This window comes from Arctopsyche grandis, chromosome 10, assembly GCF_051622035.1.
Source record: "Arctopsyche grandis isolate Sample6627 chromosome 10, ASM5162203v2, whole genome shotgun sequence".
Classification (NCBI taxonomy): Eukaryota; Metazoa; Arthropoda; class Insecta; order Trichoptera; family Hydropsychidae; genus Arctopsyche; species Arctopsyche grandis.
This window is the reverse complement of record NC_135364.1, coordinates 25444256-25566151: the sequence shown is the minus strand read 5'-3', so window position 1 is coordinate 25566151 and position 121896 is coordinate 25444256. Positions and strand designations below refer to the sequence as shown.

General features: G+C 34.3%; 7 protein-coding genes across 11 annotated transcripts; 3 read left to right on the top strand and 4 right to left on the bottom strand.

Moving 5' to 3' along the window:
* Positions 1-10302: 10302 nt before the first annotated feature.
* On the bottom strand, positions 10303-11177 carry LOC143918132 (uncharacterized). 2 transcript variants are annotated; one of them, XM_077439848.1, is made up of 3 exons: positions 11013-11177; positions 10644-10927; positions 10303-10572 (listed from the first exon to the last, which is right to left on the bottom strand). In XM_077439848.1, the coding sequence occupies exons 1-3, from the start codon at positions 11131-11133 to the stop codon at positions 10480-10482; spliced, it is 498 nt and encodes a 165-aa protein (XP_077295974.1). In that variant the 5' UTR covers positions 11134-11177; the 3' UTR covers positions 10303-10479. The 2 variants fall into 2 exon arrangements, with proteins under 2 accessions (XP_077295974.1, XP_077295975.1); XM_077439849.1 differs by having other exon boundaries at positions 10665-10927.
* A 2869-nt stretch (positions 11178-14046) lies between these two features.
* On the bottom strand, positions 14047-23255 carry LOC143917959 (coiled-coil domain-containing protein 170-like). 4 transcript variants are annotated; one of them, XM_077439596.1, is made up of 12 exons: positions 23158-23246; positions 22828-23065; positions 19868-19991; positions 19255-19347; positions 18453-19191; positions 18210-18382; positions 17934-18134; positions 17719-17862; positions 16956-17228; positions 16619-16869; positions 16360-16557; positions 14047-14478 (listed from the first exon to the last, which is right to left on the bottom strand). In XM_077439596.1, the coding sequence occupies exons 3-12, from the start codon at positions 19940-19942 to the stop codon at positions 14382-14384; spliced, it is 2244 nt and encodes a 747-aa protein (XP_077295722.1). In that variant the 5' UTR covers positions 19943-19991; positions 22828-23065; positions 23158-23246; the 3' UTR covers positions 14047-14381. The 4 variants fall into 4 exon arrangements, with proteins under 4 accessions (XP_077295722.1, XP_077295721.1, XP_077295720.1 ...); XM_077439595.1 differs by having other exon boundaries at positions 22828-23014; XM_077439594.1 differs by lacking the exon at positions 22828-23065 and having other exon boundaries at positions 23158-23255.
* LOC143917960 (cytochrome c oxidase subunit 7A1, mitochondrial-like) lies at positions 21501-23389 on the top strand. The gene is made up of 3 exons (XM_077439598.1): positions 21501-21661; positions 22841-22987; positions 23142-23389. The coding sequence occupies exons 1-3, from the start codon at positions 21587-21589 to the stop codon at positions 23274-23276; spliced, it is 357 nt and encodes a 118-aa protein (XP_077295724.1). The 5' UTR covers positions 21501-21586; the 3' UTR covers positions 23277-23389.
* Positions 23390-24741: 1352 nt separating this feature from the next.
* On the top strand, positions 24742-25660 carry RpL40 (ribosomal protein L40). The gene is made up of 3 exons (XM_077439451.1): positions 24742-24853; positions 25061-25294; positions 25368-25660. The coding sequence occupies exons 2-3, from the start codon at positions 25069-25071 to the stop codon at positions 25526-25528; spliced, it is 387 nt and encodes a 128-aa protein (XP_077295577.1). The 5' UTR covers positions 24742-24853; positions 25061-25068; the 3' UTR covers positions 25529-25660.
* A 2314-nt stretch (positions 25661-27974) lies between these two features.
* Positions 27975-34297, bottom strand: FIG4 (polyphosphoinositide phosphatase FIG4). The gene is made up of 13 exons (XM_077439367.1): positions 34055-34297; positions 33766-33976; positions 33475-33682; positions 33163-33399; positions 32771-33088; positions 32358-32702; positions 30645-30843; positions 30440-30573; positions 30142-30372; positions 28829-29030; positions 28600-28760; positions 28334-28525; positions 27975-28259 (listed from the first exon to the last, which is right to left on the bottom strand). Exons 1-13 carry the CDS (start codon positions 34127-34129, stop codon positions 28019-28021), a joined length of 2754 nt encoding a protein of 917 aa, XP_077295493.1. The 5' UTR covers positions 34130-34297; the 3' UTR covers positions 27975-28018.
* Positions 34298-36147: 1850 nt separating this feature from the next.
* mora (cysteine and histidine rich domain containing protein) lies at positions 36148-42221 on the top strand. Its single transcript, XM_077439098.1, has 6 exons — positions 36148-36385; positions 38897-39033; positions 39122-39342; positions 41251-41464; positions 41539-41733; positions 41813-42221. The coding sequence occupies exons 1-6, from the start codon at positions 36319-36321 to the stop codon at positions 42062-42064; spliced, it is 1086 nt and encodes a 361-aa protein (XP_077295224.1). The 5' UTR covers positions 36148-36318; the 3' UTR covers positions 42065-42221.
* A 2572-nt stretch (positions 42222-44793) lies between these two features.
* dsf (nuclear receptor dissatisfaction) lies at positions 44794-94309 on the bottom strand. Its single transcript, XM_077439325.1, has 8 exons — positions 94300-94309; positions 84810-84890; positions 84562-84723; positions 49450-49796; positions 49235-49345; positions 45278-45517; positions 45126-45207; positions 44794-45053 (listed from the first exon to the last, which is right to left on the bottom strand). The coding sequence occupies exons 1-8, from the start codon at positions 94307-94309 to the stop codon at positions 44794-44796; spliced, it is 1293 nt and encodes a 430-aa protein (XP_077295451.1).
* Between the last annotated feature and the right edge of the window lie 27587 nt (positions 94310-121896).

The following is a 121896-nucleotide window of genomic DNA, read 5'->3' as shown; positions in this document are numbered from 1 at the left end:
ATACAACAAGCAGCGTGGTCTAGTGGTGTGTTGTATTCTTTCGTGCAAGGTGTCACGGGTTCGATTCCCACTAGAGTCTCGTTGTTGGCCAGGCCTTGGTTTGTCGAGGTTGATCGTTTCATATCAGAATTTGCCAATTTGTTCCTGTAAAATTGGCTTTTCCACTCCAATTTTCTAGTTTCGCCAGATTTCACTTCATAGATGTCTCTGTGGATGTTTATTGAATATAAAAAATTCGTTACATAAAAAATGTTATTGATCGTATTGTATACGATGTCTGTAAATGTCTGACCATAGATGTCAGGTATTGTTTCGATGTACATGTGTATGTATTTAATATATGTTATATATAATTTCTCCGTCTTAATCTGTTTAGCACACTCGCCGCTTTGGAGCAATCTGTTTAGGCGAGTGTGCATGATTAATTACAATAAAAAATTATATATTCATACGTAAGTCTTATATTCAAATTCAACAAAAAATGAAGGATTTATTTTCGCCTTCTTCAAATTTGCATACTATGGATATGTAAGGTCTCTTACTAGTCCTATATAAGCATTCCAATTTTGAATCATTTTATTATTAAAATGTATATGGATTTTATTACTTAACAGAAAGTAATAAAATTTTATGAGTATTAAACATCGGATTAAATGGCTCAGATCCGTTTGTTCCATAAAATTGTAATAATTATTCAACTTTCTTAATGGTTTAAGTACATATTGCTATACATGTACATACATATAAATATGTATGCTAGAAATTTTTAATAAAATAAAAATTTAAAATCGAAATTTTCCTTTGATGAATTTAAAATAACATATGAATTATTTGTGCATATTTGATTAATTTAAATGAAATTTTGCTATTGTTAAAATTATATCTTCTGTCCAATAAGTTATTTCGATACAAAAACTTACAAGAATACAGTGAGTTACAATATTTATATATTTTGTTCAATGATGGATCACAAATTGAGTAAATTTACTATAAATTTTGAGTCATTTGCCGCTAATCGATAAACCGGTATTACAAACTCAATTATTCAGTATTTATTTTTTAATAATAATGATATACATACATATTTTCATAATACAGTCAAACTCGTATTACTTGTTACATCAATAATGAGTCAAATATGTATATCTCAATTTTTAAAATCAATCAATGTTATCAGTACTAATATGCTTGTATAAGCAACAACGCTCTTAATACTAAACATAATATTTATTTTAAATAAACACAACTGAAGAAAAATTCGACTTTTCGATTTTTAACAGTGTTTCTAACTATTCTTATTTTAAAAACACTATTATTTCACAGTCCTATGCATTCCTTTCCAATGATTCAAAATTTGCTGATGGTTCTATATTTTTATTAGACATTTCTGTTTCATTTATTTTAAGTTTAAGTTTGGACCATTGTGGTATTACAGGAGTCCCTAATGCGCCACAATGGTCGAAAAAATACAAAGAGATGAGAAAAATAAAAATATATACATACATACATATATACACGGACAAAAAAATACATTTATGCATAATCCTAAAAAACAATAACATTATAATAATAGCAGAAGTAAAAATATCAAATAATAAAATATAAAGTAGGGAATGTCTTGCACCTATAGCCAGAACCAATATTTAAGAACCAGCCGCAAATACAAAACATCCCTGCGAGGCCCAATTGGAAGAGAGAAGATGAAAATTCCACTCATGAGCGCAGGCTACCAGACAAATAGGCTAAAATAATCTCCGATAACCTACTACGCTCACTGAGGTCGAAAATATCACATTCAGGCTCAGCAGCAACGATTAAATTGAGAAGTCAGATAGCTCTTGGAATATAAGCCATTCGATAAAGAACTGTGCGAGCAAATACACAACCATCAAATGATGATGTCTACCACGCACATAATATTAGGGATAAGTCCCAACTGTTCCAGAAACGACGGGTATGAAGTATTACTACTTTGATTTTGATTTTTAAATGCTTTTTATTATTACTAAATTATGTTCACAATACATCTTATATATTTTTTAATAGCTACTGATCTACTGATCATTTTCTATTTTACAATTTAAATTTAATTTTGTTAGTAATCATAGTAGGTATATATTATTCTAATGTTAATGTACAGCATAATAGAAAAAAGAGCTCAAAAACCTATTTACAATTCTTATAAATGCTCATGATACATCCAATACATAATAGTGACGACTTGGAGCTAATCTGAAAAATCACTATGGAAAATTTGTAAATAAATAAATAATTAATGAATCTCTAAAGTCGACGATCTAAATTATATAAAATTGACAGTACCTTTAGAAAAAATTCAGTATCAAAGTTATTTCAGCCAGAAATATACAGATTCAGAAATGTAGATATTAATAATACATGGTTCGGTAGATATTAATAATACTACTTAGAGACTGGAGAAACAACGAACTGAGAAGTTTTACTGAAGTTCAAGGCAATTATTTATGGAAATTATTTATTGGAAATTATTTATTTTTTACATATGTATATACCAGGAAGGCCTTACAGGTAAATCCCAATGCGCCTTCATGGCCAATTACAAATTACAATTACAAATGCAGCAATTTTTATTACAAGTCGTTGAATTACGAGGCACTGAAAAATTTGCAAATTAACGAGACATCTATGAATTGTACATAAATTTTATTGTACATCAATTATACTTCAAATAGTGATGACATAGTAGGTAGGAAGGATTTTTAGCCAATTTTTTTTCCGGGAACCGTTTCAACAATGAAATCAGAGAAAATTGGCAAACTCTGATAGGAAACGACAACCTGAAGTCACAAATCCAGGTCTGACCAACAGCATACTCTGAAAAATTCATTTTCATTCGAGGCCCGGGCTCAGGAATCGAACCCGGCGCCTCTCGACGCTAAGCAGAAGCTTAACGACCGAGCTATGCTGCTGGCTATTATACCCAAGCATGCCCAAAAGGAATCATATATCTATGTATGTATGTATAATTTATTTGAAAATAGCATGGTTTGTTCTGAAGCCACCCTGAAGCCAAACGTAAGCAAGGTAAAACAAAAAGTGGACAACCCTAGTCTTCGATTACCCTCAGGCCAAAATTGTCACACATGAATCACATGCTCTTTAGAGCGCTCGATCATTTCTATACAAATGTTGTCATAGTCAAGGCCAATGTCAAAAATAAGAAATTAGCTTGCCAAGCAGATGGATGGATACTTTTGTGAACATCGGAAATGTATATGCATTGATAAGGCTCGGACATAATTATTGTGAAAAATGGAGTTATCGGACAAGGTGACAGTGCAAAATGCATAATCGTGCACCGTACTGCACCGTTTCAAGTGCGGTCTCAAGCAGCGAATAAACACTATGCGAAATTGCATCGAATGCATAAATAAGGACCATGTGGAGTGAATGATATATGATTGGGTGCACGAACAAAGATTAATGATTGTGCACACGTGAAACTAGCATAATTCCTGCATAAATTGAACGAAATACATACGAGTACTAAGTTGCTTTATACATCCATACATACAACACGTGTAAATTTTCATAGATGAATTGACGTTTTAATTTAAATTTTTTTTCAATTTATCTAATGATCTGTTATTCAAGTGGAATTGCCCATTAAATAAAAATATAAAATTATGAGACATTCCATTAGTGGGTCATTTGAACTGCCCATGTGGTCAGGTAATGTATAAATTTATCAAAAGTATTACGTATCATTGTTGCGTTGCAATTAGGGAAATCGATTCATTAGTTTTGCGGTTCAACAACCCAAATTAAGATAACGGTTTTCGATGAACTCGTGTAATATTTAAATATAAAATAAATTGTAAATACATTTATGTAGTTTATTGGTGAAGTCAAAATGTATATGTGAAAAAATATCAGTAATATGTGAAGTTTCACAGGAGTGGTGAGAGTGTCATCACGGCGATCTGACAGGTAATTTGTATTGATTTAACGATTTATCACATCACATTTGCTTATTGTATTGACAGAAACCCCCCCATATGTTGGGTAAAACATCAAAGTAAACAAGTGAAACTTATAAAATCTCATAAAAAATGGCCTAAATTTAAGCCAGCAGCGTAGTTTAGTAGTTGTGTTAATGCTTACCACCGAGAGGTTGCCGGGCTCGATCCCATAGATTGACCTCGATTGAGAATAATTTATTCCGAGTATTATCTGTAGTGCTGCTGGTTAAACTTTAATATTTGTGGCTCCAGATCGATCGTTTCCTATCAGAGTTTGCCAATTTATATGATTGTTGAAACGGTTCCTCATCAATATTGCCAAAAACCATCCTACCCATTATGTACTTTAATACCATAGATTTCACTCGAAGGCAACCCTGAAATCATGGGAAAAATATCATTCTCAATTATAAATAAATATAATACACATTTTTAAATTTACCTATTTTGTTGTTATGGTAAATACTAAAATTTAGTATTTACCATAACAACAAAATAGGTAAATTTAAAAATGTGTATTATATTTATTTATAATTGAGAATGATATTTTTCCCATGATTTCAGGGTTGCCTTCAAGTGAAATCTATGGTATTAAAGTACATAATGGGTACAGAAATTTATGTATTTTATAATATGTATTCGTTTTTATATTGACGATTAAAGTTATGGTCTCATTATTGCCAGTAATAAATTATTTTTATTAAAAATACGCAGAAAGTGAATTTTTTACTCAACAGGAAGTACACGTGGACTAATAAGTGTACACGTCTACAATATATTGAGTAATATTAAAAACATCGTGCAAGAATTGTAAATAGGTTTTTGAGCTCTGTTTCCTATTATGCTGTACATTAACATTAGAATAATATAATACTATGATTACTAACAAAATTAAATTAAAATTGTAAAATAGAAAATTGGATCAGTAGATCAATAGCTATTAAAATAGATATATCATGTATTGTCAACATAATTTAGTAAAAATAAAAAGCATTTAAAAATCAAAAAAAAAATACAGCATTTATCATCCATAACCCATGCGATGATATTTCATCGGGCATAACATTAGTATAACAAATAAAGTTACTATAATAATCTAAACTTGTGAAAGCATGTGTGTTTGACTTTTGAACTCGACTAGACTATTGTTAGTAAAATGTTTATTTAATTGAATACATTTGAATTTTATAAAAGCCATTAGAGAGCACGTGTACTTTAGATAAAAAAAACAGCATAAATTTAAGTCTAAAAATATCTATATTCAAATTCGTCTACGATATAACATGTAACATTAGTTAGAAAATGCCCAACGCAAAACCGAGATAATCCTCCATACTTGTCCAACATTCCTGCAATTCGCGATAACCAAACATGTATCCATACAATTTAACTCCACACCAATAAAAATCCAAATGCATATCATTTAAAAACAAATAACCATGTAAAAAGTACACGGCTACAAACGCGCCCACGCGATTGCGAAGATTCACATCAGAACAATAATAACGTGCAAAAAATAATACACATATTCGATAGGAACGCAATCGAACGACAAGGTCGACACACTACATATGTACATACCTACCTTCGTATAAAACAATATTCAAAAACATCACACATTACGTGAAAATATTCGACGCGAGCTTTCGCAATGAAAAATATGTAGCTAAACCCATTCTTGCGAAGGTGAAACCGTCGTACAGTTTTCTCGAGGTCTTAGAGAGCCAATGATACGAAATAGCTGAATAATATAATGATCACATTGTGATCGGAAACACTTCGCAATATCACTCGGATAATTTTATAGCACATATATTAATACTATACATATCCAAGTAACTCACCTGTGCGATACGCTTTCATGCGTGAAAATTTACCGACACACCTGTCGCCTACAGACCGAATATACACAGACAGAGAGAGAGAGAGAGATCTTGAGCATTGAACTTACGATACGACTCATTTATAAATGAGTTATGCATCTGCACCTTGTACACCAGCATCTGATAAATTTCATCGAATTGTTTTCGTGTAGCGTTCATACGTGTAACGTGTAATCGAAAATGTGAATCGACTGTGTCGTGAATCGTGAGCTATCGAAGATAATGCGTTTCATGTACGTACATCGTCTTTGGTTTTTTTTAAATGGGATCATTTTAGAATCGACGTGCTTTTAATGATAGGAATTAATATTGCTATAATCAATCTCGCATTTAGGAATATAAATCGGTTATTAATGTAAATGGTGTTGTGTTGTAGTTCGAATTTTACAAGCGAGGTGCGTAATTCGCACTAATGTAACAGGCTGTCTGTATTTTATGTTACACATTAAATTGAGTGTCGAGATGGATGTGGGTTCCTTATCTGTTTTGACATAATTTCGTTCGGTTCAATAGTGTGTGTATGTATGTTTCAATTCCAATCTAAAAGTAAGATGTTTGATGTACACACACACTGTCTGTTTGTATTTTTTTTTTATTATGTGAAGCTAATCAAATCAAATGTTGCTGTGTATAACGTATTTTATAGCAGATCAAAATGTGTAGCTATCTAAAAACATGTAGTAAGTAATTATAAAAAAAGTATTGTATTATATGTGCTAATATATTCGTAGACAGTTTAAGGAATTGAATACTCAATTAAATTTTCCATGTAATGTTATCTATAATAAAACTACACCTTGGAACCAATTAAGAAGATTCTGGAAATTTCTCCTCAGATTATATATGTACATCTACATATGTAATATGTTGGAATATTTTAAGGAATATTAGAAAGCTTTTAAATGATGAGATAGTGTAAAAAAGTAAGTTTTAACCATGTATATAACCTGTGAAGTTAACTAAGAGTGGCCAGCAAGCCTTTCTGATAGTCAGCTGTCATCGCTTCAACCTGAGTTTTTTATGAAATTTCGATGATTTCATTCCTCTTACGTCATCTCGGAGACATTTGCTTACTTTAATGACAGCTAACCTCAGTATGTCGGTAAAAAATCAAAGCAATCGAAAAAGTGGAAGTGGTATCAAATTAGCTCACAGATTCTTTTGTCCAAACACACATTTAGTGAAAATAATTTGCTTGCCTTTTATCTATGCAAATTCTCAGTAGGTATTCAATTTTTGATACATATACGTATTTATCGTATTTATATAGCCAGCAGCATAGCTCGGACGTTAAGCTTCTGCTTACCGTCAAGAAGGTGCCGGGTTCTATCCCTGAATGAAAATGAATTTTTCAGAGTATGCTGTTGGTCAGACCTGGATTTGTGACTCCAGGTTGATCGTTTCCTATCAGAGTTTGCCAATTTTCTCTGATTTCATTGTTGAAACGGTTCCCGGAAAAAAAAAATTGGCTAAAAAATCCTTCCTACCTACTATGTCACCACTATTTGAAATTTGATGGATGTACAATAAAAATTTATGTACAATTCATAGATGTCTCGTTAATTTGCGAGTTTTTTCAGTGTCTCGCAATTCAACGACTTATAATAAAAAAATGCTGCATTTGTATTTGTAATTGGCCAGGAAGGCGCATTGGGATTTACCTGTAAGGCCTTCCTGGTATATATGTAAAATAAAATAAAAATAAAATAAAATAAAATTTACCGTAGATGGATTTTGGAAGAGGTTTGAGCTTTGTGATGGGATGATTTTGCAAAAAAATTGCGATGTTTATATTTAAGCTAGGCATCGCAAATAACAATAGACCGTTCCATCAGTGTTCAAAGCAAGACAGCAAAAAAGCATGGTTTAACCAAGAAATTGACAATAGTGTACCGATGCCAAGCCTAAGTCTAGTGATGATTTTCAACAGACAACACACTGGTAAGTACAGTGACGGGTGAATTTACGCCCGATTAGAAAAGTATTTAAAAATATATATTGGATGAGTTGCCATATTAATCCAATAGGACTTGTACTAGCCTCTATACTAGATAATTATGGACCAGTTACAAGCGGGAGACGATGAGGAGGATAAATGTACAATATAACAATTGCTACCGTGCTCTCTTCAGGCTACCTAGGGGCTGCAGCACGTCGCAAATGTTTGTGGAAGGGTATGTGCCTCACTTTGAGGCCATTCTCAGGATAAGAGCAGCCTCTCTGCGTCTTCGTATATTTTTACCGTCTAATTATCTTCTTGCTGCTGCATCTTGTCATTTGCATTCTTCACTGTATGTTCGATGGATGGAAATACTCCACCGACCGCCTTAAATATACATTAAATTGATTAATTTGATAATTATTATTATTATTATTTATTATAATTAGTATTTATTATTATTATAATTTATATATATATTTATGTTTTTTTTGCTATTTTTCAATAATATTGTTTTTTATTATCTATATATTATTTATATGGGCGTTGGGGATTGCACTATTCTCCCTATCGTCTGGAATAATAGTTATTGTTATTATAAAATCGAATGAATTTCCAAATAAAGCATTCGTTTTTTTAACTAAATGCATCACATATTTGAGAAGCTTCATATTAGCACATACATGTTGGCCAGAACTTACTTTTATATAGCAGGAATTTCAGCATCCCTGCATTAAACTTGGTGCAGATAAGACTTTCTTCTCAAAATATTGCAGACGATAATAAAAGTCAATCTGGTGTTTATGCGCGCACGTACGTATTTCCAAAAATGCATGACTTTCGTCTTCATTCAGTTAAACCCGGTCACTTAACTGAGTAGATCCACCACTGAGTCAGTTTATTATATTACATGAATATTCAAGTCACATTTCCAGACGTTATATGTATATAATTTCAGCCGAAATCATTATAATATTCATTCAAATCTAATAGAAATATTTGAATATATTATATGTACATATATGCAAAACAAATTTTCTTAATCGCTTTCAATTTTTGAATATAATCTTTCTTTAATATAATATACTAGTTGTTTTACCCGGCTTCACTCAGTATTTACAATATAAACTGCTTAAACATGGCGAATCTAATAGTAAATATTAATTTGTTTTTTTATTAAATTTATATAATGAGTTTTTTTATTTAAATTTATTATCGAAAAAAATATAATATTCAACCAATTGAAATGTCATAGAAACTTTGTTTTGTTTTCGAAGTTCCCAAGCAAAGATACAAACATACAAAGTCTCTTTCGAAATTATATATTAGATTATAATACAACTTTGTATATTATAATGCTGTGAAATGTATAACGCTTTCTACATTTAGGCTTAATTATTTTAAATAATTTACTTATGTATGTATGTATATGTACATATGTATATCTTTTGCATTATATTACTAACATCGATTTTCAATTTTTTCCGTCATATGCATTATATTATAGAAAACCGTAAGCTCTTTAGCATTTTATTTATAAGTACAGGTACTGACGGCTGGTGTATAAAATATAACAGTGGAAATCCAATATGTATTGTTTGTGAAACATTATTTTTCGATTGAGCTTGTATCGAATGCAATAAGTTCAGTGCATCCTGGAAGGATAATATCTTAATGTCTTGACCACAGGCTACGTTTCGAAGGATTCTTCTACCTCTGTAATTCTGTATACGTTTACTTATCGCATTGCAAATTTTAAGTCGGAGGAATGCGTGCATGCGCACATAAAATATTTAATCCAATAAAATAAATTGATTAAAAAATAGTACATGTAAATATCATAGATCGTGCATACACATTGAGAATATAAATACCATCCAAGGAACTAAAATTGTACGCTACATGTATAAAACAGCATGCGATGGTAGTACTAAATTGTAAAAGCGACAGAAAAGTTAACATGATCTCTGCGAACATCAAATTTCATTTTAACTACATATCGTAAGCTTAAGGTCGTCCAAACTGACAAAACGCAAAATGGATGAACTCACTAGATCCGAGTATCGTATGATAACAACTTTTCATCGTAAAATAATCCTTTCGGAATGTTTATGCGGTGATACAAGTTTTGACGAATATTTTCTATAAAGTGTAATACTTACAGAGCCCATAAATTCAATTGTAATAGAATGACATTGAACTAATTTGAGCATTTGAAACTTGACTCTATAGTCTATACCACTATCTTATGGTGTTGAGTTTTCAAACCAGTTTTCCTATATTTACAAGTGAGTCAAACGTGCGTTGAACTTCCACATTTTACACATTTCACATTCAAAAGTCATAACTTTTAATTCGAATCCGAAATATTAAGATTCTGCAATAAATTACACATTGTTCTCTCTCTAAATCATATATTAAAAGTCAATTTCAAAAGCATTAAAATTTATTAAAAAAATATTGAAATAAAGTTCACATTTAAATAAAAATTCATACAAAAAAATCGATTGTTTAAAAACAAGTAGGAGAAACAATATGCTGAATCATCGCAACAAATTAATCACAATCGAAACAATCTATAGTAAATAAATATTACAAAATAAAACTCGTTTAAAATAATGACACACCGATTGCTCAAGTGAGATTTACATCAGTGTTACCCTTCAGGTGTATCCAAATTCGTCTTCTTTTCAGGCTTTCCGTCAAAATCATCCATGGAATTCCTATTAAAAACAACCGCATCTTCATCCTAAAAGACACACAATACAATACTCCAATCAAGAAACATCTAAATCCATTAAAAAAGTCATTAAAACATACCTTAACCGGACCAAATCTCACATCGATAGGCGGGTTTTGATTGCTATTATGATGGGAGTGATCATGATCCAATTCATCATAATGGGAAAATCCTTGATGATATCCGTGTGCGTTATGACCGTGCTTATTTATGACTATGTGTTTTTCTTGGGTGAATCCCCCTGGACCAATATCTATGTCCTTTTGAATAGTTTTATGACCCGTATTGATCGAATGATGCAGCGATATATGCTTGTTTGAAAAATGACGCTCCCGATCTCCATCCACATCCAGTGTGTTAACATCTGAACAAGTCGGACATAGTTGAATCTCCATACGATTATGTAAATATGTAATGAGATGATACAATTAATATACGCAAGTACTTACAGTAAATGTTGAGAAGTAATAAGCTGACGTACCATGACACGTTCGTCAGTATATTCATGACGAAATTCGTAGTTGAACTTATTGCTAAGCACACGAAAATTAATATCTTCCGATTATGCATCCGTGTGCATTGAAATGTGTTGCAGTAGTGTTTCGAATCGTTTGATTGTTATGTATTGTTACAAATTTCAATTATTGTTGTGTACTTGTTTGTTCTTGTGAATGTCATGTGCGAGTAAATAAACGGTTGATAGTGTCTGATGTGTAAATAGAACTATGCATTATCATATTATTGAAAAAAATTGGTTTGGGGGATTGGAAAAATACGCATGTTGAATTTATCAAAGAATTTTCCCGGAAATGGCTTATAGATATTGTGGATTTTTTTTATTATTCGATGATATTATTTTTTATTTTTTTTATAAATCAATGAGATTATATTTAAATGCAAAGCTTGGAATTATATAAACACTAGTGGTGCTTTCCAGCTTCGCTCGGTAAATTTAAATTAAATTAAAACCATGAAAACAATCTTAATTTGTTTTTTTATTAAATTTATTTGAATCGAAAAAAAATATGTTATTTAACGACCGACCAATCACAAGCGTCTTTGCCAATCAAACCAATCCAGCCAATCAGAAACGACTTTGACGTCAGCCCATCAGAAACAGAGAAATGTTATAAAAATAGAAGTGGCTTTAAGGTCTGACCGCACTGTGCGTCAAACGAACGATCCGACACTTCACAACAGTGTGCGACAATATTAGGTAAACCGCACTTGAACGACAGCGATGCGACACTACGTAGTAAATTATGTAAATCATTCGTTCGGTACCTCGGAGCAAGATGGACGAAACGGGCGCTATTATAGTATCTTTGATATGCGAGGAAGAAGAACAATCGAGAAAAATCAAAATATTATGGATACATGCTATTTCAAAGTCACGATATGAAGAAGGAGAATAATTGTCGCAAGGCAACCCCCACTCAACGACACTTGCGTCACGTCGCGAACGACACCTTTGATGTCAACTTTGATGCAAGGTCAACTTTGATGCAAGGTGTCGTTCTACGTCAGTGCGTTATGTCTCATACAATTTCATACAAACAATATTTGGTCGCGTAATGTTGTGAAGTGTCGGATCGTTCGGTTGTCGCATAGTGCGGTCAGACCTTTAGGCGTTATATTGTTTTCAAGTGAGGATTGTCCAGAGACAGTCCTAAATAATTTTAGCATCAGTCGTATTTGATGCTTGGTGCTCGACGTATGTCCGGTAAAAACTTCTCTGTTTGTTTATATTACTTGCAAGATGGGCAAGTGCATCGTTAAAAATTGCACAATGCATTCAAAAATACAATAAACAACATGGGATACATTTTCATAAGTAAATTGATCATTTAAATAACATACTAAATACTACCTACCTACCTACATATAAACAATATAAAACACCAATATAAAATAAAAATCAATTAATTAATTAAATAAATAAATTTGCAATACATGCCTATAGAGATCGGGTGATTAGTGATGGTAAACCAGCGGTCCATGAGCACCAAATTACCTAATCGGTGAGTGCTTATTAGTAAAAACTTTCTGACTTTGAGCCGTACTACTTATTCACTATTGTTGATGTTTAAAGTAGACTATTTTAAAAATATGAAACCATTTTTATTGGTTTCAAATCCGTAACCATAGCGTTAACGATTATTCTATTTTTTCCATACACGCCGTTGTATAATTTGAGTGTAAATATACACTCACATTATACAACATATGTATACAGATATTTATTACAAACCGCAAGCATGTGTATGCCTGCAACAATCAGCAAATTCGGACTAACCAAATTTGCTAGAGAGAAAGGGGCTGCCGATGTTATTAGATTCGTCGTGACAATTAAGCTAGATAAATTGAAAAATTCCGACTGAAGTCGGCCGATCTGGATTTAATACATAGTTGATATAGGTCTTACCAGCAATAAGAATTTGAATTTGAGCTCTCAACTGTCAATCAACTGAACTGCTCCGTTACATATTTGTAAAAACACACAATTTAAATATGATTTATTATTCTTACTTTAAAAATATATGTTTTCAAAGATGAATTACTATACACTAGCTTTATTACCCGGCTTGGCTCGGTATTTGTAATATTTATCACGAACAAACAAAAATATATAATAAGTCTCTTATAAAAAATTATATGTACACTCCAGGGGTTTGCGCTCCCTACGGGGTTAAGCCCTAGGGCTTCGCCCTCGGCGCCTACGCCCCCGGGAACGTCGAATCCTTAGAATTAGAAAAAAGCGAATTATTTGTTCGAAGACGTCAGAACAATAGACTGTTGACGAAAAATACGTAGGTACATACATACATACATACATACGAACAAACTTTAGTGTTTTATGAGATATAACAATATTTTGTATTTACCCACTTGGAACATTTACGTATACTCTCCATATTAGTAGAATATTTAAGAAAAATTGTGGCAATAAAATTAATTGCACAAATAAAAAATTCAAATGTCAAACATTATGCAATACTAAACTGCTGCTTTTATTCTATGAAAATCAATTATTTACTTTTTTTTTCGTCAAAATACAATAGAAAAACTCTCTACGCTTGTAAGTTGCCAAAAAAAGCTCGCTCGCACTCAATCATTCCAAATAAATACATTGATAAACCAAAATTTAATACTAGATTGTTTCAACCTACACCCGTATCCCACAGTTTAAAGTGAGAATATATGCATGTAACTAACGACAAAAAAATAAAAATAATAATCCATTGTTAAAAAGAGTCGCCTTGACATTTCCGCGCCGGCTTAATAAGGCATCTTGAAAAACTAGATCGTCAGGATTCAGGATGATAGATCTAGATTGACGATAGGACTTCCAAAGGAAACACACAACTACCGTAGACCACCTATGTATCAATGAATCCAATCAATACTTACGTAGGTATGCAAAATGTCGACTTAAATCAACCGTTAGTCATTTGCGATTCTATTTCGAGAGAAACGAGCGTGCAACGTGTACCAATACATTTTATTATCCTTTACAATAAATTACACTTGCCTCACTAAATGTGTGATATATTATTATATTTGTACTTTGAACCTACTCGTTTTATTAATCTTCGAAGAACGCTGTAACATCTCAACACTTAATTAACTACACGATAATTTATCTGCACTCACAACCGATTATACACACATATGTATATATCGACTAAATAAGCTGTTATGTGCAGTGATATTTCTTCGACTGTTTCGAGAGTACGACACAATTCATTTGCACTAATTGCACATCGGTTTAGTTAAAAACTTTAGAGGAAATCTCTGCGATGGTGCAGGGCCAAGGGTCACAACGGTCCCAGAGTCCTTTTACCCAAAAGGTCATCGTCCAAATCTTCACTGTCTGGAGGATCGATGTAGCCAGTGTCATCGTAGCGTAAACATCTATAAAAAAATATATAAATATCAAGGAAATTGTACCAGTGTGTGACAGCCCCTTAATAAAAGACGGCATTTATTCTAAGGAGTTCTAATATTTGTAAAATTTGCGAAAAACTTCTTTCAAAGTGTCAAAGTTCCAAACAGCGTGGAGTTTTCATTATGAAATTGATTAAATTTTATGTAAATTTAAAAAATCTGTTCTTTTGTTTTATTCTTTTTATCTATTTTTACAAGCTTTTTATTAGCTTCATTTATTTGCATAGTAATTATTTGGTCGAAATCTATTAAAATCACAAAATTGATAATTCAATGGAGATGTCTGTTTTTTTTAATATTAATATTAATTACGTTAAATAAATTTTGATAAAATGATATAAACACGTTCTCTAAAAGTCGAATATAATATTTGAAATATGCTTTAAGTCTACATATGTACATATTTCTAAATGAAAAATTGGAAAATAAACTCTTCTCAAAAATATTTTTCACTGAATGGTCATTCATTGGTATTATACATTTTTTGAACAACATTCACATTTCAAATAAATATGCTTTTTGGGCTCTTTTTTCTATTATGCTGTACATTAACAGAATAATATAATACTATGATTACTAACAAAATTAAATTAAAATAGTAAAATTGAAAATGGTCAGTAGATCAGTAGCTATGAAAATAAATATAATATATATTTTGTGAACATAATTTAGTAATAATAAATATGGAACGCTGTATGCTCAGCATAAAGAGAACAGATAGGAAACCGAATACGTGGGTGAGAAATATGACAAGGGTAGTCCATATAGTGGAGCGAGTGAAATGGCAATGAGCGGGTCATGTAGCTAGAAGAATGGATGAAAGGTGGACAAAGTAAGTGCTCGAATGGTACCCGAGAGAATGTAAAGGGGTGAAAGGAAGGCAACAAGGAATATGGGTGAATGAAATTAGAAAAATGTGCGGGATGAGACGGATAAAAGTTGAGCAAACGTGGAGAAGCCTTCATCCAGCAGTGGATGGTAAATGGTTGTAAATTATGATGGTCAAAATTTAAATCTTATATTTGAAAAGTACCTAACAATACGACTAAAAATGTTATTTATCAAAAATAACACCAATGGCAATGAGTGGGTCATGTAGCTAGAAGAATGGAGGAAAGGTGGACAAAGTAAGTGCTCGAATGGACCCGAGAGAATGTAAAAAGGTGAAAAGAAGACCACAAGGAAAATAGGTGGATGAAATCAGATAAATGTGTGGGGTGAGATGAATGAGAGTTGAGCAAACTTGTTGGAGAAGTCTTCATCCAACAGTGGATGGTGAATGGTTGTAAATGATAATGGTCAAAATTTAAATCTTATATTTAAAAAGTACCTAACAATTACGACTAAAAATGCTATTTATCAAAAAGGACACCATGAGGAAAAAAAATGCAATTCTGAAAAGAAAAATAAATGAAAAAATTATGGTCAAAATTAAATCTAACTAAAAATGCTATATTTTTCCAAAAAAGATTTGAGTTGTTAAATCAATTTATTTCAATGGTAGTTATCTGTTTATTTCAATGGTAGTTAGACATCTTTTGAGTCTAATTTGAAAGTAATTTAATGTGTAAACCAATAACGAGAAAAATGTGTAATATTAAAAAAGTCACTGAGTCATATACAGAGTGTGACGATAAAATTTTTCCATTTCCACTTCATGCCCATCTTTAATAAAATTTAACGAGTAATAAAATCTTATTTAAGTGCACGAAATTTAATTTTATCAAAATCGTAAATAAGCAACGAACACGTTTAAAGTTGTCACGTTTAATTTATGTGGCATAAATTTCGCATGTAATGCGTTCATATATGAAGTTTAATGATACAATAATGAGGTGTTACTGTGACCTTTCAGGAGTCCGAGTCAGCCTGCTCGGAGGCCCAGGACCTGTAGGAGATCTAGCAGCTAAACGAAGAGCAGGATCATCATAACGACGAGAGACGAGTGTGAAGTCATGATGAGCGTCCACCAACTTCTGGAGACGAGACACTATCTCATAATCGGGCACTTGGGAGAATATACCCAGCAGTTTGGCGATAGAAGATCTGAAAATTGGTATATATTAACATTAATAGTCTATTGGTGTGTTTTAGTTTTGTTATTTACCTGAAGCTTTGCAGTTGAGCTTCTCGTCTGTTGGCTTCGGCTACCATTTCCTTGGTTCTCGCCAGTTCTTCCCTCATCATCGTTATCTGATGATCGGACAGACTTCTCTCTTGATCCATAGTCTCGCCGGCTGATCTGACGTGATCTTTCAAGACGCTGACTTTTCTATTGTATTTGGTCCTCAGCATTTCAGACTCGACCAGTCGCTTTTGAAGGTCTTCTATTTTGCGTCCCCGTTCCAAAGCCGTTATCTGCAATCAATTCCAACTGTTGTGTTGCACCGATAAAAAAGCAAAATGGTAGTAATTAAAAACAATATGAAAGTTTAATTTATTACCTTGTAATCGGCCGCTTCGGCCAGTTGCGAATTCAGATCTCTGATCTGAGCTCTGGCATCGGTCAACTGTATATTTAACTTGTCGGCTTGCTTACCCAACTTCTTCCCCCTCAACAGTGCCTCGTCTCTTTCCGTTTGAAGTATTGTCTTCATTTTGGAACTCTCCTCCTGTAGAGTCAACTTTCTGCGCAGCAGATCCAAATGAAGATCACGTCTTTGAAGTTGCTCTCTCAGAATCCTTACTCGTCTTTGCAACTGATACACAACTGCCGTCTGAAACGATAATTCCATAAATTTAGCACTTGAGCTAAAAAGTGTCGTATACAAATGCGGTATTTCTTCAAAAATTGAGTCATAAACTCAAGCCGGTGTATGTGAAGTACCTATTTCTTCTACTGTGAATATTATAGTCTGTGCTACATATCATAAATGCCTATAGAAGATTAAGAATTGTATAATAGTAGAGACCAAGAACAATCATGCACACAATGGCGTGGATACATAACTTTTCATAATCTCTCTTAATCTGCAGCTAAATTGTGCCTTATATAAAAAATATGTGCTTCCTTTTTTTTTGTTTTGTTTTTGTTTAGGAATCTTACTTCTCTCATAATCGGCAAATCGTGTAAAGATCTTTCCCTTCTTAAACGAGGTAGGGATCCATAATAACCGCTGCATAAGAACTGCGTTCGAAATAAATGTTATCACAAACGGTATGCCTCAAAATTTACATCAATACGATCTACATACAAATCAAACTCACTTTGTCGACAATCTTATCGCTTTCGAGGCGAGCCAACTGTTCAGCTCTCACCAGCATCGATTCCGTCTGAAGATCCACGCCGACCTCTTGAGATATCTCATCCATGTTTAGAGCCTTGCTGAGACGCTCCAGAAAGGTGATCAACTATGCAAATAAGCAGATCGTTCACATAAAAGTCCTTTTAAGTTCGAAACTGTCGTAATAAAAGTTTTTACCGATGTTTTGTCCCGTCTCAGAGCATCTCTGGCCAATTCGGCCGCTGTCAAATCTTTATCGAGATTGTGGATCTTCGTCTCCAGCAAACTACGTTCGTCTTCTAAAATGCGCAATCTGCTTGAAGCTTGGTCGTTGGCTATCATATGCCTGTTTAATTGTTGCGACTCTGAATTCAGCTTCTCGCGTAAGCTATGCACTTGCTTCAAACAAAACAAATATAATCAAACAGATAAAAAGTTAAATGATTGATTATAGTAAGCAGCCATATATATTACCACACTCAAATCCTTATTATCGCTAAGGATTTCTCTGACTCTGTCCTTGATAGAGTTTTCATTACATTCTATATACCTTGTAGGTAAACTGAGTAATATTGCCAAGGATTCCATTGCGCTTCTATATTCGTGTTGTAACCGTTGATTCTTATCCTCACGCATTTTAATGTCCTCTGAAATTACATTCACAATTTTAAATGATTATATATTAACTAAAAACTATTCAAACCGTAAAAAACTAACCTTTCAACTGTAGTATAGTAGTTTCTAATTGTGCTATATTTCCAGTAGCTGAATTCAAACTTTTGTGCGACGATGAATACTTATCTCTGGAATCATGCAATTCCCTATCCAACACCCTATTCTGCATCTCCAACCCTTCCTTCTCCTGGCGTAGTCTATCCAATTCTACTACTTGAGTTGTGCATTGTCTCTGGAGCAGATCCCTATCGGTACAAGTCCTCTCCAAATTGTCTCGGCAATTCTTAAACTCCTGCTCCACGCATGCCAAACTTTCGCCAACGTTTATACATTTGCTCTTCAGCCTGGAGGTCTCTTGGACCAGCTCAGCAGCCCTCATCACGATACTTTCAGGAGTGTGAGCGTGAGCACTTTCGCAAAATTCAACACCTAAAGATACAGACAACCTCCTGACTAAATCTTGTAATTGACTCCTTACGCTGTCTTTCATTTGCTCTTCGTTTGAACATTCCAATTCTAAAGTTCTCAGCTTCTTGTCCAAGTCCTTCGCTCTGTCTTCGTGGTATTTGTTGTCGCGCTGAAGTGTCTGCAAAGCTATCTCATTCCTACCTTGGGATGAGTATAAGCTTCTCTCTTTATCTTCCAAGTCTTGGACTTTCTTCTTCAGAGATGCTATGATGGCGTTCTGACGAGCAGCTTGCTCCCTCAAATGCTCAATTTCCACTTGCAGCTCCATGACTCTCTGATCCCTGCATAAAACTTGGCTTTTCATTTCACCAATCTAAAATGAATGGGAATATTAATATTTTTTCTTTATTTTTTGTATTATTTGGATTGATCTTACTTCAGTTGCCAGTCGATCTCGTTTGTACTGCAGTGCAGCCAGCTCACTCCTGAGCGCCATCGTTGTATCTAATGCTCCTCCGTCACCTTCCATCTACAAAATTTACGGAAATTAGTTGAGAGAACATTTTGTCTCTCGATTTTTTGACTGTTTCTCTTGGACACGTCTTGATACTGCCAATATTGTTACCTGTCTACCGCTAAAATAGGTCAGAATTGACTATATTTGGTCACGCATGGCACGGAGCAGATCGCATGACAAGCGTTTTACATACTAACCGCGGTTTCAATCTAAATACCCTAAAGATAGCTTCATAGAGAAGTTTTCCAATGGAAACAAGTTATATATAAGTTGGTATCTATATGATGTGGGTTAACTTTACAGTTTCCCGCGCTACCTAGCAATCGATGAACAGTGCTTGGTACGGACATTATACCCAGAAGGCATAAACAATTCCATGGCAACATTCTTCTACTATATTCATATTGTATTTCGCATGCAAAAATATAAAATTCAATTAGCAAGCTGACCCAATTCAGAATTGTCACAACTGGTGCACGTCTATGAAATATAACAGTGTGTAATAAAAATTCATTTTAAATTCCATATTTACTTCTGAAGGTGTGTGCGAACAGAGGACTTCGAAAATTTTCCAATCTTCCTCGTTGTTCGGCCTATCTGATGCCATCGTCGTGCAGTATTGGAAAAAGTCTTGGAATGCGCGAAATTGCCTTCATCTGTCGGTTTGATTTGTGGATTAAACTGCGTATTTTCCACACGTGTTGTAAATTAACACCGCGAACGCATACTATGCACTAACAAATGTGGCGAGGAAAAACTTTTATCGATTTAATTTTCCATGCACATTTCCCTAGAAACAAAATCCTGCAGTATACTGCAAAGGAGAGAGGCATTCAAAATATATTCGACACATTGAAAATTTTCTATAATATTTATATACATACATACATACAATGTAAACACTTCAATTGATATTAAATATAGATATGCTTCATGTTTTAAAAAAGAATAAATAAAATTTAATGGCCTTCATTTTATTTAATTTCTTAATAATTTTGATTTTTTTTTTTAATTTTATATTCCAATAAGAAAAAAATAAAAATAATATTTTTTTAGGATTTTAGAATAAGCCTTAAATACAATACTTAAAAAATATGCCACAAAAATAAGCGCAATTATTCATTATATCCAAAATATCAAACTTCGACAAAAAATTTCGTCCTTTTAGATAATATAATGAAGTCTACAATAACTTATATATACAATTTATAATAATAATTATAACTTTATTAATGACAATAATTTTATTAGTTTTGTAATATAATTTTATATATATAATGTAATTATATAATATAATTTTATTTATAATAATAATTTTAACTTATATATATACAATTTATTATAATAACAATAAATTTGCTGCAAAATAGTACTATATTTATGATTTTTTACAATTTATTTATATTGTTTTTTTTTGTATTTACATAAAAAGATCTGTATTATATTTTTATCATTCTTTAAAAATAATTACAGAAAATACGCAAAATCAATACTTAAACTGTCTAAAAAATTAAATATAAATATAATTTTAAATGTTAATCTTGGGAAAATCCCAATTAATCCCTTATTAAGTATTAAACTTCGTCTACCTAATCGTTCGTAAACTAAATTAACTAAAACAAATAACCCAGAAGAACATAAACCATGCCCAATTATTAAAATTAAACTACCAGAAAATCCTATTATACATATTTATTGATATTAATCCACCAATCACAAAAGATATATGAACCACAGAAGAACAAGCAATTAAAGACTTTATATCAATTTGGCGAAAACAAATTAAATCTATAAAAACCACACCTAAATAAATATAATTTTATTATATCAGTTCTAACTATACAAAAGACAGGCCAATTTATTATATACAAAATACATACAGTTTCAATGCAAATTAATTAATTAATTCAAATTAAATATAAAAATCATGTATTTCGAATACGTGAAATATTAAAATTATTGCGCTAAATTTAATACATTTTTTTCATACGAACTAAACACTCGTATGTTATAAATAAACAGGCTTTTCCAATTTTCTTACGAACCTTTTTAGGGCCATCTATTGGTGTAGGACAAAACATTTGTCCCTTTTTTGAGCTTTGGTTAGGAACATGTATCATCGAGACACGAGATTTGCAACCATGCTAAAAATAGAGGGGGATTCCACAGCACAGGCGCATTGTGGAACGTTGAATGGTCGAACGACAAACGAGGGTCATACTTAGTCTGTTTCGTAACGCGAATAGTCAAGATGTATCACAGATTCTGCACCGTAACTGGAAGGCTGGCTTCGGCCGCAAATGTGCAAGCCCCGCTTAATCCCATCGTAAGATATCTTCTCTTAAATCTACCTAAATAGAAAAAAAAGTCTTCCTTTTTCTGACTGAAAATCAGTTTCAGCATATATGCACCTACATTCGATCGTTCTTAGTAATTTGGAAATTTTATTAATTAATCTATTACATTTTCTTTTGTGTATGAAAGAAAAATTATAGGAACACTGGTTCCATAATAGAATCAAAATTTATTATACAATTATATTTCATAGAATCACACTTTCAAAATGAGTCATAATAGGCAGTTATATCATCATTTAGTTGTAATCAATAAGTATAGAATATATTCATAGCACTTCACATGTAAAATACTATTCTTTATCTTCTAAATTTGATTTTTAAATACTTTTTATTATTACTGAATTATGTTCACAATACATCTTATATCTATTTTAACAGCCACTGATGTACTTATCATTTTTATTTATTAGTAATTATATGTAGTGTTATATTATGTTAATGTTAATGTACAGCATAATAGGAAAAAGAGTTCAAAAACTTTTTTACAATTATTATAAATGCTCATTGTACATCTTATACATAATCACTAAAGACTTTTTAAAATCAATTATTTAAATCAGATTGTGTTTAGGTAATCTGTGTTATAAATTTGATTCGATAAAATGTCCATGTATTGAAATGGAATCATTTTTTTTGGTTTACCAAAACTATATCATGTTTAAATAGAAGTGTATGCATTCTAGAATATTGTTCAATCATAGAAAATTTGTCTTCTAAAAAATCAACGCATTTAATTTTCCCATTAACTATATATATATCCTCAATAGAAGTCTACCTTAAATTTTTATGAGATATTGATTTTTAAACCTGACCTAACATAACCTTACATTCCTACTGCACGTTTTGAAAAAACTTCGATGAGTCTTATGACTAAGGATACGCACTCGAGCGCTATTTCCCAGGAAAGGGGGGTTGCCTATTGTCAATTTCTATTGTCGTACAAAGCTAGAGAGCAAAAATAAGGGTTGACAATAGGCAACCCCTCTTTCCTGGGAAATAGAACCCGAGCGCCAATCCTTACTTATGACTTTTCCTTGTTCAATTGAATTTTTAAAACTCGTTTTACCTTAATAATTATCATTATCGACTTGATGATTACCATCCCATATGTTAGATATAATAGTTTATTGATTACATTTTTATTTCAGCGACCAGTCTTATTGCAAACTGCTACTCCTCCATCGGTGATTTATGACACCAGTGTTAAAATTACTCCAATAACTGTGAGATGCCAAAGCAGCTCAGTAAAGAATCCCCTTCCAGAACATATCCGTAGGAAAATGGAAATATTCCAGGTATAAACATTTTATGCTTTAATCAATCTGAAATTGTATTGCAATGATATTTAACCCGAAAATTCCATTCATTATTCTCTGAGGTTAAATATTTGCAGATAAATGTTGGTTTTTTTATATTTATTCAATCATTTAATGTTTGTTCTCGTTACAGGCTGATAATGACCTACCAGTTCATTTGAAGGGTGGACCAAAAGATGTAATTCTTGCTAATTTTACGATTGGTCTTGCACTTGTAGGATTCGTTTCTACTGTCTACACTGGTCTCACCATGGCCTTCCGTACATAAATCATATTTGAAATTAGACTGAGTTAATAAACGAAAGTCATTGTTATTGTAGATTTTAACTAAATTAATTTTTTGTTATTTATTCCTGGACTGAATAAAGTTATTTCGAAATGTAGATGCAGTTTTTTTACTTCATGCTAAGCATATTTAGTGAATATTTATATTTAAAAAATACGTATACAATGTGTCGATAAAATAAGCTCGATTCGATTGAATGGTAATTGGATTATTAGTCACATTGCGGTGGTCACAAAGACAATTTTTGCCATTAAAATCGCGAATACGCAATATTTGGCACTCAAGTTCTCGTTAGTATGATGGACTTTTCGGCTGCCAGATGTTCCGTTATAGGGATTTTAGTGACTTTGTGACCAATAATCACCGAACCGATTTAATATTGATTGTAAAGTATGGTGATATTTTTTTTGTCAAATTTAAAACCATGAAATTTTTTCTAAAAGTATACTTAAATTATCAAACGCGTTAGCGGATATTCATGGATGCACATTTATGAAAATAAAAAATAAAAAAATTTCAATCTACCATATGTATGTACATATATCCATTTGTACTTTTTATGTAATTTCGGGGAAAAATTAATCCATTTTTTTTGCAAATTGCGATCGCCCAAAAGGCAATTTTTGCCATGAAAATCGCGAATACGGAATATTTGGCACTCAACTTCTCGTTAGTATGGTGGACTTTTCGGTTGTGAGATGTTCCGTTATAGAGATTTTAGTGACTTTTGGGGGAACGCTTTGTGAGGATTAATCACCGAACCGTTGTGGAGACATGTTTGGATGGATTTGCTACAAATCGCTGCATGCATGCATGCAGCGAAATTCTCGACTGTTGTTTGCGCAGATGACATTTCGATGTGCATCGATGATTGGCAATTATTAAAATTGAGTTGGATCTTTCTGGCAAGTTTAAAAAGGCAAAAGTCGAGACCAAAGTATGAAAAAATTTAAATTTTTTTTTAATATTTGCGCCGAAATCATGTCGAAAGATGTCAGCTGTCAACTGTCACTATCGATAATTAGTCCAAAACAGCAAAGCGGCAGACTCATGGCACGTAATTCGCGTGTATATTTCCACGATGGCCAAAAAACGGATACGCTACGGTGACGGATGTTGATGTAAGGTATGAACAGGAAATGTCGGGTACTGCTGTAAGCCTGCCGTGGCGTAAACGTGACGGTTAGTATGAATATACCCATACAAAATGTACCAAAGAATACTTTTCTTTGGTACATTTTGACAAGACCTAAAACCGACACTGCTTGCCTCCCATATTGTCAAAAAAAAAATTGTATAACTTTATGCAAATATTACATTACAAAATAAAATAAAAAAGAATATTATGAAACTATATGTATGTATATTGGACCGAATGGTAGATAAACAAACATCAAATCAATCAAAGCGCACTAAAATAAAGCTGGCTGGAAAGCGAATCGACACATTAGTGTCGCTTGTTTGGCATCGTCAATGTGGCATTCAGCGGCTGGTACCACTGCAATTTGGCACCCCTTCTTTTTCCGGTGTGAGGAGCGAGCCGCCACGTGCTGCCGCTGGTGAGCTATATTTTCTCCTCACATTCCCCAAACCTCGTCGAGCCCACATTCCCCACACCCCCACGTCCTTCCATTCCGCACTCGCAATCCTCAGACGCGTCACCCACGCCTTTTCCGCCACATCCACACAACACTCACTCCACATAACCTCACTTCGACCATCATGTCACCGACTCGTTCTAACCCCACACTGCCCGTCGATTTCAGAAGCCAAGATGCAGATCTTCGTGAAGACCCTCACGGGTAAGACCATCACCCTCGAGGTCGAGCCTTCAGATACTATCGAAAATGTCAAGGCGAAAATCCAAGACAAAGAGGGAATCCCTCCAGATCAGCAGCGTCTGATCTTCGCCGGCAAACAGCTCGAAGACGGACGCACTCTTTCCGACTACAATATCCAGAAAGAGTCCACCCTTCACTTGGTGTTGAGGTTGAGAGGAGGTGAGTTTCAACCCATCCCGCTCTATATATATATATGTGTCGCTCGTATTAAATTTCCGTTTTTTTTTTTCAGGTATTATCGAGCCGTCTCTCCGTATCTTGGCCCAGAAGTACAACTGCGACAAGATGATCTGCCGCAAGTGCTACGCTCGTCTCCACCCCAGAGCGACCAATTGCCGCAAGAAGAAGTGCGGTCACACAAACAATCTTCGCCCAAAGAAGAAGTTGAAGTAGACGTTATCGATATTACACCATTTATTTTCAACGCATTACTTTATTAAAAAATATTCCAAGCTTTCGCTTTCTACAAAATGTAAATTAAAGTATATAATCTGAATAAAGTAATTACTTTACAAGTTTTAATTGATTTTGTTTTATTCCGTTGAAAGATATTATAATACACATTATATTCATGAGGAATACATGTACAGTTGTAATACACCGTTCATTAGCTGGCAAAGGAAGAACATATTTTGATTAATATCATTTGTGATTCTTCTTTCTTCTTGTTAATGCCTTGTCCGCATCCGGACGTTGGCGACCACCTCGTCGATTATTTGAATATATTCGCATCGGTCTTCAGCAGCTCGGAACAGCTCTTCGGCGCTCATATCGGTCCACATGCGCATGTTTCGAAGCCAAGATAACTTTTTCCTGCCAATCCATTTTTTTCCTTCTATTTTCCCCATGGTTATCAAACGGAGAAATTCGTATTTTGGACCCCGTATCATGTGTCCGAGGTACTCCATCTTTCTCCGCTTGATGACAGAAACAAGTTCCCTGCCTTTCCCCATCATGCTGAGGACAGCTTCGTTTGATATCTTTTTGGTCCACGGAATCTTCAGCATACGCCTATAGACCCACATCTCAAAAGCTTCAATGCGGCTGATCATCTTGGTTTTCAGAGTCCACATCTCACATCCGTGTAGTAATACTGTCCAGACGTAGCTCTTCGCGAATCTCAACCGCGTATGAAGATTGAGATGCTTGTTTGTAAGCGCCGCCTTCATTTTTACAAATGCTGTTCTAGCCATCTCGATGCGGATTCTTAAATCTTCATCTGGGTCCATCTCTTCATTCAGCCAGGTACCCAGGTATTTGAATCTTTTTACTCTTTCTATCACCTCTCCATCCAAGGTTAGATTCCCGGTGTCTGTTTGCATTCTATCTACTATCATAAATTTTGTCTTCTTTAGATTTATGCGCAGACCTCTTCGATTGCTTTCTTGATGTACACGGTCTAGAGATGTTTGCAGGTCTGCTAAATTTTCAGCGACTAGTGCCTTTATTTAGTTTTCAGCGACTTTGTGATTAGTGGAGTTCAAATGGACCTTTTCAACTCTTATATTGGAAACATTTATTAGTTCATAATTTGTTTCTAATTGGGTATATTTATGCCAGTGATAATGTATGGATCTGAAACTTGCAAATTGAACGTCAAAATGTTCCACAAAGTCCAATACATATTAGAGAAGTATGAATTGGTGTGTACTCGGCATAACGAGTAGAGACGGGAAACGGAATAAATAGGTGAGAAGTATGAAAAAGATAGTAGAGATTGAAACGGCAATGGGCAGGTCAGGCTGCTGAAAGACGTTCTGGAATGGTACCCGAGATAATGTAGAAAGGAGATGGTTTGATGAAATTTGAAAAATGTATGGGATTAGATCATAGAAGTAGAATGCATAGAATCGCTCTCAGCCTCCAAAAATGTTGCTACAAAAACTGAACGGCAAGAGTTTGTTCATTGCTTGCTAAACTTCGTCTCTCTCTTCGATGGCTCGCTTTTAGACGGTACTTTTGTTAACAATGACCATTCTATGGATAAAATGGATGAGAGTTACTCAAAACATACGAATGGAAGCGTGTTGAAAAGACCTTCAAGCAGTGGATGGTGAATGGCTGAAAGTGAAAGACCCGAGGATTTTGTTGAAATGGGATGAATCTACCATTTTTAACTGGGAAGATTAAATAACCAGGTTGGAGTACCATATATGGAAACAAGACTTCAACTCTGTAGCTGAATAGTCAGCCATCATTAATATATTACTTGTATGAATATAAAAATATTTGTCTTCAGATTAGGGTTACCAAATATTCGAATATTGAATACCGAATAGTAGTTTTAAGTTTTAGAAAGGTAAAGAAATGATTAAATTTTAAAAGAACTCTAATCTGGAACACCGGATAGAATCAAATGTGCTGTAGATTGGAAATGTAAAAAAATGGCAAAGTATCAAAACGATCGGAAGACTAGGAATAGATACTGAATCTACGTATATAGAAGTGAAACATAGAATAGGCTAGTTCGTATAAAAAATATTCGAATACAAAGGTTTGAGATACCTTCTTCAGATTTACTTGACCTAGTAAGGACGAAAACACACTGAATAGTACAGAACGTCACGTCCTTGACAGTGGGTGTTCCCCATACTGAATTCGGATGTAGTTTGCTTATGTTTCTCTTACATTTCTTCAAATATGGGATTCACCGTTATCGATCACTGTAAAGCAAGGATAAAATATCACCGAAAACACTCCAGGGGGTGATTTTTGGGACTGTGTACCATGTATTTTTCGCATGTTCAAAAGTATCCAAAAAATAAACACGTACCACATACCACTCAGTGTGTTTTCACCCAAATACTCGGTCTTCTGGATATTTTAATGATGCAGATAAATAAAGATTAATATATTTTATATTTTTAAATTAGAATATATATATTACATAGGAAATTTAACATAATTTTTGTATTGTTTCATCGATTTCGGTGAAGGTAGCGACGGTCCGTCGTATCTATCAATATACTGTTTGTAAATCTCTTTGGCCGCTTTGCTTACAGTCGGTGGAATCACACACACTGAACTATCAATGGAAAATCCACTGTTCGCTGCTATTTCTATGGTGCCGAGTTGACTTCCAATTTTACTAGCTTTTCTTTCCATATTAACATATTTCTTATATCTAAAAATAAAATATATACAATTAATTTTCATACTATTGATGCATCTGTACAATTTTTTAATACTAATGCTTACAAATGCAAATCTGTCTTTGACGGCTTCTTTAACGGTACCCTGCATTCTCTGACAACGATGGGAAATTTATCCCAATCATCAAAATTCTCAACATTCGATGTTGCCTCGATCTTGTTTGGCGGCAAACTTAACTGTCTATTACCTGGTGATGGACTCGTCACATCATCATCCGAAGAAGATTCACCATTTGAACTAAAAAAATATATGAAACGATAACATTTTGATACAGTACGCATTGAATCACACTTCAGTTCGTTATAACATACTCGCTGGAATTGTTTGACCCGGTGCTGGCTCTTCCAGAAAGACCTGGGTTTTTCGAAGTGGGTCTTCCGCCTTTTACTTGCCCGTACGAATGTCTTCGGACAAAAAACGGACTTTCATTTGCGCTGTACGGAGGTGTGAAATTTCGCGCCGAGCTGCATATCTGTAACAGTGATCTGTAATTAATACAACGACTACATTTCGACGTTTAATTTGAATCACACTACGAACCGTGAAGCCGTAACATTCGGAAAGAACGCTTAGTTCATATGGTCTATGAAAATCGTGATATGCATCAACCATTTCTAAGGATTGTGCTCCGTCAATCATACCTTCCAATCCGACTACTTCGAAACATTTCTTTCTCATTTCTACATAAGAAATGGGTAAGTATTTCATCACTTCAGGTTTCCACCACCGAGTCAAAGGCGCACTGTAACAATTTTCATATAAATTTACACATTGTTTTCAAACTGGTGCATACTATATTTGTAGGGATTGCGAAAATACAGGAATTTCCGATACCAGTATAATCGAAATGAAAAAAGAACTATACCGGTATTACCAGTACTTCTGGTAATTTTTAAATTTATTAATTTTTGATAAAAAAAAACAGGATATTCGAGTACAAAACTGTGAAGTAGGTGCGTCCCATTTATTAAGGATTATAATGTTTCGATTCCGACTTAAGCTTATCAGATACCCAATCATCGCTCACTAGATATGTAAACGAAGAGTCAACCATCAGCTGGGGAACTAGTTATTAGAAGACAAATTATATATTTTTTCCATACACTCATTAGAAAAATAGTCTGAAAAATGTACCAAATAATATATTTTATCACATTTTCAATGTATGTACGTAATTTAAAAAAATGAGCACTTTATAGTAAACATTTTCTTATTTAAATTAAAATTTGCGAACTTGAGACATATTGTAAGGGGGGCCGGGATACCGAAAATGTTACCGAATATTGTATTTAACGATATGTATCGGAAAATTAAAACAATTTTACAGACATGTGGTGTGATAAAATAAAGATAGATCGAAAACAATTTATAAAATACGAATCGGTCGTTTTCTTAGTTTTTAGCCAAGGAGATATCGTTTTCGACAAATAAAACGTACGAATTAAAAAAAGATACTATCGGTATTTCTTTTTTACATATTACATATCTCCTTTACGTTTCACTTACGATTACAATTCCGGAAAAAGTTTGCCTCTTATCCGATCGTTTTCATACTTTGCCATATTGCTCATTTTGGTCATCGATATAAGTAAATGGATCCTCCGCCATTACGATGGTGCAAAAATATCGTGTAAGACGCGTTTGAAATCTGCCCGGCGAGATAGTCGTTGACGTTTATCCACCGTTTGTTAATTAGTTTTAAACATAGATGGCGGTAGTAAAATAAAATTATTGGTATTTTTATTCGGAATAATAATTTAATACCAGTATTTCCAAAGGCTTATTTTCAGTAAAATACCGATACCGGTACTTTCGGTATTGCAATCCCTACATATCAGTGTAACATTGTGTACCTATTATTGATAGGTTTGTAGTTGATAGCATCCAGATGATGCAAATAATAGTCCGTCGTGATTTCCCAAAGTGGTAGTTTGTTGATATCAGGTATAAATAGACCTAAGAATAAATTGATGGTGTTTTGCTTTTCAGCGTCTGAAAATGTATTGGAATAGTATCGACTCAATGTTTGCATTATATCGTTTCCTTGAGATGTCCACGGTGCTGTCTTTCTATACGTCTTGATTCTGAAAACATTCAATGTTTCATTCATCAATATTTAAACCTCATTTATTAAGGGTGTCTTTTTATTACCTGTGAACAAGTTGAGATCCTCCGTATTGTAACGCCAAAGTGTCTCCGTGATCCTCGTATAAACACTCCAACATTCGCACACAGTCCGAGTCAAACTCCAAATTAGGTTCATTGATCAATCCCAAAGCGCACAACTGGTCAAAATCGATGTTATATCATACAGATATGTACATTCAAGCTATACAATGTAAATTGTCAAGTTTACCTGATAGCCTAATGCACACTTTCCGATGGCAAACTGAGCCGTGTTTGTTCTATCGAGACAGTCGACACAATTCACTCTAATAATACCAGTTTGTAGAGTTCCTCCTTGGTGTCCCGGGACTCCGTAGCATTCGCCCAATGGCGGTTTACTTACAAATATCCCAGTTCTTTTGATACCCATATGACCAATTTTAGAAAGCCTGAATGATATCAATAAGCATACAAAATTAGGTTTTTTACTTACCAGAGCGGAGACTAATCAATCTATACAAAGTTTGGCCCTCTAAGTTCGGATATAAAAATGATTTTGTTGGTTTCCTCTCGGTTATGAGAATGAACGTTTAAAAAAATACGCATTTTTAACAGATTTTTGGATTTTAGCATAGAAGTAGAATGCATAGAATGGTCATTGTTAACAAAAGTATCGTCTAAAAGCGAGCCATCGAAGAGAGAGACGGAAAGTCAGAAGTGAGACAAGAGAGAGAGAGAGACGAAGTTTAGCAAACAATGAACAAACTCTGCCGCGCAGAGTATTTGTAGCAACGTTTTTGGAGGCTGAGAGCGATTCTATGCATTCTACTTCTATGGATTTTAGTCTTAAAATCTGCCTGAAGAAAAAGATCTTCGATCAACGTGTTTTGCCAGTGATGATGTATGGATGTGAAACTTGCTAAGAAAACGCCAAGTTGCTACACAAAGTCCAATGCACTCAAAGAAGTATGGAACGTTGTATGTTTGGCATAGCGAGGAAAGACAGGAAACCGAATACGTGGGTGAGAAGTATGACAAGGGTAGTGGATAGAGTGAGGAGATTGAAATGACAATAAGGGGGGGGGGGGGCACGTGGCTAGAAGAATGGACGAAAGGTGGCCAAAAGAAGTACTAGAATGGTACCTGATAGAATGTAAAAGGATAAAAAGAAGACCGCAGGGAAGATGGTTAGATGAAATTAAGAAAATGTATGGAGTGAGATGGATGAGAGTTGTGCAAAACAGAGACAAGTAGAAGCGTGTTAGAGAGGCCTTCATTCAGCAGTGGATGGAGAATGGCTGTAGATGATGACTCAAAATGTCAAAGCAGTACTAGATTTTGAGTTAGCTTGCAAAAGTAAAAAATCTTTAAAAACTGCATATATTTTTAAACGCTCATATCTCTTAAACGAGAGTAAACCAACAAAATATATTGTCATATTCGAATCCAGTGGGTCAAACTTATTAAAGATTGATTAGTCTCCACTCTGGTAGTTTTTTTTTTTTGTTACTCAGTGTATTTAATCGGGGTGACCGTGAAAAAGTCGAAAATATTCGTTTATCATGCATACATATGAAAAACGTTTAGTATATATATATCAGTGGCGTGCGGTAAAAGTCTCTCTCCCCCGTCGTACATCCTCACTTAATTTTCGCGAGCAGGATACAACAGGAACAAGAGGAATAGGCTTTTCCTCCCGTATCCTGCGCGCGCACATTAAACAAGGCTGTATGACAAAATGAGAGATAATTTCACCGCATGCCACTCATATATATATTATATATACATAGTACCGTTTACCATGCACCCTTTTTTTTGATCTTTCGACTTAAGATCTCTCGATTTTTGATCTTTGCCTTCCAATATTTGCTTTTTCGACCTCTTCACTTTCGGTCCCGTAGACCCATTTAATCGATATAAATAAAATAAATCCTCAAATTGTTCATTATATATACATACATACCTATCAAATACTAATGATTCCTTTCTTTTATTGACTCTAGCCATATCTATATGGTAATATTGTATCAGATGTTCCGGTGGTAAAAATTGATTCAAATATTTAATCGAAGAGCTGAATTCTTCGCTGAGGAATGACTCGTGCTTTTTCTTCTCGCGCTTCTTCACCAAATTCAATATAACAACGGGCGTGCCGTATCTTTCGAAGAGTTGATTGAAATGTTTGGCGGCGATCTGAAAATACGGATCGGTCAAATCTATCGATATCGCAGGTTTCGGCGCTATCTTGGATATGTCTTGCGACCAATTTCCCGGCACCGAGCCTCTCAACTGCACAAACGAACTGAAACTGTATAGATACAATGAATTAGTAACACATCGGAGTGATAACAATTGTGAAATCGAGAGTGAAATTACCGTCCGTCATTCAAAGACGAGACCATTGAGTCGTGAACCATCTGTTCGGTTTCCACTTCGTTCGCTACGTCTCCGTCACTGTTTGCTCCACGTTTCAGGAATCTGGTTCCTGCATAGCGATTGCTTCGTCTGGCTACCATTGTTATGTACAACGGACGGCCGAATATAGTCATGTTCGATTGATCGACGAAGCCGTGTATTATATAAATAATCCAGTCTGGATGTAATTGGGAATGAACTGGCGAAAGCAGATGAGCGTTCCATACAAATCTCCACTCTGGAATTGTTCGTATTCCAAATTCTAAAGTGCTTTCTTTCCTGCAAAAACAAAAGACATGATTTTAAGTATGCACACGAATGCAAGTAAATGTATTGAAACATTTTAAACAAACCCAGAAGATAGATTCCGTTGGTTTATTTGATTAGTCCAAGTGGTGAATAAGTCATCCTCTTGTTTATCATCGTTTTCGTCATCGCATGTGCACTCATCACAAAGTGATAGTCTATTTTTACTTGATAGTCTTTTCCATACATTGTTATACGTCGACGGTGTTGGACAGTTGTTTAATGAAAAAGATCTAGGTGGTGCTAAGTTTACTTGTAGAGAGTGAGTCAAATCATAGCTATAACTGTTAAAAGAGTATATTTATTATAAATACATGTAAAGGTTGTAATAAAATATAAATTAAAGTACGGAAGATTACCTAAAATAAAAATTTGTTGACAAGTCTATAGCTTGAAAAGATCGAACGTAATGGGTTTCATCCGGGTGTTTGGGCCTAGTTAAATCGCTTGGAATGTAAATTAAAGACGAATCTTCAATTTTATAAATAGAATGATATCCAATCACAGCTACTTTCCTCCTCTTCGTAGCGAGGACTATATAATAACCTTCCAAAAATCGGACGAATCCTAAAGCCATATGAAAATACTTTTGATTATTCATTTTAAATGGAAATGATAAATACCAATGTAGGATAGATAAGGGTAAAAACCGATTATTCCAAAGGCTGAAACCAATTTTGCAACGCCGCCGCTTCTGGCCGATCTGTTTCCGTTGTCTATCATATCGACTAGTTGGTGTATCTCTTGTTGATTGTATTCCACTTTATCGTCGACGATCACAAGTTCTCGGGGGTCGGTTCGATCGATCTTCAAAACCCTGAATCGGGTTTGTGTATTATTCGAACCTATCAAGTAGAAGCGCTGTAAAAGTGAGCAAACCGATTTAGTGGAAAGAAAAATTAATTTTTAAATAATTATACGTACAAATATGATTCTTACCGCTTTCGTTTCATATAGAGCAATTCTTTGGATTGAACCAATAATAGGATGAAACTTCAGCTGTTTGTTCGACATGGTAAAATATCTTATGGTTTGAAACGGTATTTACAGAAATAACAACGAAATTAAATTATTTAGAACTCTTTTTATGTATTAATTTACATTATTAAGTTTTTTAGACGATGAGCTGTCAAATTGACAGATTTGGTATTAACCGTTCAGAATATGGCTACATATTTGTATGGAACAACTTTTTGGATATTTTAAAAATGTGTCGCAATAACTGAATAACAATTAGATTGTTTTTCAATACTTCACCTCTGAATACTAAATCTATTTACCCATTCTTTTAAAAACGATTTAGGACGTTTAAATATATATTTCCAAAAATAAAGACTGTACTAAGAAGGAGAAACAATATAATTGTTGAAGTAAACAGATTATTCCCCACATTGCAATCGTGCACACGAAAATCACGAATACAGAATATCTGGCTCTCGAGTTCTCGTTAATATGACAGTTCGTGTATCTCTCGATGGACGAAATTTTCGAGATTTTAGTTAAAGAAGAAAATGTAAAATATCTCATGGAAGGAGCGAAGAGAGAGCTTCTTGACAAGGTAAAGTGCCGTAAAATGGAACATTTGTACTTCTGTAGGACGGGAGGTTATGTTGTGACCGAAACCCGGCCTATGGAAACTCGTTGTAGTTAACAGAGGAAATTTATTTTGTTCCGTATACAAATTTATGGTAAGAACAGAAAATTCATGGGGAAGTGGGCTAATTGCCTGCTTCAGGGGAAAAGTCTGGACTGGACTGCTGCTGCGTCTGCTGTGCGGGTTTATATATGGAAGTTCTAAGCGTGGCGTGTGCAGAGATCTCTTTGTTCTCCGGGCATGTGTTCTCGGGACGCGTGTTTTATAGCTTTGGGGTAAGCGCCAGGACGACGTCCGTATGAGAATAGGGTCATGCGCTTTTTTTGTTTCTAGGACACGTGTGTTAGAAGCACGTGTCAACCTATTTTCGAAGCGCGTGTTTTATGGGTTCATGCGCCACACATGAATGCTTTTTCTTTGTTTCCAGAACACGTGCTAACACGTGTTAGAAGCACGTTTTAATGACTGCCACGAGTAAACGATTTTCAGGATATGTGTCGCGGTGGCCTGATGACATCATTGTTGGGTTTTGTTCGTTTACGATCGAACGATGAACTCTTTCTTCTGGAATGGTCGAAGGGGTCGTTGCCCATGAGTTCTACATGTTTGTACAGGATATATGGTATCACTGTTTTTGCTTTGGATTAGCACAAGTTGTGTTATATTCCTACACTTCGTTATTCGTTGCCCAAAGTATCGCCTTCTCCAAATAATAATAGAGAGAAAAGAAGAAAGCAAACTTAATTGGCTGAACCAAGTGGTTCGGTGATTATTGGTCACAAAGCACTAGTTTAAAAGTCACTAAAATCTCTATAACGGAACATCTGGCGGCCGAAAAGGCCATCATACTAACGATGATGGCCACGATCAGTGGCGTGCGGAAAAATTATCTGTCTTTTTGTCGTACAGCCTTATTTAATTTGCGTGAGCAGGATACAATAGGAACAGGCTGTTCCTCTTGTATCCTGCCTGTGTTCATTAAGTAAGGCTGTAGGACAAAAAGAGACAGAATTTCAGTGAAATTCTGTCTCTTTTTGAAATTATTTCACTGCACGCCATTGATAACTAGCTATCATACTAACGAGAACTCGAGTGCCAAATATTCCGTGTTTGCGATTTTCATGGCAAAAATTGTCTTTTGGGCGATTGCAAAGTGACTAATAATCCAATTACCGAACCAAGCGTACCGGTGGTTATTTATTGTCTGAACAATATACTAACTGAAAACCCCAATTTACTGTAATTTTTTTTATGGTTGATTTTATTTTGGTACAATTTATTTTTAGCTGTGCCGTATTTTACATGTACGAATAGGTTTTTTAATATTGTGACGGCTTGGCCTGAGGGTTTTTATTCGATTATACGATAAAGTTCGAGCCTTTTATTTGTGCAAAATGAAAATGATGGATTGTTATTTGCGAACATTGTACGTGTTCATGAATCTTCATCGTTGGAATGTTCGAGAAGCGAACGCCTTTATGTTGGCAGACGCGTCGATCAGCTTGACAGAAGGCTCGGTGCGATTTTCCTCTGAGGTTCTCTTCGGTTTAGAGCAGCGAATTGCGGATTGCCAAAAGCGAATAGCGAATAGCGAATAGCGAATAGCGAAATGCCAGCTCTCAACTGCTACAATCGCGGCTGCGGCAAAACCTACGATCCCGAAAATAGCGTTCAAGGTCTTGCATTTATTTTCGAATTTGACAATATTTTCTCTTAGGTTATGATTTCCTACATAACATATTTTCATACTGAGACATGTTCTAATGTAAATTTCGATGCAATCTAGTAAAGTTCACTATGAATGTATTGAAAATTTTACTATTTTTAAAATTATACAATTCGAATCTAGATTTAAATCCGTCATACAATAATTAAATGCGTCATATGAATACATGATTGCCAGATTTCCAGAATCACAGATCGGGATATTCAATATTTCGAACTATCAAAAAATTTAAGAATTAATTGAGAAATTAAGAAAAAAATATTTCAAATTAAATTATAATGTATGTAAATTAGTATATAAATTTGTATATATGTATGTAGAAGAGAGCATATAAAAATAGTCACTTAATAATCAACAGTTATTAAAATATATTGGATACAATTACAGAAATTACATTTTGTTTTAAATGCAAAATTTCATACAATCATAACAATTTAATTATAAGCATTTTCCTAGCTTTTAACTTGTTTCAAAATATGTTTGATAAAATTTTTCTTAAGTCACTACAATTTCATTTATTCAGCTTCTACGGTTTTTAATAATAATCTGTTTCTTTCCTTTCTTCAGGTTGCACTCATTAAATCTAATATTCTTCCGAAAATTTCAATGGAATTTAAAATTGAGAGGATATGGGCCACAAGTTTATACAAATTATTACAAGCGGAATGATATTTAAAAAATATTGTCCATTTCTTATACATTGTTTTATTCTTGTTTGTTTCAGTAAAAATTTGTTTAATAAACAGACTTCTATTGTTAATTTTGCTAATTCTTCAATTGAAGAAAATTCTATACATTTTTGTATATATACAAATTTTGCTAAGTCGGGATTTTCAGAGGCAATACGAGACTTGGGATTTGTCTGTTGAACTCGGGACAGTCCCGCTCAAATAGGGACATCTGGCAACCCTGTATGGATAGTATATATGTATGTGGTACAGATTCCTGACAGATGACGCTGTTCAGGACCACGGTTGAGATGTGACGGTTGAGGTGAAGATCAAACACGTGCGTTTTCAGTCATGTTGTTTATTAAGACGATACGTGCGGAGGTTAAGCGACCAACCGCGCGGAGCACAGGTCCAACTGCGACTAACCGTTACATCTCTGCCCCTTTTCATCCCCTTCTCACAATCAGTCGTAACATACTCTTTCTCAGCCATAGCCCATACATCAGCCTTTCGTTCAATTCCAACCCTACATGTATATTTGCAGAGCTTCTACTAGGGTAAATAAATTAAATGAAACGTATGAATCAGAAACACAGATAATTCTTCATGGTTTTTGGTTTCCAAAATCACTAAGTATTTTTTTCGAACTGAAACATAAAATTTGGTTTGATCTGGTGGACAATTTTTAAACTAGTTTTTATTTTGGTTTGGTCAAATTTCCATATTTTTATTTTATTTATTTTAATTCATACCAGTAAAGCCTAACAGGCATCTGCAATGCGCCTTCCTGGCCAGAAACATTGTACATTTCATACAAGTACTATTATACAAAGTAAATATTTATCAATTAACATCCACAGAGACATCTATGGTCAAATTTGTAAATTTGCAGCATTTTATACAATTCAGCGAAATTCGAGATTGCTGACAACTCGAAATTTGTGGGAAAATGGGTAAGGTTGCCTATTTGTTGGAACCGTTTCAATGAAAATGAGACAAATTGGCAAACTCTGATAGGAAACGATCGAGCTGGAGTCACAAATCCAAGGTCTGGCCAACAGAAACCAGTGGGATTTGAACACGTGACCACTTTATTCAAAGCATTATATGCTAACCACTAGTCTATTCTGCTGGTTATATACATTTGATTTGGGTTGCATTTCTGATTGAAAGCTGTTTAGTATTAAATTTGAATTTGTTAAAATTCCTTAATCTAAAGTTTGATACATTTTATTCGGTGCTACTTTAGTATGCGGTCTACTTTTGAGTCGCAGTCGACTATTTTTTTTTTTTTTTTTGTATCGTAGCAACGAAATGTTTATTACAATTTTTGTTTTTTCCTGCCGCCCCATAATGTTGTCGAAGCATTTCTATCAAAATATCGTCAGCATATCTCTTAACCAAATCTTAAATGAATAGGGCCAACCTTAACTTAACCTAACCTATCCTGACCCTTAAATAAATAGGTGTTGGCTGCTAAGATATGTTTTTTTTTGTGAAAATATTGATGAAATAAAACTTAAAAAATATATACCGATTTATTTAAGGGTCGGGATAGGTTAGGTTAAGTTAAGGTTGGTTCTATTCATTTAAGATTAGGTTGTTAGGGTCGGTATTATTCAGTCTCAGTGTCACCCGCGAGAACTGAGACAGTGAGACTGCATATTAAAGTAAAAACGTGAAGGTAGATCGCATACTAAAGTAGATATGTGAAGGTAGACCGCATACTAAAGTAGCACCTTTTATTCTTGATTTTAAGTTCTTTATTTTTGTTTTTTTTTTTTTTTTAGATGAATGTTGTCATCATCCAGGATTGCCATTTTTTCATGACGCTTACAAAGGATGGAGTTGTTGTAATAAAAAATGTATAGATTTCACAGAGTTCCTCAACATAAAAGGATGCGCCTTATCTAAACATTCTAATGTGGTAACGTTTTATCAATATGTATACACATTGTTGTATAAAACACAACATATTTTGTACTTAATTTCGATATTATAAATGTTCCATCCAGAAACCTCCAGAGCCTCCGAAGCCCGTAGTCGATAAGGAAACCGCACACTTTCCGATAGAAGTAAACACGCCAAAACCTATAGCCGTATCGTCTCTAAAGAGACCGCCTTTTGAAACCGCATTCACTGCCATAGTTCCGACTATTGCAGCCTCTTTGAAACAAAAATTCCATCAATGTCCAAATAAAAACACCAGTCACAATCAAGAATCTTTTAGTGACGTGTTTGTATTTCACATTTTGATTAAATAAATATATATATATATATATATATATATATATATATATATATATATATATATATATATATATATACAGTACACTCTCGATTATCCGGGCTGATTAATGCTGGGGAGGAAGGGCACGGACAATTAAAAAACACGGATAATCCGAATCATCAAATTTTGACTTGGTTTCGAATATAATATCATATTTATAACACAATTTTTTGATTCATAATTTTAATACTCGTTATTTATTAAGTAAAACGCTCATAGTTAAGCAGATTAGCCGTTAGTAGTTAGTACTAGTTTATGACTAATGAACCACTGATATCTTCTCCACTTGTAGTGTCACTCTCATTGTTTTCCTCTTGAGAAGAAAAAGAAACGATATCTGCATCATCCATGCGTTTGAAACCTTGATCACTTAAATCATGATTGAGCCACTCCTCGATGTTTTCCTTATACATGTTATCAAAACATTTTAAATTTACCAATAATCCACATAATTTAGATATATCATATGCTTCATTCTCTTCAAAATCCACTGAATCTGTTTCCATGGCAGGAAGAATCTTTCTCCATGATCGTACAAGTGTTACTGGCTTTACTTTTGACCAAGATTGTGCTATTCCGTGTATAGCATCCAATATCGTCATTCCAGAAATTGATCAGGTTGTCGTATTCCTCAACAAGAGTTTTCAGAAGACATTGATGATAAAGACGTTTCATTAAAGATCTTGGTCCATGGACTGAATCAAAGATGTCATATTAGGGGGCTAAATTTTTTTAATCGTTTGTTTCCAATATGCTTTCGTTCGGATGAAAACGGGCATTATCTAAATAGCAATACTGCTTTCTGTGGCAATCCCTTATTTTTTTTTTTAAATCTTGCACCTCTGGAACCCATTTCTTCAAAAATTTCCCTGTCCATTTATGCCCCTTTCTGACTAGAGTAATCGACGGGAAGATTTTTCATTTCCGCAACACATGACAGTTATCCTTTCTTTGGACGATTTATGTCCAGGATTCGACTTTTCTCTCATTGAAGCCAGCGTTTTTGTCGGCAAGCACTTCCAGTACAGACCTGTTTCATCTGCATTATAGATTTGATCGGGTTACTAATTTTCCCTTAGCAAATATTCTCAAAATTCGATGCAGAATTCATCAGCAATTGATTTTGATTTTTAAATCCTTTTTATTATTACTAAATTATGTTCACAATACATCTTATATCCATTTTAATAGCTACTGATCTACTGATCATTTTGTATTTTACAATTTTAATTCAATTTTGTTAGTAGTCATAGTATTATATTATTATAATGTTAATATGTACAGCGTAATAGGAAAAAGAGCTCAAAAACCTATTTACAATTCTAATAAATGCTCATAATACATCTAATACATAAAATTGATTAAAGACTCTCTAAAGTCGATGACCTAAAGCAGATTGTGTTTAGGTAATCTGTGTTTATACCTGAAGGGTATAGACATTTTGTTGTAATCACCGAGACTCTTCACAAGTGTGTTAGTATGGTTATTAGTGATTCTGTCATAGAATCTACTGGTTAGTTTGTTAGTAATGTCTAACAAACGGAATATTATATATGGCATGCAGTTTTTTCAAGTTAGTATATATGGGTGTATTATAAATTATTTTTAGGCATCAGCAATTGAAAATAATTAAACATATGTATGTTACGAAAAAAATCTGCTCTGAATACACGCACTTGTTACTTCTTCGGTGATCAAAAACGACTGAAAAAATAAACGCAATAGTAAAAGACATATAAAAAGGGAATTTAATTATTATTTTTCAAGCACGGATAATCGAGAGTATACTGTATATGATTGGAAATTCGCACGCTTTGATTGTAACGATTATAGAATTTCTTTTTGAAATTTCAGTATTATCGTCGGTACCAAGTGTAAGAACGGTGGATGTAAAGGTGAATATGAAGGACCGGAGAGCAAAGGTGAAGATTGTCTTCATCATCCGGGCACTCCTATTTTCCATGAAGGCATGAAGTTTTGGTCTTGTTGTCAGAAAAAGACGACTGATTTTAGCACTTTTATCAATCAAGTCGGATGTAAAACTGGTTCACATAAGTGGAAAAATGAGGTTGAATGTTCAATCTTCGGCTATTTTTCTTCAAATAGTTCTAAAATCTCAAACCATTTCATATTCTTTTTCAGGCTGCGTTGTCTAATATGGTTAAATGCAGATGGGATTGGCATCAAACTGGAAATTTCGTAGTAGTTGCCGTGTATGCAAAGGAATACAACCCTAAAACAAGTTTAATTAAGATTAATCCAATTCGACTATTCGTCGAACTCGAATTTCCCAACGAAAATGGTGCCAAATTTAATATGGATCTTGAATTACAAGGAGTTAGTATAATAACAAAGCTATTATCATATCATAACGTGTAATTTATCATATCTCAAGTGTTTGAATTTTCAATTTTAGATTATTAATATTGAAGAGAGTAGTGCCGAGATGTTCGGAACTAAAGTAGAAATAAAACTTCGTAAAGCCGAGCTGGGGTCTTGGAGAGATTTAAATTTTCCAAGAATCATTCTCAAAGAGGTTGAAGTTGAAGCTGTCGTGAATGACACCAATGGTCACACTTCGGAAGATGACTGTGTAGATTTAGACGATGTTGAACCTATTCCGCAAATGGGTCGTGTTAATATATCCGAAATTGAAGATGTCGATTAAAAAAAAATTATTAAATTTTTTGCTATTCTGATAGCTGTTTTGATTTTTATCATTTTAATAATGATATGCTTTTGTTTTCTTTTTTTTTGCATACTAATTTAAATTTCTTATATAAAACGCTTTATATAAATAAATTACGTCAACATACTAAACACTTATTTTAATTTTTCCAATCATTCCACATTTGATACTCTTTAATTTAACATTGAGTGAAATACATATCTACTAATATAACGCTTCAGTAGGGTCTTTACATGTAATTGAAAATGCAAAAAAATAACGTTTAGTTGATTTTAGTGACTTGTAGAAAGAATCAATCGCTACTATTCATATATAAATTGTTCGTGTGATGTTCATGTACCCAGAGTTGGTGGGTAACAAGTTCAAGGCAAAAATTTATTTTGAGATTTTATGTAAATACATATATATATATATATATATATATATATATATATATATATATATATATATATATATATATATAAATATTTTTTTTTTTTTCTTTTTACAAAATGTACATTTTTTCCCACATAAGGTTTTCAGTAAATCAGAAATTTAAAGACTTGTAAAAAGAGCGAAGTGAAATATAAAAGAGGTTTGTAAAAAGGACATTCTGGAAGAAAATATGGCGTACCTAAAATTCTTGTGTATATAAGCCCACTTTAGAGGTCACTGAAGTCAACCAATAAAGCCCTCTACATGAGGTCACCACTCCCCCAACGAATACAGTCTGAGAGACCGTTTCGTTGGAGAACGAGACGGTTGCCCAGCAATATAGCACTAGAGCAACCGCACATCACTGTTCTATTAAAAAAAACGCAATATACATACTTGTGTATTTAGAATTTTAAAATTCTTCATGTGTTCTTCTTGGATTTAATCTATCATACTTCATTTTTCACATTCATATTGAATCGTCATGATTTCGGAGTGGATAAATGCAAGAAATTTTCAATTTCAAAATAAAAATGATGCATTTTGATAATTTCATTGATGGATTTATAGGACAGGTGGTTATGTTTCGACCGTTTCCCAGCCTATGGAAACTTTCAGTTGTGTTTTAAGAGGATCTTTATTAATATTTAGTGGATACAAGTGTTATTGTATGTACGGTGAAGGAGATACATAGTTGCTCGACTTCGTAGGAGTGGGCAGGCTGAACTCCAAAGGGCTCACTGGCATCTGAGGCTGATGCACTAGTTTCTATCCTGGTTAGTTGGGTAATGCCTAGCTTGGCTCGTGAGATCATGCTGTTGAAAATTCCTACGAGCTCGAGGTTGTTTGTTGCTTAGCTGTATTGTGATATCATGCTCTCGGGGGTTCCTATGGACTCGAGGTTGTTTATATGGAGCGTGTTGGTGGTGTTTTTGCCCTTTTGTGAACGAAGATATTTCGGGCAAGGTTGGCTCTGCATGCTTGTACACGATGGTGCTTTTAAACGTGATATTTTAAGTAGAAAAATATGAGATCATCGACCTCGATTCGAGGTGGTACAAGCTGTGCTTTTATACTTACAGACTTATTATTTTTTGATTTTAATAATTAGTAGATATAGCCGAGTTTGTAAATAAAATTTTGAACGTTTTTGGACTTCATATATTATATTTTATTTTGGGAACATTAATAAATATTTGTATTTGTTAAATATTTACAATTGTTATTAATATTTTAATAATTTCATACATAGGATGGATATGCACAATATTTAAAGATATAATTTTTTTTTTTAAATATTCATATGTACCAGTTTAATATGTTTATTTATCTAATTGAATAATTGTTAGATTCAATAACCAAAGTTTTCAGATTACATATATATTATTTACACTTATGATTAGTATAAATTGTTTGAAATACACCGTTAAATTAATAAATTATTCTAATAATAATTTTTCACAATCCATTTAAAATTATTACATATTTCGCAACTATGACTCGAGTTTTCAAGTTAACTTTAAGGGGCTTTCACACAACACAATTTTAATGGTATCAACTTGAGGATTGAACCTTCACATTTATACAAGTTCAATCGTCTTTGTCACTTGCGGTAAGTAAACTGCACGCGACCCATTGGCTTGACAACTTGAGTACGCTAAAATTTAATACTTTCACTTTCAACTTGAATCAAGTGCCAACTCCTCAATGCTAAAAATTTTCTATACACATATACAAATTTGATAATATGTATTAAAAGTAGAATATATGTATATTTATGTCTTTACATCGATGCGGTGCAAACGATTGAAAAGCGCCAGACAGACTGAACCACAGATTAACGACACCTGTACCTTATGCGTGCGCACTGCTGGCACTTACACTAAGTGAAATCTACCCGAAGTCCCAACATAACAGTCTACCCTGCATATGTTCTGTGCTTCTGATACTTTAGTTCCGAATTTTTCCTTATTAAATTATTAAAAACTCGCCAGAAAGATCCAACTCAGTTTTAATAATTACCATTTTAATAATTGCATCTGTGCACATCGAAAGGTTATCTTCATCTGATGTGCAATTTTTCATTCGTGAAGTCGAGAATTGCGTTTAAAGCAGCCATCCAGTTAATCTGTGGTTCAATCTGTCTGGCGCTTTTCGATCGTTTGCACCAAACCCCTTTACATATAACTAAAAGAAACATTGAAAATCGAATTTGTTAAAATAAAAACCTAAAATACATCTCGTTTTAATATTTTGATACAAAATAATGAAATCGAATATCTGGTTAGTGCTTTTTACGGTTGACCTGCATATTTCTCCATATGGTACATATCACCGAGCAGTCTGGCTATTGGTATATCACCAATGGTGTCTCTGAAGAAGAGCAACTCTACGGTAGGTGGCCTGACCGCTCTCAGAGAAGGTAGAAGAAGCAGCAGCCGACCAAACCTGGTTGGCTGACGAGGATGTCTCTGCCTTACATAGTCAGCCAGGATGCACTGTGCCTGATCTTGCAGCATCTCCACCGGCTGCACGTCGCACAAACCAGCCGTTTCTAATAATAAAAAAACCCACATTACAAAACCGCACTAATCAAATCACATTCTGAATATGCCATAGTACATACCTGGTGTGAAAAGAACTACTGCTTTCATGCATCCGCATTCACTTCCATCGGGTGATAGTTGTCTGAAGCGGCAAAGAATCTCCTGAAACATCAAAGTATCATGTTATCCTGCAACTAATAGATCTTAAAGATATGAATGAATCGAGTATTACTTGAATTGTTTTGATTTCCATGTCGGTGATTGCATCTCTGGGTAGACGGTCGCGTGCTTGGGGACAGGCCAGCAAAGCTCCCAGTTCCCAAGGTACCGACCATTGTGCTAGGTGAAGTAGGAATAGTTCTTTCCAGGATTCTTGCAAGAGTAACGTTTGATCTCTCCGTGATAGGGTTTGGAACGGGGCTAGGCAGCGGACCCAACGGACTGCCATGAACAGCAAACGGGCTGTAGTTTCCTATATAGTTAAATAGAAAATGGATTAGGATTAATTTACCAGAGGAAAAGCACTTTCTGTGCCAAAAATATGGATTAGGAACATAATGAAAATCAATCAACTGAATCAGCCATTGTTTTATTTAAACACTGTTTATATATTTTAGTTATGAAAAACAGCTTGTTTAAATAAAAAATCAGCAATTTTTTCTTCCAATTGTTTGGCTGTATTACTTTTGATTTAAATTAAAAACAAGAAAATAGTTTGTAAGTATAAATATGATATGTATTTAGAGCCCAATTTCATAATGAAAGATAGAAGAGGCCAATAAGATAATGTCAGTTAATGGATTGTCATTGCATGTCTACGATGGGTTTGGTGCAAACGATCGACAAGCGCCAGACAGACTGAACCACAGATTAACTGGATGGCTGCTTTAAACGCAATTGTCGACTTCACGAATGATAGATTGCACATCAGGTGACGAGTAACCTTTCGATGTGCACAGATGCAATTATTAAAATTGAGTTGGATCTTTCTGGCGAGTTTAATAAGGCAAAATTCAGAACTAAAGTATCAGAAGCACAGAACGTATACAGGGTAGGTATGTCGGTACTTCGAGTAGACTTCGCTTAGTGTAAGTGCGAGCAGTGCGCACGCATAAGGTACACGAGTCGTTAATATGTGGTTCAGTCTGTCTGGCGCTTGTCGATCGTTTGCACCGCATCGGTCTACGATATATCATAATGTTTTTTTAGGAATTGGGTGACTGGCGATTACTAAACCACAATAATGTGGTTAAAATAACTAGTATCGACGTTTACATCATCAACATCTGTTTGTTCACTCTCTCAATCATTTAATCACTATCATTATTTTTTACACACTTCATTTATTGCTTGAAATACGTTTTTTCACTTATCTGACCATAGTAATATCACCATGATCTAATTTGAAAAAAATATATATAATGAAACATTTCGTAAAATAGATAAAACGTTTATATAACAAAATTGACAGAATATCAAAACTTGTTTTAATCTTAATCGCAATCTTCACTTGATTGATTTAAATTCGCAACTATAAGATACTAGTGTTGTACCCGATGAAATATCATCGCATGGGTGTTGGCATATAAATTTTCAATAGATGGAGGTAAACGCTCAGAGACTTAGCACTGTCTATTTGCCTAGAGTAAACATTGGTAGCAAATAATACATATACATATATACGAGTATATAGAAACTTTTTTCTTTTGTTATTATATTCGTATAGGTTTTGTTGGAAGTGGCTAAGCTGTGTCGAATCGAAACTACTATTATAGTATGGCGAGCGTTATCTTACACAGACACACAGACAGCCGGATCAAGATTGTGATCGTGTGAAAATTTGATCTCGAAAATACGATAACTTAAAAAAAAGATTAATTTTTAAAAAAGATTAATTTCGTCTACCCATCTTCCCTGCGGTCTTCCTTTTACCCTTTTGCATTCTCTCGGGTACCATTCTGGCACTTCTTCTGTCCACCTTTCGTCCATTCTTCTAGCCCATTGCCGTTTCAATCTCTTTATTCTATTCACTATGTCCACTACCCTTCTCACCCACGTATTTCGCCTCCTGCCTTTCCTCATTATGCCGAGCATACACCGTTCCATACTTCTAGATCAGAGAGATGTAATAAGAATAGAGGGGCCCTTACGAATAAATAATTGTTGTCAATTTTACGCGGTACGTCTCTATAAATACGCTACATCGCACGGAATACAATCGGATCAATTTACTTATAAAAATGTATCCCATGTTGTTGTTTTTGAATGTATTGTGCAATTTTTACCGATGCTTGCCCATTTTGCGAGAAATATAAACAAACAGAGAAGTTTTTATCGGACATACGTCGAGCACCAAGCGTCAGATACGACTGATGCTAAAATTATTTAGGTTTGTCTATGGACAGAATGTTACTTGACAACAATATAACACCTAAAGCCACTTCTATTAATATTACATTTCTTTGTTCTAGATACGTATAAATAGTGACTTTCAATCATTAAATCATATTCTTACCATTTACCTCATCTTCAGATAGTTTCTGGAAAGGCAATGCGTATCTACACACGCTATAAGTTTATATAGCATGTAAGAGAGGATTTAATTCGTCAAGGGGCGACCAATGAGAACCTCCCCTTGCACAAGTCACAAAGTCTACCCTTCGAACGCGGGGTGTTGCCAACAAGTCAACCCTCCCATCGACCAATAGCAACGCTTCTGTCGCACTATATATTAAATATATACTCACACAAATATATACACTCATATTATTTACACTTTCAGGAAAAACACAACAACTTCTACGTACAATTCTATATTGGCCTAATATGTAGATTGAATAGCCACAACTACGAGTAGATATGTATAAGCGGGATAGTTATGGGCATAGGACTAATTGATGTTTTTGTTTAAGTTGATAATTTTTACTTTATCTATGTACGTAGTAACAATAGATGAAGTTTTGTGATCATGCGAAAATTCGAACTCGAGATTTTGACTGATTCGAACTCAGAATCGATTACTGATCACGTTTTCATGATCTAGAAAAAAATTGTGTGTGTGTGTGTGTGTGTCTGTGTATTTTGGGGATTTTTTGAACAATGTTAGTCCTATCGAACTGAATCTTGGTATCGGTTACTGAAATTCTTATCGACACGACGTAAATTTTTTTCAAATTTTTAAGTTGACTGGAAATGGTACCTCCCCTTATAGGTGTCTTCTTTTTTTTTAAGTTTTTGAATTCAATTATCTCCCAAACTGCTAACTGAATCGGACTGAAATTTTTTTACTTGTACTAAACATAATAATATTTATATCTTTATATTTTTTAAATATTTTTATCTGAACCGGAAGTAGTACTTTTACTTTAGACAATCGAGGCTTTTTATATTTTTCTCAGAAACCTTTTTGTTTATTGAACTAAAATTTCATACCTAGAAGTTTAAGCGTAATAGCAAGTTATGTATAAAATTTGGTAAGCATCCCTCAACCGGAAGTGGTAGTTTACTCGTGTTCGATTTTTCTCCCACTATTTTTTTCAACATGTGTGATCTTCACGAAAAAATTCAAGTATAATTCTTGTATCAATTTGATGAAAATAAAAAAAAATCATTAAATTTTATAAACCGGAAGTGGGATTTTTTCCTCTTAGAAATGTCAAAAATGTTGTGCCCACTACTCTGTCCGAACCCCTGAACGTATCAAGCTGAAAATTTATATTTGTACTATTTACATATGTATACACTAACTTAGAGCTGCTAAAGTTTTGGTCAGAATTCGTAAACCGGAAGTAGTATTTTTTATTAAAACAATATTTTATTATTTTTTTAGGTTTACGACATTGATGTATAATACACTAGATCCGCCCTCACGCTTTATACTAGTCTCCCTTTTGGCGCATGCAAAATACATGGCGCATGCAGTTTCTCTCAGTAGGTAGGTAGGTACCGCTGCGTCGTAGGGAAAAAACCTTTTTTTTTCCCAACTTCCCCGCTAGTTAAGCCCCCCGCACCCCTCAGTTGGTGAAGACAAGATCTCCGACCAAAATCACACGTCAGGGCCCATCTTTGTGTATTATATATCTATGGTTTACGACCATACATTTTCCTGAAGTAACTTAATATCTCTATGTTGAAATTATAAAAATGCCAATTGTTTACATTATAAATTTTGGAGTATGCCAAAAATTACCTGCAAAATTTCCCACGATGGTGCCAGCGAAAGAGGCAGAGGCGGAGCAGGAGGCCTCAGAGCTGCAGGATCACCCTGAAGCTGCAGCTGTCGAGCGCTCCACACCAGCTCCTGGGAATAACCGGCATCAAGCTACAATTCATTACACGCACCACATTACAATTTACTGTCAACGGATCTTCGAACGATCTTCGTAATCGTCTTCTGAGTCTGACCTGGCATTTTTCAGCTGACATGAGGATGTGCAGAAGCCCCGGTGGGGGGGCGAGGCCTCCCGGAGTCTGGAAGAACGGGGGCGGAGGCTCCATGGAGGCGCCTCCCAACGGACTCGCCGGGGGCGCAGACCCCGCGCTAGAGCCTCCCAAGCTCAGTGGTTTCAGTGGAGAAAACACCGATGTGGGGGAGACTTGCAGTTGAAATTTGGAATGACCCGCCGGTGACATTTTCATGGGGTCTTTGGGGGGCGCGTGCGAGGGATGATGGTGGCCGCCCATTCCTGGATGATTCATCAACGCCCCTGGATGCAGCTTGGGCTTGCGAGGTCCTCGCTCATGTTGAACTGCTGTTGGCATAAAAAAGGCCACATTTTATAATGTGAATGTTTCAATCGCTTGAAATTTACCTTTACCTTTTTACTCGTTTGAACTAATGGTTGATATTAATTTTTTAGGATTTTTTAAAATTTTATTTAAGAATCCGCATACACCAATATTGCTCTACAACAGTCTAGTTTGCATCAATATGGAGTATGCTTCGTTCATATGGTCTCCTTTTTATTATTATTACTAGCCTCTTATTAGTAAAGCCCGGATAACCAAGGTGCCGTGCCGTTCATTGTTCAAATGTTGTAAATGCAAATTACAAAGCATTTACAACAATTGAACAATGAGCGGCACCTTGGCTATCCGTACTCTACTTATTAGCTCACTTTCGATTTTTTCTTTCGACAAAATTTGGGTTCTTATCCGATCGTTTTTGCCATTTTGCTCGGTTTGGTCATTAATATATTTGGTAATCAAATCCACCATTACAATGGTGAAAAATAATCGTATATCATTAATTCATTACATACTTACTTATGCGGCTCAAGCCTCTTAGTAATATATAATATTTAATGACTTTACCTCATTTCTTTCGGCTGCCTTTATATTTTGGCCGCCTGTGTGCATTGCACAATTTTGTACATATGGCAGGCGCGGCCCTGGGGCTATTGACACATCTGTTTTGGCAGATATTAATTTTAATCTATTTAATACTCGGTTCACTAGATGTTCAAAACTTTTTTACCTACCAAATTTTAATAACAGTACTTCATTTAAAGGTACAATTGCCCGGATATACTGTCTTCATGATTGTATAGATCAGCTGTTCCCAACTTTTTTCGACTCACGCACCACTTGGTAGAATATTACGTTAAATTGCATGGTAAGGAATTGAAGACAAGGTAGACACCATGAATCTCTTTTGTTAAAAAAAAATGGTGAAAAAAAGCTATTTGCAGAGTCACAATTGTAATATACTCAAAGTTTAATATATTTATATACTATTTCGTCATACTTCTACATATTACTGATACATGGTTTTAGTAAAACACAAATTTACAAAGTACATATTACATAATATACTAGATGAACCCGGCATGCGTTTCAATGCCACAATAACGCGGTCAATTCCCGTTCCCGTTCCCGTTCCCGTTCCCGTTCCCGTTCCCGTTACCGTTCCCGTTACCGTTCCCGTTCCCGTTCCCGTTCCCGTTCTTGTTCCCGTTCCATAGACATTCAATTTTATATATATGTACATAGGTATAGATATATTTGCTGACGTGGGCCATCCGCTGTGTGTTTATGGTACAGCCCTGAATGGTCAGTACATTCGAGTGCGAGGTAGGCGTGGCGCGATTATTGTCACACTCACGGCGTGATGCGTTGAAGCTTTACTTTCGCGTCAGTAAAATCGTAATTACGAATATTATTTAGAGGTTTTTTCCCCGTTTTTTTTTCACAGTAATCTTCCCGGACATGCATTCAACAAAATCCTGAAGTTCCATCGTAACTTCAGGATACGTTGAAGTTACAATTACAATTACAGTTACAAGTTGAACAAATGAAAAGTTCCATCGTAATTTCAGGATTTGTTGAAGTTACAATTACAATTACAGTTACAAGTTGAACAAATGAAAAGTTCCATCGTAATCGGTTCAGTGGCTTAGGAGCCTATTCGAGACACACAGACAGACATTCATTTTTATATATACATATATATAGAATTTATTTTCTTGATTAAATCTCCTTACTAAATAAACTAAGTTGATGTTCGAGTTTTCCCGATTTTCCAACCGATTTCGCGCATCACCCACAGCAATTGTTTGCAGCTTAAAACTCGACACTTTAAATTCTTAATTAAATATTTATATTAATTCGCGAGATGTGGGGCACGCATGTATGTGTACCCCTCTGTAGTTTGACGTTTCAAAATCGGCTTATACGGCTCGCACACGTGGGAGCGCGTGCATTGTGTTTGCACGTGACGCATTCTCTTGCTATAGGGCTTTAACGGTCAACAACCAATTTATAAAAGCACTCGATGAAAACATTTAATGATTAAAACAAATCATTATTAAAAAACATTATTTATGAAGGAAATTTTCATACTCGTATGTGAAAGTATACACCTTTACGTATGAGCTCCGTACAAATTAGGACACATGGAGGCATACGAAGATACGGTGAGACTTTCAAAGACACGCTTTTTGGCCTTGGTGTATTATTTTTTTTCAATATTGATGAATTTTCGCAATAGTATACATACATGGGTAGATATTAAAAGACAGATTGGGTATATAAGATGCGTGCTCTCATGGCGAAACAAAGAAGTAATCAATGTCACTTGTCAGTTCGCCTCTCGGTTCGCACAACTGGCGTAACTCTCACCTAGTTTCACCCCCTAAACACCGTAAGGGGTGAGTTGAATTATCGGCGAGTTCAACCCCCCGCACGAATGGGGCATAATCGCACTTGAATAGTTCATGTTTTGTAACGTTTCAACTTGATACTGTTTATAGCGGACATTAACGGTACATTTGAAGCGAGAGGAATCGCTCGGGGAGCGATGCTTCTCAAAATCTTCGGTCGTTTTTTGTATATGTACATTCATTCATTGTCCTATTTATTTTGTTACAGGGACGAGTGGGAGATGGTATAATTTACAAACAATTTTGATGTTTATATTTTATTTCCCCAAAGAAGCAGTTTGTATTTACGAGAGCTATGCTGACATATTTTGAGATTCACGATACAAGTCTCGAATTATAATACAAATTAGTAGTTACAGTAGTAAGCTTATATTTATGTATTTAAATCACAAGTTACAAGTACTATCACAAGTTACTAGTCTCGAAATGCTACCACAAGTTACTAGTTTTGAAATGCTACCACAAGTGGGATTTAATACAATTTACATGAGCATTTATACAAAGTGATTAAGACATAAACAATATTGAGACAAGATTGAGTGGGTAAACATAAAGTAGTGATAATGATATTTGAGCGTAGTGTGAAAAATATAATTGCAGCCATAAAGTTGGACTTCAACATAGTTAAGATTAGATAATTAAAGGTTAAAGAGTATTGAGTAGAGGTAGGATAGTCACAGTGCTATCCATTGTTCCATTGTTGTAAAAAAGGTTCGGCAAACCTTTAACAATGCATTTACAACCTTTGAACAATACGCGGCTCCTTCTGGGTCCGGTGACTAGTATTGAGATACATATATCTAGAGGTCGGAATCTGAAGGGGCCGGAAACGTGCCGCCTATTGTTCCATTGTTGTAAATCCTTTGTAAAAAAGGTTCGGCAAACCTTTAACAATGCATTTACAATCTTTGAACAATAAACAGCCCCTTCAGATTCCGGGCTCTACATATATCACATAGCAATTTGAATAGTTTTGAACTAAGCCTTTTTAATGCTGACCAACGCCGATAGGCGTTGTATTTTGAGTATGCAATAAAAAGTAAACAAGAATACTACCCGTTGAGCCTTTCCAGGTAGCATTGAAAAAAATCTTGTCATTTATTTGTCAAAAGACCGGTTTTATTTGTATAAAGACTGGTGTTTCTGCTGTATTTCGAGAGGCTGAACAACACGAAATAAACAATTAATTAATTAATCCCTAGAGACATCTATGGATTTAGACTTGTACATAAATTTTTACATATTGTACACAAATCAAATTCAGATATTTGTGACATAGCGGGTAGGATGATTTTGATGGAGGAACCGTTAATGGAGGATGCCAATTTGATGGAGGAACCGTTTTAACAATGAAATCAGATAAATTGGCAAACTCTGATAGGAAACGATCGACTTGGAGACACAAATATCCAAGTCTGACCAACAGCATTAAATATTAGCACGGGAACGAGCCCGGTAAACTCTTGATGCTAAACATAAACGCAACCACCGAGCCACACTGCTGGCTAAAATACATACAAAAGTAGTGTTCTGCTCGACGAAAGAATTGTGTCTGTGTGTGTATGTGACTCGGCCTAACGTCGCACATGCCTGTCGTCAAATGACGCTCCACATACCCTCCTACGCCGCTTCCCCGCGTCTCGAATACTTCACTCTGATTGGGTGTGTGTCCACACGTCTGCCATATACCATACTGCCATACTACTGGCTAATTAGTGATGGTTTGCAATAAAATCCGGGTAGTAGTGTGTTGTTAGTATTACTCGTTGATTTTAAGTCATTGAGCTCCAGGTGCGTTCTTAATTCTTTCCGAATACTTCAGAATTGGGGAGGGTGGGGGTGGGTTGTTCAAGGGAGGACTTGATGTCCGACAGTTTGGTGCAAAGCGCGTAGTTCTCTCGGACTATATAGCTTTGTGAGGGCGAGCTCGCATAAATAATGTAACATAAACCCATTTGTGGGGCAACTAGCGTTCGAAACAAATTGAACACGTGGTCGTTTTCACTCGGATTCTGCATTGTAGGGGTGTCGAGGCGGGGATATTTTTGGCCTCGGGTTCGTTTTTTTTTAATTATAGATCAGAAAAAATGCCTTAGGTGGCTTAGCCGATACAAAACAGAATAACAACCATATTTATCAACAACGCGAGGGCGAACACAATCGAGCCATTGTGCCAGGCGCATAGGGAACGCGAACCATCGCTAAGTATATTATCGGCGATTATTCTAATGAAAATTGAATCAAAATAGAAGAAGGAATGCATTAAAATAAATAGACGTTACGATTGAATGATTTGCTATAAGTGTTCAATTCAAATATCGACTGTTAAAAGGTGACACCAAATTTTTTACTACGTACGTAGTAACAATAGATGAAGTTTTGTGAACATGTGAAAATTCGAACTCGAGATTTTGACTGATTCGAACTCAGAATCAATGACTGATCACGCTTTCATGATCTCGAAAAAATGTCTGTGTGTCAGTGTATTTTGAGGATTTTTTGGACACCGTTCGTCCTATCAAACTAAAACTTAGTAGTATCGGTTACTGAAATTCTTATCGATACGACGTAAATTTTTAAATTAATCGGAAATGGTACCTCCCCTTATAGGTGTCCTCTTTTTTTTTTTCAAGTTTTTGAATTCAATTATCTCCCAAACCGCTAACCGAATCAGACTGAATTTTTTACATATAATAGAAATTATAAATTTTATACCCTAATATTTTTATATGAACCGGAAGTAGTACTTTTATTCTAAATAATCGAAGTTTTTTATGTTATTCCCAGAAATCTTTTGGTTTATTGAATTGAAATTTAATATCTAGAAGTTAAAGCTTAATACCAAGTTATGAATAAAATTTGGTAAGCATCTGTCAATCGGAAGTGGCATTTTTTGTTCTTATTTCATAAATACATAATACAGATCTCAGGGTTGAAAATTTCATAGCCAAATTATCTTCCTTATATGTAGTGGTCGATATTCGTAATATTATTTGGTTCATTAGAAAACTTTGGTCTAATAATACGTGACGAATTTCTGCAATCCTTTGTTTCGTCAACTTTCCTGTCTTTTGGTTTGTGGTTGCGAGATCAACTGGTCAAGTAAAGCTATCAGTCGCCCATCTTGGTTCATCTGATTATGCAAAAATGGATGTAAAGACCCTTTCAGTATTAAGTCCTAATTCGGAAGTCCTAATTAGTAATTACAACAATGCTCGGTGATTGACTTGAATATTACAAACAACATTAAGAGGTCACAACATACTCCTCCCTATTGGTTTGTGTAGAATTTATACATAGTACTTGCAATAATTTGAAATGGACTATGAATTACAAATATAAAAATATTATCAAAAAAGAGTAGATGAAAAATTTTCCAATTGGTTGGACATAGCGATAATTAAAACAACAGGATCATTAACTAGTAATTCGAGAAAAAATAGCAATCATTATTAATGAATTAAGTACAATATATACAAACATATGTACATATTCATACACATTCATATAATAGGAAGACTCGGTATTTGATTTTTATATATGAAGCTGTAATTCAAAGACATACAGATCATCAGAAGATGGGAAATATATAGGCAAAAAAACCGAACCATTTTATTGATTATATTTGAGCTTATATAAATCATAAACAGAACAATTAACAATTTCCGATATAGTGGCGTCACAATCCATCTTTAGATCACAAGAATATCATGAAAAATATACTCATCCATTACAATTTATAAAAAACTAGCTAAATTACCCGGCGTTGCTCGGGCGAGTGAGAAGTGAGTCTTCGGTTCAAAGTTGGACTACCATAACATGGCATACCAAATTTTTCCATTCAAAATTGAAAACTGTAGATTTGCATATCGTGCAAACAAACAGGCAAACATTCATATCTACATATATGCATACATATATGTATGTATATATATATATATATATATATATATATATATATATATATATATATATATATATATATATAATATAAAGAAGTATGGAACGCTGTATGCTTGGCATAGCGAGGAGAGACAGAAAGCGGAACACGTGGGTGAGAAATATGACAAGGGTAGTGGACATAGTGGATAGAGTGAAGAGATTGAAATGGCAATGGGCGGGTCACGTAGCTAGGAGGATGGACGAAAGGTGGACAAAAGAAGTGCTTGAATGGTACCCGAGAGAAGGCAAAAGAGTAAAAGGAAGACCGCAAGGAAGATGGGTGAACGAAATTAGGAAAATGTGCGGAATGAGATGGATGAGTGTTGCGCAAAACAGAGACGAGTGGAAGCGTGTTGGAGAGGCCTTCATCCAGCAGTGGATGGCGAATGGCTGTAAATGATGATGATGATGATATATATATTAAGATACCTTTAATGAATTTTTAATAAAATATTTTATTATCCAAACCATTTCTTCTTCTAATTTAATATTTATAATTTTTTTATTAAATTATTATAATAACTTAAAAATTAAATATATTTTTTTTAATTAATTAATCTTATTTTATATTCAAATATTTCTCAAATATCAATATTTATGTATATATATATACACAATATTTTAATTAAATTTTTTTCTTTTTAAATACTAAAACTTTAAAATTAAATATTATTTTTTTTTAATTAATTAATCTTATTTTATATTCAAATATTTCTTCGTATAATAATTTTTTTTTACTAAAATCCAATAAAATGTTTCAAATAAATCTTTCAACTTTATAAAATTCAATAATCCTCTCAAACCGAAGGGGTGGGGAAGAAATTAAACCAAAAATTAAAAACAACCACTCATAGAAAGGCGTGATTTGAAGCGTTTCAAAGTCGCCGCGATAAAATCAACCCTTAAAGTGAACCGATCTACATAATACGGCGAAAGCGATCGCTTTCACGGGTACTTAAACATCCCTCTATCGAACCCCCCATCCCTTTGACTAATGCGCATAAAGGTTAAAATAAAAATACACACGCATACACACATCACACCACCGCCCCTTACCACCCACTCACAACCACCACCATAATCGTCACGGTTAACTGGAAATCCTGAAATGCGAAACGACAAATTTATGCACACGTATACGTGCATATGTATGTATGTATACTAAGCAAGTTTCCATTTTAAGATTTCGCTTAACCGAAGACGCAGGTTCTTAGACACTCCCCGGCGGGGATGAAAGGGGACGGGGTGGCGATGGGGGTGCGGTGGCTGGGATATATGCCTTAATGGTATCATGGTTTCTAAGGAAGCATATCTTATTCAGTGATTAGCGGAGTGCGAGGGTTCACATTGATACCTATATTATCTATAAGGGTTTGTATGTATGTATGTATGTATGTAGATACTTATGTAATGTGTGTGTGGATATATAATCGCTTTCATCTCGTGTGTGCTCCACCTAATCTGGCCTTGCCATGCCATCTCAACACCGTAGTAACTTCCTCGCCCGGAGATATATATATATATATATATATATATATATATATATATATATATATATATATATATATATATATATATATATATATTTTTTTTTATTATTATTTTTATTTTATTTCATACCAGGAAGGCATTACAGGTAAACCCCAATGCGCCTTCCTGGCCAAATTACAAACAATACAGCATTTTTTATTATATACATATATATATATATATATATATATATATATATATATATATATATATATATATATATATATATATATATATATATATATATTAATATTGTACAATGCTTTCATTATTCAATTCTGTGAGAAATGTTAAAATGGAATCCATTTATCTACTCACTGTTCAATCGGACTAAATTTATTTGTTCTATATAATCCATATTATATCAAGCTTTTAGAAGTATACAAATTACCATATATATGTATATAATAGCGCGATGTGGTGCAAACGATCGACAAGCGCCAGACAGACTGAACCACAGATTAACGACACGTGTACCTTATGCGTGCGCACTGCTCGCACTTACACTAAGCGAAATCTACCCGAAGTCCCGACATACCTACCCTGTATACGTTCGGTGCTTCTGATACTTTAGTTCCGAATTTTGCCTTAAACTCGCCAGAAAGATCCAACTCAATATTAATAATTACCATTTTAATAATTGCATCTGTGCACATCGAAAGGTTACTCGTCATCTGATGTGCAATCTATCATTCGTGAAGTCGAGAATTGCGTTTAAAGCAGCCATCCAGTTAATCTATGGTTCAGTCTGTCTGGCGCTTGTCGATCGTTTGCACCAAACCCATAATAGCGCTATTCTGTGTGTCTGTGTATCTGGGATAACGCTCGCCGTACTATAATTAGAGGTAGGACCGGAAGCGTGCTTTTCCCAGGAAACAGGGCATTTTGGGTCTATGTATTTTTCAGGAAATAGAGCAAACTACAAAGCTAGAGTGCAAAAAAAAGGTTCCTCATAAAAATGAACAGTGCACGGCGGACAATAAACAAAGAACGGCACGCTTCCGGTACTACCTCTAACTATAATAGTCGTTTCGATTTGACATACATATAATATGTACGTCATAGCTAAAACACTGTCAACAAAATGTACGAATATGTTAAAAATGTCTCTGAGCGCCATCTATTGAAAGTTTTTTTTTTTTTTTATATTACATACATATTTTTACATACATATATACAAATATACCAGGAAGGCTTAATAGGTTAACCCCAAATGCGCCTTCCTGGTCCACATGATTATTACATAGATACATGTAAATCTAAATAATATCTGACAGCCATGGTCAGATATTACAAACATCGTATGAATACGATAAATAACGATGAATAACTGTCATGTAAAAATACGAATTTTTATATTCGATAAACAACTACAGAGACATCTATGGTGAGCAATATGGCGAAACCTAAGATATAACAATAACTAGAGGTTTGCAACAGAAAATTGGGATGGAAAGGAAGGAAACGCCAATTTTTACAAGAACCGTTTCAATGAAAATCAGAAAAATTGGCAAATTCTGATAAGAAACGATCGACCTCGACAAATTAAGGTTTGGCGAACAACGACACTTAGCGGGAATCAAACCCGTAACATCAAGTACGAAATAATTCAACATTCACCAGTAGACCACGCTGCTGGTTAATGATTTTAATTAATTATTTTTTCTATTGGTGTTTTATATTGTTTCTATGTGGGTAGGTAGGTAGTTTTTACCATTTTTTTTCATATTAAACAATTAAATATATTTAAAAATCAATATTTGTTTGATTGCCTGTCACGTATGCGTTCCTATACCATTCAACCCATTGCAATGAAACTTACAGGAGTTATTGTGTGTATGTCCGCGATGGTTTCTGTAAACAGAAATTGCCCAAAAACGGGAACGGGAACGGAAATCGCATGCGTTATTGTGGCATTGCAACGCACGCCGGGTTCAGCTAGTTAAATATAAATATTATATTAAATATATTTAAAAGGTACTAATATATCAATTCGAATAAAGAGACTTTGTATGCATGTTTGTTCGTTTTTTTTTTCGTAGAATTCGTGATGTTCAATTTAATAAAAAAACAAATGAATATTCAAATAAATTTAAATAAAATAAAACTATTCAAATGTTTACTATTAGATTAGCCTTGTTTAAGCGGTTTATATTACAAATACCGAATGAAACCGGGTAAAACCACTAGTTATATATATTTAAAAGGTATTTAAAAAAAAATCGACCGCTTGCAGATCGAACGCATGACCGACGACACATTTCTTTTAATTTTTTTTATTTAATAACTTAATATACCAACACCTTTGCTTTGATATTTCATCGGGTACAACACTATACTACTAGTGGTCATATTCAGCATTGTCTGGGTCTATTTCGGAATGAATAAACCCGGGCAAAGCTGGTTTTAAAAAAGATTTTGCATCTTTTTGTCATATACATATACATATATTATATATGTATATGTACGTCTGTCTGTCGTGTAACTAGGTATGAATGCTTTGAATCTTTTTTTCTTATTTTAAGCTGTCATTTTTTAATATAATTCACAAAGGAAGCGATTTGTCTGTTCTAGAGATTATTTGTCTGTTCTAGAGGTTGCATGTACAGGTACATATTTTTGAACACATCAAGATGCTACCAAGAAACTTATTTTTTTTTAAATTTAATAAAAACCAGAGAATCATAATGAAAGCGTGTTAGTAAGAAAGTTTCCAATATATGTATGATCCGTTATATTTGAAAGTGGCAAAAGTCCAATATTTAATTATTTCTGTTTGACTTAATTCACAAATTGTCATCACTTATTTTAATTCGATATGTCCAGTATCTCGGAAAAGCAGAATAAACGATTTATAGACCGACAGTGTTATTAAATATTGTTAAACGCAAAATATTATATTTACTGTTTTGTGAGATATTTCAACAAATTAAGAAAAGTGAACTTATATATGCCACTCAATTATTCATTTATAGATTTGGAACATTGTGGCATTACAGGAAGAAGTTAAGAGGGCTGGACAGCAGCGCCTTGTCCATACAAACGTACTATACTTTTCCCTACCTCAATTATGGCACTAGAGAAATTATTTTTTAATATGCTATTGATATCCACCATTGGGGTGCATCTATCGTTTTATTTTTTTGATTAACTATTTTTTATAGGAGGTAGGAGCCGTCAAACATCTATAAAATGGCCTCTTTTTTACACCCACGAAAAGAGTCCAGCGTGGTTATTTAACGGTCGATTTAAAAAAAAATACGCCGATAGATGCACATAAAATATCTTTCTCATACCGATGATGAATTTTTTTTTTAAATTGGTCCAGTTTTGGAGGAGAAAATAGTAGAATACGAAACCTCGATTTTGTCAATTTAAAACACGTTTTATCTGGTCGAAGCGCAACTGTCGCATTCACTCAATATATATATTGATATATATTGTCGCATTCACTCAATATATACATACACTCAATATATATATCGAAGAAAAGAACGGTAACAAAATTAAGGTTTCGGGTGTACAGCCCTCTTAATACACGAATTGATTTGAAGTTATATGATATATTTTATTTTATTTTACATAGATATATACCAGGAAGACCCCAATGCGCCTTCCTGGACAATTAATTACAAACAATCCAACTGTAAAAATAAAACAACTGTATTTCCAGAAGCTGAAGAACACGAAATAACAATTAATTACAGAATTAATCCATTGAGACATCTATGGATTTTAGATTTGTACATATTTTTTACAAAAGAACGGTAACAAAATTAAGGTTTCGGGTGTACAGCCCTCTTAATGCGCCAAAATGGCCTACGTTTGAAAAAGAAAAGAACACAAAAATATAATACAATAACATGCATAAAATAAATATGAAAAATGCAGAAAAACATGATAAAAAATATATTAAACGAAAAAAGACAAAAGAAAAATAATACACAAAAATGAATATAAGATGAAAAAATCAAATAAAAGAATAAATAAAATCCTCAAATCCTATTCTTAGTTTCACATTGAATATAAAGTGAGTATAATATTTATTTAAAAAATAGTATGAACCATTGTGGCATTACAGGAAGAAACAAATGCGCCACAATGGCCTCCAAAAAAATAAAAATAAAAATAATAATAGTAATAACTCATAGATTAAAAAGAAATAAAATGTAAAAGCAGAAATAAACTATAAACCAAAAGAAAAAAAAATTACAACGGATCATATACAAACATAACATTCACAAAAATCGAACGTACCACATATGTACATATAATATATCGAAGTAAATCATCAAAATTCGACAATAGAATTCCAAGACCTACCCCGAAGAAAGCAGACACCCAAGGAGATTTTCATAATAAAAAAAGAAAAAAGCCCATGTTGACACAAAAAAGAAGCGGTTTTTATGCTTATCGACGATACGTTCAAAGTGTTCAGATAAAGAAAGGTCGTGGGGTTGTGTGCGTGCAAAGGTTTAGCCAGCCGCCGCCCTCTTGACCCTCGCCCCCTCCTCCCACTCGACGAGGCAGAGAGAGAGATATAGAGAGGTGAGGGGGTGGGGACGGTTTAAGGATGCCGTGGGAGGTTTCGATGGGGGTGGTGGTGGGTGGGCAAGAAGGTCACGAACCCTCCCGACCAACAACTACGTGATATCGTGCCTTCATGCTTTAGTGCTCGCTGTATAACATTATGATGTATGACGTGCCAGCCCCGTACGCATGGGCGGCCAACACTGGGTCCACGTACCCTCGCAAATTTGTTATTTCGCGTCGTGCCTCACCGATACGCATATTATATCATCACGCTCTCATTCCTTTCTATTTCTCGCCCTCTATCTACATACATATGTATATACAATTTTTGTTGAAAAAAAAAAAACAGATAAAGTTCCATACAAAACCTTTGGTATTATATGAATGGAAAAGGATATTGAAGAGCATGTTTAAATTTCATTAGATTAAACTCAAATCATATATATGTATGTACAATGTCGTTATTCTGTGTGTCTGTGTATATGCGATAATGCTCGCCGTACTATTTTATTTTATTTTATTAATTGAAAAATCAACAGACAGGATGAACATAGATATGTATAAAAAAAAAACAAATAGTAAATAAATAATAAATGTAACATCCGAGTCCAATAATAGATTTTTACAAAAATGAAAAAGATAAATATAAGGAAAACAAATTAAAAAGTAAAGAATAAAGGCCTGACAAAATATGAAGAACATTGCATAATTAAACTATAGTATTAAAATATTTGGAAAAGATTATAAAATAGAATATAAGAAGAAATTGAAATTTACAAATATAAAACAAATGAAAAAGGTAAATACAAAATAAACAAATGAAAAGGAAAATAATGAAAGCTATATATACTATAATATTCGTTTCGATTCGACATATACATATATGTACGTCACAGCTAAACCACTGCCAAAACGTTTATACGAATATATATCGAAAGAAAAAACTTCTATATATACTATTCGATACCAATGTTTCTGGCGCTAAGTCTCTGAGAATTTACCACCATGGATTGAAAATTTATTTAATTAATTAATTAATTTTTCTATTAGTGTTTTATATTGTTGTTTACGTCATACCTAAAACACTGCCAACAAAATGTACGAATATAATATCGAAAGAAAAAAACTTTTATATATACTGTTTGCTACCAATGTTTCGTCTAGGCTAATAGACGGCGCTCTAGAAGTCTCTGAGCATTTAGTGCCATTTATTTAATTATTTAATTTGTCTATTGTTTATATGTATGTATGTAGGTAGGTAGGTAATTTTTACCATTTTTTTCGTAATAAACAATTAAATAAAAATATTAATTTAAATACATTTTAATAAATTCGACCGCGTGCGGATCGAGCACAGGACCGACACATTTTTTTTATTTAATAACTTAATATGCCAACACCCATGCGATGATATTTCATCGGGGACAACACTAGTAATCTATAATGAAGAACGACTGATGATTTTTTTACTACTTTTTTGTTTATTTTAATATATTTTATTGTATGTAGAGTCGTATATGTCTGTTGTAGTGTTAGTGAATAGGTGTATACTGTATAACATGCTATCACATGCTGTCACACTGCATTCAACAATAAAAATACGTTCTGTCTCTTTCGCTCGCTTCGGTGCGAGTACGAGAACGCGCCAACTCTCAGTAACAGACCTGTAAAGTCCGTTTTGTACTTTTAATAGCATTGGATTGAATGATTATTCTATCTATGTAACATCATCATTTAAAGCCATTCGCCATTCACTGCTGGATGAAGGCCTCTTTATTACTAGCCTTATTGTGCTACGAAAATCCGCTAGCCACTGTGCTGGACGCCAAGCGTCCAGTTAAAAATGTGTATTTTAAATGGAGCTTACAAATGAAGTTGTCATTGAATATAAACGTACGATGAAAAAATAAAGATAAATTTGTCAAGGAAATTTTTCCAGCTTTCCAATAATGTCGTGGATGTTTATAATAAGTTTCCGATATTGAAATGAAATATGCAGCAGTAGTGAGTGGTAGAGGTAGTTTATTGCTTTTGATCCGTCAGTCTGCCAGCTCTGAATGAAGTACGGACCTAATATTTATACCCCATCGCATACAGTCAATACAGAGAGATCATCGGTCGATGGGTCGCGAGACCTTATTGGCAGTTGTATACAGATTTTTCATACGTTGAGGCCATTTTGGCGCGAACGTGAGATCAGGTGATCAGCAGTGGTGGCTCGTGAGAATTCATAGGAGGGGGGGGGGGGGGGCTGCAGAGATTAATCGAAGTGTAGTATCTCAGACTGTTGTACCGGTGATCGAATGCAGACAAAAATAGCATGCATATGTACTATACTGGGAGGGCTGCAGCCCATATAGATAAGCCGCCACTGGTGATTAGCGATAATAATCAGTGATCAGCGATAATCAGTGGTCGAGGAGCACCAATCACCCCAATCTCTACGTTACAATATTGCCAATGATTGATCTAAAAATAATACCATGTAAAAAAAAAGTTTTTTAAAAACATACCTATTCTATAATTTGTATATAAAATTATTATTTTGAATAAAAATACCAATAATTTTATTTTACTAACGCCATCTATGTTTAAAACTAAAAACTGGATAGATTTTAGTTTTAAACTGGATTTTGTACCATCGTAATCGATGGTACAAAAATATCGTATAAGACGCGTTTGAACGTCTATCCAGTTTTTAGTTTTAAACATAGATGCCGTTAGTAAAATAAAATTATTGGTATTTTTCATTTACTTATATTGATCCATTTACTTATATTGATGACCAAAATGAGCAATATGGCAAAGTATGAAAACGATCGGATAAGAGGCAAATTTTTTCCTGAATTGTAATCGTAAGTGAAACGTATAGGAGGTATGTGTGTAAAAAAGTGTACGATTGTTATTTTAAATTTAATTGAATTCTGAATATTGGATTTAAAATTGTTTGAGAATATTTGGGACGACTTTTTAATGCAATCGATTTTTTTTAATTTACAGTACTTTTTAAATATTGAAGTTTGATACTTTTAAATATGAAGAATAAAACAATTGTAAAATTAAATATTATATAGGGAAATTGCGTATTTTCAATACAAAGTGAATCAAATCTTAATGAAATTGTAAAGAATAGTTACTTAATTATTTGAAACGCCGACTGATAAAGGCGTAGCAAATTGAAAGTTTATTATTTCAATACAACCTTCCAAGAAAATTACAATGCGTAAAAAATTCGAAGAAAAAAAAAGAAAATAAACATATGAACATAATTTGCATACGCAAGTATTAAACATATATAATATAACACATCCCCCTCGACGCTTTTATTGGTATGGATATGTTTTTCTTTTTCTCGATATTTAGACGTTTTTTTCGATTATATCAGGTCGATAAATTTCTAACCGCTTTCGTGCCCAACAGCCATACGATCCCTAAATTTCACCGCAGACTCCGAGGTGGCAGGATTATTGGGTCATTAATCAAACCCTGCTCTCTCACCCTCTTGATACCGGCCCTCAGCCCACTAATCTCACCCTCCCGCAGCGAACCCACCCACCCACCCTCTTTCCAGCCACCTTTCCACCTTTCTATTAGCGTGCCGCAGCTTCCGTGTGACAAGCGTACCATCCCTCCTCCCCCTACCCCCATTCGGTTCGCGTTTGGAAAGGTAGATTTCCCCGATGATTTTCCCCACGTGCGCACAAGCTAAGCGGAAAATTCGCAGACGAAGTACAATTACCGATGTACTTCACCTTCAAGTATAAACTTTGACACACTCGAATACGAACACACACACGTGTCATTATTTTTCATCGCTGGAATAATTCAGATGTTATATTATTATTAATTTTATGCTCGTTGATATATCAACGAAGAATTGCGATATAAAAAAATAAATATTTGAATTTTGAAGCTTTGTATAAAATACATTCAAAGTCAAATTCACTCGTGAGTATTTATAGGCATAGTCGTAAAACTCTTCACGATTCAATGCAAATTAATACTTAAAAATAGTAAACTGCGAAGCCAAATCCATCTGTATATTCGTCGAATGTGCTTTATGTTCGATGTTAAATTATACAAATGTACATATGTTACAGTCCAAGTGTATATTCCGTTCATTCATGAACATGCTAGTTTGTTCATACACGAAGCAACTTGGCTATAAATATGCACAAAAGAACAATTTTGTTCATGCACAAACTATTAGGCATACCTTTAAATATTCTCAATAGTTTATCCTATCTTCTTTGTACTTGTACGTATTATTTTGTTTGCAATATTTTCAATATTAGTGGAAACGGGATTCATATCAACGTTCCCATGTGGTTTCCATAGGATTTCATTTTTAAATACTTGACGTTTTGACATCTCAAAGGCTTTGACAGCTAAAAGTTTCACGCAATACCTGAATGTAAATAGCTTTTGACTGTCAATACCACGAAAGAGAATGCTGAAAGAAGAGAAAGAAAAAAATGGGTGCTACGTTAGTATGCGGTCTACCTTTGAATCGCAGTCGACAATTTTATTTTATTTGTATCGTAGCAATGACATGTTTATTATAATTTTTGGTTTTTTCATAATGTCGTCGAAGCATTTCTATCAAAATATCGTCAGCAGATACATATCTCTTAACCAAATCTTAAATGAATAGGGCCAACCTTAACTTAACCTAACCTATCCTAACCCTTAAATAAATAGGTGTTGGCTGTTAAGATATTTTTTTTTTGTGAAAATATTGATGAAATTAAACTAAAAAGATATCTTAGCAGCCAACACCTATTTATTTAAGGATCAGGATAGGTTAGGTTAAGTTAAGGTTGGCCTTATTCATTTAAGATTAGGTTGTTAGGGTCGATATTATTCAGTCTCAGTGTCACACGCGAGAACTGAGACAGTGAGACCGCGTATTAAAGTAAAAACGCGAAGGTAGATCGCATACTAAAGTAGATATGTGAAGGTAGACCGCATACTAACGTAGCACCCAAAAATGTACCTATGTACATATATATTTGTACGAACATAAATATTTACTGAAGTCTTATTTGTTTGTTGTTTGTATGAATCAGGCGATAGTCGCCATGTTCTTTAGCTTGCTTGTTTATTCATTGATTTCGTTCATTTTTTATTTGCAATGTTCATATGTATATTGTATATCCTTTCTAAAAATCACCCGTTAAAAATTAACGGTGATAATAATAATGAAATGAAGCTCAATCGGAACGCGCTAACGCAATTAGTTGCCGTCCGGTGATTTAATAAGCTTTTTCGTTTGAAATCTTTTCGCTGAAGGGTAGTTTCAGGGCAAAAAATATTTCGAGTTGCGGTGTTTTTAGGCCCCACCGAGGGGAGAAAAAGCTGCCAAATGAGTCGGAGAGAGAAAAACGAGCTTCCAAAGCCCGTAGGGTGCTCGTTGAATTTGTGCTTTTGGACGTGAAAAAAGGTTTCGTGCTCTTTTGCCTTGTAATTCATTTGTATACAGTTAACGCGCTTTTTGCCCCGACGTTAAACGTGCAGAAAAAAAAAGCTATTCAGAATTATTTTTAAACATTTTCATCTCGCCTTAATTTCGCCTCGTTGTATACAATATATATTTTCTAATATTACAGTGTGATAAATATTTTAATTTGAATATGCCCACAACGATTAAGCAAACAATAAACAATGTTTTAAAGCGAGCCTCTAAACTATGATGTATTATATTACATTAAAACAATATAATGATAACAAATGTGTATGTAGAGCAGACCATCAAAGGAATAATTACAATATAACAAAGAAGGATAATTTGTTGAAATATTTTAAATTAGACAACAAGCAAATTTCCAAAAATAGCGATACAAAGTCTTTGATATTTTTAGCATAAAACACTAATTATTATATAGGTTTTGGTTAGCCGATTGCAATTAATCAACACAAGTAAGGGCGAAATCACACAGGAATAAACGCGGCACATGTTTATTTTTTAGATACTTTTAAACATCTTGGTTCATCTGAGTGTATGGATAAATGGATGTAAGGACCCTCTTAGTAGGAAATACACAATAAGGGCAAAAACACACAGCGATGAACACGGCACATGGTTATTTTTTTTTACAAAATCACCCCCCCTGAAGTGTTTTCGGTCAAATTTTATCTTGCTAGACAGTGGTCGATAACGTGTATCCCATATTTGAAGAAACTTAGGAGACCCCCCCCCCCCCATAGCGGGGAGTCAAGCACACGACGTGCCGTTCTTCCCTGTGTGATTTCGCCCTAAGTGTCTATTTTCCCCCACTCTAAACAGTCCTGGCTGAATGACCAGAATGGCTCGGATCTCTACCTCGAAGAGTATATTGGCGTCTAGGTAAAGTCTCAGTTTTCATCTTGGGGCTATGTACATATTTTATTTTATTTTGTATAGATATATACCAGTAAAGGCCTAACAGGTAGACCCCAATGCGCCTTCTTAGACAATTAATTACAAACATTGCAGCATTTTTATTATATATATATCGATGTATTTCGACGGGCTGAAGAACACGAACACAGAGCGATCTTGATTTTGCCGATTTATATTACATGATTTTTTAAATAAGTGAATGTCTCATATTCAAATTTTCTAACAATGTACACTCGTAAATTATTTTTCTCAAATAATATTTAACAAAAAATGGTACCCATTGAACGCTAAAATATTTTTTATTATCTATTTTATTTTATATATGTATATATATGTTACACCAAATCCGTGAAATTGTCTATTACACGCATTCAACAAGAGAATTGCCGAATGCGTGAAAAATGCAAGCATGTTGCCCAGTTCACGGATTCCGTAAATTCTTTGGCGAATGCGTTTATTCGGCAAGAATTTGTCTGCTCAAAGCATGGAGTCGGCAAATAGACAGCAGCGCTCCGGTGTTGTTTTTTAGAACTGGACAGCGTGGACAAGTGTCAAAGTGACAGCTGAATGAGGATGTTTAATTTACATATTATTATGTATAATATGACTACATACATATGTTTCGATCATCTCATATGACTTAATGCCATTTTTATACATTTTGATCAATATTTTAACAGTGAAACATATGTATGTAGTCATATTATACATAATAATATGTAAATTAAACATCCTTATTCAGCTGTCACTTTGACACTTGGTTATAATATAACACGCTGTCCAGTTCACGCATTCGGCAAAAAATTTACGGAGTCCGTGAACTGGGCAACGTGCTTGCATTTTTCACGCATTCGGCAATTCTCTTGCCAAATGCTTGTAATAGACAATTTCATGGATTCGGTGTAACACATACAACAGGAAGGCCTAACAGGTAGACCCCAATGCGACTTCCTAGACAATAAATTACAACCATTGCATCATTTATAATATAAATCGCTGTATTAAGAGAGGCTGAAGAACACGTAATAAACAATTAATTAATCCATAGAGACATCTATGGATTTAGACTTGTACATAAATGATTACATATTGTACATAAATCAAATTCAGATATTTGTGACATAACGGGTAGGATGGATTTTGCCAATTTGATGGAGGAACCGTTTCAACAATGAAATCATATAAATTGGCAAACTTTGATAAGAAACGATCAACTCGGAGACACAAATATCCAAGTCTGACTAGCAGTATTAAAGATTAGCACGGGATCGACCCGGTAACTTCTCAGAGCTAAACACAAACGCAGCTGGCTATGCATATACTATATCACGGTTTTCAACAAAAAACCACCAAATTTGACATGCTATCTTCAATCCTTAAAAGGTCTTGTTTTATAACTATCATCCACGGGCAACTCCATTAGCATTCGACATGCATATATGTGGACAACCGATCTCCGTGACGAGCCAGAATGTTAAATTACAGAAAACGCAAATATCGGAAGGCAAAGATCGAAAATCGCAAGATCTTAAGTCGAAAGATCAAAAAAAGGGTGCATGGTAAACGGTACATACTCACTTAATTTGCGCGAGCAGGATACAACAGGAACAAGAGAAACAGGCTTTTCCTCCCGTATTAATGTGCGCCCGTAGAATACGGGAGGAAAAGCCTGTTCCTCTTGTTCCTGTTGTACTCTGCTCGCGCAAATTAAGTGAGTATGTACGTGAGTATGTACCGTTTACCATGCACCCTTTTTTTTGATCTTTCGACTTAAAATCTTTCAATTTTCGATCTTTGCCTTCCGATATTTGTGTTTTCTGTAATTTAACATTCTGGCTCGTCACGTAGACCCGTAGACAACATATAAAAATCAACAATATCAAAAAGTTAAAATAGAAAACAATGATATCACTGAATACCTACAAAATGTAAACGTTCAACGTAATCGTGCGATATGGTATATGTACATATATGAATAATTCGCAAACCATTTGTCGGTCGCGGGATTTTCCCCGTTCGAAATCGACTGTGCGAGATTCGTTCGAGGAGATCAAAGTTGTAGACCGTAACGTTTTCATCGGATGAATTATTTACAGGCTGTACATTTATTCGTCTGAATAGCGAGGCCTGGCGCGAAATACCCCTGTGGGGGGGATGGGGGAGGTACGAAAGGAGTGGTGGGTGGGCTCAGGGGACCCGCTCTATACCGACATAACAATTTACCTTTTCAGTGAAAACATCGTATACTATTAATTCCGCCAGGAAGCTTACAATTGCGGCCCCTGAAAAGGCTCTCATCTCGCTGAAAAGATGTAACGGCGCTGTAAAGGGCAGGGCGAGAACTCAACCCGCACACGCTACTTTTTTTATTATATTTATTTTTTAAAATGTCTTTTTACATACATAATATATAGTATATAACGACCGCTTTTTATTATATTTGGCAATCGTGAAATTTTAACGGAAGGGATATTTTAAGACTCCGTTTTATTCTAGACGCTCGTGTATGTATGTGTGTATTTTATAGCTGTTTTTTAAGCGTAATTTATAGCGTCTTTGTTGGCAAATCTACACTATTTTTGTATGTGAATACGAACAGTTTAATTTAACCGGGTACAATATAACAAACATATATATTTAGTTACATGTTATACGTTTTTCTTCGTCTATTATTTTTTTATTTTAAATAGCCACTATATGTGGACTTAAAAATAATATATAGGCAATTTTAAAGAGGTTCTTAAATATCTGAATTTATGTTATACTAATGGTTTTATCCGCCTAAACATGGCATTTAAACAAAATTTGTATAAATCAAAAAAAAATTAACCACTGCCAATCAGAAATAGGAATAGGGAATCAGAATAGGGAATCGGAATAGGGAATCGGAATGGGCATTTGGAACTGAATAAGGAATAGGGAGTCGGAACTGAAATTAGAACCGAAAATTGGAACTGAAATCGGGATCGAAATCAAAATCGGAATCAAATTCGATATGAATATCGTCGTGATAGAAAATTCGACGATTCTACGAACCGAATATTACATAGTTACATACAAAGTCTATTTCGAAATCATATATTAGATTATAAAAAACAATGTGATTCTAAAGATTTTCTTAATTGTTGATTTTTACATTGATTTTTGATTTTTAAATGCTTTTTATTATTACGAAATTATGTTCACAATACATCTTATATCTATTTTAACAGCTACTGATCTACTGATCATTTTCTATTTTACAATTTAATTTAATTTGGTTAGTAATCACAGTATTATATTATTCTTATGTTAATCTAAAGCATTATAGGAAAAAGAGCTCAAAAACCTATTTACAATCCTTGTTGATTTTTACATAAAATCATTTAAAACTATCAAAATTGTAAAATATAATTACATACATAAAACGTACTAACAAAGACTAATTTTAGACGTGTTTTTATGTTTAGCTTTGTAATTATATATTTACATATACATATGTATGTACCTGATTCACAATATATTTGATTACACAGTTGTCTTTTAAATGTCTTGAATTAATTTCAACCATTATTTTAATACTAAATCCTTGTCCATAGCATAAAGGACTAGCTCAATAGCAAAACTAAGTAAGCTCACACTTTTCTTCACCTTTTCAAGATTTATACATTTAATTTGAAAATATTATTTGAGCAAATATCTAGCTTAAGTCGTTCTGTTTTTACAAAGGAATTATTTAAATTTTCATATGATAAAGTTATATATTAAAATATGAAACATATTCAAAAACGTAACAAAACTTCCAGTACATTCTTTCAAAGGTGTTGAATAAAATTGTATACAATAAATTCTTACCATTTTCATTATAAAAAAATAATTACATAATACAATTAGATTTGACCGGGCAAATTTTAAGGGCTATAATAAAAAAAAAGTATTAGTACCAAGGGGCATATTTCAACACATTGAATCGGTCAAAAAAAAAATTCGAGGTAAAGAGCGAGTTTCGTGTCGGTTCTGGCTCGGTTTCAACCCATGAAGCGATTTCCACTGACATTCGCATAATGAAATGAAGAAAGCGTGTCAGCTACCAGGTACCCACTGTGTTCATACATACATACATACACACAATACGCGAAAAATACGCGTACGAGAGAACCCACCCCCCGCCCACCCCATCCACGACAGGAACGCGACGATGGGCGGGCAGGGGCACGCGACAGGGACGACGCGACTCGCATCGAGAAGTGAGAAAGATGTATCCAGAAGTGAAATAGTCTGCAGGCTGAACACATCATCATTAACGCGGCGAGGGGGTGCCGAGGGGGGGTGTTGGCGAGGGTACAGGGGGAGGTGGGGGCGTCCGGGGGCGCAGGCTCCAGGTGGTCTCGATCTCACGCCCCCACCGACAAGGTGAGCGGACGCCGCATGTAGGGCATAAGGGATGCCCACAGTCACCCTCCCTCTGGACCACCCTCGCCTCCTCACCCCCCCTCGCTTTCCCGACAAACACACAACATTTTTATATTCAACCGTATATTTTTATTCACCGTCATCGGATGATGTCTTTTGATCTCGCGGTCCGAAGCGTCATACGATTTTCCGCATCAATTTCAAATACAGCGCCAATAGGCTTTTCCCATATCTACTATGTGTCCTTTCATGAGAAAGATATTGTATTTCAATTGTATATACCCTAAACATACTTATAGTATGTATGTACATATGTATATACAAATAGTGTATTACACATATGTGTATCGACTACTATGTTTAACCAGCAAGACAGACAAGTGATTAGCATATACATAATGCTTTGAACAAAGTGGTCACGGGTTCAAATACAAGTGGTTTCTGCTGGCCAGATCTTGGTTTGTGACTCCAGGTTGATCTTTTCCTATCAGAGTTTGCCAATTTTTCTGATATTCATTGAAAAAATGTCAACCTTACCCATTTTCTCGCAAATCAGCAATCTCGAATTTCGCTGAATTGTATAAAATGCTGTAAATTTACACATTTGACCAAAAATGTCTTTCTGAATGTTAATTCATATATATGTATATTTACTGAATTTCGCTGAACTTTATAAAATACTTATTATCATATTTTACATTTGTATCAAATGTAAAATATTTCTGGCCAGGAAGGAACGTTGGGGTTAGCTGATAGGCTTTCCTGGTATAAATTAAAAAAATAAAAATAAAATAATGTATAAAGAACGGACGATAAACGGATGAAACAAGTGCTCAAAAGGTATCCGAGAGAGTGTAAAAGAATGCGAGGAAGACCACAGAAGAAATGGGAGTGAAAAAATAGCTTTTACCACTGTTTAATTGATTTGCAAAGTGGTTCAAAATCAGATCCCAAATTTTTGCGTACTTTTTTAAATACTAGTACGAGCTTTTTGCTCGCAATTTTACCGACTTAAAATTCAGCACACTTCCAATTAACCCTTTTAAACAAAAACAAAAAATAGTGTGGCAAAAAAAATATCCCAATAAATATGTTTCAATAGGAAAAACTCAATATAAAATAACTTTAACAGTGGGAAAAAATCCGAAGTGAAAATAAATACTTTTGATTTGATTTTACTATAAATGATTTGATTGTACTATAAATGAAAGTAAAATACCCGACTCTTGATCCCAATATTCATTTTGAACAGGAAATTGACATATTTTGAGACATCGTCCGAACAACATCAAGATATAGAAAAATCGCGCGATTTAAAAAACACATATATCTCCGAATCTCGAGTCAATCAACATTTTTTATTACCAGATTCGTGTTTACTGGGCATAAATCTATAAGAAAAGTCATATCTCGTCTCTGAACCATTTTTCGTGTCGAACAGTGTAAGAAACGATCGATTTGGAGTCACAAATACCCCCAAATCTAACCAGCAGTTTAGTGGATCGAACCCACTGATCGCTTGGTGCTAAACATATAATATATGACTGAGTCCATATACATATGTAGATTTAACTAAAGAATATTTTATATATTTCATACTGTAGGAATTGATTGTTGTTTGATTGTTTACATGTAGTTGCCGGTCAATGCTGTGCCAGTATAAGCATACCTTAAACGTAGACGGGTTTTGGAAAGGACTCAAAGTAAAAAAGTCCTTCATAAAAAGTAACCAAAAAGTTGTTGCTGAACAACAGTGATGACCGTAGTGGACATGCTACCTGATTTATTAAAGAAAATAGCTGAAATAAAATACGAATATTTAATCATACAGTTTTAGGGGCACCTGAACCGCGAAACATTCCCGGTTGAAAAATTGGGTTTATGAATAAGTAAAATCGTCAATGGCTGGGTGGCTGGAACAGATGAACGGTGCTTGGCGAAGAGATGGCCTCAGGCTGCGAACGCGGCTGAAAGCAAAGCCTTGTACACACCGCCGGCTATGCCCAACTTCTCATTTTACACTCTTTTCAGCTCGATTATATTTTAATTTAACGACTGCACCCACGCTAGGATTGCACCCTCGTTTCTAAAAAGATTTCGTCTTAATACGACCACTCAGTAATGAGTAATTGAGTCTGACGCATACATATGTATATCCGAGTACATGGCATTATATTATAGTTTGCTTGGTGAATATTTTTAAATCATTTTGATATGTTTGACCATTGTGGTATCACAAGAATCCTTAGTAGAATAATTACACTGTTCGACAAATGACGACTTTTTTTTTGGTTCTGAGACGAGATATGACTTTTCTTATAGATCTTTGCCCAGTAAACACGAATCTGGTAATAAAAAATGTTGATTGGCTCGAGGTTCGGAGATATATGTGTGTTTTTAAATCGCGCGATTTTTCTATATCTTCGTGTTGTTCGGTCGATGTCTCAAAATATGTCAATTTTCTGTCCAAAATGAATATGGGAATCTATAGTCGGGTATTTTATTTTTTTTTTTTATTTTCTTTCATTTGTAGTACTTTTCAGCTTTCAAATCTATCTAAATAGTCGTCCAGTTCAAATCAAAAGTCAAAAATACGTATTTTTATTTGGGATTTTTTTCCACTGTTAATACTATTTTACATTGAAACATTTTTATTGAGATATTTTTCTGGCTACAATATTTTTTTGTTTTCGTTTAAAAGGTTTAATTGGAAGTGTGTTGAATTTTAAATCGGTAAAATTGCGAGCTAAAAACAAGTACTATTATTTACTCGTATTTACACGATTCTGAATTGAATTAATAGGGATAATATATTAAATTGTCTTTATATGAGAAATAAAATTCCACTTAGAATCATATTTCGACTATTCTTGTGGATTAATAACAAAAATTCGTTTATTTTATCGAGGTAAGCCAGTTATCAATAGAACAATATTTATATTTTAGTCAAACAATAACCATGTCCGGTAGTAAAGAAGTAGAAATAAAGAGAGATAAAATTAGGATGGAATGCATTTGGACGAATGAATGCAGTTTTTAAATCAAAAATAGCACTTTGCTTGAAGAAAAAATCTTCGATCAATGTGTTTTGTCAGTGATGATGTATGGATGCGAATCTTGGACATTGGACGCCAAGTTACTACACAAAGTCCAATGCACTTAAAGAAGTATAAAACGCTATATGCTCTGCATAATGAGGAAACACAGAAAGCGGAATACGTGGGTGAGAAGTATGACAAGGGTAGTAAAGATATTGAAATGGCAATGGGTGGACCACGTGGCTAGGAAAATGGTACCCGAGAGAATGCAAAAAGATAAAAGGAAGACCTCAGGGAAGATGGGTAAATGTGTGGGGTGAGATGGATGAGAGTTGCGGCCTTCAGTGGATGGTGAGTCTGTAGATGATGATGATATACACAGAAAATTTGAACTTGTTAGTTTCTAGGTAATTTAACAACATTATGGTAAGATGACAATTAAAAGTACGGCACATGACGCCGCGTGAGCTTCAACTGTGAGAGGCGTATCTTCATGTCATAATTAATTCGTACTATCTTATTATTTCGACAAGTTTCTCTGTCATTTCTGTAAATATAGAAATCACCACTATCGATCGCTGTCAAACCTAGTCAATTGCAAGGATAAAATATGACGAGAACTTTCAGGGAGGTGAAGCTTCCGAAGGAATGCCGCGGTACAGATTTGACGTACCGGAGTGCGTTATATGTTTTTTTTGCATGGTACTGTCAAGTGAGAGTTCTTGGTTAGATTTCGATTGAAAATAATCTGAAATATTTCTGTCATGCTGCTGGTCAGACAGATATATTTGTGACTCGAAGTCGATCGTTTCCTATAAATTTGTCTGATTTAATCGTTAGAACGATTCGTCACAAAAAATCATACGGAATAGTGTAGGAAGTTTGTCAGACTAATTGACGAAGTGAAACTAGTGAAAACCTTGCAATAAAAATACTAATCGTTGGCAGAATGGTTGCTTGTCTCTGGAAAACCACCACGACAGATAAATTTATAAAGACTTGTCTGTAGAACAGTTTCAATGTAAATTCAGGAAGACATTCAGGCGTAAGGACCTGAATTTTGACAAAAGTGATTAAAGGTTGGGTATGTTTTCGAGAATGAACTTCGAGATCCAAATACTGTACTTAATCAATGAAAAATGTTTAACGTTATTTACTACTAGTGGTTTTACCCGGCTTCGCTCGGTATTTGTAATACAAACCGCTTAAACATGGCCAATCTAAGAGTAGACATTTTATTTGAATACTCATTTGTTTTTTAAATTGAACGTCACGGAATTTACGACCCAAAAAAAAACAAACACACAAAGTCTGTTTCGAAATTATATATTAGATTTAAACTAATACATACATATACGGACCATTCTAGAATGTACATAAGTACGTACTTAATGATTTTTTCACATTAAGCATACGAAGGGCAAACTCCAGAGTGGGTCGCCATCATTTAGGGTCGACTCATCGAATACGTGTAATCCTAAATGTGAAGCACTCATTGCGAAGGGATGGGATTGATTTTTATCCCGGGGTGTTAATGAATTTAGTTAGACGATTCACGCAACTTTCGGGGCGCACATGCGATTTTCATTGCCCGTGACAAATAAGCCAATTTATATCCGCCCTTTGTGTAGCACCTGGCCATTGTGTCGGACACGATTCGTTTGGGATCTTTAAAATCATCCCCCCATCCCGTGCAGAACGGTGCGTAATTGAAAACGAGTTGAACGAAACGTACGTACCTATCTGTTTATTTTTTTTTATTTTTTGAAATATCGATTTTATGCTGTGTGTCCGAGGGAGATCGCTCGGCTTAGTGATAGCCATGTTTTTGGGATTCTGTGTGTTTGTTCTTTTATATCCCCGACATCACCTGTGTAACAACCTGTGATGGGGATTTCGTCGCGTTGTGCCATAAGCCACGTGTGGCGGACGATTCTTCAGTGTTTTTTTTTAATTTTATTTATTGTTATTTCACATTTTCAAAAAAATACATGCTAAAAGTAATATAAGAATTCGAAATATCATAAGTGCGATTTTTTTCCATTCTTTCTTCTCTGGCTGTTTTGAGTGTTTGCGTCGACTGAGAGAGCGACAGTGACAAGTTGAAATGTCTGTAGGTTCTCATGGAAAATTTCAGAAAGCACTCGACGAAGTCGACAAAATTAATTTAGTCTCTGGGGGCGGTGGAAGGGTAACACGATAAAAAGATAATTGAAAAGTTTAATACTCTTTGTTGTAAGGCTAAAAACAAATAGGGGTTGACATCAGATTGGCTCAAACAAAAGTATTTCCATTCAGACGCGCCAGCCCTCTTCTACAGGGTGTTGTTTAAACTATACACACTTCTATGTATATTAAAATATATTTATATGATCTGTATATATAATAATATAAAATACATCTTTTCAAATTGTACAAATTTTTTCGCACAATATACAAATATATTATTTTAAAATGAAAAAGATTTACATTTATATTGCCAGTCGGCAGAATATTCAGTCAAATATAAAACTATTTCGAAATTTAATTGTTTGTATATTATATTCATACATAATTTCAAATTTAAAATGAAGCTTTTCATATCATCGTGTAGTTGGAAACAGCGAACCGTTTTGTCTACACATTTTCAAGCTCAATTTAACGCAGTTCTGGATTTGAATTCGTTTCAGTTTTTTAAATCTAAATTGTATGTACGTATCTTATTTTATATGAAATAATATTTAATTAAAATATATGCATACATATATCATGAAATACAAATAAACAAATTAGAAAGTTTCAAGTCCTCGTTAAATTATATACATACCATAGCTAGTTATAAAACATCTTTGTTTGTTTACCTACTATTTTATTTAAGGACGATGCTTATTGAAATAACGAAGGCTTATAAAATAGCTTAAATATTCCATAGAAAAAGTTTATTTAATAACTACCTATAAATAGACGTATCGTATAATCTTCATTTTTTAGCGGAATCATATGCAAATCTGAAATTTTTATTGTATTGCTTTAAATAAACATTTCTGTTTGTTTTAAAAAGATAATTAAGCAAACAGCAACCCGTCTTTATATTTTAATTTTAAATACAATTAAAATATTTTAAGTACGGATATTAGCAAGTGGATTATTTATTATTTTAAACCAGTAAGAGTTTCAGTTAGAATATTCTTCACATTTGAACATAGAAGACAGGCTTTGATTTTTTTATAATCAATTCAATTAAAATATTCATTTCATAGTTAAAGTTTCTTGTTTTAGGAATACAGTATAACCATAAAAAAAATAAAGTGGTCCCAATCTTAAACAGATTATTGAGAAAAATCTATAATCCCACCAACAGTAAGAGTGAATATGTGACACGTCAATAAATTTGGAAGTACACGTACATATAAATACGTGATACTTTCGACGATTTGAATAGAAGATTATAGACATACACGTCAACATATACACGCATGTATATATAGACAGAGAGAAAGGCCATAGAATTAAATTATACCGAAGCAAGTTTGCGGAGTCGGCGGGTCTTGTTTGCATATCGTTATTGGACTTGGCTGATTGGCTGCCAAGCCCAGGTCCGCACTCTCTGTCAATATACACACTGACGTGAAAAGTTACCTAGACGTGTACAACGACACGATTTTCCGACACCAGAAATCAATATGGCAGTCTCTCCGGTTATTAAATTATCGCTATACACATATATTAAAAAAAAATAAATAAAAAAAGAAACAGAGAGAGGATAGGATAGAAATTTTCATTTTAAAATGGGGAAAATTTCCACTGCAATTATACGGTGCTATGAGGGCGTGCGAAATAGACACCCTCGACCCCTCCTATCTTTAACCCTTTATTTGGCGGCCAAGTTGGGCGTGGAAGGTATGTGGCAAGTTGAGAGCTGTGTGGATGTCTACGTACAACTTTCTTCAACTTTGACGAGGCGGGTCGGAGTTACGAAACAATCAAGTGAGGGACCTGTGCACCGACTTGCTTACTTCATAATAAAATAAATCGAAAATTAATTTAATAAACTGTAAAAATCACCACACATACACATAGTTTTCATCCATTAAAAAAACATTAAATATATTAGTCAACAGTATAACTCAGGGGTTAGCGACTGAGAAGTCCCGGGTTAGAACCGGATTGAAAATAATCAAAATGTATAGAGTTCGAAGCATTTATTTGGTAGGTACAGCTGTTTAGATTTACATAGATATTTGTGACTTCAATTAGATCATATTTTTCAAATTTATTCGATTTAATCATTGAAACGGTTACATACAAATTAGCTACCTACCCTCTATTTATCATCACTGTATAGTTGAATGTAGTTATATATTTATGCTCGGTGGTTGGGTTGATACTAAGCACTTACAGGTCACCGGGTTCATACCTCCATTTAAAAAGAGTTTATTCTGAGTAAAATATTTAATGCTGCTGGCCAGACTTGGATATTTGTGACTCCAAGTCGATCAGAGTTTGCCAATTTATCTGATTTCATTGTTGAAACGGTTCCTTCGTAAAATTGGCTAAACACACCCTACCCACTATGTCACCACTATTTGAATATGATTTCAAAAATTTATTACCTATAACATATGTAGATATCTCGCTAATTTTTACATATAGTATTTGTATTATGCTTATATGTCTGGTCACAGTGACGCGTTAGAGTATTCTGTAATGTCGCTGTGGCAAATACGTAAATAAAAAAATTAAATAAAATGTATAAAATACATATGTACATATAAGGGATTTCATGAATAATGACAATTGTCAATACCGGTAATACGGTAAAAGAAATTAACTACCGGTACTACCTGTATCTATAGGTATTAATTAATTTAAGCAATTAGTACAATAAAATTTAATGAATTACCAATAAAATATTAACAGATTGGCTGTTGGTAAATCAATAATTATTTTAAACAATTATTTAGTTTTAACTTACTTATATGATTTCATACACCGCGCGATCAGCAAGGGTGAAAAAAAGTAAAGAGTTTTTGTGTGGGATGGATCATTTTAGCTTTTAAAAATTATATACGTATGTAAATATGTATTCAAATAATTCTCAAGTGAAATAAATAGGTTTCCGAAAAAATTGAAAGGCATCTAGGCTTCTCATTTTAATAGTGTCAGGTAAGATATTTTCAGCATACTCTACATTTGATTTTAGATCTACGATAAATACTAAAAAAGCTTTGAATAGCAGTGCAAAAATAATATCAAGCGTTGTCTTATTCTTCATAGTAATCGATACAGCGCTTTCTTCTATATTCAAAACAATTCGACTAACATAAAATTGAAATTATATTTTTACTCTACCGACAATCTATTTTGTACCACCGGTAATTACTAAAGCTGGAATTTTGACTGAAAACCAGTAGAACCGGTTTCGGTAGTATCGGTATTGGAACCCCTAGTACAAGTTTGGCTATATGTGTCGATTTGGGACAATCTGTCAAGGCATAATTGTAAAAAAATGAAACAGATTCTAAATACATACACATTTCAAAGCTAATAAAGACTAATACATTATAGAATATTCAGTATAAAATATAATATACTATTGAATTTCGCAAAATACGTCGGCGCACAGACCTTAATGTAACATTACTTGATACGTCACCGCAAGTGCTGTCTAAGTTACTTGAACTAAACTTCTAAGATCAAGTTGAGTACGAGTTCGGTAGATGCTAGCTTTCACATATTACTAAGTGCAATTGAAACGTGCACATACATATGTATCTACATATGTCTATGTACATTTAATATTTATGAACATGATCAATTTTTGCACAGCCTTACATATACATACACACACACACACACTTACATACATACATACAAGTGTATGCGAACGCGTTAACTAAATTCAAAAGTTCAATTGTATGAAAATTCGAAAATTAAGCCGGTCACACAATGAAAAGGAGAGAGGAAAAAGACGAACGAATAAAGGAAAAAAAGCGAACTTAAGCCTTTTTCAGGATGGATAAAATATCTTCTTAATTTTTTCGCCTTGTCGTGCAAAAAGGAGATTTCTCTCATTGTAAATGGTGCGCTCTCTTCTCAAAGGGAGAAGACTTAAAGGATTATGTTTGAAGGATTATTGCTCAAAGGGAAAGTCTGTTGACTCTCTTCTAACTTTTTTATACATAGTATATAAAACGTAGCACGAACTATTGATTCGATTAATTTTCATTTAGGCAAATTTAGACCTACTATTTTACGTAATAGAAACTGCTCAAAATACACATCAATTAAACCTACATACATATATGATTTAAAAATTAGCCTATTTAAAAAAATCACCTAAAACGGTTTTCGAATTTAAATTTTACAAAGAAATATACACATTTTATCAACACTGCAATTCAAATATTGAAGCTTATAGATTAAATAAAAACATACACACATCATTAGAGCGATCTTGATTTTATCAATTAATAATAAATGGTTTTTTTGAATAATGTAAGTCTCTTGGTGTGAAAGTCTCATAGTCATTTTTTTCTGAAGATGTACATTGCATAAACATAAATATTTTGAAAATAATATCGCGCTCGTAAATTACTTCTTTTCTCAAATAATATTCAACAAAAAAGGTACCCATTGAACGTTAAAATATTTTACATAGATACATACATATATGTATACCAGGAACGCCTAACAGGTAGACCTCAATGTGCCTTAGAAGACAATTCATTAAAAACATTGCAACATTTATAACATAAATCGCTGTATTTCGAGAGGCTGAAGAACACGAAATTTAACAATTAATTAATTAATTAATCCATAGAGACATCTATGGATTTAGATTTGTATATACATTTTTACATATTTAATCTACATAAATCAAATTCAGATATTTGTGACATACCGGGTAAGATGATCTTTGCCAATTTGATAGAGGAACTGTTTCAACAATGAAATCAGATAAATTTCCAAACTCTGATAAGAAACGATCGACTTGGAGTCACAAATATCCAAGTCCGACCAGCAGTATTAAGGATTAGCATGGGATCGAACCCGGTAACCTCTCGGTGCTTAACATAAACGCAACCACCGAGCCATACTGCTGTTATATTTACTTAATTATTTAATTTATTCTAGCTTCTAAAAATATATAAATTGCACTATAAAACTTTCACCAAGAGACTTGTACTTATTAATAAACTTGTCTATTACGATTATTTTTCACCACCGTACTGGTGGATTTGATTTGAATATACATATATATTGTTGACCCAACCGCGCAAAATGGCATTTCAAAACGATAGGAAGAATGTATGTAGGATATCAAATCCAAATATTCTCAGACGAACGAGCGAAGGCAAACATAGAAGAGGCTTGTAAAAAACAATCATACATATATCATGCCAAAAAATAAGAAGATGATAAATATAGATAAATATAGAATAAAACGATTAAATGAAATTTTACCCAATTCACGATTCGATTTAAAACCTTTGAAGGACGGAGCGTCGAGATCGAACGAGTGTCCCGAACCGGGGTCGAGTAAGACCCCAGTATTTTTTAATCAAAATACACCTTTTCTCAATACAAATGGGTTCAATACATATATATTATTAATCATTTTATACATCAACATAAAAAAAAGTTTTAGCCCTATAGCATGTTTTTGACTATTTTTGTATTATAAAAAAAAACGACAAACATCGACACGCAAACGCACATAGGTAAGTCCAACAGGCGACTGCTTGACTTAATAGCCACGCGCCAAAAAAGCGACGAAAACAATAACTTACGAAAATACAGTTGTCTCTTTCTCTCGCATTGATTCATCGATCAACAAGAATATGCAAGCGCCAAACAGTCAAAAACATGACTTATCACTACCGCTTTTAAATCATACTTTGGAACGTAGAAATGTATAAATGTATTTTTTTACGATGTACCCCTTTTCTCAATCGTACAAAATCTATTCAAATAAATTTCTTGTAGTTCATTCTAGGAATACAAGAAACATAGGGTGTATAGCTTTGAAAACCACATATAGTTATTACGAAAAACGTCAAAATTGGGGCACTCACATACTGGGGGTATGTATGTATGTAAGTGTCCCCCGGAATTGTTAACCCTGCCTCACTTCGGTGAGGAAGGGTTAACAATTCCGGTTATGATAATGCATATCAAATTTTTTAATCGTTGTTTTATTCGTAATAGAAATCGATGACGAAAAATTACGCATTAGATTCACCCTCGCCCACACGCATAATATAATGTACGTATCAACATTTGGTTATTTATTGATACGGTTTCAAGTTATTTATCGTCATTTTTTTTATGTCGCCACTTGAAAAGAAAAGACACCATTCGTCAAGTTGGCAAAATAGGATCACAGCGTGTATGATATTGCTTTTATAATGGATTCTCAGTTGACAATAGTCTGTGGGAATAACGAAATCCATTCGCCTATACGTCGTCACATGGCACTCTCGTATAGTTTCAATATCAAACACATTCACACACACACATATGTATATTATATTTTTGATTAATAGGATAATCTCACCGTCTTTGTTCATGTTCGCTTGGAAGCATTTCGCCAGACGACAGGCTCTGCATTGGTTTCTGTGCGTTTTGTCGACAGGACATCTCCCTTTCAACTCGCCACCGGCTTTGCACGTGTACACTCTGTTGCGATGTATGGATCGTTTGAAAAACCCCGAACAACCTGTGGAAAAATCGAAACGATTTTCGTCAGTTTCGTGGTTTGATTCGGCATCGCGATCGATTTTTGAACGGTCGAATTTTAATTACCATCACAACTGTATATTCCGTAGTGCTTTCCCGAGCTGCGGTCACCGCATACGTTGCACGGAATGTCGAGGAGACGATCACCTGGAATGACATTTCAGATTAGACAAAAACAACCAAACACACATGATAAATTCAATTTTTGTCCAAAATATAAAAATTCAATCAATTTCTTAAAATATTTAACAAAAATTGGACGATTCATTATAATAATAGAAGACAGATCGACCGTCTCATTTCAGAACTTGCCAATTTAAGACAATTGTTGAAAAGTTGATATGATCAAAAATTCAAACATTGCACTGTTCAATCCCTGTAAATAGCACTGACCAACAAAAAATCACGTTTTTAAGTTACCAGAGCGGAGACTAACCAATCTTTACTAAGTTTGACGCACTGAATTCGAATATGATATGACAATTTTTTGGCTTTTGCGGTCTTTATCTCAAAATCTAGTATTGTTGTGCTCAAAGTGAGTATTGGAATCAATAGTCAGATGTTTTTTCTATTGATTGTGATTTTTTTATTGTTTTAAAATACTTATAATTGAAATAGACACGTGTAACATATTTTGTTGAGATAGAGTAAAATAAATTTGAGTGATTGATCGACATAGGAGAACCTTTTATTTTTAAAGCATGATTTATTTATCATCTTAATCGTAATTTATTCATCGTGTATTTTGAATTTAATTTTCACTGCCATCTATCATATTGATCAGAATTAAGATATTTCATATCCTTTTACACGCTTTTTACAATAGATTATTAGAAAATCCAACCTTGATATTTTGACTTATTGTTATTTTACTTTTAAATCTTTTAATATTATATTTACATTTGGACATAATTGTAAATTGTGAAGATCTATAATAGGGCTCGGTTGCTATTTTGTTACATGTATCTTTTATTTTTATGCATTTCTACATCTGTTATCTGTTGATTTTTCAATAAATAAATAAATGTAAAAAATTCAAAGACTATTACTATTCAATATTTATGCCGAAAGCGGGATATATAGATACACAATTAAGTTCATATAAGTACATATGAAGATTATTCATCTTATAGTATTTAGTTATCATAGCGGATAATATCGTATTTATTTATTTAACATTGTAGGACTTTTTTTATTAAATTACATTTTGTACTATAATTTCCATTTTAGTGCATTATTTTTCCCTTTTTAGTGCATTAATATTTTAAACTATTTTTCCCATTTTAATGAATTGATTTCTTAATTGTTTTTTTATGATTCTGGTTTTTTAATTTAGGTTTTTTCCTATATAAAAGTTTTTTTCGAAAACTTTTAATAAACTAAAATAGAATTACACTGATTCAAAAACAAACAGATCTGACTATCGTTTAAGATCGAGAAATTAAAGAAGAAAATTTAATAAAGAAAAGTTTACTCATTTTTTTAACGGTTCCAAATATTGTTAAAGCTACTACATACATACATACATATGTACATACATAGAAGCCTATTAGAATAAAAAAATGAAACGGCTGTTTATTATTTTTAGGTGTTGTCAATGTGTAATTATATGAATTATCCTTTCAATAATGAAACACCCGAGCGATAAGAATGTTCGTCTAAATATACGTGCGTAAAAATGATCCGTAGCCAGGTGTGATAATTGACGGTTCAGAGAACACAAGATACATAGGTTGGTTTAATTCATTGCGAACGAGCGTGTATTTTCTTCGCGTATAAAACGAAAAGTCCATCATGCATCCCATTCAATTTGAGAAACTTCCTCTCGGAAGAGATGCTTCAATTTCCTCGCACGTAATAAGAAGTTGGTTGTGCGAACACGAATAAGGGTGTGTGCTCCAGTCAGGATCTTTGCGGCAACCATACTATTTCTCACACCTAATGTTGTACAAACATATACATACATACATACATACATGTACCCAGACACAGAGATGATCTAACACAAAGGAGGACCAATGTTTTGTTTGACCAGTGGGTGGGAAGGGGAGCGAGAGGGGATTTCCCGGGGATGATTCATGCAAAGGAGCTTTTGAATTATTCCGGACAAACTGATTCTCAAGAATATACACAGCCCTCAGGTTACTTTGTAACCCAGTATTATATGTATATGTATATTCATCATCATCATCATTTACAGCCATTCGCCATCCACTGCTGGATGAAGGCCTCTCCAACACGCTTCCACTCGTCTCTGTTTTGCGCAACACTCATCCATCTCATTCCGCACATTTTCCTAATTTCGTTCACCCATCTTCCTTGCGGTCTTCCTTTTACTCTTTTGCCTTCTCTCGGGTACCATTCAAGCACTTCTTTTGTCCACCTTTCGTCCATCCTCCTAGCTACGTGACCCGCCCATTGCCATTTCAATCTCTTCACTCTATCCACTATGTCCACTACCCTTGTCATATTTCTCACCCACGTGTTCCGCTTCCTGTCTTTCCTCGTTATGCCAAGCATACAGCGTTCCATACTTCTTTGAGTGCATTGGATTTTATTTTGCATCTTGGCGTTCAGTGTCCAAGTTTCACATCCATACGTCATCACTGGCAAAACGCATTGATCAAAGATCCTTTTCTTCAGGCAGAGTGGCATTTTTGATTTAAAAACAGCATTCATCCGTCCAAATGCACTCCACCCCAATTTCATACGTCTCTTTATCTCTTCATTTTTACTACCAGACATGTCAATTATTTGACCTAAATATAAATAATTATTTACTACTTCTACTGGTTTATCATCTAAGGGGATGCTATCAGGCATGCAATAACTATTGAACATTAGTTTAGTCTTATCTACGTTAATTTTTAATCCTACTTTTCTACTTTCCCTGTCCAGCTGTGTTAGTCTGATAAGTAGGTCAGCTGAATCACGAGCTACTAAAACTATATCGTCTGCGAACCGAAGGTGACTCAAAAAGCGACCATTGATGCTTACTCCGGCTGTATCCCAATCCAATTTCCTGAAAACTCCCTCAAGCACCGCATTGAATAACTTGGGCGAGATTGTATCTCCTTGTCTTACTCCTTTTCCTATGCTAAATCTATCTGTACCTGAAAAAATTTTAACTGAAGCTGTGGCATTCTTATATATTGTAGCTAACAGTCCCACATAGGGTTCCGGCACTCCCTGTGTTTTTAGAGCGTTAAGTACTGCATTATGACTAACTGTATCGAAGGCTTTCTCATAATCGACGAAACCTAGGCACAGTGGCCGTTGATATTCGTTGGCGCGCTCGATTAGTTCGCCAACTACTTGGAGGTGGTCCATTGTGCTGAAATTTGCCCTAAACCCTGCCTGCTCTATAGGTTGGTTCTCGTCGAGGATATTCTTCAGCCTTTCTGTAATAACCTTCGTGAAGAGCTTGTAGACCGCTGAAAGTAGACTAATGGGTCGGTAGTTCTTGATATCGCTTTTGTCGCCTTTTTTGTGTATTAAAATGATAGTTGCGTTATTCCATCCTTCTGGTATAGCTTGGTTCTGGATGCATTTGCTGAAAAGCCTAGCTAAGATATTAATTAGGGGGGGGCCGCCACATTTTAGTAAGTCGATGGGAATATTATCTTCCCCTGGGGTTTTACCATTCTTTGCAGTTTTTAGCGCGGCCTCTACTTCGCTAGGCAATACTGCAGGAACCCTTTGGCCGTGTGTCGATTCCAGAGTGGGGAATTGGCCGTTGTCGTTCTCGTATAGTTTTGCATAGAACGTGTAAACTCTGTCTATGATTTCTTCTCTATTCCTAATTATTACTCCGCTCTCTGATCTGATTGCGATCATTTGGTTTTTGCCTAAGAAAAGATCCTGTTTGCACTTTTTCAGGCTACGGTTATTCTTAATGGTATTTTCTATTAGCTTGCTGTTAAAATCCCTGACATCCCTGACTATTCTCTTCTTAATTTCCTTATTTACTAGATTGTATTCTTGCTTATTATTATCCCTATCTAAATTCCTTTTATGCTTAATTAGGTTTTTTGTTTCCGCTGAAATTTTGCTTAATTTAATCTGTTTCCTGAAACCACCTAATTTCTTACCTGTTGAGGTTAGAACCGAACTAATTACAGTGTTCAATTCCTCGATGTCTGCTTCTGGGTTTAATTTCCCGTATCGATTTCCAAGTTCGAGTTCGAATTCCTTTTTCCTAGACCTTAGTTGAGCGAAATCTGGAGAGTTACTGCATCCTTTTATTAATTTCCTACGTTCGCAATTTATATTAATGGCCATCTTGGCACGGACTAATCTGTGATCGCTGCCTATATCTACTTTACTTAAAACACTAACGTCTTTAACGGAGTGCAGGGCATTTGTTAGGATGAAATCGATCTCGTTTCTGTCTCCTTTAGGACTCTCCCAAGTCCACTTATTGTTGGTGTTTTTCCTGAAAAATGAATTAGTGATGAAGAGCCTGTTGTGTTCTGCGAATTCTATGAGGCGATCGCCTCTGTCGTTTCTTTGGCCGGTACCAAAATTGCCTACTGCTCTTTCTGTGTTTGCCTTTTGTCCTATTTTTGCGTTAAAGTCGCCCATGATTATTTTAAAGTGGTGGCGGCTATTATCGTATGCGCCCTGTAGTTTTTCGTAGAAGTCTTCTATTTCCTCGTCTGGGTGGCTAGATGTGGGGGCGTACACTTGGAAGATTTGACAAGTGTACCTGCTCGAGATTCTTAATACTACATAGCATATACGTTCCGATATGTCGTTTATTTCTATAATATTTCTTTCTATTCTCTTATTGATAAGAAACCCTACTCCTCCTATTCTACCATTTGGTAGCCCTCTCCAGTAGAGACAGTTACCACTTTTTAGGATTATTTGGTTTTCCTGTTTTCGTCTTACTTCGCTAAGTCCTACTAAATCCCATTTGATACTTTCTAGTTCATTCTCTAATGCAAGCACACTTCCTTCACTCGATAACGTTCTTACATTGTACGTGGCTAAATACAGGTTTCTATTAGCTAAGCTATCATCCATCGTCACTCTTACCTTGTTGGAGGTTTGGATATTATTTTTCTCGCATTTATCCAAGATGTGTTGAGAAAAAGGCGGTACTTGAGAGAGATTTCCATTCAAGGAGTGAGTTCTTACCGCCATATACTCTTCTCTGTGGTCAGCTTTGACATATAGTCATCCTAGGTATCACTTGGATCACTTATGAGTTATTACATGCCATTTAACAGGGTTACTTTGTAAGTGAAAGTAGTTAGTTATGATAATAATAGATTAGCAATTGTTATACTACTTTTTTACAGATCTTTATCGTGAGACGCCTCTTTGGAGACAACGGATTTATATATGTGAGTGCGGTTTGCAATTTAATATTTTAATAATAACTTTAGTAAAGTATATAAAATTACACGAATTACTTTAATATAATTTAAATATGAAAAAGAACTGATAGACAGTTGGGAAACACCGTTTCTGTTTGCTATTATTCTATTAAGTAAAGTTCGTTAAAGATTTTTGGCTGGAAGCAATTATGTGGAAGATTTATTGCTTCTGTGGGACCGACTTGGCTGGCGAAGGACCCTTTTTTTGTATTCAGGTAGGGAGATGTATCTCGTTTGACACCGATTTGACACAAAAATTAGCACAAAATTTTTCGAAATAACTGATATAAAACCGCTTTTTACGACCGATTTGCTGTTTATTTTTACACTTAAATTATACTAGGATGCAATTAGTAAAATAAGTGATTAGATGGTTAAGTTAAATTTCGTGCAATAGCCGGGTTTAAGCGAGTAATAGCGGGAGGAACGCAGAAGCACGTCCTCCTCACATGACACGAAAGACCGAACTCCATATGTATATTATAGACATATAAATTTAATATACTGAAAGTGTCATTGATGTACATATAATAACACTATTCGTATGAGTATATATATTTTTTTGATTTTTAAATGCTTTTTATTATTAATAAATTATGTTCACAATACATCTTATATCTATTTTAATAGCTACTGATCTGCTGATAATTTTCTATTTTACAATTTTAATTTAACTTTGTTAGTAATCATAGAGTACTCTGGTGCAAGGGACAGATTGGAGCGCATCCAGAAAAGATTCTTGAGGTATTATCCTATGCATCCTATGAAGATGCTTGTCAACATCTGCTTCCACTTGTCAAGAGGGAGATAGCTGATATCTTAACAACTTTGAACATCCTCTACGACTCGATTGACTGTCCTCAATTATTGAGTAGACTATCGTTGCGTGTGCCTAATAGAACGACCAGATGTAATGAGCTCCTTTACGTCCCTAATATATTTTCTAATTATGAAAGAAGCTCATTCATCTGGCGTGCAATCTCCACTATCAATACACTCATTTCTACCAATTGTGATTTTGACTTATTTAATATTAATACAAACCAAGCTTTTTCAATTTTAATTTAATTTTGTTAGTAATCATAGTATTATATTATTCTAATGTTAATATGTACAGAATAATAGGAAAAAGAGCTCAAAAACCTATTTACAATTCGTATAAATACTCATAATACATCTAATACATAATATTAATTAAAGACTCTCTAAAGTCGACGATCTAAGGCATATTGTGTTTAGGTAATCTGTGTTTATACCTGAAGGGTATACACATTTTGTTGTAATCACCGAGACTCTTCATAAGTGTGTTAGTTTGGTTATTAGTGTTTCTGTCTTAGAATCTACTGGTTAGTTTGTTAGTAATGTCTGTAACTAACGGAATATTATTTATGACATGCAGTTTTTTAAAGTTGGTATATATGGGTGTGTTATAAATTATTTTTAGGGATTTATTTTGTATTATTTGGAGCTTGGAAAGGTTAGTATTCGAGGCGTGTATGAGTATATGTAGTGTAGCGGCAATATGAAAAATGTTCTACAAATCTAAGATTATCTCTCGAATAGCAATCATACTAATGAGAAAAATTGACCCTTTGTAACAACGATAGTTAGTTGAGTTCTGACTTATGGTTAATCCGTAATTTTGGGTCAAACTAATACGTAGTAGGTCAGTGTTCGCCAAATGAGCTGTTTTTGGGGGTAGTTTACATTTTGGGTGTGAACCTTTTTGTTTGACTAATAAAGGACAAATACTTATCAATAAATTCATATTGTTCTCGCATTTTTTGAATTGGAAATAACTGCAATGAATACTTATACTATTTTAGAACCTGTTCTGTCCGGTCATTGAGACTATTTTTGTATGAAATTACTGTTAACTAAATACTTTTTTCTCTAAGCGAGACATTATTTAGCTGCCAGCAGGGATGTTCATTTTATTTAAAAATAATACTTTAAAGTATTTAATTGTTTACCGACCGATATCGTTAAATGAAAGTGCAAACCTTAATACAAAAGTAGGTATAAACCTCCTCAACAGAGAGAAAAATGGAACGAAGGATCTTGTCTAAAATATTTAAAACAAAATTATTTACATTGCTAATGATTTATTTTGTTAAAATACATATTATATTTTATATTGAAAACCCCTGTCAATTGCATCCATAGAAAAAATAGGCCAATAGTATAATCCTGGAAACCAGGCGACCAGGGACGTAAATAAGTAATCATAATAAATTAATATACTGTTAATGGTTTATTTGAGCTTTCATTCCTGTTGAACTGTATGAAAATAAAATAATATATAAAATAGATAATGATCACTGTATCAGTAGCTATTAGAATCTACCTAAGATGTATCGTTAACATAATGTATGAATAATTAAAAGCATTTAAAAATCAAAATCAATCCACTGTTAATTTCAATGATGTACCTACACAAATTTAAGTATAAGAGAGTGATGAAAAAATCTTTAAAAAGTTATTTGTAAGGAAGGATGCCCCAAATTGAACTTGTCCATTTATGATCGTTAATATAAAAACTTACTCAAAGAATGTTGAAAAATGTTTAACAAATGAATTTGTTCCAATTGTATTATCGATATTCTTTTGTTCATTTTTTTCAAACGTTGAACTTTTATGTATCGAAAAATGTTTATATAAAAAACTTTCATTGGATTTATTTCAGGCACTGTTTCCTTTATCGTGGGTATTATTTTTAAATTATCCCACTTTCTCGATATAAATTCCAACCCCCTGCCACCCCCTTCCGAGCGAGAAACGGGATAGAGATGAACAAACATCTCGGTGTTTATTGAACGAACAACCGTATAAGCGGTCTTTCGAATATATGGAGATGGTCCAGAGCAGCTAAGATGGCCCGAGCCGTTTGTCGCTATTGTTGGCTAATACTTCACAAAGCTCCTCTCGGCCACTTTGTGCCTGGGAGCTGTTATCTAAGGGTGCGAAAGGGGATTTGTGGGGTGCAAAGTAGAGTATCGTATACGTGAACAATTCTACCGGCTAATATTTACAGACGTATAGTAGGATTTGAACGTACTTATGTATTCGTATATACATACATATGTGCGTTTATAATTTTGTTTTATTCATAAAATACTGTTATTTGTTATGAAATCAAAGAAAATTAAAAAAAAATTGTACCTACAAAATATCAATTAAGAAAATTTAATGTGATCAAAATTTGATACCGCAATGACTGTTCCTGCAATTTTTTTCAAATAAAAAAGTACTTTATAAAATTTACACGTATTACTACAAATTAAAAGTACCTAGATTAGAGGCAAATGTAATACAAAACATACGAAAGTATAATAAATGGCATGTATGTATAGTTTCGTTCAATAAAATTTAAAATGTTTTCCGAAATATACGTACACTATCCAATTGGAAATTTTCTTCCATTTGTACATTTTCCGGTTCATATTAGAAAAATTGTATCCGTTTGAATAATCCTTAACATTTTAGAATTGAAATATAACAAAACAAATAAATTTATGATTTAATTTTAGTGTAACTAAAATGTATATTTACAACATAATTTTACAGAATGAAATCAAGTGTTTTGATGTTGCTTAGAATTTAATCGAGTCATTTTGATTTGATTTTTAAATGCTTTTTATTATAAATAAATTAAATATTCACAATACATCTTATACATATTTTAATAGCTACTGATCTACTGATCATTATTGTAATTAATTGTAAGTACATTTTAAAGAAAAATATGAACACTTGTTTGTTTAAATAAAACAATAAATCCGAACTTCAAAAACTGTATAATATTTATATAAATATAAATGCCTTTTACAAACTACAAACACGTCTGATTCGATTTTAAATATACAAGATTAGAAATGAACACTATTTTAGCTCTTCTTAAATTTTATTTTAATATTTTAAGCCCTTCCAATCTCCATTTTTAAATAAATATATCATTAACTGATAGAAACGTTACTTAATAATTTTGAAACCAACTGAAGGAGATCCAATAAATATTTTTGATAATACATTAGTTCATAGTTATATTTATATTTTGCTAAATAGCCGCATTAAATAACATATTTTAACTAGTGTGTCGGTATTTTGAATAAAATTGACTAAAAACCTACAATATATATATATAAAGCAATTAATAAGCAGTTAAATCTCACCTGTTCCCATTCTTCTGAGCGGAACCGTCCGCTGTTTATCCCAAAGTGGCGTCAGGTCGACGATAATAATATTATAATAGTCTAACTTTTATAATCAATTCTAAACGTAAATAAGTCAACGGGTTAAGAATTGCTACACGAGCGCGAATGTAGAGCAAATAGCGCCCAATGAGCTAAGAGTCCTTTTCACTTATCATTACAACTTATTTGCAAGTGTTTACGATTGCAAATTTGGCTACGGATATCAAAAAGCGCGATAAGACCCTCTATATGCAACAGCCATTCGTGAACTGATGTCAGAGTGGCCCTCTCCAGCTCGTAGCATCCCTCTCGCGGCATCATCCCACCCCCACCCCCTAACGTGATTCATCCCCGACACCAGAGTGCGAAAGGGATGCTGTTTATGTGAGGGCTGGGTTTATAGGTGTGCGAAGGAGACGACGACAATTGGGCTATACGACTCTGGAGTCTGCAGGCCATTTTGTCATGCATCCTCTTACCCTTCGGTGACTGGGTCACTTCGACTTGAGGAAACTGTATTGCCTTATCGCCCTTTGGATAAGTTTTACAATCAATTATCTTCCGATTGATTTGCTTAGTATTTTTAAATTAACGAATTGATAAATGCCAATTTTGATTTCAATGTAAAGGACACACACTAGAGTATGATTGGTATAATACATACATATGTGGAAAGGGTCTACCTCACGGCACCGAAAGTTAAAAGGTCAAAGATCGAAAATCGAAAGATCTTAAGTCGAAAGATCAAAAAAAAAAGGGTGCATGGTAAACGGTAGTATGTATGTATATATAATATATACATATGAGTGGCATGCGGTGAAATTATCTCTCTTTTTGTCATACAGCCTTGTTTAATGTACGCGCGCAGGATACGGGAAGAAAAAACTGTTCCTCTAGTTCCTGTTGTATCCTGCTCGCGCAAATTAAGTGAGGATGTACGACGGAAGGAGAGAGAGTTTTACCGCACGCCACTGATATATATATATATATATATATATATATATATATATATATATATATATATATATACATACTAACCGTTTTTCATATGTATGCATGGTAAACGAATATTTTCGACTTTTTCACCGTCGACTTTTTTACGGTCAATATTGATTAAAATTCAGTAAGAAAAATTAATATTAATCAAAATGCTAAATAAAGTCAAATGCACTCAAAGAAGTATGGAACGGTGTATTCTTAGCATAACGAGGAGAGATAGAAAACGGAATAGGTGGGTGAGAAGTATGACAAGTATAGTGAATATGTACATAGTGGATAGAATGCAGAGGTTGGAACTTTCGAGTATATCGTGTGTAGATAAAACTTATAACGTGTGTAGATACGCATTGTCTTTCCAGACAATATCTTCTGACGTTGATGTAAAAGGTAAGAATAGGATTTAATGATTGAAATTCGCTATTTATACGTATCTAGAAGTATAGAGCGCTGTATGCTCGGCATAATGATGAAAGGCAGGAAGTGAAATACGTGGGTGAGACGTATGAAAGGAGTAGTGGATAAAGTGGATAGAGTGAAGAGATTGAAATGGCATTGGGCGGGCCACAGAAGAATGGACGAAAGGTAGACAAAAGAAGTGCTTGAATGGTACCCGAGAGAATGCAAAGGGGTAAAATAAAGACCGCGGGGAAGATGGGTAGACGAAATGTGTAGGGTGAGATGGATGGGAGTTGCGCAAAACAGAGACGATTGGAAGCGTGTTGGAGGGGCCTTCATCCAGCAGTGAATGGTGAGCGGTTGTAGATGGTGTTGATTTCAAAGAGTGTTTCAAACTAAATAAATCTGTCAGATCATGATTGTAATCTAATATATAATTTCGAAAGAGATTTTATAAGTTTGTATCATTGGTTGGTAGCTGACGACAATTCAATTGGTTGGATATTATATTTTTTTCGATTCAAATAAATTTAATAAAAAAACAATTGAATATTTACTATTAGATTGGCCATGTTTAAGCTGTTTATATTACAAAAACTGAGCGAAGCCGGGTAAAACAACTAGTACTGCATATACAGAAAGAGCAACGACATATGTAGAATAAAATTATTTTTTTAAGCTTGTATGTAGTTTAATGTCGTTGCTTATAGTTTCTGTATAGGTATAATTACGTACATTCAAACGAAAATAACTTTATTTTACAGTCGTTAATATAATATAGTATCCCACAAAAAAGGAATAGAATGGCGAAAACGTAAGGCATAAACAGATAGAGCTGGATTCGCGATTGGATTCAACTGTGCTGTAGGTCACTGGTCGCCAAGCGAGCTATATTTGGGCGTAGCTATTTTTTCCAGGATTATAGTATTGGCCTATTTTTATCTACAGATGCAGTTGATAGGGATTTTCAATTGAAAATGTAATATTTATTTTAATAATATAAATCACAATAAATTAAATAAACAAGTACTAAGTATTGTAATAAAATAAATCAATAAAAATGTAAATATTTTAGATAAGATATTTCGTTTGCTTTTTATCTTTGTCGGGGAGGTTTATATCTACTTTTGTATTTAGGCTTTCATTTACTTTAAACGACAACGATCTGTCCGTCTGTAATTAACATTATTTCCTGTTTTTAACCATTTGGCTCCTTTGAGAGTATTATTTTAAGATAAAATGAACATCCCTGCTGGCAACTAAATAATGTCTCGCTTAGAGAAAGAAAGCATTTAGTTAACAGCAATTTCATAGAAAAATAGTCTCAATGAACCAACAGAACAGGTGCTTAAATACCATAAGTATTCATTGCAGTTATTTATTTTCAAATGATGCGAGAACAATATCAATTTCTTGACTAGTATTCTTCCTTTATTAAGTCAAACAAAAAAGTCCACACCCAAAATAGTCTAAAAATAGCTCACTTAGCGAACATTGCTGTAGGTGATCGACCGGGTGTGCATAGAAGGACACTATCCGAGTCGGTCGGAGTGCACGTCTACTTGCAAATATACGGTTTATTATTGACATCAGTCGCAAATGTACATTGCTGAAGTGAAATATTTTCGTTTGGAATTTTACTTGATGGGTTGTGCTACTTTGTGAACACTTTTAATTTTTTTTTATATATGTATGTTTATTGAATAAAATATGATTTTGATTGAAAAAGTGAACGTAAAGTGAAACAACCAATTGGTGAAAATTGTAGTTAACGAGGAGTTATTGTGTGTTTTGGTGTTGGAAAGCCAAGTGGTCGGTTAGGGGCGGAGCTAGCCGCAGCCAATGAGAGGCTGGGGGAGGTTCGACGCCATCTGCACTGAAACCGTTTCATCCCCCAACCCCTAAAAACGGGACGACGACTTCAGACGACGCCGCTCGCAATTACGACCACGACGTACAACGCAAATTTCCACACGTCAATAAGTTCGAACAATATTCGTAGACTTCCACTTAACAAATTATCGCACCGATGAAGCAATTATAAAGCTCGAATAAAAAATATATACACACACATATATTCATATGTATATCGAATTTTTAAATTGGTTCTCTTTATTGAATGTGACGTACATACGTTACAAAAAGCCAAACTGGAAATTTGATTAAGGGTTGAATTCGATTGGGTCAATTTGGGGATATTCGCCGTGAATCGTTTTGCCTGTTTCTATTGTATGTACATATGTACCTTATGTAAGGTGACCACTCGTTCCGCGTTTGTAATAATTGTTTGATTTTTGATCATTATAAGCTATTTATTGTTCACATGTTATGTTCAAAATATTAGAGATCATTTTCTATTTTACACATGATTTTTCTTGTTAGTATTAATAGTACATGGGTACATAAATATCCTATTTTAATGTCACTGTATGCATCATAATAAAACAAACTCAAAAACCTATTTACAATTCATAAATTGCAGAGATACAATTTTTTTGTCACATTAAAGAAATCAAAGAGTATCACAGATAAAAGTAAATCAAGATATTCAGATGATCTTTGATTCGTGATGGCCTCGTCTCAGCCAGGTGTTTTTACCGTTTCTGTTGACTAAAAATACTTAAATAATTTATCCAATTGATTAAACTGAAATTTAACGCAATTACTAGAAACCAAATGAAATCAAATTGTATGAAACATAATGTAGAATTCTGTCATGGTAAGTTTTTTCTTGGTTTCAATCTAAAGCAAAGTTAAGTAGGTTTCTGAAATAAAAAGTTCAACAAAATAAGAAAAGGATAACGATTCGTATGTATTGGTTGTGAATCAAAATAGGACAAATATATTGCTACATATTTACAATCCTTATATGTATTTAGATGTTCATAATATATTTTATACATACATATATATTATATTTCACTTAAAAAACTTTTAAAACAAATATTAATTGCTTATATGTGTTTATGTCTGAAGGGCATGTTATTGTTATCACTGAGACTGTTCACAAATTTATTACGTAGTATGGTTATAAATAATTCAACGAAATAAGATGAAACATATGAATTAGAGGTACATATGTATAACCAGAGTACCTGACAAAGCGGTTATAAGATGTACACGTGTAAAAGTGTTTGAATGGTACCCAAGAGAGCTTATGAAGGATTATAAATGAGATGGGTAAACGAATCAAGGAAAATGTATGAGCTTCAAAACAGCATGTTGAAAAGGTTTTTATCCAGAAATTGGGCAGTTATTAAAATTAACGAAGAATGGAGAACAGAAGTACTTGCATAGTTCTCAAGAAAGTTTAAAGGGACGCAAAAAGGCTACATAAAACGAGTGGAGAGATTTTAATGGCAATGTAGTCAGAAGATGTACATATGTACATGGAAAGTGCTTGAAAGGAACAAGAGAGAGTAGAAAGGATCACGCAGATGAATCAGGGACAATGTATGGGGTTCAGAAGAGCATATTGGAAAGGTTTTTGTTCAAGAATTGGGTAGTTATTGAAATGGATGTAGAATGGACAACAGAAGTACTTGCATAGTACTCAAGAAAGTTTAAAAGGACGCAAGAAGGCTTCATGAAAACGAGTGGAGAGATTGAAATGGCAATGTGGTTAGAAGATTACATATGTATATGTACATGGGAAGTGGCAATGTGGTTAGAATACTTACATATGTACATGGAAAGTGCTAATGGAACTGAAAAGATAGTAGAATGGATCACAAGCAAGATAGGTAGACGAATCAAGGAAAATGTATGAGGTTCAGAACAGCACGTTGAAGGATTCCATTAAAAATAGGGTAGTTATTGAAATGGATGAAGAATGGACTACATAAGTTTTTGTACTCTACTTAAGTTATGTACTACATGGAAATTATGGAATTGAGTAGAGATTGAAATGGAAATGTGGTTAGAAGATTTACTTATGTATATGGAAAGTGTTAATGGAACTCAAGAGAAAGTAGGAAGGTTCACAAGTAATGTAGGTAGACGAATCAAGGAAAATGTATGAAGTTCAGAACAGCATGTTGGAAAGTATTTCATCCAAAAATTGGGTAGTTATTGAAATGGATGAAGAATGGACAAGAAGGCTACATGAAAACGATGGAAGTGAGTGGAGATTGAAAGATCAATGTGGTTCGAAGATTTACATATGTACATGGAAAGTACTAATGGAACTTAAGAGAGAGTAGGAAGGATCACGAGTAAGATAGGTAGATGAATCATGGAAAATGTATGAGATTCAGAACAACATGTTGAAAAAAAGGAACAAATCGAATGGTTATTGAACTACATAGGTAAACGAAAGGTAAGCATAGGTAAAGGTAAGGTAATTCAATTAATTACCAAGACTCTTTACAAGTATATTTGTATCTACGAATATATGAAGCGTTGCTTTTTCCATACAAATTCCAAATACATATACAGAATTCTTCATTAGATAGGTGGCTTTTGAAAATTTGGTCACCCACAGCTAATGTCCAACTGTGGCGCGCCAGCGAATGCTTTCTCAAATGTGGTGATTCCCGATGCACTCTCCACCCTTTCGCACACCATCCCTCTCCAACCACCCCTTTGCCCACCCCCTTGCTCTCACCGTAATACCCCCGTGTTGCGACATAATACCACGTTGCGCTGATCCGCATGTTCGCGCCCGCCCCGCGTGTACAAACACACACACGGTTCACTGGATTCGATACAACACTGGACACAAGCTAGGGATGCTACCCGACCTGACATACCACAACACGTCAAATATAGCGTCAACTTCTTAAATTTTTACTTAAAAAGATCAAATCGAAGGGTATTCATCGTTGCGATGATTTAGATTGGTGATTTTCTAGTTGGGTCTTTCGATTTTGGTTGTTTGTGCTCGGTGGTGGGTGTTTATTTTGAAATGTTAGTTTTTGGGGATTTGGCACAGCCCTGTACTTGTCGGCAGCCGGTAGCCATAAAGCCCCCAGGTTGATCGCGCAGTCGGCCATGCGTGTCTAGTCCATGAAATTATTGCCCTATGCTGGTCGTGTACTATTGCACATACGTAAGCTTCGAATTATTATCGCAAACTATATGCAACATGGTATTTAGCGTATGTATTGTGCATACGATTTGATATGATCGATTTTACATGATGGCTGATAGATTTGATAATTTTTTTTATTATGAATTACATTCATGTGCTATTTTATTTTTTTATTTTATTTATCCAATCAATCATGCACACAGATTGCGACCAGGTGCTATACAGATTAAGAATTATATATTAATTATTTAAACATAAGCCCATTTATTAAACACGACATCTATGGTCAAAAGATTAACAGCCACAGAGACAAATTCGCAGCATTTTATATAATACAAATCACCGAAAATCAAGACGGTGAATTTTTACGAGAGAGATAGGGCCGGGCCACACCGTGCGACTTGTGAGCGACTTGGTTGAGGGCGACCAGACCAATGCATGCAGGTAGATGGGACATGCTACATCCGTCTCTTGTTTGTCGCATACATTTCCATACATTTTTTCGTGTCGCGCAACTAGTCGGCCGACAAAGTTGCACGGTGCGGCCCCACCCGTAGGATAGGGATGTCAATTTGTTTGGAACCGTCTCAACGAAATCGGATACATTAGTAGAAAACGATCGAAATTGGATTCACATATCAAAAATCTGGCCATCAGCATACGGGATAGAGCTCATGTCCAAACAATTAAAAGTATTACATGTTAACCATTGATAGCTGGCTATATTATTTATAAATAAATTATATTACCAGGAAGGTCTAACAGGTAGATCTCAATGCGGCTTTCCTAGACAATAAATTACAAACATTGCAGCATTTTTATTAAATAAATCGCTGTATTTCGAAAGGCTGAAGAACACGAAATTAACAAAAAAATAATTAATCCATAGAAAGATCTATGGATTTAGACTTGTACATAATTTTTTACATATTGTACATAAATGAAATTCAGATATTTGTGACGACGGGTAGGATGATTTTTGCCAATTTGATGGAGGAACCGTTTCAACGATGAAATCAGATAAATTGGCAAACTCTGATAAGAAACGATCGACTTGGTGTCACAAATATTCAAGTCTGACCAGTAGTATTAAATATTTCTACGGGATTAGCACTCGATGCCAAACACTTGGTGCTTATGTGTTTTGAGAGAGTGAGAAAGATCGGCCTCGAGATTTTGACTGATTTGTATATAGTCAGTGCCAGTTTTAGGGGGGGGGGGGCTGGGTCCCCGAGGGCGCCAAACAAGTTAGTGCGCCACTCGATGCGTCAAAGGCGCTTTAAATTTTAAAATTAGAGCGCCAAAAGCCATACAAAATTTTAGATTAGAGTGCCAAAGGCGAAATTTTTTTCTAAGGGTGTTAAGAAAAATTTGCCCGAGGGCGCCATTGGGTGTAAGGCCGGCACTGTATATAGTATCGATACCTGATCATGTTTTAATGGTTCTTATAAAATTTGTGAATCAGTTTGTGTATCTGTGAATATTTGGTGATGGAGGAAAATTTTCAATTTTATATTCAGGGTCGTCGAGAATAAACCCAGACCTAGGGAGAATAATTACTATCAAATAATGAATGAAAAATTTGAATATATTTTATCGGAAATTTTGACGCACATACAATGTTATGTCACAGTGATGGGAATGGCAACAGCAGTTGAATGGCTCATTCCACCGCACCCCATCCCACCACCCCATCCAATCGCCATCATTCCACATCACGCACACTCACATATATATTTTGCTGCAGACATACACACACACACACACATATTCAAAGCCATACACATGTATGTACATAAATACATACATACATATGTACAAATACTTTCACACCCCTAACACCCAACATGCCCTCGACGCCGGTGCAACGAGATTTTTCAGACAGATGCATCATTTTGCCTCTGGACCAACGGTCGATTAAGACATATTGTTTCTAAATTTTGATGAAGATTGAAAATAATAGCTTTCTGATAAAAAAAAGTCTTGAACTTAATAGGGTATAATTGATTTTGTGATTAAGTGACTATATAATACGATTTAATAGCAAGACTGGAGTGGCAAAGGTACATCAAAACATAATAATGTATGTACTCGTATGTATGTAGATGTCGAAACATTTAAATTCTAAAGAACCATAATTGGGAAGCTACCGTGGTGGCAGAAGATTATATGGGAATTACAAATGAAACAATATTGTCTGTTGATATTTTTCATCACAATTAGTGAGTTTACTAGCTTGAATTAAAAGGCTTAAGACAAAGTAAATCTTTCAGGGAGACCAAAGCTGATTGAGGTGTAGTTGATTTTTTAATTTGTTGGCGATGCATTTTCGATTTTTTTACATCATTTAAAAATAAAAACCACAGTATATATCATTAAAAACATTAAAACTTTAAAGAACTATAATTGAGGAGATACCAAAGTGGCAGAAGATCGTATGTGACTTACAAATGAAACAATTTGTGTGTTGTACGGGTTTTTTCAAGCTTTTATTAGCTTCATTCTTGCCCGTTCAAAAATTGTGATCTGATTTTGAACCACTTCCATTCTTCAGGTCGCTTTGATATCCTACCAACTATGAACTTTTTGACCATCTTTCAAAAAACCGAAAACTGGTTATTTTGGTTCGATCAACCGGTTTTTTAAGGTTTACTCTAATTAATGTTTTTTTCTTCAAAACTAACAATTATTAATTTCAAACTTCTATGAAAGACCAAAAAAAAAAGGTATGGCACTTAGCGGTGGCTTCGAGATATAGTAATGGACGAAGTCATAAACCAATAAAATATTATTGAAAGTAGTTTCAATAACCTACACAAGGCCTTTCAGAACTTTGGCAAATTGGGTTTTCCTTAATTTGTAGTTTTTGCGCGTTATTCTTCTTGATAGTAGCTGATTTAAGTCATTTAATTATTTGTGCATATTCAGGATCTGCCATTTTACGGCTGTGATATCTGTAATAATAATATATATGTATGTAATAACGATCTTATGAAAGTTCATAATTTCAATTCGCAATTCTTTTTTTGCAAATAATATACATGTTTAAAAAAAAAATTCGATATAAAAATTTAAAACTTCCAAAAAATCTCAACCGGCTTTTTATTTGTAAAAAAACAGAAAACCGGCTTTTTCTTTCGGGTGGTTTTTTGGAACCCCTACTAACCAACATACAGCGGCTATCAAACAAAGTAATTTTATATATCTGACATGTAGCTAGAGGAGTTTAATCATAAACTTATGCCAAACCGAAGCGATGACAGCTAGCTATCCAAGCATGGCTTTTTACCGCCCCTTTACAACTCACAGTATAAACAGTTTAATAGTCAAAACAGTTACTCTTTTCACTCTCATTTATTTTCACTGCAGTTAGCGATTTAATTTCTAAAATCCATAGGTTTAAGCTGAAGTAAGTCTTTCAGGAAGACCTAAATTGATCGGGGTGCAGTTGATTATGTGATTTGTTGGCGTTGCATTTTCGATTTTTCGACATAATTTTAATATAAACTACAGCTTATAACACGATTTAATAAACATATCACTAAAACAGAAGAATGTATGAGAATAGTTTGTATTTACGGTAATTGGATTATTACTCGCATTGCGATCGCCCAAAAGACAATTTTTGCCATGAAAATCGCGAATACGGAATATTTGGCAATAGAGTTCTCGTTAGTATTGTTGCGTAGGGGTGGGTGGATGATCCAAGTAAAAGGCCTTAGTCGTTTCACATCAGTTATTGATGATTAAGGAGATACACGCACTGGCAGTGCTCAGTCCAGAATGACCTGATATCGCCTACGTACCGCCTTATAAAGGGTAGATCTCTCAGGACGTCTAATCTGTTTACCTATTGTATAGTCACGTATTCGGATATGTCTTCCCACGGTATGGGTCAGTTTTGCGAAGGGATTAACAACGGTCATTGTTTAGCCTATATGCACTTAGAGTCTAGATATAATCTCTATCGCCTCTAAGTGCAAGCACTTAATTAATCCGTTAACAGATAATCCTTGAACGGTCACACAGTCTCTGGGATTCTATTCACTTAATCCGCGGTGTACGTAACAGTATGATAGTTATTGTTAGTATGATGGACTTTTCGGCTACCAGATGTTCCGTTATATTGATTTTAGTGACTTTTGAATAATCACCGAACCCTATTTACATCCTCTTATAGATCGAATATAGACCACTGTGCAATGTATTCAAAATCGAACACAGCTCAGTATATTTTTTTAATAAATATATATACAAATACGTTTTGGGTTTGGAAAGCATTGTATTCGGCAATCCCCTTCATTATATAAATAGGCGGAATCGCAACAAAATTTCACCCCTATTCGAAGCATTCCAGCCACAGCGAAACGGGCGAAACTTAAAAAGCGAACCGCTAGAAATAATAGCGATCTGATAGAGGCTTGATGACAGCGGGATTAGTGTCGCGATTTAACGACCCCTGACACCGGACGGGGGTTGGAGTCTGTGGACCGCGAACCGATACCGTACACCCCTGATCCTATTCCTGGACCCCGAAAGCCTACTATATACATCACCAACCGTGACGTGTCATTAAATTAAACGCGACGGCATGTATGTACGTACATATGTATACTATATATTGTATGTATGTACAAATACATACTTCTCGATTTAGACAAAGGAATCTGAATCGCCTAATTCGAAACTACGATAAGTCTAAACACTCACTTAGTGAGAAATGTGGTTTTATGCTACGATTTGATTTGTTTGTTGGCGTATACCAAATTTAATGAGGACAATATCATTATTGTTAACAAAATAGTGTTGTACCCAGAGAAATGTAATAATAGCACTGTTCGACAACTGACGACTTTTTTTTGGTTCAGAGACGAGATATGACTTTTCTTATAGATATATCCCCAGTGAACACGAATCTGGTAATAAAAAATGCTGATTTGCTCGAGATTCTGAGATATATGTGTTTTCTTAAATCGCGCGATTTTTCTATATCTTTTTTTTTTTTTTTATTTCATACCAGGAAGGCATTACAGGTAAACCCCAATGCGCCTTCCTGGCCAAATTACAAACAATACAGCATTTTTTTATTATATACATAAGTCGCTAAATTACGAGACACTGACTTAAACTCGACAATTAACGAGACATCTATGAATTGTACATACATTTTTATTGTAATATTTACATTAATCATACTCAAATAGTTGTGACATAGTTGGTAGGAAGGATTTTTAGCCAATTTTTAATCGGGAATCGTTTCAACAATGAAATCAGAGAAAATTGGCAAACTCTGATAGGAAACGATCAACCAGGAGTCACAAATCCTGGTCTGACCAGCAGCATTACAGATATACTCAGAAAAATTCTTTTCAATCGAGGTCAGCTCAAGGGATCGAACTCGGCGCCTCTCAGTGTTAAGCAGAAGCTTAACGACCGAGCCACGCTGCTGGCTATCTTGATGTTGTTAGGTTGATGTCTCAAAATATGTCAATTTCCTGTTCAAAATGAATATTGGAATCTATAGTCGGGTATTTTATCTTTCATTTGTAGTAATTTTCAGCTTTCAAATCTCTCTAAATAGTCGTCCAGTTTAAATCAAAGTCAAAAATACGTATTTTTATTTGGGATTTTTTTTCATTGTTAATACTCTTTTATATTGAGTATTTTCTATTGAAACATGTTTATTGGGATAATGTTCTGACCACAATATTTTTTGTTTTTGTTTAAAAAGGGTTAATTGGAAGTTTGCTGAAATTTAAATCGGTAAAATTGCGAGCAAAAAGCTCGTACTAGTATTTACTCATATTTACACGAATCTGAATCTAATTAATAGGGATAATATATTAAATTATCTTTATATGAGAATTAAATAAAATTGCACTTAGAAAAAATCATATTTCGACTATTCTTTTGGATTAATAACAAAAATTGTATTGATAACTGGCTTACCTGGATAAAATAAACGAAGACTTTAGTTCATATTATGTGTTAGATGTATTGTGAGCATTTATAATAATTGTAAATAGGTTTTTGAGCTATATTTCCTATTATGCTGTACATTAACATTAGAATAATATATTACTATAATTGCTAACAAAATTAAATTAAAATTGTAAAATAGAAAATGATCAGTAGATCAGTAGCTATAAAAATAAATATAAGAGCATTAATATATAAGCATTTAAAAATCAAATGAGGATAATAATGAGCAAATCGGTAAAAAGTTCCCTGATTAGTAAAAAATTGAGCTCTTTTGTATGAAAGTGGTGGTTTTTTGTTTTATTTAAATTAATTTTGTTCAGACAGTGGTCTAAAAAATATGTTCGTAGAGCAAATAGAGGCGACTCTCTCTCGTTTGTTTGCTATGCTATTCAGAGCATGGGGGCGTTACGTTCGCCGTGAAAAAAATAATATATACGTAGTCTAGGGAGTGGTTGAGCGCATGTAAGTGTTTTAACTGATGATCACATTAATATTTGGTGAGTACATTAGGTGTTGCCACCCGCAGTAGCACTCGAGGGAACAAAAGGGCAGGCGTTTGTCGCCCGCCCGAGTGCTAATCCATCTTCATCCCTACCGCAGGGCTGGAGCCCTGCCTTCATTAATCAATTATTTATTTTGCGAATTATATTGAATTAGTCAGTTATTGAGTCGTCTTCCTGCAAGTGTTAATTTATTTCTTTGTGAAGGAAGCCCTTCCGAATCATCGCTTCTACACGATTTTTCACTGGACACTTTAATAATACACACCAATATAATGATCAATGAATATACGACATTCTTATAAATAGTAAATAATACTTTAAAAATGCAAATGATATTGTAAAATATTGTTTTCATTTTTTAAATTATTCCTATAACACTGAGCAACAAAAAAATCACGTTTTTAAGTTACCAGAGCGGAGACTAATCGATCTTTACTAAGTTTGACCCACTGAATTTGAATATGATAATTTATCAGATTTTCAAGTCCTAGTCTTTAAAGTAGTTAAAGTCTTTCTAACGCAATTACCGCTAAATATTTTGTGATAGAAAACCAATCTTTATAAACGTAGTGAAATAAAAAAAACTGGCCAAATAAACGCGAAATAGCACGGAGAAAAACTCCGTAAAAAAATATATATTTTTGACTCGCTAAAATTCGCTAGACAATTAATTGTAGGTATTTTAAAAGAATAAAAAATCACAATCAATATAAAAAACATGTTACTATTGATTCCAATACTCACTTTGAGCACAGCAATACTAGATTTTGAGTTACAGACCGCAAAAGTCTAAAAACTGTAAAAATTGTGCATTTTTTTAAACGTTCATATCTTGTAACCGATCGCATTTTGTCTAGATCATGAAAACGTGATCGGTGATTGATTCTGAGTTCGAATCAGTCAAAATGTCGAGTTCGAATTTTCGCATGATCACAAAACTTCATCTATTGTTACTAAGTACATATGTAGATAAAGTAAAAAAAGATTTTCTAAAAAGATCGCTTCCGCCATACAAAAATCAACTTTTTATGGGACTTTCAAGCAAAACGGCCACTTTAGATTTTCGTTTATTAGTCAAAACGCATCAAAACTGACCCAAATAAACTAAAATAGGCGAGTATTTAGCCTGTTTTTTGAAATCGAAACTTAAAAAAAAAAATAGATCACTTTTGCATGATTTTTGTTGAGATGAATTGATTGGTTGGTCAATGATTTTTTTTAAATTGAACGCTCCCTTGATACGACGCAATTTTTCTTTTAGGTTCATTCAAAATTTTGCATATTTTGCTCTGGCGTAATATTTATAATTAACACACATACGTAATAGTATGAATATTAACTTCATTTTTGATTGCACAACAAAATTATGTAGTATTTAAAAAAATAAACGAATCCATATAAAAATACATACATTAAATTCGAACAGGAAACAGTTATAAGATAAACCCTACAGTATTTAGGCACCAACCCTCGTCGATTCACCCCTAGAGCTAATCTTCGTTTCGGCTGTTTGCGTTGTGCGTAACGCCGCGTTGAAGAGGCTGCGACGATTTTGATTTTAAAACAACATCATATTTAGGGGAACCAATTTAAGTTTTGATTTGCATTATTTTTAAAGCTTTGTCTAACGTTAACACACACACACAATAGTTGCAGCACACTTTCGATTGTTCGATACAACGTGAGAACTTACATACAGACATACCTCAAGCACCATCGAAAAATGAAACGAAAACAATAAACAACAGACCGCGTTGAAACTGAATAAAAACTTATATACATATTTTTTTAAATTTATATACGTCGAGTACCTGGCCGTTCGCTCAGGACGAGGTGACATGATCATCAGATGTAATTAATTTAAGATTGTCGCTCCCAGGATTTAAATGAAGACCAATTTAGACTACTTTCCCCTATCGTTTCGCGGCCTCACCTGGGGCGTCCATTAGGAGAGTGCCATCAATCGCTTGACGACTGCATTAAGCCTCAGCCTACGTTAAGAGTCGCTAGTATATACTCTCTGAGTATATATATAATAACTGAGTGTATGTGTGTATGTAGATTTATATATTATAATAAATTTTGTTGAGTTATTTTGAGGTAAAACTACGCCTATAACCAAAGATACATATTAACAGTAGGCGCGATACAAAAAGTATCGCCTTTAAAATCAGTCTAAATCTCTCATATAGCAATAATACATACTTGATTTTATTTTATTTTTACATAGATATATACCAGGAAGGACAAACAGGTAAACCACAATGCGCCTTCCTAGATAAATATTGCATTTTTTATTACATACATAGATCGCTGTAGTTCGAGAGTAGTTCTGAAGAACACGTAATAAACAATTAATTAATTAATCCATAGAGACATCTATGGATATAGAATTGTATATATTTTTTTACATATTGTACATAAATCAAATTCAGGTATTTGTGACACAGCGGGTATGATGTTTTTTGGCAATTTGATGGAGGAACCTTTTCAACTATGCAATCAGATAAATTGGCAGACTCTGATAGGAAACGATCGACTTGGAGACACAAATATCCCAGTCTGATAAGCAGCATTAAAGATTAGCATGGGATCGAACCCGGTAACTTCTCGGTGCTAAATATAAGCGCAACCACCAATCCATACTGTTGGCTATGTATACATATATACAATGTATACCAGGAAGGTCTAACAGGTAAACCACAAAGCGCCTTTCAAGAAAATTAATTACAAATATTGAAGCATTTTTTATTACATAAATCTCTGTATTTAGAGAGGCTGAAGAAAACGAAATGAACAATTAATTAATCCATAGAGACATCTATGGATTTAGACTTGTACATAATTTTTTACATATTGTACATAAATCAAATTCAGGTATTTGTGACACAGCCGGTATGATGGTTTTTGCCAAATTGGTGAAGGAGTCGTTTCAACAATGTAATCATATAAATTGGCAAACTCTGATAGGAAACGATCGACTTTGAGTCACAAATATCCAAGTCTGACAAGCAGCATTAAAGATTAGCATGGGATCGAAGCCAGTAACCTCTCGACGCTAAACATAAACGCAACCACCGAGCCATACTGCTGGCATGATTGAATATTATTATATGATATTATATTATATAATTACAAGATTGAATAGAGCAAGAACGGTGTATTATAAAAATAATAAAAGGTGACTTACGCTCTGCCTACAGAATTGCATCAAAGGTATGTGAAAATGGTATCGATTTGATTTTTAAAAGCATTTCATAGTACACCTAAAGGTATTTTAATTGCTCTTGATCCATTAATCATTATCTATTTGTATTGTTAATATTTATAACTAGTTTTATGCCGGTTGAAATTTCAACGGGTGCTTTGGGATTGATACATGATTTAAAATAAAGTTACAATATGAATAGTAATAATTAATCGGAATCGGAACTGAAACAGAAATCGGGAATCGTTTATGCCAAATTAAATTATGCAATAAAAAATAATAGTAAAATTATAAAACCCGAAGTCAACATCAAAGTCAAAATCGGAATCGGAATTGGATAATATGAAAAGTACGTATTTTTACATCGCGTGACGGAAGTCAAAAAGATATTTTTAATTTACAAATCCCAAAACCTACAATTGTGTATTATGACCACAACCCCGGTCATTGACCTCGCAACCTTTAATATTATAAATTACATATACATACATACATATATTAAATTCAGAACAAATCATTTGTCGGCCGTCGTGGTGTACTGGTTTAAAGCCAGCCTAATGAAAAAAATGAGCATATGTAATGATATGTTAGTGTTTATATTACACTAGTTGTTTTACCCGGCTTCGCTCAGTATTTGTAATGTAAACAGCTTAAACATGGCGAATCTAATGGTAAATATTTATTTGTTTTTTTATTTAATTTATTTGAATGGAAAAAAATAATACTCAACCATATCGAATCGTCATCATAGAAACTTTGATCTGTTTTTCGATTAAGTCTCTTTCGAAATTATATATTAGATTAAGTTTGTATGTCGCTAAGTGATGTTCTAGTTCTATCTAGATTGTGTATTTTTTTTTGTCTTTCTGTGAATTGTATGATTTTCAGAGTTTTCCATTATAGTGGTGGAAAATTCACGTTTAGTTGTCAAGATAGTCGCTTACTTGCTGCGAGAATATTATTCTTAAATGTGTGTGTGTGTGTGTGTGTTTGTGTGAGTGAAATTCACTTTGCGCAGCATTCAAAGATTTGAAAACTGTAATAAATTTAAAAAAAATTCTTTGAGTTTAGATTTGAATTGAAAATCGATCGTTTTGGGTATGAAATGTGGTAAATCTTTATAAAATAAGCTATTCTTAATATTTCATGTAACGTTTTTGTTCAATATCAATGGAAACTGAGTAATGGTAGCTACAATGATAGTCTTAGTGAGAGTACAATACAATTTTGAAGTTGTTTAAATTCGTTCGCATTTTCAACCAATATTCCATTTTTATTTTGAAAATTTCAGAGAAATAAATTTTATATTTACGCCGGTGAATAATTTAAAGCACAGGAAGAATGTCGGTACGCTTTGTGGCACTGATACACTGTCGCGATACTAATTTGTCACTCAGTATACCACTTTTCGCAGCAGGATACCGTTTTTCCGCAGGATTAAATTATTTTATTTTATTTTTTCAGTCATTTTATGATATATTATTGTATTCACTTTAATTATACATAAGTATATATTGTCTTATAAAAACGACTACTGGGTTAAATCAGTCTAATTTCTAAAAAAATCAATTTTAATTTTTGAAAGCTTTTTATTGTTCATATTATGTTCACAATACATTTCAGGTCTACTTTAATAGCCACTGATCCAATGATTATGTTTATTGTTAGTATTGTTACGTAGAGGTGGGTGGAGGATCCAAATAAACGGCCAATGTCGCTTCACAGCATTTATTGGTTGATTAAGGAGATCCACGCACTGCCAGTGCTCCATCCAGAATGCCTTTATATGGCCTAAGTACGTGCTTATAAAGGGCAGGTCACTCACTGCGATCTTCCTCGACGCGTTTTTTACGTACCCATTGATGTATAATTAACATAGATGGGCCCTGACGTGTGATTTTGGTCGGAGATCTTGTCTTCACTGACTGAGGGGTGCGGGGGGTTTAACTAGCGGGGAAGTTGGGAAAAAATGTTTTTTTTCCCTACGACGCAGCGGTACCTACTGTGCATGGTACCTACTCTGCAGGTAGAAACTGTGCATGCGCCATGTATTTTGCATGCCCCAAAAGGGAGACCAGTATAAGATGTGAGGGCGGATCTAGTGTATTATACATCAATGCACGTACCAGATATGCAGTCCCACGGTCTCACGCTGTCAGTTCTGAGAACTCCAGCGGGAAGCGACCGAATGCCGTTACCGACCACTAAGTCCATTCAGGGGTCTCCATTGTTAGCCGACAGCACTTAAGCCTGGAGATTATCCTCGAAAACCAATTGTAACGGCGGCTCTTTAGCATATGCTACAGTATTTACAGTATTATCTTATTTTAATATTAATATTAGAGGCATAATAGGAAATTAAACGCAAAAACCTAAGAGTTAACCCTTTGAATGCTGACCAACGCCGATCGACGTTTTGCCAACAAGTTTGTGGGCCTTAAAAACGCCGATAGGTGTTGTATATTGAGCATGTACAAATTAAATAAGAATACTAACCGCTAAGCATTTCCAGGTAGCATTGAAAAAAAAATGTATTGAACACGGGTCGTGTAATCCGTGTCATTTATTTGTCAACGTTTATAAAGACTGGTATACACTGGAATTTGTGAATTTATAACTATAGTATAATTTTCCGATGAAAATCCCTAACTGCCGAGTATTTTATATTGTGGCTTGGCATTTAGATTGTGAGCATTACATTTTAACAACAATGAAGAAGATGGAACTACATAGTTTTGGAATATATAATAACATATATAACATCCGGAGTTCGGTCTTTCGTGTCATGTGAGGAGGACGTGCTTCTGCGTTCCTCCCGCTATTACTCGCTTAAACCCGGCTATTGCACGAAATTTAACTTAACCATCTAATCACTTATTTTACTAATTGCATCCTAGTATAATTTATGTGTAAAAATAAACAGCAAATCGGTCGTAAAAAGCGGTTTTATATCAGTTATTTCGAAAAATTTTGTGCTAATTTTTGTGTCAAATCGGTGTCAAACGAGATACATCTCCCTACCTGAATACAAAAAAAGGGTCCTTCGCCAGCCAAGTCGGTCCCACAGAAGCAATAAATCTTCCACATAATTGCTTCCAGCCAAAAATCTTTAACGAACTTTACTTAATAGAATAATAGCAAACAGAAACGGTGTTTCCCAACTGTCTATCAGTTCTTTTTCATATTTAAATTATATTAAAGTAATTCGTGTAATTTTATATACTTTACTAAAGTTATTATTAAAATATTAAATTGCAAACCGCACTCACATATATAAATCCGTTGTCTCCAAAGAGGCGTCTCACGATAAAGATCTGTAAAAAAGTAGTATAACAATTGCTAATCTATTATTATCATAACTAACTACTTTCACTTACAAAGTAACCCTGTTAAATGGCATGTAATAACTCATAAGTGATCCAAGTGATACCTAGAATGACTATATGTCAAAGCTGACCACAGAGAAGAGTTTATGGCGGTAAGAACTCACTCCTTGAATGGAAATCTCTCTCAAGTACCGCCTTTTTCTCAACACATCTTGGATAAATGCGAGAAAAATAATATCCAAACCTCCAACAAGGTAAGAGTGACGATGGATGATAGCTTAGCTAATAGAAACCTGTATTTAGCCACGTACAATGTAAGAACGTTATCGAGTGAAGGAAGTGTGCTTGCATTAGAGAATGAACTAGAAAGTATCAAATGGGATTTAGTAGGACTTAGCGAAGTAAGACGAAAACAGGAAAACCAAATAATCCTAAAAAGTGGTAACTGTCTCTACTGGAGAGGGCTACCAAATGGTAGAATAGGAGGAGTAGGGTTTCTTATCAATAAGAGAATAGAAAGAAATATTATAGAAATAAACGACATATCGGAACGTATATGCTATGTAGTATTAAGAATCTCGAGCAGGTACACTTGTCAAATCTTCCAAGTGTACGCCCCCACATCTAGCCACCCAGACGAGGAAATAGAAGACTTCTACGAAAAACTACAGGGCGCATACGATAATAGCCGCCACCACTTTAAAATAATCATGGGCGACTTTAACGCAAAAATAGGACAAAAGGCAAACACAGAAAGAGCAGTAGGCAATTTTGGTACCGGCCAAAGAAACGACAGAGGCGATCGCCTCATAGAATTCGCAGAACACAACAGGCTCTTCATCACTAATTCATTTTTCAGGAAAAACACCAACAATAAGTGGACTTGGGAGAGTCCTAAAGGAGACAGAAACGAGATCGATTTCATCCTAACAAATGCCCTGCACTCCGTTAAAGACGTTAGTGTTTTAAGTAAAGTAGATATAGGCAGCGATCACAGATTAGTCCGTGCCAAGATGGCCATTAATATAAATTGCGAACGTAGGAAATTAATAAAAGGATGCAGTAACTCTCCAGATTTCGCTCAACTAAGGTCTAGGAAAAAGGAATTCGAACTCGAACTTGGAAATCGATACGGGAAATTAAACCCAGAAGCAGACATCGAGGAATTGAACACTGTAATTAGTTCGGTTCTAACCTCAACAGGTAAGAAATTAGGTGGTTTCAGGAAACAGATTAAATTAAGCAAAATTTCAGCGGAAACAAAAAACCTAATTAAGCATAAAAGGAATTTAGATAGGGATAATAATAAGCAAGAATACAATCTAGTAAATAAGGAAATTAAGAAGAGAATAGTCAGGGATGTCAGGGATTTTAACAGCAAGCTAATAGAAAATACCATTAAGAATAACCGTAGCCTGAAAAAGTGCAAACAGGATCTTTTCTTAGGCAAAAACCAAATGATCGCAATCAGATCAGAGAGCGGAGTAATAATTAGGAATAGAGAAGAAATCATAGACAGAGTTTACACGTTCTATGCAAAACTATACGAGAACGACAACGGCCAATTCCCCACTCTGGAATCGACACACGGCCAAAGGGTTCCTGCAGTATTGCCTAGCGAAGTAGAGGCCGCGCTAAAAACTGCAAAGAATGGTAAAACCCCAGGGGAAGATAATATTCCCATCGACTTACTAAAATGTGGCGGCCCCCCCCTAATTAATATCTTAGCTAGGCTTTTCAGCAAATGCATCCAGAACCAAGCTATACCAGAAGGATGGAATAACGCAACTATCATTTTAATACACAAAAAAGGCGACAAAAGCGATATCAAGAACTACCGACCCATTAGTCTACTTTCAGCGGTCTACAAGCTCTTCACGAAGGTTATTACAGAAAGGCTGAAGAATATCCTCGACGAGAACCAACCTATAGAGCAGGCAGGGTTTAGGGCAAATTTCAGCACAATGGACCACCTCCAAGTAGTTGGCGAACTAATCGAGCGCGCCAACGAATATCAACGGCCACTGTGCCTAGGTTTCGTCGATTATGAGAAAGCCTTCGATACAGTTAGTCATAATGCAGTACTTAACGCTCTAAAAACACAGGGAGTGCCGGAACCCTATGTGGGACTGTTAGCTACAATATATAAGAATGCCACAGCTTCAGTTAAAATTTTTTCAGGTACAGATAGATTTAGCATAGGAAAAGGAGTAAGACAAGGAGATACAATCTCGCCCAAGTTATTCAATGCGGTGCTTGAGGGAGTTTTCAGGAAATTGGATTGGGATACAGCCGGAGTAAGCATCAATGGTCGCTTTTTGAGTCACCTTCGGTTCGCAGACGATATAGTTTTAGTAGCTCGTGATTCAGCTGACCTACTTATCAGACTAACACAGCTGGACAGGGAAAGTAGAAAAGTAGGATTAAAAATTAACGTAGATAAGACTAAACTAATGTTCAATAGTTATTGCATGCCTGATAGCATCCCCTTAGATGATAAACCAGTAGAAGTAGTAAATAATTATTTATATTTAGGTCAAATAATTGACATGTCTGGTAGTAAAAATGAAGAGATAAAGAGACGTATGAAATTGGGGTGGAGTGCATTTGGACGGATGAATGCTGTTTTTAAATCAAAAATGCCACTCTGCCTGAAGAAAAGGATCTTTGATCAATGCGTTTTGCCAGTGATGACGTATGGATGTGAAACTTGGACACTGAACGCCAAGATGCAAAATAAAATCCAATGCACTCAAAGAAGTATGGAACGCTGTATGCTTGGCATAACGAGGAAAGACAGGAAGCGGAACACGTGGGTGAGAAATATGACAAGGGTAGTGGACATAGTGGATAGAGTGAAGAGATTGAAATGGCAATGGGCGGGTCACGTAGCTAGGAGGATGGACGAAAGGTGGACAAAAGAAGTGCTTGAATGGTACCCGAGAGAAGGCAAAAGAGTAAAAGGAAGACCGCAAGGAAGATGGGTGAACGAAATTAGGAAAATGTGCGGAATGAGATGGATGAGTGTTGCGCAAAACAGAGACGAGTGGAAGCGTGTTGGAGAGGCCTTCATCCAGCAGTGGATGGCGAATGGCTGTAAATGATGATGATGATGATGATATAACATCCGAGTCCAATTATAGATTTAAACAAATGAAAAGGAAAAGAATAAAAGCTATAACATGACTAAATAGCACATTGCCTAACTAAACTCAAGTGTTAAAATATTGGAAAAAGGTTATAAAATAGAATAGAAGAAGAAATGGATCAATCGGGATCAAGATCAGGATCAGGACTAACATGAAGATTCTCTTGATGTTAGTCCTGAATAATTGATATAAGGAAATACTGAACAGATCAACCTCATTCAGCTCTCCGTTAAACATACGATAAACACGCTGCAGATAATCGACGATAATCGACGAGCATACGATAACAGTTAAAAATAAAGAAATACAATCAGAATACACAGAAATACAGATATACAATCAGAATATATAGCATATAACAATTAATCAAAAATAATAATCATAGAAACATCTATGGATTATTTTTAGATTTTTGTGTACAATTTTTTTATACATATAATAAATACGAAATTATAGATATATCTATAGATTTCAGATTACTGTGCATAATTTTTACAAATTATACACACAGATTTTGTGATAACAGGAAAATGATCTAATACCAATTTTCAGGAACCGTTTCAGCAATGATCAGATAAAATTGGTAAACTCTGATAGAGAAACGATCGATTTGGAGTCACAAAACCCCCAAATCTAACCAGCAGATGGCGAGGACTCGAACCTTTGACCTCAGTGGTGCTAAATATATATGTACGCTACCACTAAGCCAATATGTTTATTAAATCGTGTTAAATCTGTAGTTTATATTAAAATGATGTCGAAAAATCGAAAATGCATCGCCAACAAATCACATAATCAACTGCACCCCGATCAATTTAGGTCTTTCTGAAAGACTTACTTCAGCTTAAACCTATGGATTATAGAAATTAAATCGCTAACTGCAGTGAAAATAAATGAGAGTGAAAAGAGTAACTGTTTTAACTATTAAACTGTTTATCCTGTGAGTTGTAAAGGGGCGGTAAAAAGCCATGCTTGGATAGCTAGCTGTCATCGCTTTGATTTGGCACAAGATGTAATTTTTAATGATTTAAATCCTCTAGCTACATGTCAGATATATTAAATTACTTTGTGTTGGTAAGTAGGGGTTCCAATAAACCGTCCGAAAGATGAGCCGGTTTTCTGTTTTTTTACAAATAAAAAGCTGGTTGAGATTTTTTTGAAGTTTTAAATTTTTTTAAATATATATTTTATTTTGCCAAACAAGAATTGCTTTTAAATGAAATTGAGCTATAAAAATTATGAACTTTCATAAGATCATTATTACATATATATTATTATTACAAATATAAGGGGCGGTAAAAAGCCATGCTTGGATAGCTAGCTGTCATCGCTTTGATTTGGCACAATAAAATTGGTAAACTCTGATAGAGAAACGATCGATTTGGAGTCACAAAACCCCCAAACCTAACCAGCAGCCTGACCATGATTCGAACCTTCAGTATCATTGGTGCTAATTATATACGCTACCATTAAGCCAAACTGCTGGCTTAAAGAAGAATGTGGCATCAGTAAGTCGTCGCCTGACAGAAAGATGGTTAAAGGATAGGATTTTTAAAATATCGGGAACAGTAGGTAGGAAAAAGGTAGCGTAAGGATTTAATAAATTTAAGTTAGACTTTTTCACTACAATTAATATGGGATTGATAAAAAGATCACCAGATAATTGAGGCAAATTTATCCAACTTCAATTCATTGAGGTCTTCATCCAACATTGTAATAGTTAACGCCTGCACATGATGATGATGATGATGATGAACAGTTAGTCAGGTAACAAAACACAAAATTTAAAATGGAATAGCAGAGTTTTGTATCCTTCCGACAGGTGTGAAAGGCTTCCATTCGCCTCGCTAATGTATATTTCATTAGGGCGTCGCAAGCGTCCCCGGAAGGAGTTGGCAACGCTCGTCGTCGTGTGTGACCGATGTCGTCACATCCGGTTGCCACTAATGGACCACTTTAACGAGCCGAGATCTCTGCGGTTCATCTCCGCACTTTTCACACTCTTAGCGAAACAACTTGCGGGGAAAATTTACGCTTTCCCTCGACGTGATTGATGTAGCTCGCGCAACAACGCTCCACTAGTGTACGTATCCGCTACGATATATTTAAAATAAGTTCACAAACGCAAGTACATACCTATATATGTATATATATAGATGCTAGAGTATTATTATTATTTGAAAATCCGAAGAAAATATCACAATGACGGGTCGCGAAAATGGCAAATGGGAGTTTAGCTATGGATGTATTAAATCTCTTTTGGTATTGTGACGAATATGTCGTGTGAAAATGTGTTGCTGTGAGCACGTGTCGTCGAATCGAAAAATGAAAAACTGGAGCTTCGGTATGGCACAAAAGAACAGCAGTATGCTGAGGGGGTGGGGTGGGGTGGTTGGGGTGTGGGTGGGAAGCACCCCTAATGGCTGTGACTGCGGCCACCATCACACCACCGCAAACTCGATTTTATTTGTCTCCTTTTTGGAATAGATCTTTTACACTACTTCGGGTCCCCAATTGTGTTCGTGTGGTTTCTTTTTTTTTTTTGATTTTTTTGAAATGCTTTCTATGTTCACAATATAAAAATTAGGTCTATTTCAATAGCTACTGATCCAATGATCATTATCTGATATACGCATTTTTTTTACTTTATCTATGTACGTAGTAACAATAGATGAAGTTTTGTGATCATGCGAAAATTCGAACTCGAGATTTTGACTGATTCGAACTCAGAATCGATCACTGATCACGTTTTCATGATCTAGAAAAAATGTGTGTGTGTGTGTGTGTGTGTGTGTGTGTGTCTGTGTGTGTGTCTGTGTGGGTGTGTATTTTGGGGATATTTTTAACACCGTTAGTCCTATCGAACTGAAACTTAGTATCGGTTAATGAAATTCTTATCGACACGTCGTAATTTTTTTTCAAATTTTTTTGTGATGTTATTTAAAGTATTATCTTATTTTAATGTTAGTGTTTGTATTTTTGTCTGTGTATATACATATACATATGTTTGTATTTATTTTTCTTTTAGAAGACATTCCCTTCTTTGCTGTTTTTTTATAATTTGTAATTATTATTATTATCCGCTATTATATAGCTTATTATTTTTATGATTATCTTAAATGTGCTATTTGTGAACATGCATATATATGTTTTATTTTTGTTATGTCTAATTTCTTTAGTTATTATTTTGTTTCTTTTCTGATATATTTTTGACCATTGTGGCGCATTACGAATACCTGTAATGCTACAATGGCCTAAACTTTAAATAAATAATATGATGGTGGAAAGTTGATAGAAAGAATACTTACAATGAGTCTTTTTAAAGCCCATATATGTACATATCTCCAGACTAAGTTGAGGTACTGTGATATTGTTCATACATACATACATATATAGTACTAGTTGTGTTTTTACCCGGCTTCGCTCGGTATTTGTAATATAAAATATTTGTATATATTATATTATAAATTTATTTGTATAGTTTTATTTCATTAAAAAAATTTTGAATATTCGTTCGTTCGATGACGTCACAGATTTACAAACCAACAATAATTACAAAGTCTCGTTCGAAATTATATACTAGAACTAGATTTTAAATTTGGTATATATACATATGCGGTATATATACATATTTGGTATATATACATATTTGGTACATATACATATGCGGATTTTCATAGTGGACAAACAAACAAACAGACATTATAATAATATATGTATGTATATAAAAAGAGACGTATGTGAGTCTCTTTTTATATACATAAAAAGATAGAGTGGCGTATGTGGATATGTGACTATGTGTGTGGGTATATGGCAGACGTGTGGACACACACCCAATCAGAGTGAAGTATTCGAGACGCTAGGAAGCGGGGTAGGAGGGGGTGTGCAGCTTCATTTGATGACAGACATGTGCGACGTTAGGACGAATCACGGGTGACACATACACACACAATTCTTTCGTTGAGCAGAACACTAATTTTATATATTTTAACTAGTATGGCTTGGTAGTTGCGTTTATGTTCAGCACCGAGAGGTTACTAGGTTAGATCCCGTGCTAATCTTTAAACCTGCTGGTCAGACTTGGATATTTGTGACTCCAAGTCGATCGTTTCTTATCAGAGTTTGCCAATTTATCTGATTTCATTATTGAAATGGTTCCTCATTAAAATTGGCAAAAATCATCCTAACCGCTATGTCACAGATATCTGAATTTCATTTATGCACAATATGTAAAAATGTACAAATATACAAGTTTTAATCCATATATGTATTTATGGATCAATTAATTTATTAATTGTGAATTTAGTGTCCTTCAGCCTCTCGAAATACAGCGATTTATGCAATAAAAATACTGCAATGTTTGTAATTAATTGTCTAGGAAGGCACATTTCGGTCTACTCGCTAGGCCTTCCTGATATATATATGTATGTAGAATATGCGGGTAGATACCTACATATTTTATTTACAGGAAAGTGTTTATTCATTATTTAGTACTGTTTATTTGTGTTTTTGTTTTCACGGTCAGACAGGGTCGATATCTGAATATACAAATATTTTATTCAATTTATTCAAAGTTCCAAAGTTCAAGTCTAAAATAATATTTATCCTTTTAAATTAAAAATTCACAAAAAAAAAAAACAATGTCATTACATATATACAATGTATGAATATATGTATGTTAGTAAAAAAATTTGAATTTATGTGATTTTTATAGTAATTGAAAAAGGTGAGTTTTCATTCCATTACACCGTCATATCAAAAGGTGAACACGGTGAAATAATTGTTCATAAAGCTAGACTCACTCACTCTATAATCTTCAAGTGGCATTATTTAAATATGAATTGTGTATTGTGGTATCTACTTTCTATTTTCTATATATGTATATGTACATACAATCAGTCTATAGGTACATATATGTGTATTTTTCTGAATTTATTTGTGAAAATAAATATGACATATCTGTATCAGTGACGTCGTGCAA

Excerpts from the sequence above, each read along its gene's own strand:
- dsf (XM_077439325.1), bottom strand. Across the intron at positions 49,346-49,449 it reads TGTCAGCTGAAAAATGCCAG|GAGCTGGTGTGGAGCGCTCG; the intron begins GTCAGACTCAGA and ends GGTTATTCCCAG. Across the intron at positions 45,054-45,125 it reads AGTAGTTCTTTTCACACCAG|AAACGGCTGGTTTGTGCGAC; the intron begins GTATGTACTATG and ends TTTTATTATTAG.
- LOC143917960 (XM_077439598.1), top strand. The coding sequence starts at position 21,587 with ATGTATCACAGATTCTGCACCGTAACTGGAAGGCTGGCTTCGGCCGCA. Across the intron at positions 21,662-22,840 it reads AAGCCCCGCTTAATCCCATC|CGACCAGTCTTATTGCAAAC; the intron begins GTAAGATATCTT and ends TTTTTATTTCAG. Across the intron at positions 22,988-23,141 it reads GGAAAATGGAAATATTCCAG|GCTGATAATGACCTACCAGT; the intron begins GTATAAACATTT and ends TTCTCGTTACAG.
- RpL40 (XM_077439451.1), top strand. The coding sequence starts at position 25,069 with ATGCAGATCTTCGTGAAGACCCTCACGGGTAAGACCATCACCCTCGAG. Across the intron at positions 25,295-25,367 it reads GGTGTTGAGGTTGAGAGGAG|GTATTATCGAGCCGTCTCTC; the intron begins GTGAGTTTCAAC and ends TTTTTTTTTCAG.
- FIG4 (XM_077439367.1), bottom strand. The coding sequence starts at position 34,129 with ATGTCGAACAAACAGCTGAAGTTTCATCCTATTATTGGTTCAATCCAA. Across the intron at positions 32,703-32,770 it reads TCGTCTTTGAATGACGGACG|TTTCAGTTCGTTTGTGCAGT; the intron begins GTAATTTCACTC and ends GTATCTATACAG. Across the intron at positions 30,373-30,439 it reads GGATCTCAACTTGTTCACAG|AATCAAGACGTATAGAAAGA; the intron begins GTAATAAAAAGA and ends GAATGTTTTCAG.
- mora (XM_077439098.1), top strand. The coding sequence starts at position 36,319 with ATGCCAGCTCTCAACTGCTACAATCGCGGCTGCGGCAAAACCTACGAT. Across the intron at positions 39,034-39,121 it reads TATCTAAACATTCTAATGTG|AAACCTCCAGAGCCTCCGAA; the intron begins GTAACGTTTTAT and ends TGTTCCATCCAG. Across the intron at positions 39,343-41,250 it reads CAAGAATCTTTTAGTGACGT|TATTATCGTCGGTACCAAGT; the intron begins GTTTGTATTTCA and ends TTGAAATTTCAG.
- LOC143917959 (XM_077439594.1), bottom strand. The coding sequence starts at position 19,942 with ATGGCATCAGATAGGCCGAACAACGAGGAAGATTGGAAAATTTTCGAA. Across the intron at positions 18,135-18,209 it reads ATAATAAGGATTTGAGTGTG|CAAGTGCATAGCTTACGCGA; the intron begins GTAATATATATG and ends TTTTGTTTGAAG. Across the intron at positions 16,558-16,618 it reads GCTCAACTGCAAAGCTTCAG|ATCTTCTATCGCCAAACTGC; the intron begins GTAAATAACAAA and ends ACCAATTTTCAG.
- LOC143918132 (XM_077439848.1), bottom strand. The coding sequence starts at position 11,133 with ATGCATAATCGGAAGATATTAATTTTCGTGTGCTTAGCAATAAGTTCA. Across the intron at positions 10,928-11,012 it reads ATTACTTCTCAACATTTACT|ATGTTAACACACTGGATGTG; the intron begins GTAAGTACTTGC and ends CGACTTGTTCAG. Across the intron at positions 10,573-10,643 it reads TGAGATTTGGTCCGGTTAAG|GATGAAGATGCGGTTGTTTT; the intron begins GTATGTTTTAAT and ends TGTGTCTTTTAG.